The sequence below is a fragment of the Sphaeramia orbicularis genome, chromosome 4 (assembly GCF_902148855.1).
Source record: "Sphaeramia orbicularis chromosome 4, fSphaOr1.1, whole genome shotgun sequence".
In the NCBI taxonomy this organism is placed as follows: Eukaryota; Metazoa; Chordata; class Actinopteri; order Kurtiformes; family Apogonidae; genus Sphaeramia; species Sphaeramia orbicularis.
Genome location: NC_043960.1, coordinates 51,004,515 through 51,117,573, shown reverse-complemented (window position 1 = coordinate 51,117,573; position 113,059 = coordinate 51,004,515). Strand labels below are relative to the sequence as shown.

The following is a 113,059-nucleotide window of genomic DNA, read 5'->3' as shown; positions in this document are numbered from 1 at the left end:
CCTCCCACTGATTCATTGCCTCTCACGTTTCACTTCTAAGTACAGTATTAGCTGGAGCTTTACCCGTTTGAGGGGGTTTCCCCTCTGAGACACACTGACTGATGGTGGACGTTTATATTATGCTTCCTGTTTACTCCTACATTTACCTTTACCTGTAGGCTGGAGTCACAGCATTTTTAAATGAATGCTTTATCATTTCTTGAGGCAGCACCACAAAAATATCTAAAAGCAAGATCAGAGGAGATTTTTCATTTTTAACCCTCCACCTTTTCAGTGTCTCTGTGACATTCCTGGAATACTATAATGGGGACTGTTGTGCCTAGAGGTTTCCCTCAGACCAGTGAGTCAGCAGCTGTGCAGGGAGTCATTAGAGTAGACAAAATGTGTCTGCAACAGAGTGTCTACTCACATCCACCATCCTTGACAGAAATACTTTCTCGTCCTGATATAGATTAACCCTTTATTGGGCAAGTGACTGTTTTTGGTCATTTCTTCATGCATTACAAGAAAGTGACAGCAACAGTTCCAGTGAGGACAGTGAGCTAACAATCTCAGGTCAAATGTGCTCTCCAGGGTCTGTACTGCACTGTTCATACAGTGGTGGACCTGCTTTGTTAGGTACCATGAAGTAATGGTACTAATGTAAGGAATGATGTTCAAAGGGATCATGTGGATGTTGACAGGTGTTTGGATCAGCACTTATGTTGGTCTAATGTTCTAAAAGTGGTGTTCTAATGTTCTAAAATACATGTTCCTTTGACATTACATGTGTTTTTTTTTTTATCTTTATATATATCTATATATATCTATATCTATATCTATATCTATATATATATATCTATATCTATTTATCTCTCTCTCTCTCTCTCTCTCTCTCTATATATATATATATATATATATATATATATATATATATATATATATGTATATATATATATATATATATATATATATATATATATATATATATATATATATATATATATATAATTTTTGGCTTTTTTTTCCACTTATGGGTGAAGAACCAAATATGGTAACTTCATTAACCTTGATTTTCTACATAATAGAAAATTTTGAAAAATTTTACAGAAGTTTACAGAAGTCTTGATATGTCCTCCAATAACACACTAAGACTGAATTTTTGATTTTCAGAGTATTTCTATGAGTGCCCTATAAAGGGTTAAAGGAGGTCTCACTGACAGGATAATGAATCGTCAGTCTGTGATGTACATGAAAAATGTCAAAGAATGTAAAGTTTCTGACTCCACACAACTGTTTTGATATCATTTTGCCTATGGCGTAATGGGTTCTAACTGCCATTGCATAGCAGGATGACAGCTATATGTAGGACACACTGGACAAACAAAAGACAAGTAGGTGACCACTTGACTGATAAGTCCAGATTCCTGACTGTAACAGCAGATAATAATAATAATAATAACTGCAATGAAATGTGTTTCCGAAGCTCTTAAGACTAGCAGGAAGCGTGTTCAGTTTCTGTAACTGTTAATCTAGTCTACAGTTGTCATTCACTGTAAATTTATAGTAGATGACAGGTCACGATGACAGGATAGGGTCAGGACCCAAAATGGAGCCTGGTCACAGACGGGCAGTAAAAACACATGTGAATGATACCATATACTGTATAACTAAAGGGTTTTCTGTATTCAAGTACTTCACCTAAATCCAACTATAAGATACTTACTTACAATTTACCAAACTATTCTATGCTGCTTTATACTTCTACTTCATTACATCTCAGGAGTAAAGATTAGATTTTTTTACTCCATTATTTGTTTCACACCTAAAGTTACATGTGAGATTTGCTAGTAAAAAATGATGTAACACTACTATACTAGTTTGCTGAGATGATCAAATTTGCTAACCTTTGTTTTACACAGTTAAAATAAGAGAACAATGACCAGCTTATGAGTGCACATTTCACTTCTTTTGTTTATTGAAAACAAATAAACATTTTATGGGCTCAAAAAATCCGTCACTGGTGATTCTTAGGAGCTGGGAATTATTAGGGCTGTCTTTTGTATTGTTCCAGGGTGGTGGTAACAATGATCATCACAGATATGAGAACTAGTTCTTTTTGATGATAGTTTGAATTAAGATAACAACAATTATTAGACATAGACAGACCTTATGTGTCATTCCAGATTTTACACCAAAAATGAAATTACGATGCAATTGGCTCAGCAGGCAGCAGCAATAAATACAAACAGGCACTACAAGATAGAATAATATGCATATTAAAACTATGTGTTAGTATAAAAAGCTATGGTTCTCTGATAAAAACAATTCTCAGCAGTGAATATTGCACAGTTATATTGCACAATGGACCAGTCCTGTGTAGGTGAGGGTGGGTGTGTGAGGGAGGAGGGGAGAATTTATGCACCTTAAAGACAAATTTTGTGACACTTTAAGTAAAGAATCCCATTTTGTATTAACTTTGCAGAAAATCAGTCACACAGGGCCTGAGCTTTATTTAAAACACACAACGGGCAAATAAATAGACATCCATTACTTTTTCCTTTACTGAGACTTTAGCAAGGCTGTTGCCATTGCCTATATTTAAAGGACATTATCAAGTAGCTCCAAAATAACAGAGCTAATTTTACATTTTGTGCTATAGGAAGTATGATAATCACTGATAAAAAACATAGCACTCAACTTACTTTGGGTCCCAGACTACCAGCAACTCACATATTCCACTGATCTCATTGAACATAAAAATATCTCTCACATCATTAGTAACATGAGAGTCAGTATAGCAATGGCCTATTGTCATAATAAGATAACATATATAAGATAAGATATAAGATAAGGCAACACTAGTGGTTCCCATACCCGGAAGAGAAATGTAATCTTTCAATGTTGGAGGATTCTTTTGGGTGTCTGTGAATTGGCCTAAGAGTCTTGTTTCGACCAGCTCTATGTAAAGTGTCATGAGATAACTTTTATTATGATTTGGTGCTATATAAATAAAATTTGATTGACTGACTGACTGATTGATTGATTGATTGATTGATTGATAATGTTATAAAAGACAACACTGAATCAATGTTAACCCATAAAGACCCAGTACTAGTTTTGTGTCAGTTCCCAAATGAATTTTCTCTATTAACCTTTCTTAAGTGATTCATCATCATTTAGGCTACTATAATATTATCCTCTGTAGTTTGCCTTTTTTTCCAGGGAAAATCAGGTATTTCCTATTTTTTCATCTACTGATCATGTAGCTGTTCATAAAAGCTCAGATTAAAGTTGAGGGTTATTATATTAGAAACAGAGAAAACTGAAGAAAAAGCGACTTTAGCAGCAAAGATATCAATAACTGAACATAAACCAGGCATCTCCATCTACTGTCACTGATCAAACTCCATGGGTTTTACTGACGAATCAATGTTGTAGAAGATGACAGTGTTTCCACGTTCACTACGGAGCCTCTGAAATAGGTCATACCTGATGACCTTGAAAAGATGACAAACTGCATTTTACACCAGTATTTTACATGGATTTATAGGATTACTGGATCAACAGGTATTAAACATTTACATCAGTTTACTTTAAGGGTTAACAAAAGCAAGGAAGAGACTAAACAAAGTAATCGAGAAAATGAACATTAATGAGGAACATTATTAAGAACTTAAAAAAATAATCGAGAAAATGATCAGAAATTAAACCAAAATCGAGAAAATGAACAAAAATGTACAATAAAATTGACAAAAGGGTTCAAAGTAATGCAAAATAAATAAACAAATAAATAAGAAATAAAATACCTTCCAAGAGCCATGTATATATGTAGCATAAACGTTGCACATTTCCACTGGTTTGGGAGGGTTAAGGTGAAATCGGTGCAGGTTATTTTTGCAGCTGTGACCGCAGATGATCACTACAGGACTGTGTGCGCGTGCGCGAGCGGGAACAGCTGAACCTACGGCGGGCGCGTGCGGAATGTTGTATCCGGTACAGAGTCACGGTACTTTTATGGAAAGTGGACCGTGGACTCGTCCCCGCCGCTAGTTGAGCTGCTGCACCCGTAGGACACACGTCGGAGCTCCGACCGGACCCGCACACAGGAGTTTTATTAGTCAGTACCGGAGAACCCGAGCAGGTAAACCTTCTACCGCTGAATTGTAGACAGAAGAGGTTTGACAAGTGGTTTTAAAAAGCGTCTTCATCATCGTGGTGGTTTGGTTTTAACCCATAAAGACCCAAACATCACCAGTAACCGAAACCATCTACTGATGTAAACGGTTTAATACCTGTTGATCCATTAACCCTATCAAAACATGCAAATAATTGATGTAAAATGCAGTTTGTCATCTTTTCATGGTCATCAGATATGACCCATTTGGACGTTCAGAGGCTCCGTAGTGAACGTGGAAACACCCTCATCTTCTACAACATTGATTCGTCAGTAAAACCTATGGAGTTTCATCAGTGACAGTGGATGGGCACACTTGGTTTATGTTCAGTTAATTATATGTTAAGTTGAAAAAGTCACTTTTTCTGAAATTTTTTCCTTTACGCTGACCTTTTAAGAACATCTACATCTGTTATAATGAATACTAATAAATCACCCAGGAAAAACAAAAAATCATTTGGAACCTGTGACAAAAATAGTTAAGGGTTTTCAGGGTTAATAGAATTTCCTCGAATATAATATCCATCCTCATTTAGATAAGTTTCAAGGATAACAATTGGCACCGTTTTCTGCTATTGTTGTTTATGGGTCCATTTAGGACAGTCCAGTGTTTGACAGTGCTCCCACATGTTCCAGTACAGTTTAGGTTTGGTCAGTTTCAGTGATTCGACACCTGTGCTGTATAAGAGTCAAACTCACAGTTTTTTCTGGCACACACTCATGATATCTCAGACCAGCTGAGGTCAGAAACGGGACCTCTTAAGTCAGACCTAAAATGTGTCCTGCTACTTTCCATTCAGATTGTAGTGGTAAAACGTTGAAATTGTTTTATTTCCAGTAAGATTTTGTGAAGTCTTTTGTAAAATAGTAGCATCGTTTTCCTCATCACTTATGTACTTGAGATAATCCTTAAAAGAATCGTTTTGTTGTGTATTCTAGTTTTTCTTAGTGAGGATGTTTCAGTTTTACTTAAACCAGGCTGCATTTTCAAAATGGCAGCAGATGAAGTCATACAGTGTTCAGTTTGTGCTGTCAATCTGCTGACATTTGACTCCCTGTTATATGGCTTCTAGGGAAAATATGAAGAATATCCAAATGATCATCAGTAAGTTTAGAAACTCTTATCACAAATCACTCACTGATCATTAAGCACTGTGTATAGAACCAGTAATATATGCATGCACTCACTCCAGATGCACTGAATGGAAATAAATCAAGTTTTAAATTCTGACTGTAAGTAAAATATTTGTGTTTGCAGATTAGAGGACTTCTGAAACCCAGGGTGTTCATGTTATATGCATTAACTTGATGATTGATGAAGCCTAAAGTGGTCACATTCCATTGCACACGTCAAAGATTACAGGACCGGGGCCGAGTTGAAGCTGCATTTTAAAGACCACCATGGCTGGGATGATTTCTAGCAGAAACATAATTAATATGACATATTTCTTCACTTTCAAAGTGCACTTAAGGTTGTGATTTTCAGCTTTGCATCACAGTATGTGTTTTGCACTTGTGTACAAAAGGTATTTGAGGACACACATAAACAGCCGGAGTTTTAACAGTTCAAACAGTCCTCATCCGTCCAGTTGTCTGGCTCTTAGTCTGGCCATTTTATCCAGAGCCTGTGGGGGACATGTGGGTGCCAACTTGAGCTCCATCCAACTGCCTATCACTCGTCAGAAATAGTCCTGATCACATGTCCTGGACACACAAGTGGGCTATAAATAGTGGTGAGCGAGCTCCCGTTGCACTGTTTCTTAAAATACTGGGAAGAGGAGCAGCTGATTTCACATTAACTCTGTTCAATCATGCAAATCCCTTTTACTAAACAAAGTAAAACAAAAATAAAGTACTGTATATTAGAAACAAAGAAATTAGTGGTGTTAAATAAAGGGGAAAACAGAGCATAGGTTGATAAGTGGAAGTGGAAGTAAATGGGAAAATCCTACAGCAGAAGAAAAATCATTCTTTTCTATAAGTCAAAGATGTTAAAATGGTAGCATTAGTCAATATCTATATTTACCACAATAAATATCAAAAAGTTACTTTTTTGAAGTTTAACGGAGTTTTGGTCCTGAGGGAAAGTTGAAGAAACTAGTTATTTTTTATTGCCAGTTATTTGTGTGTATATGTGGGTTTTGTTTGGGTTTTTTTTTTTTTTTTTTTTTAGCACCAGTACACTGAATGCAAAATTCTTGGCTGATCTTACACCAATACCGATATTTAAAATGACATTGTGGCCGATGGCTGATGCAGATACCAACGCTTTTTTTCTGTCATTTTTTTTTTTTTTTTTTTTTTTAAATCTCCCCTTAACAATAAATGAATAAATAAATAATCCTCATAAATATAAAATAAATTAAAATTATCAGTTTTTCAGTCCTTCATCGCATTATCTTTGAATCAACACAGATTCAAACTTCAACTCAGATTCAACTTTTAATATAACACAACAAATAAATATCAGCTACTGCCTTTGGTGAAAAGACATGTTTATGCTGAGGAATGCATATTAGGAAATATACATTTACTGATACTGATGTCCACAAAAAGACAGGTGCATCCCTGATATTTAGAACTGTTATTAACCTATATAGTCTTTACAATCAGAACATACCAAATTGTTATCAAACGCTGGAATGTTTCAGAAAGTAGACATTTATCATATTTATAATGATGATGGTTTGTTCAGTACCAAAATATGAGTATAATAAGTTGAATAAATTTTATCAGAGGATGTAAATAATAATGACATGGTAATGATAATGACATTCTAACTGGTTTCCTCCTATGATTTCTAGGCAATATATTGAATTAATTCAATTTAAAGTTGTATATACTGTGATAAATCATGAAAAATGCCCAAATCACAAAATTGAGATTATTCCTCTGGAGATCATTCTTGGTTTACAGAAATTAAAATGTGGCCTTGACTTTGAGAAGGAGTATTTCTGAATCAAGCTTCATCTTCAGTTCATGTAGCCAGAAAATAATTGATTCAAATGGTAAATTGTCCATAACACTGAAAAACTGAGATTTAATTTTCTGCCCATATCAGCCAGCTCTATTGTTTTGCAAAAGTATATTGTGGTAAAGATGATTTTTGTTTTATTGCAAAGTCCTATTTTACAGTGTATTACTCAATTTATCCTAAGTTTTTTCTGGACATTTTTACAGTGTTCATCAAAGCATCTCTTAACTCTATGAAACGATTTGTATCATATTTGCTATGCCAAGTTCTGAGACCTCTATCTTATCAACAAGATCAATACTTTCTTTAAACATAACATGTTGCGCACTTTTAATACCCCTCTGCCAAATATAGTGTAAGATTCTGTTGAAAGTTACTGTCTTATAATTTAGATGAGATTGTCTTTGTATAAAACTTATTACATACATATTTATGTATGAAAGTACTCAGATATTACAACTGCACAAGGCTGTTTGACCTTGAAAAAGTAGGTAAAGGTCACCTATTTTCAATATTCTTCTGCTCCATGCCAAGATACATCCACAGTATAAATTTAGTGCAGATATCTCAATGGATTCTTCAGATAATGCAATTATGTCATTGAATGGACAGACAGACGGACAGACGACAAAACGATTACAATACCCCTTTAGCCAGAAGTTGGCTGAGGGTTAAAAAGCTGTTGTATAGTACCGGATACGTGTTTTCTGCCCTCTGGTGGATTATCAGCCCACTGCAGCCAGTGGAAGGGTCCCCCCCCCTTTTCAATATGGCCACTATCATTAAATCATACACACACTATTTGCAGGAAAGTCTTTGGTAATTTCCAAAATGTTACATTAAGAAGAACATTTACATTGTTGTTGTTGTTGTTGGTTTTTTTTTTAAATTAAACTTCATATACTAAAACAGTGTATATTTACTTGATAATTGGTTCTTTATAGTACAGTTACATTGTGTTAAAATATGTGTAACAAATTTGATACTGCAGGTAGCTATATAAGGTGCTTTATAAAAATGCCCAATGTATCAAATGTGACACAAAAATGTATTATAAACAAAATGATATCATAAAATGTTTTGCTTGGATTTTGTTAAAATGTCTAATAAACATCTTGGTACCAAAAAATTAGAATTTTGTGGCTAGTTTTTGATGGATCAGGTTTTACAGGGTTAACAAGTTTTGATTGCACACACTGCATATATTTTAATATGTAATGTAATCAAGATGCACATCATATCAAGTTAAAGTTCAAGTTACTGTAGCTTGTTCTTAGTAAAGTAAGACATTAACATTTGAAGTCTTTTCTTTGCAGGTATCATTTAAAACCAACCTGTGTGTCAACTTATCACTGTGGTAGAACCATGACCGAGGTGGCGCAGGTTGCGGCTGTAGTCGCCCACGACATTGATGACTTCGCAAATGAACAGAATGAGAGTGATGCCGAAAGCAAGGAAGTCAATGTGACAAACGAAACGGAAGAAGCGGAGGTCAACGAACACAATGACAGGCCCAAGGAGGAAAGTGAGGAGGAGGCGTCACACACAGAAGACAGTCCCAAGTCTCACCACACTGATGGCAAGGACAGGAATGAGACTGAAAAGACACAGGAGAATGGAGTGGAAGAAAATGACACAGCAGAGGAGAAAAGAGCTGGACCTAAAGCTATAAATGGTATCACTACAGATGCAGAGAAAGAAAACAAGGAACCGGATGTAAATGAAGACCACGATCTGTCGGATTTGGCTTTGAAGAAAGAGGTGAGTCATGTGTAGAGGTGAAACAATTAATCGACTCGAATTGATTTTTTTAAAAATTATTTTCATTATCATTCATTTTTCAGGTATTTGAGTAACTGCAATGAAAATAGTGAAAAATTTCCCACTCATTTCCAATGGGAATTTTTTTAACTGTTACTCTGAGACTGTTAAATACATAAAACATAAAATGACATAAAATTTCTTTCATCATATTCATTAAAGTCTCTTCTCCCTCATGGAGAAAAAAAAAATTGGTGATTTGAGGTGCTGGCTGTGACTGAGAAACCTCTGTTTAAACGCTGTCCTATGGCAAATTTTAGTTACTGTAAGACTTAGCCTCATGTTTGCGCTAGTGTGGATTAGAACTGAAATGAGTAATCATCCAGTCGCCTCAAACTGATTTAAAAAAATAAAAATTCCATTACAATTTTCCTGAATCAAACCTTCGTTTCCTTCATTTTGCTTCTGTTAAACATTGGTTCCACTGTTATGTTTCACACGAACACTTATTGTGATGCACATGATGCCAGGATCAACACAAATAACATGGAGCGTAGCTCAGAAGGGATGAGGACAAAAAGGCAGAAAATATCTATATGTTCACTTTTCAACATTGGAAACATCACTTACTCCTTTAAACTTTGAAGCTTTCACACAAACATTACAAATATTTGTCTTTGTTTTTTCCGTTTCATGTTAGTTCCATGTTCAGTTGTTAGTAAGTTGAATCCAAATGTGTTGAAGACTGCAGCACACATATTGTTCATAGATGTCATTGGACTTGTTTGGTGTTGTCTATAGATATTTTCATATATACTTTTATACTGTTATTGTTGTTATTTCTATATAGATATTTTTTATATATCCTTTTACTTTTATACTTCTTGTAGTTGTTTGTTGGTTCTGGAATAAAGGACATGTTGTTTGTCATTTTCAAACATGTCTGTTTCACGTTTTACTTTTTTTCCCATCTATTCAAATAATCATTTAATCGCATCCAAGAAGATAATCAATAGGGTAATCGATGACAAAAATAATCGATAGCTGCAGCTCTAGTCATGTCTGGTTGGATGTTGAGGGAGAGACATTTTAGTAACTGTGTCCTCCTATGATTCTTCTCAGAAACTTATGCGATCCCGTAAACCTGTGGCCAGAAGTTATGTGCCCAAGATGAACAAAGAGAAGGGAGATGTGACGGGCAAGTTCGAGGCCATGCAGAAGGCCAGGGAGGAACGCAACCGGCAGAGGAACCAAGATGAGCAGCAGAAGAGGAAGGAGCAATACATCAAGGAAAGGGAGTGGAACCGCAGGAAGCAGCAGGTCAAAGATAGATAATCCACTGCCCTGCATCTGTGACCTGCATGGCATGATGAAGCATGACGCTGTGACCAGGCAGCAGAGTGAGACTTCACTGTCCTTTACACACCACAGTACAACACCAACCACACCAATATCCATACTATTAACCTATTAATCATTATTACTTCAAATAAGATTTACATTTGTGCTTGACTTGTTCCTGGAAATATTCAGTTGGACTTACTCCCATTAATGTTCTAATGTAACACAGAAGACTGAAACAAAGAACTGGGTTCATCATTTTAAATGTATATTTGAGTGTTGAGATCTTACATTTTTTACATATTAATCTACACAAGGAGAAGGGTCGATTTAATCATGAGACTGAATATTAGTTTCAAGTTTTTCCATACATTAAAAATAGTTTGTTTGAGACCAAAAAGAGAAATTTTACCCTAAAAGACCCAAACAGCCTCTAGCAACCAAAACCATCTGCTGATGTAAAGTGTTCATCAGCCTGTCCTATCAATCTATGTATATAATTGGGGTAAAATGCAGTTTTTCATCTTTTCACGGTCATCAGATATGACCCATTTGAAAGTTCAGAGGCTCCGTAGTGAATGTGGAAGCACCGTCATCTTCTACAACATTGATTCACCACTAAAACCCATGCAGTTTAAGCAATGACAGAGGTTGTAGACACTCAAAAATATAGAGGATAATATTGTAATAAATGGTGCTAAATCACTTAAGAAAGGTTAAATAGAGAGAATAATTTCATTTGGGAGCTGCCACAAAGGTAGCACCGGGTCTTTATTGGTTAATGTCTCAATGGGGCCTAAATTTACAAAAATAAACCATCAATTATCGTAGCATCAACAGTCAAAACAGTGTTAAATACATGTGGCCTTTATTGTCCACTCTGTACCTGAAACTGCATTTTTTCTAGGCATCTATGCCACTTCCTGTTCCCACTTTTTTTTTTGTAATTTGCAGTAGTTTCTGGAATTTAGCAACAATATAAGTGTTACCTTTGATTTAAGCAGTTAGGAAACATAAGATGTGTTTTATCAAATGCATGTTTTGTCTCACAGTTAAATCAGCTAACAAGACGGATAAGAGACATATCTTCATGAAGAATGTTTGACAAAAGAGCAAGGAAACAAATTCACGTTAGTAAAAACAATGAGGAATGATTCATGAGTAAACCATAGAAGGGCAGTGCAGTGGTGCAGTCATTAGCACTGGAGCCTTATAACACAAAGGTCTTGGGTCTGTGTGGCCTTTGTATGATCATAAACAAAAAAACAAACAATGGCAGTAATATATACAATTACTTATACTTATTGCAGCAATGAAATACATTTTCTTTCCTTTAACAAGAACATTTGGTTAGAACAACAATTAGAATGCATAACATAGTTTGTAATAATGATAATAATAATAATAATAATAATAATAATAATAATAGATTAGATTTATATAGCGCTTTTCTATTAATACATACTCAAAGTGTGTACAGTGGATCCATTATTCATTCACTGTCACATTCACACTCTGGTGGTGGTAAACTGCATATGTAGCCACAGCTGCCCTGGGGCAGACTGACGGAAGTGTGGCTGCCAATTCGCGCCTATGGCCCCTCCAACCACCACTGAACATTCATATGCATTCATACACCAGTGTGAGTAGCAGCACTGGAGGCAAGGAGGGTGAAGTGTCTTGCCCAAGGACACAATGGCACATGACTTGATGTTAAATAAATATTCAATTCAGTATTTAACAAATATTGCAGCAGCAATAAAATCCTTTTTTCCCTTATAGGTACATTTTGTGCATGACAATTGCAGTGTCTGACAAAGTTTGTTAAACAACTAAATACTCAAGAGTTGCTATCAGCAATAAAATAAAAATTTGTCTTTAAACAAAAGTGCATGATGTCACTAACAACCTGTTGATGATTAAATTAATCGTCAACTAATTTTTCTGTTGACTATTTGTCAACTGGTCATTGCAGCCCTAACCAATAACGTAATTTGCATAATGCGATGTACATAAAATAAATACTTTATTGTATATATAGTAAAAATGATGCAGAAGAGATCTATGTATATTTCTAGGATTAATTTTAATTTTAGCCATGGAAATATGGTCTTTAATTTGATTATAGATTTACTGAAGAAAAGGAATTAAAGCATATATAGGCATTAGGTTATTAACAGTATGCATGGATGAAATGTAACAGTTTTCTGACTAATGAACTACATAGAAATCAGTGTAAGAATGGGTTCAGAGCAGCTTTATTTCCAGATCCACTGTGGTGATAGGGTGTTATGTGAGTGGATTATCACCGATACCCAGACAGGACAACCTCCAAGCAGTGCCATGGTTTGGCCATGATCGGACACATATGCTCATTTCCTGTCTGTGTACCGTCACCAAAGCCCAATCAGAGGCCCACCTGCAAGTCATGTGACTCAGCTATTAGCTGGGATTAGGTCCTTGTTCTTGCTGGGACCAGCATGGCACCTTGAGTTGCAAAGGAGATGATCCCAGCTAATTCGTAACCTCACCACACTCTCCCTCTGATCCGCCACAGATAAAAGAGCTACTCGCTTCCAGTGATGAGGAAGAAGAGGTGAAGCCAGCAAAGGTTGAAAAATCTTATGTCCCCAAAATTACAGGTAATGTACACAAGGAGATGAAGGGAATCAAAAGAGATGGATATTCACTAGTTGACTCGGGTAGAGATGAATCCTTGTGTTGTGCTTTTTGCAATCCTTAGGTAGTGTAAAGGGGAAGTTCGCAGAAATGGAAAAGCAAAGACAAGAGGAAGAAAGGAAGAGGATGGAAGGAGAGAGGAAGAAACGGGAAGCCCAGGACAACATGGAAAAAGCTAAAATAAAAAAGGAACTAGCTCAGAAAGCAGCAGAGGTACGTAAATACAGGCTTTGATTCTCATCCCAGGTTTATGAAGTGGGACAGGAGGTTACTTGGAGCTGCAGTTCTGTTTCTTACTTGGATATGTAATGGTTCAGGTAATCCTCAGCTGCTGCTTGGACAAGTTATTTTGAGTGCCATTTAAGATCCACATAGTTGGCATGGGCTAGATATAGGTCTGAAACCATCACGAGCATTGTTGACATGACCAGCTCGTGAACTCATGGTAAATACCAGTAAATGGGTCACCACGCCTTCTTATTCTATAGTAATAATAACAGTAGATGAACAGAGCGATTTGAGCAGGTTTTTCGTGGTTATTCAACTGTCAGATTGTGGAGTTGACAGTACCAGTTACAAAAATAGTCTTGTGCTATAAAACCAATTATAGGCCACTACCTGCCACTGCTTTGCCATAATTCTGATCTAATTCAGTGTCAACAGCCACTTATAATGACACTTTAGTAACATATTTTGTAGTGTGCTATGTAAAAGGGCTTGGTGATATGCCCCAAAAAAACTTAACCTTTTTTCGACATTGTGAATAAGTCCAAATTTTTTCTCCTTTTTTTTTTCCCCCTTATTTCCTTTATAAATTAGTTAGTTAGTTTCAGTTTATTTTGAATATGTAACAAAACAAAGTAATCATACTTTAGTCCTTAGAAATAAAACAGATTGCAAGAAAACATGAAAAACTTATACATGAATACAAAATATGACTTAATTCGCATATAAATAAAGGAACTTTAGACAAAACTTGAGTGTCAAAACAGTTGTGTTTACCAATACCAAACACCATTTATGTGCACCAGGAATACACAACAACAGTATAACACTTACAATGGTGCCAATGCGCACCATACGTTGGAGAATAAAAATAATTTAAAATAAAACAAATACCTTAACAATTTTTTCTTGATTGCTTTGATGCAGTTAACATGCAGGCCAAGACAGTGGCACTCATGTCACACATTTTATTTTCAAAAGGCTCTAACTATGCTGAAACATTTAAAATATGAAACAAAAGCTAATTTTGCCTTCAAACATAACTTGCAAAAAAAATGTATGAGCTCTTCCAATCAATCATTACACAATATAGACAACAAAACACAGCACTTGGTGTGAATTCGTACACCATTGCTTGTAATTATGTTAGCTTTCATGTCTGTGCCATTTGTTGTCTTTCTACATAGGCTGTGTGCCAAATTTGGCATCTTGCAAAGAATTGGATCCAGAATCAGAAATGCTTTGAAGCAAATTTTAATGATTTCATGGCATTCTTTTTTTTTTTTTTTTTTCAAACTGTGGCTGGAAACTGAAATACTGTAAATATTACAGAAAAAACCCCCAAATAAAATCTATTGAGAAATGAGTTCAAATAGCCACTCAGCTACTCAGTCTCTTCTCTCTCTGATGATGGGGCCTGCAGATTGTTTGCTATTGGGCTCTATGCACAGCCCCGCTACTTCCTGAACTTAAAGCAGCTCCTTCATTTCCAGTCTTTCATTATTGGACACACTGATTAATCCAGGTGTGCCTGACCACAGTAGGTACAACAAGAAGTAGCAGACACACCTGAATTAATCAGTGTGTCCAATAATGAAAAACAGGAAATAAAGGAGCTGCCTTAAGTTCAGGAAGTAGTGGGGCTGTGCATAGAGTGCATTGAAGATTTATGCGAGCGTGTCGATCAGGTGTTTCAGTAATTTCCTACTGATCTAGGTAGTTTCTAATAGTTAGGAACATATGGTTTCTGTTTGGTTACTATAGTTAAAACAATGGAGTTTGGGCTGCTTGAATGGCATCCGTGTTAACTGTTTTGCAAAAGGGTGTAAAAAAAATGTGTCAATCAAATGAGAAAGGGTTGACACATTTGCAAGAGATGACTTCTACTTGGCTGAGAGAGTGATGATGAAAACCAGGTGGATCCTAGTTTCTTTAAGATTGTCAAAGCAATTAAGCAAAACTGTAATGGACAGTGAAAGGAGAAGAATATACAATAACATTATGAAACAAACGGTTGCATTTTTTGAGGAGATACTGCACATTTGCTTTATTATCAGTATTAACTAGCATAGAATTATGAATGTCAACAAATCACTGTATGCAGCACCATTCAAAATGTACATATAACAGTGGATCATCTATAACTAAACTACACAATTTTTATTTGCCTCTAAACAAGAAATTTAAACATTTATGGTAGGTGATCCACTGGTGGTATTCATGCTTCTTCTACAGGTACATAGAGGGGTCTTGAAAACATATAATACATATCAGAAAATGACACTCAAGCATGAGATCTGTCTCTTATGTTCTACTATGCGCCTGTATAAACTAGTCAGCGCTGGTAGCTCAAATGGGAAATATTAGGAAGAAAGTTGCCTCATGTGTGAACTGTATCTGGTTGGAAAGTTGGGGCTTATGCCATTAATTTCAGTCTAATGGACAATGTTTTCTGAGGTTGTACACGGTATAAATAATTTGAGAACCAATTTTAACAATCCTGTTAAAATCTGAGGAAGTACCATCTAAACCAGGGATGTCAAACTCATTTTAGTACAGGTTCCACAGTCAGTCCAACATGATCTCATGTGACCTGTAAAATGACAACATAATAAGTCAGAGTTTTATATTAGTCCATGGGCCAATAGGGGTCACCGTGCACCCCCCCCATAACATTACTAGACCATGATTTTTTATTCCCTTGGACCTTCCTGAAGAAGAAAATATGATGCCAACATCAAAATTTTGGGATGGACTACCCATCAGCAGACATTTTCAAAATGGCTGCCGATGCGACTCGAAAAATCCTGTTCGGGCTCATAACTTTGCAAATATGACAGATAGAGACGTGATTTTGGTGTCTATACCTATGTTTTTGAGTACCAGCAATCCAATAAACCACATTATAACAACCTATGACCATCTCTTCAACTTTAGAATTGAAAAATATCAGTTTCAGACAATAATTTTGAGTGGTGCCTCAAGAATTGATTCCCTGTTTCATGTTTTTTTTCAGTGATTCACCTGCGCATTATCAATCGAAGAACAGTATTTTCTCAAATTCTATTTTGTCTTAAAAATGTACTTACATCTTCTTTTTTCTTTTAAGGTGTCCATTCTGAATGAAAATGGTGCACAAGAAACGTAAGAGGGACGTGAGTGTCACCGACACTGGTCATGAATCTGAACTCTGCATCATTCATTACACGGACACGTCATCATTAGCTTTCACAGCATTGACAGAGGAGAGGCTGGCAAAGCTGAAAGAAATAAAACAGCAAAGACTTTCTGAGCCTGTAGATTCTGTTCATCGGATGACCCATGTCTGTTCGCAAATTCCAGATACAGTTGGGGAGCACCAGGGATATTATCGCGAATGCTACAAGCGGTTCACATCAAATTTGAGAAGACTTTCGTCCTCCTCAACCTCTTCCTCGGTAACTGAAACCAATACTGGTCGTCCATCAAGGTGCCCCTCTAATGAAAGCGAGAGATTCACCTTTAATCCAGACTGCATTTTCTGCAACAAAGTTGGCAGGAAAAAAGTCAAAAAAGGAGGCGCCTGGACAACTGAACCGACATCTAGATTCGAATATGCTGGAGGTGACACTGTTCTCAAAATTGCAGAAGACCGGAAAGATTTTGAGATGCTTCGAAGGATCAAAGGCTATGACTTTTACGCGTGTGAGGCTCAATACCATAGAAGTTGCAGAGCTATGTATATTAGAGACCCTTCATCATGGCGTAGCAGCGACCCGCAAGCTACGTCTCACCAGGCCATGATGGAAGAAGCACACAGCCAGGCATTTTCTGCAGTGGTATGGTATTGAGCCTCACACGCATAAAGGTCATAGCCTTTGATCCTTCGAAGCATCTCAAAATCTTTCCGGTCTTCTGCAATTTTGAGAACAGTGTCACCTCCAGCATATTCGAATCTAGATGTCGGTTCAGTTGTCCAGGCGCCTCCTTTTTTGACTTTTTTCCTGCCAACTTTGTTGCAGAAAATGCAGTCTGGATTAAAGATGAATCTCTCGCTTTCATTAGAGGGGCACCTTGATGAATGACCAGTATTGGTTTCAGTTACCGATGAAGAGGTTGACGAGGACGAAAGTCTTCTCAAATTTGATGTGAACCGCTTGTAGCATTCGCGATAATATCCCTGGTGCCCCCAACTGTATCTGGAATTTGCGAACAGACATGGGTCATCTGATGAACAGAATCTACAGGCTCAGAAAGTCTTTGCTGTTTTATTTCTTTCAGCTTTGCCAGCCTCTCCTCTGTCAATGCTGTGAAAGCTAATGATGACGTGTCCGTGTAATGAATGATGCAGAGTTCAGATTCATGACCAGTGTCGGTGACACTCACGTCCCTCTTACGTTTCTTGTGCGCCATTTTCATTCAGAATGGACACCTTAAAAGAAAAAAGAAGATGTAAGTACATTTTTATGACAAAATAGAATTTGAGAAAATACTGTTCTTCGATTGATAATGCGCAGGTGAATCACTGACAAAAAAACATGAAACAGGGAATCAATTCTTGAGGCACCACTCAAAATTATTGTCTGAAACTGATATTTTTCAATTCTAAAGTTGAAGAGATGGTCATAGGTTGTTATAATGTGGTTTATTGGATTGCTGGTACTCAAAAACATAGGTATAGACACCAAAATCACGTCTCTATCTGTCATATTTGCAAAGTTATGAGCCCGAACAGGATTTTTCGAGTCGCGTCGGCGGCCATTTTGAAAATGTCTCCTGATGGGTAGTCCATCCCAAAATTTTGATGTTGGCATCATATTTTCTTCTTCAGGAAGGTCCAAGGGAATAAAAAATCATGGTCTAGTAATGTTATGGGGGGGGTGCATGGTGACCCCTATTGGCCCATGGACTATATATGTTTATGTTTACGACTTTGTTTTAGAGTGAAAAAAGTAAAATTACATTATGAAAATGTTTACATCTACAAACTGTCCTTTAAAAAATGTGAATAACATGAACAACTTCAAATTTCTTCAAAAAAATAAGTGCAATTATTGGACACACTGATTAATCCAGGTGTGCCTGACCACAGTAGTTACAACAAGAAGTAGCAGACACACCTGGATTAATCAGTGTGTCCAATAAGTGTGTCCAATGTCCAATAACAACTTCAAATTTCTTAAAAAAAATAAGTGCAATTTTAACAATATTCTGCTTCAGTTTATCATTTAAACATGTACATTACAACTTACAGATCACAGTGGATCCTACAAATACACATATTTGTTCAGGTTATTCACATTGTTTGTTAAAGGTGCGGGAGACTTTCGTGACCAATTTTTCATCAGATCTGTAAAACCTCAGTCATAGCCTTAGTATCACTAATCTGTAAGTCTTTCTGTGATTACTCACCTGAATCTCTTGCATTACGCTGAACAATTTCGAAATGCCATCCACCATGAACAAACCATATGTTTACAAATGGAGTCGGGAAGTAACTTGGGCATCTTCGGAATTTTGTCGCGACATGCATTATGGGAAACAGAGGTTTGCGCAGCTGCCTGCAGCACCAGTGGCAGCGCAACCATATGATATTATATGGATGAAACAAACACGGCACAGAAGCAGCTGAAATGCGGAAACGGCTGGAGGAATATGTATAGAGGGAAGGGAGCTCCTGCCATTTCCGTGTCGTGTCTGTAGCTGCTGCTGCTGCCGCTGCCACTGCGCAAACCTCCGTTTCCCACAATGCACGTCGTGACAAAATTCCGAAGATGCATGAGTTACCATCCGGCTCTGTTTGTAAACACATGGTTTGTTTATGGTGGATGGCACTTCGAAATCGTTCACCGTGATGCAAGAGATTCAGGTGAGTAATCACAGAAAGACATACAGATTCGTGATACTTAGGCTATGACTGAGGTTTTATAGATCTGATGAAAAATTGGTCATGAGAGTCTCCCGCACCTTTAAGGGATAATTTGTAAATGTAAACATTTTTATGGAATTTAATTTTTTTTTACACCAAAACAAACAGACACACTTGGAGTTGTTGTTATTTATAGGTTATTATGTTATTATTTTACTGGTCTGATCCACTTGAGATCATAGTGGTGTGTATGTGGAACCTGAACTAAAATGAGTTTAACATCCTTGACTGTTAATATCTTCGGTATAATTTTTGCAATTTGCTAATTCAACCCACGGGCCGGATTGGACCCTTTGGTAGGCTGGTTTTGGCCTGTGGACCATATGTTTGACACTCCTGATCTAAATGACGTCAAAACAACTGGACCAGAACACTTTCCTGAGCTGCCAGGTGTAGACAGTATTTGACTGGCAACTGTTTCCCACACCTCCTAGAGACCAAATTAGCTGCAGTCCTACTTACTGTGACTGAATTAGATTCTGCTATCTTAAACTGACACCCATACTCTGACTGACCTACTGCAAATGGTGACATTCAGCCAAATGAACGGCCCCTTACCCCCAGCCCCACAATCTTATCTCTACTCTGTGCACAATGTGACCTACATTTGTTTTAGTTCCATGGACCCCGTCTGTACAGTAGTTTACATACTATTTCCACAATTCACTTTGAGTGTATCGTATCTCGTCAAACTCTGTAGGAAGGCGATGACACAATCCTGGTTCGTGTGGTTCCAGCGAAGTCGTCCCGACCTCCAGGCAAAATCAAGATGAACTTTGAGGACATGGAGAAGAACCGAGAGGAGGAACTGCAGAAAAAGGCAGAGGAAGAAAAAAAGAGACGATATGATGAACACAAACGCTCTTTTAGGGAAGCCAAGCGGCGCTCTGTTGTTCAACAGGTGGGTACAGTGCCATAAAGCAGTGAAACACATTAAAACCAGTTGAATATGACCTTCTTGCAGAAGGGCCCTCTTTACAGTTATGTAACTATGAGTTTTAGATAGATAGATTGATAGATAGATATACTTTATTGATTCCACACTGGGAAATTGTAGTGCAGCAGCAATATAACAAACAGTAAAAATAGAATATAAGAATAAAATAAAATACAAGAGCAAATACACTATACATAATAAATTAGAAGTTAAAAAAAGAACTGCTAAAAAATCTGGACAAACAGGATCAAACAGTAAAGTGAAACAATAAACGATAATGTGCAAAGTAAAATGTAATTTTTTCAGTAAGATGGGGGTACATATCAATGAAGTGTACAGTTGCAGAAAAAAATATTAGACCACCCTGGTTTTCTGCAGTTTCTTGTTCATTTTAATGCCTGGTACAACTAAAGGTACATTTGTTTGGACAAATATATTGATAACAACAAAAATAGCTCATAGTAGTTTAATTTCAGAGCTGATATTTAGCCATTTGTCATAGTTTTCTTGATAATAACCAAAATCACTTCAGTTCTTACATCAATAGCTATGGCATTGTACTGCCAAAACAGTGCTTTTAGGCATTCCATGTTTTCTTTTCTGCCTGTTTAAGTCACATGATACAAACAGGAGTTAGTACTTGATTGCATAACCATTGTTTTTGATGACTTTTGATGGTCTAATAATTTTTTCCATGACTGTATATTTTATACTGCATTTTACAATTAGATCTTCCCAAATCCTCCAACATTTTACACCATGAACCTTTAAGTCAGATGTGATAACCTTTTTTTTTTACTAAGACCTTGAAGTTATCATTTAAGAGTGGTCAAATACCAATTCAGGATGAAGAGGAAAAGCCTGAAGAAAAGGCGCAGGTGACTCCTGGAAAACTAAAGCTGACGTTTGAGGAGATGGAGAAGGAAAGGCAGGAAGTGAGACGGAAAAAAGCAGAGGAGGAGGCCAAACAGCGCCTGATGGATGAGAAGAAAGCTTTTGAGGAGGCGAGGCTGGAAATGGTAAATGACATTATGGTATATGTACTAATAACCTTTCTAGAAATACATTTCAGTAGCCTCATAGCATAATTGCCTGACTCATACACAAATGGACAAAAGTATGTGGATACGTTGAATTCAGGTGTTTCTTTTCTAACAGTGGTCTGGAATACAAAGCAATAATGACAAATGTCATAATATAGTTTTATATTGGGATAAATATCGTTGCATTGGTTAGTTTGGTTTAAATTCTTATCTTTGCTTCCAAAATGCCTCAAAGATGGTTTTTACTTAATTTCTCTCAACATTGATTTTGTTTTTGTTTTTTTATCCATGACTATGATTTTAAATGCTGTACCTCTAAATTTCTAAAACATTTTTCATGCTCTGACTGTAAATAATAATAATTTTCTACCACAACTAATCATCTATTTTCTTCACATCTCACTTAGGAAGAAAATCTCCCATTAAACTTCAAGGAAATATTGATAGTAATAATAATAATAATGGATTAGATTCATATGGTGCTTTTCTGTGAAGGTATACTCAAAGCGCATACAGTGGATCCATTATTCATTCACTGTGACATTCTCCCTCTGGTGGTGGTGAACTACATTTGTAGCCACAGCTGCCCTGGGGCAGACTGACAGAAGCAAGGCTGCCAATTTGCGCCTACGGCCCCTCCGACCACCACCGAACATTCATACGCATTCATACACCAGTGTGAGTAGCAGCAGTGGAGGCAAGGAGGGTGAATTGTCTTGCCCAAGGACACAACAGCACATGACTAGGACAGAGCGGGATTCAAACTGCCAACTCTTCGGTTATTGAACGACCCACTCTACCAACTGAGCCATGGCCACCCCCGATTGATGTTTTATAAACTATATGGACAAAAATGTTGGTACACATCATGTCTACAGCTGTAAGATATCCTGTTCATGCTGATTTGAGATGTAAACATCGATATTATTAATCAATATGAGATTTATCATAATAAAAAAAAAAAAAAAAAAATATATATATATATATATATATATATATATATATATATATATATTAAAGTGGGTTCAGAAAATAAATGAATAAAACTATACAATGATATTTGTCATTACTGTTTTGTATCCCAGACCCCTGTTAGAAAAGAAACACCTGAATTCAATGTGTCCCAATACTTTTGTCCATATAGTGTATGACTTAGAGACATATTGCTGCCCTCATAGCATAATTACCTAGTAACTTTTCTAGAAATACATTTGTTCAAATAAAAACATCCATCTTATTTTTACTGTCTTTTTATTTATTTATTTATTTTTTTTAGCATTTTGTACAGCAGTGCGAAAATTATCTTCATGTTCAAGAACAAGTTCAGACGAATGAGAAAATGAAAGAATGAATGAATGAGTGAACATGGACGTTGGGTTGAGAGTTATTAAGTTCTTGGTGGTGTGTCTTTCAAGGGTGAAGACGAGGAGGACACTCAGTCAACTAAGGAGGACAAGGACGAGGTCCGACCTGGAAAACTCAGGTTGAGCTTTGAAGAACTGGAGAAGCAAAGGGTTGAAGAAGTCCGCAAGAAAGCAGAAGAGGAAGCCAAGAGGAGGATGAAGGAGGAAAGAAGAGCGTTCGCTGAAGCCAGGAAGAGCATGGTCAGTATCATCCCATATGTCACTTCAGACAAGTTCTATCAGGTCAGGACAGAGTCTGCTAAATGTCTCTAAATTCTGAAGGCTGTGAACCAAGAGGGCATAAGCCAGTTTTGGTGGGAGTGTAATATTTCAAATCAAAGCTCTGTATGAGCTCTGTCTGCTGCCAGAAGAGCAAAACTGAGGTATTAATTCATTTAGAGAGAAGCTGAGCGATAGGTTCAGAAACATCCTCATTACAATCATAATAACTATTGTGATAAATGTTAAATCATTATTTTTTCTAGTTCTGATTTTTTTTTTTTTTTATTAGGAAAACAAATGCCATAGCTGAACAAAAAGATGTTAAAAAAAGAATGAGAGTGAAAACAATGTAAAAGACACATAACATGAAACAGCATAAAATACATCTTAATTAATGAAGAAGATACATTAGCTGAGAATGATGGAAAATATGTAACAAGATGTATCAGCACAATCACCCTGCAGTCCCTGATTTCTGATCCCCTTCTTTTTCATTCACTATAGCATTTTCTTTAATATAAGGAAAATTAGTACAATCTGAATTCTTATTTAACAAAGGCAAAGTGAAATGTGGGTACAAAGTATTCTTTATGGTCAGAACATGACAAACACGTAACAATTTGTTCATTCTTGAGGTGAAACACTGAAAATTATAAGTAGGATAAAGAATTTGTTAAAAATCAAAATACCATTCTGTTTAAATGAATAGAATAAAACATGGAAAGATTTGAAGGACTCAAACATATACACTAAAGGCCCCCACAGAATCGGGGGTAATTGACTCCGCAGAGGTCCACGCATACTCGAGGTGGACTCAATGTCGACCCAAAGCAAACATCCGTGCAAAGTTTAATTTTTACTACCGCATTGACTCGGTGTCACACAATAGACTGCTCACCCAGAAGTCTTTACATCGACCTGTTTTAAATGTGAAATTGGTACACTCGACTATAAAACCTCAAATATCTGCTGACAGTGCGCGCAGAGTCCGTGCCACTCACAGTACACACACAGTACGCCTGACTCTGTGGGAACCTTAAGAAGAAAGATATTACTATTCGTTTGTGGTGACTTCCAAATGAATTTTTCCCTACATTTAACCATTACCAAGTGATTTATCAGAATAGAATAGAATAGAATAGAATAGGCTTTATTGTCATTGCACTCCAAGATACGAGATTGGTTCAGGATGCCCTTAACGAAGTGCAACAAATAAAATAGCAATAAATATAAAAACAATAAGTATAAAAGCACACTGTAAAAGCAATAAAATACAATGTACTGGAAACCTATAAACTCTCTCTCACCCGCACATCACCATATTATCCTCCATTTTTGCAGTGTAAATCATGAGTTTTCCTATATTTATTGTACTGACCATACAGATATTTGTTAAAGTTCAGAGTAAATTCAATGGTTATTATATCAAAATAGAGAAAATTAAAGAAAACAAGCAAAATATATCATTAATTCTACATAAGAACCACTATCTACAACCACTGTCCTTTGTCCAACTACATGGGTTTTATTGTTGAGCCAATGTTGCAGAAGATAATAAAGTTTCCATGTTCACTGGAAACTTTAGATGCATCTGAAAAAGACATCTGATGCTGTTGAAACGCTGAGAAATTGCATTTTACATGAATTATTTCACGGTATTGATAGGATTAGTGGTTCAAAAGTTATTAAAAATTTTAGATCAGCTGATGCTTTTGGCTCATTGGGGGTTAAATGTATTTATGTATTAATGTATTAATGTATTTATTTCAATTTATTTCAATTCTGAATAATTGATAATGTTATTTATTAGGTGGCAGGGCACCAGGGGTGGATGAGATTCACCCTGAGTACCTTAAGTCTCTGGATTTGCAGGGACTGTCTTGGTTGACATGTCTCTAACATCGCATGGCTGCTGGGGACAGTGCCTCTGGATTGGCAGACTGGGCTGGTGGTCCCCCTTTTTAAGAAAGGGGACTAGAGGGTGTGCTCCAACTACAAGGGGATCACACTCCTCAGCCTCCCGGGGAAAGTCTATTCCAGGGTACTGGAGAGGACGATCCGACTGATAGTTGAACCTCAGATCCAGGAGGAACAATGCGGTCTTTGTCCTGGTCGTGGAACACTGGACCAGCTCTACACTCTCCATCGGGTGCTCGAGGGTTCATGGGAGTTCGCCAAACCGGTCCACATGTGTTTTGTGGATTTGGAGAAGGCATTTGACTGTGTCCCTTGTGGTATCCTGTGGGAGGTGCTTCAGGAGTATGGAGTCTGGGGCCCTTTGCTAAGAGCAGTCCAGTCCCCGTATGACCGAAGCAGGAGCCTGGTTCGCATTGCCGGCAGTAAGTCAGACCTGTTCCATGTGCATACAGGACTCCGGCAGGGCTGCCCTTTGTCACTGTTTCTGTTCATAATTGTTATGGACAGAATTTCTAGGTGCAGCCAGGGGTCGGAGGGTGTCTGGTTTGGGGAGCACAGGATTTCATCTCTGCTTTTTGCAGATAATGTTGTCCTGTTGGCCTCATCAAACCTGGACCTTCAGCATGCACTGGGGCGGTTTGCAGCCGAGTGTGAAGTGATTGGGATGAGGATCAGCACCTCCAAATCCGAGGCCATGGTTCTTGACTGGAAAAAGGTGGTCTGCCCTCTCCAGGTCGATTCGGAGTCCTTGCCCCAAGTGGAGGAGTTTAAGTATCTCAGGGTTGTGTTCATGAGTGAGGGAAGGATGGAGTGTGAGATTGACAAAGGGATTGGTGCAGCGTCTGCAGTGACGCAGTTGCTGTATGGGTCGGTTGTGGTAAAGAAGGAGCTGAGCTGAAAGGCGAAGCTCTTGATTTACTGGTCAGTCTACGTTCGTACTCTTACCTATGGTCATGAGCTTTGGGTCATGACCAAAAGGACAAGATCCTGGATACAAGGGGTCGAAATGAGTTTCCTCCGTAGGGTGGCTGGGCACACCCTTAGGGGTAGGGTGAGGAGCTCAGTTGCAAGGGAGGAACTCGGAGTAGAGCCGCTGCTCCTCCACATCAAGAGGTGAGCTGAGGTGGCTCGGCAATCTGTTTCAGATGCCTCCTGGATGCCTCCCTGGGGAGATGGATGGATGGATGAATGGATGGATGGATATTGTCACCCATGTACAGTATGTATAAATCAGGTTAAATATTAAATCAGGACATTTAGTAAAAAAAAAAAAAAAAAAAAAAAAAAAGAAAGAAAAACAAACAATGGTCAATTTCAGTTTTGTCTTACCATCAAATAAGGGAGACTAAATGTTTAAGTCTAATGACAAAAACAGCATAATCACTAGTCTCTACTGGGATCTTTGGCTTGTTTTGTTCTTCAGCTTGTAGATGAGGATGATGAGGTGCTGATGGCCCTACTGAACCTGGAGGGAAGTAAACCTGGTAAGATCTGTGCCAGTTTTGAGGACCTCGAACGCCAAAGACGAGAGGATGAACACAAGAGGGCAGAGGAAGAGGCCAAGAAGAGACTAGAGGAGGAGAAGAGGCAATTTGCAGAAGCTCGCAAGAGCATGGTAAATGTGAATGATCCAAAATATCGACTGCATGTATTTGGTTTATCAGTAACATGGAAGCAGTTTTTGTTCAGAATGTGACATAAATTGCTGCTGCTTCGCAGCTCAGCTTTCTCTTGTTATGAATAGAATAGAATAGAATAGAACAGAATAGAATCTGAAAAATGTGAGCAATGTACAAAAACTGATAAAGTAATAAAGTAATGATAAAGTAATATTAACTTGTTTAGCAGCATACGGTTTACCAACATATGGCAGGAAGCAAACAGTTCAAACCCACATCAGTTTTACTTTCAGACATTTATTATAAGTTATAATAAATGTACTCACTTTAAGTTCACAGGCATATAGGTACTGTATGAAACTACTGACAGTGGCGGCTGGTGAAATTCTTTTCTGGTGGGGTGCAGTATGCAAGTCAGTTTTCAGCTGCACTATAATCACATATCATCACTAGGATACGCCAAAGGACATGCACCACCATTTTAAAATATTAATTAAAAAAACAAAAAAAAAAAACCCCAATATGTGTTTTCAGTCATTTATTTTTTATAAGTAAATTTCACCCGTCTATCCTTCAAACATGCACATTTTTCTATGACTGTATTGTTAAAGTCAGACATGTCCCTGACAAGTGTCTTTTCCACTCATAGTATGGACAATGCATTTAGACCAGGGCTTATGAAAAAGAGAAGTTAAACTACAGCTTAAATGGTGGGGTTGTTACTGTTCCTGCCAGGAATTGGAACACTGGTTTACCTCAGCAGTAGTCAGTAGTGTTGACCATTGAGCTATACAACCATTGTATATAGCTTATATGTCTGAGGAAGGTCTTGATTCTTCTCAAGATATAACGTTTACCCCTGTGAGTGGTGGTTGGGTGCAATTTTTAGCGCCCTGAGGCTCTTCTGTCTCTTGTATTGAGGAGGGTCTACTGCGCGTGCGCCATTTATGATGAGTCTATTATGGTAAACTAGAGCCCTAGGGGACCACAAAGAGGAAACTCATCACATGACTGCGCTCTTGCGCTAAACAACTGAAAACATTTAAACTCCACTTGAATGCAGATTATACACGGTACTCATGGACTATATCATGTCCAGCTCGTTTATTTAAATATTCATGTTTTTGTAAAATTATTTTATCTGATTCCTATCGTCTTCATGTGAGACAGGTGGGGCAGCACCTTAGCGCTTTCTGTTGACGAGCTGCCACTGCTACTGAAGTGACTATTTGGATGGCTACTAGTTCAACCCCCCCCCCCCCCCCCCCCCCCCCCCACACACACACACCCACACACACACACACACACACACACACACACACACACACACACAGGGAGGCAAGGGGTATTGTTTTTGGTTCGATTTGTTTCTTTGGTTAACACACTAGTAGCAAAATTATTGGTTGAAATTGGGTTTATAGATTGCCAGTGACCCAGAATATATCACATTACATTTTGGGAAAAATAGGTTAAAGTTAAAATTTTGTATGAATTTTTGTAATTTTTTTTCCCCATTTACTTATAATGGGTGAAATTTCACATGTCTGTAGCAGCAAAACTATAGATTGAATTCATACCAAATTGGGGTTATAGATTGCCAGTTACCCAGAATAGATATGATTACATTTTGGGAAAAGTAGGTCAAAAATCAAATTTTTTATGAATTTTTAAAATGTTTTTTCTTCACCCATTTAATTATAATGGGCAAAATTTCACATGACTATAAAATCATTAATTTTGTTTCAATTTACTTCAAATTTGGCACATATATAGAGGCAATTGATATGCTGACATCACCACATGCATAGACATGATGACATCAGGATCGATGCCAAAATAAGCTACAATACATGCAAGGGGTGGGGTTTTTTGCGCGTGGCACCACTTGTTTGTTATGTATTGTTTTTATGACATTACATTTAATGGTATGCATGTAATGTTCCGGTGTCTAAGATTTAAGGGAACTCAGGAGGGATCTATCTGCAGAAATGTCATTAATATATAATATATGAATTGTGATTTCAGATTTTATGTATAAATGAGCAGTCCACCTTTTTGTGCGATCATATTTCTACAGAAGACCAGAACAGACTCATACTTTGTTTTACTGTTTCATAGTGGGTTGTATCCAGCATTAAGGTGCATTTTCTTCACTTACTATGTAGAATAAATGTAAACTCAACTAAAAAGTCAAGAATAGACAAAAACAATAAAGGTCAGAGTGTAGTTCTGCTACTACACACTGAAACTGCCACTGAACAAAAAATTAGGTTTTGCTTTTTATGAATATAAGTTGTGTGATGGTAGTTTAGAGTATAGGTTCAGAGTGGGGTGAAAAAGATTAAACCGATGCTTTTAAAGAGCTGCTTCCAGTCTAAAATGGAAAGGGAGCTTTGTGTTTTTTGTTGCCACTGTAAGTTAGGCAGGTATTCAGCTGGTTGCAATTAACTAAAGCCAGTATTTATATATAAAGTATGAGTTGTGTATGTGATATATAAATTATATTCCAAACTAAAATCTCTGCCTTTGCATCTGTGTTCAGATTGTGGAGGAGGAGGAGGGTGAGCTTTTGAAGACCGAGTCTCAGGAAGCGCTGAACCCCAGAAAACTGGAAATCAACTTTGAAGAGCTACTAAAACAGAAAGAAGAGGCAGAGAGGAAACGCAAGGCAGAGGAACGCAAAAAGAAACTGGAGCAGGAGAAGCAGGAGTTTGAACAGCTCAGACAAGAGATGGGCGAGGTCAGTGTGGACGCAGACATCCAAATACACAGCAAAATACAATACTTGTTTTAGAGCTGCAGGTATCAACTATGTTTGTAATTGATCTATCAATTATTTTCTGCGATTCGATTAAACAATTATTTGAATAGGCCAAAAAATAGTAAAAATGTGAAACATACTGTACATGTCTGAAAATGACAATCTACAATCAACAGGATATATAAAAAATGTCTATGTAGCAATAACAACAGTATAAAAGTATATATAAAGGTATCTATAGATATAAACAACAAACAAGTCCAATGACATACAAACAATATGGATCCAACTTATTAAGTTACTCACAACTGAACATGGAACTAACATACACCTGAAACAAATAAAGATTAATATTTGGAATGTTTGTATGAAAGCTTCAAAGTTTAAAGGAGTAAGTGATGGTTCCAATGTAGAAAAGTCAACATATAGACATTTTCTGCCTTTTGGTCCGTGCCCCTTCTGAGCTTCACTCCATGTTGTTTGTGTTGATTCCGGCGTCATTATAAGGATCCGTGTGAAACACAACAGTGGAACCAATGTTTAGAGGCAGAGAAATTACGGAAATCAAGCTTTGATTCAGGAAAATTGTCATGGAGTAAATGTTTCAAAAATCGATTCGAGACGGTTAATCGATTTATCATTTCAGCGCTAACTTGTTATTTTTTAAAAAATATTGGTGCAGTTTGTTACACTGTACACCTTAACCTACTGTGTCTATTTATGTTTTAACCCATTAAGACCCAGTGTTCTGTGGCAGCTCCTAAATGAATTTTTCTCTCTATTTAACCTTTCTCAAGGGATTTCTGACCATTTATTATAGTATTATCTTCTGTAATTTAGCTTTTTTTCTGTGAAAAAAAGATATTTTTCGATATTTAATTTATTGATTATAAAGATGTTCATTAATGTTCAGATTAAACTTGATGGATATAACATCAGAAACATAGAAAACTGAAGATAAAGTGACTTTTTCAGCAAATATATCATTAACTGAACATAAAACAAGTGTTTCCATCCACTGCCCTTGATCCAACTCCATGGATTTTACTGGTGAATCAATGTTGTAGGAGATGACGGTGTTTCCACGTTCACTATGGAGCTTCTGAACGTCCAAGTGGGTCACATCTGATGACCATGAAAAGATGACAAACTGCATATTACATCAATTGTTTACATGTATTAATAGAATTAGTGGATCAACAGGTATTAACCATTTTACATCAGTAGATGCTTTTGGTCGATGCTTTGGGTCTTTATGGGTTAATGTTTAATTCATGTTTTATCTGTTTTACAGGATGAAGTCAATGAAAGTGCAGATCTGGTCAGCAAAGAATATGAAGAGCTGACAAAGCTCAAGAGGACTGGCTCCATCCAGGCCAAAAACCTGAAGTCCAAGTTTGAGAAGATCAAGCAGCTGACTGAAGAGGAAATTCAGAAGAAGATTGAGATGGAGAGAGCACGGAGGAAGGCCATTGATGATGAAATTAAGGAGAGAGAAGCAGAGCGGTTCCAGGATGTAAGAGAACACACATACAGGGACATCCAACATGTTTTAGCCTCTTCAGTGACATAGCAGTGGCTTTACACAGCACTGTCAGATAAGTTGGGTGTATTTTTCTCTAGGATGAGGAGACTGAGACGACTCAAGCGAGGGCTGAGGAGTTGCCGTTCAAACAGAAGGTGGATATGCGAGCCCGATTTGAACAAATGGCCAAAGCCAGAGAGGAGGAGGAGAAGAGGAGGATAGAGGAGCAGAAACTACAGAGAATGCAGTTTGAACAACAAGAGATCGATGCAGCCCTCCAAAAAGTAAATCTGCCATTTTCATATCATTTTATTTGTATTTTAGAGTATGTAACCCTTTAACCCCTGAGACATTATTTCAGGTAAACGTGCTGCTGTGAATTGTCAGCTGTTTTAGTATCGTAAAAGCTGCTGTGAGTATGTGCTTGTGTTCCTTTTCTTCAGTGGTTTTGCTTTACTGTGTGTTTTTGGGTCAAAACAGAGTGGAATAACAGTCAAAGAGAGGAATTTAAGTTTGACAGGTTTTCACTTAATAAGGCACTCAGAATGTACATCGATAAGAGATTTAAGATGTTGAACATGAACTTTGAACTGGAACACAGTGAACAACAACAAGTATTTGAATTTTGGCCCAGTAGTTTTTGTTTTCAGTAGCTGTATTTTTTATAAATCAGTCCAGCTGCTTTTTGGCACCTGGTTGAACAACAAAAAGTAGTTACACAGTCAAAACTTGGTAAAAACACAGTAAAACAAATAAAGGAAAATCACCACAACACTGTAAACAACAGTGAAACCAAAAAAACACATAAAAAATGGTGTTAAAAAAAAAAAAAAAAAAGCCCACAACATCTATTTTTCTGGCAAGTTGCTGCTCTGTGTTTTACCCCGCATTACATAGGTGTGTGTGTGTGTGTGTGTGTGTGTGTGGGTGGGTGGGGGGGTGGGGGGGGGCACTGATCATGCTCAGATGTCTATGAAAAGAATATGGTCTTTTCTATCAGTACGATACAGTGTTAGGGGTTAAAAGGTTAACAAAGATTATATTTAGATGCACATTGGTATTCCACTGGTATTCCCACTGAATTTGTTGGAAATCATGGATATTTTGAATCAGGCCTTCTATGAATGCAGCATTTTCTAACCAAGACTTGGGATATGATGGTATATTCCAGGTTTATAAGAATGTGAATACATTTAGGGTTTAACAGTCATTCAGATAATTGATTATTTACCAACTATTAAAGTAATCAGCAATGGCAAAACACATATTATTTTTGAAGATTTTCCCATGTTTAAACACCTGAATATCTTTGTGTTGTGAGCCAAACAAAACATGTCGTTACATCTTAGACTTAGACTTACTTAGACTTTTGGAAATACAAATTGATATTTTTCACCAAATTTGATCGTTTTAAGGATCAATCGATTACTCAAGAGGATAATCTACACATTAACTGACATTGAGAATCATTAGCTGCAGTCCTAATTTCCTTTGTAAACTTAACTGAGACAAGGATCCTCTCTGATAGAGATGGATGCCTTAATGAAAGCTCTACATTTCTGGTGTGAAGTAGAAACACATCTACATGATGAGGATATCAACAAGTCTTAAGATATTCACAAATATTGAAAAGGTGTTGTTTTTAAGAAGGTGTTTGGATGAATGGAACAGGAAGACTATGTTCAGAAAGGGGAAAACTTGTTTGTGTGTTTGTTTTGTATTTTGAATTTAAAACCAAAAACGGCAAAGAAAAATGAAGAAAGAAAAAAAAAAGTATTTGAAAAGGAGCGGCATGAAGTGCAACATGTATACTCCCACCCCCTTACCCCATCTTTTTCTACTGGCCACAAAGTTACATGCCAGCTCCACAAAATGACTAAAAATATTACACATATCACAAATAAACTCTGTCCAAGCCTATATACATTGTATAATAATACATTATGGGCAGTTGTGGCTCACTTAGTAGAACAGGTCATCCAATGACCGAAGGGTCTGCGGTTCACATCCTGTCTCTGACTGTCCACATGTTGAAGTGTCCTTGGGCAGGCCAGCTACCTTGCATAGCAGCAGCCACCTACTGGTGTATGGGTGCATGTGTGAATGGGTGAATGGGAAACTTTGTAAAGTGCTTTGGGCACCATGAAAATTTAGAAAATGTACTATACAAGTGCAGTCCATTTACCATTAAACAATGATATGACAGCACTAAAATAATTATGTTTACATTGTATAATAATACAAATTATATATTAATACAGATGATTCAGGATTTATTCAGGGTTTGCATGATTTGCCTGTAAACAAGCATAATAATAGTATTCATTTTCATTAGCTATGTTAACAGCCTGTTAGAATGGTGCCTCTTTTGGAATAAAGGAGTAATGGATTAGTGTGTAACTGGCTTTAGGGTTACACTGACCTTAGTGGTAATGCGTCGTCTTTCTATTTAAAGAAGAAGGAGGATGACGGTGACGAGGAGGGAAGCATTATCAATGGGTCTGCAGCGTATGAAGACGAGGAGGACCACGCCAGATCAGGGGCTCCGTGGTTCAAAAAGCCCCTTAAGAATCAATCGGTAGTGGACTCAGAGCCCGTTCGATTCACAGTAAAGATCACCGGGGAGCCGAAGCCGGAGGTGACCTGGTGGTTTGAGGGGGAGATGCTGCAGGACTGTGAGGACTATCAGTACATAGAGAGAGGAGAGACATACTGCCTGTACCTGCCAGAGACCTTCCCAGAGGACGAAGGGGAGTACATGTGCAAGGCTGTGAACAGCAGAGGCACCGCCGCAAGCACCTGCATCCTCACAGTGGAAAGTAAGACCACCTTGGTGTGATTGCATGCATGACTCCTCCATTCTGGACCTCAGTGTCTTTATACGAAGTGGATCGCATGCTCCTCTTCCTCATGAACTCAGGCTGACTGGCAGATGTTGATAACTCCACCTCTGTTTTCTCTTTTACAGCTTATGACTACTGATGCTCTTCCATATTCTGGAAACTTTCCCTGTTGTCTCTCACTCCTTTTTGTAAAACCGACGTCCCTCACTTTACGGTCGAACAACAGAGGGAGCAAAACAGCAGTATGCTTGGCATTCCTAAGGGAGGGATACATAACACAAAAACGATTGAAGAATTTGTTTACGTATTGCTCAGTTGTAAAGCTGCACTCCCTGTTAGACTAGGATTGTATGTGTGCCAAAATGAGACATGATCCTTGTTCCCGACTGACTTTCAGTGCTGGAAATGTGTCACTGTATTTCTGATACTGGTCATTTAAATGTCACGTTATTTATTGTAAATATCACAATTCATGGTCCATGTGTTACAAACATTTCTCCAAGGGGTGAGGATATATGAAGAGGGAAATGTACTGGTTTGAAAAAACAAAACATCCTCTCAGCTCAACAAATGAATCAAATGCCTTCAGATCTCAGTCCCTGTTACTCTTTAATAATACTTTCATATATTTATGGTATTATAATAACAGCTTCTAATTCTTCTATAACTTAACAAGCATGCTGTTAGTTATCACCTATTTGGATAAACACAGTCAATTATCTGGCATTTTAGTCCATGATATACTGCAGGAATAAAATAATTTAAAGTCTTGTGTGCATCTTGATTTTAATATTTTTTTTGTTTCAATTGCAGCATCTCAAAAAATATCTTGATTTTAATGTACCAATCTTTTTCAATTGACTTGTAATACTTGATACAGTTGTCAGAATTCAGTTGTGCTGCACAGTAGATTAATAACCTGTTGTTTGATAATGTTAAAAAAAAATTTAGAATAGCCTGAATACTTGTCATATTATAAATGGAAATGTTTTAATAAAAGGAACAAAATCAAAAAAAATTGTCGTGTTTTTGCTGATTGAGGTGACGAAAAATGAATGCAACTCTAATATGTATGCTCAGCTTTATTTAGTCTTGAGCTTTGATTTTGACATGCATTCACCATGGCATCTTTTTGATAAGCTTATGCAATGCCACAACATTTATTATTATCATTTTATGGACACATATCATTATGAACCTAGACCTGACCAACTGAACCAACTCCAGATCATAACACTGCCCCCACAGGCTTGTAACTGTAGGCACTAGGCATGATTGGTAATCACGTCATTCTCCTCTCTCCTAATTGCAAGCACTTTTAAGCACTTAAACTAAAATTCAAGCACTTTTCAGACCTTGAAAACACAACATTGAAATTCAAGCACTTTCAAGGATTTCAAGCACCCGTACGAACCCTGGTATCACATCCACATTTTGAATTATGCTATTAAGTGGTCAAGTCAATTACTTTCTTTACCAAGGAGTTGCCAGCACTCGCCGCTTCATTGGAACTCCATGGCGGCCATATTTGTTCACGTCATCAACGTAAAACAGAGGAGAGGAGCAACCAGCGTCACCAAAAAAAAAAAAAAAACCAACCACCGTCACCATGGAAACGCACAGGGACGAACAGCTAACTCAGACGTACAGTTTCCCTGATCAGTAACACATCTGGACGCAGCTGTTTGATTTGGTTAGCTTTATCAACCTGCTTAACATCGGCACTGTACATTCCGTAGCATTATTGTGGTTGGTCCTACGGTTCTAGTTCAATACCAAATTGACTATCTATGGTGAAAAGCTACAGCTACACGGTACATTTGTATCATGGTCGTTTCTGTTGAGGAGGTGTCTTCGTCCCTTGTGCGGGAGTATCTGAGTCGAAAGGTAAGGACTCTGGGTCGTGTTTGCTAGTCCACCAACAAAGCTAAGCTAGGTTTAGCATTAGCCACTGCATTGTACCGGAGCTGCACTAACAAAGCTAAGCTAGGTTTAGCATTAACCACTGCACTGTACCGCTTCCTCCGTAGCTGCACTGAAATTTTATCCTGCCACCTGAAGCCAGGTTATTCCACAAGTGTTATAGTGTTTTTAGAGGCTCACTTATTATAAAACCTATGACCACCTCAATCATTCATCTCAGATATCAAACAAAGAATGGGATTTTTGAGAAAACAACAGTAGTTGTACCTTTTACGTGTATTTTCACAGCACCAAAGCGGTGAAAGGACAAAACTCTTCATCACGCATTAATGGGAATATTTCGACTGCTATTTTGATGTGCTATTACAACTTAGAAACAACACGCCGTCATAAATCTAGAAAATATGGCGTTAATTCAGTTGAAATAATTTGGGTGGGTTATTCAACTTTTTCCCTCGCCACTGTCACCAAGTGTTTACTCCTGGAGGATTCTGTTGGGTGTCTGTAAACTGGCTTGAGTCTGGTTTTAACCAACTCTATATGTAAAGTGTCATGAGGTAACTTTTGTTAGGATTTGGTGCTATATAAATAACATTTGTTTGATTAATTTAAAAGCATTGTGCGTCCTTGCAATGCCTCAGTGCAATGTGAAAGTCTACAACCAAAGTGTTCTGAATATTGAAATGACGTGACATAGTGTGACTGTGCTTTTTCGGCAACAATAGCGCAGCAGCTATGAATTCTGTTGATTCACTAATCCAATAAATACATGAAATAATTCTGATAAAATGTAGTTTGTCAGCTTTTCAGCTGCACCAGATGCCTTTTTCAGATGCATGTGTTTCTGTAGTGAAGATAGAATTACCATTGTCTTCCATTGTCTTGCATGTAAATCCCATGTATTTTGATTAATGACAGTGGATGTCAACACTTGTTTTTATGTAGGATTAATTATATATTTCACTGAAAAATCATGTTTTGAATTTACCCTGAGCTTTTATGAACATCTACATGATCAGTGCATTAAATATAAGAAAACACCAAAACTCCTCCACAGTGTAAGCTCCCCAGAGACCTTGGGAAAACTCTGAAATAGACATGTTCATTTGTAATGTAGCTAAAAATTTTAATCAGGTCATAGGTTTATCAAAAAGCATCGCAGTGTTAAACAAAGCAAAGCAGGTCCTGGGTCAGAAATCACTCTTTATATTATACTGTTCACTTGTTCTTCCATATCTACAATATTGTGCAGAGGTTTGGGGAATAACTACATGACTACAACACATCAGTTAATAATCTTGCAAAAGAAAGCAATACGAGTCATTCATGGGTCAGGGTACAGAGATCACACAAACCCGTTATTCTGACAGTCAAAATTGTTAAAATTTAAAGATCTCATAGAATTTCAGACCGCTCAGATATTATTTAAAGCAAAAACAAATTACTACCAGGAACAAAAAACAAATTACTACCACTGTCACCAGTCACAAGTGTTTTCTCCCGGAGGATTCTGTTGGGTTTCTGTAAATTGGCTTAGAGTCTGGTTTCAACCAACTTGATATGTAAAACGTCATGAGATAACTTTTGTTATGATTTGGCGCTATATAAATAAAATTTGATTGACTGATTGAAAAACTATTCAAAGAAAGGGAAAGGGGTTATGAATTAAGAGGACAACATAATTTCAAAACTTTAAAAGTTAGAACGAGAAGGGTAAGTTTTTGTATTTCAATTTGTGGAGTAAATGTATGGAATAGTTTGAAGGTGGAGCTCAAAGAATGTCCAAACATCAGCCAGTTTAAGACATTTAAAGAGATTGATTAGATTAATCATGAAGATGGATTAATCTGCTTTCATGAGTTCATTTTGACAGCCCTTATATATTTTTTTATTTACTTTTCTGGTATGTCAATATAGGTGTGTATGTATGTATGTGTATGTGAACATAATAAGTGAGGTTAACTATTTTCAAAAGATCCAAGGGACTTGATTTTTCATATATTATGCTTATAGGAAGCTAAAGGATAGACTGTTATGTGGAGAAGGGATGGGATTAAATAACTTATACTTCCCCCCACTCCTTTTTGAATGTGCAAATGAAGTCATACTTTGTTTTCATGTATATGTACCCGTTTTTTCATGTTTTCTTGCAATCTGTTTTTTTTTTTTCTATGGACTAAGTATGATTACTTTTGTTGAATATTCAAAATAAACTAAACTGAACTGAACTGAACTGAAGATTTCACTGATTCTGTTGATCCACAGGGTCTCAAGAAGACCATTGCATGTATGGATGAGGAGCATCCACGTACAGAGGCCAGTATCAACAACAGATCACACCTGAGGCAGATTCTTAACATAGAGGCTCTTTATAAAAAGAACAAGGTATGTCTTTCAGTAGGATGAGTGAGAGCATGATATAATCAGAATTTTGTGGAGCTGATATTTGTGTTGCTGCAGGTTCAGAACTCCCCCCTGAAAACACTGCTGGAGATTATTGTAAAACATCACATTGATGGCCTTAAGAATGACAAGAAGAAAAGCAGCGATGCCTCTGCCACTTTGTCGTCCCCGGCTGAGATGAATGACACACAGAACAGTACAATCATCACACCTATTACATTAAGGTATAACTTTTTACTTTCATTTCTAAAAAAACATTTTATGCAAAACAGCAGTACGCTTGGCATTTCTGAAGGAGGGATACATAGTACAAAAATGATTGAAGATGTTGTTTACGTATTGCTCAGTTGTAAAGCTGCACTCTATGTTAGACTAGGATTGAATGTGTGCCAAGATCAGACATGATCCTTGTTCCCGACTGACTTTCAGTGCTGGAAATGTGTCACTGTATTTCTGATACTGGTCATTTAAGTGTCAGGTTATTTATTGTAAATATCACAATTCATGGTCCATTTATTACAAACATTTCTCCAAGAGGTGAGGATATATGAAGAGGGAAATGTACTGGTTTGAAAGAACAAAATAAAACATCCTCTCAGCTCAACAAATTAATCACGTCTTCAAATCTTAGTCACTGTTACTCTTTAATAATGCTTGCTTTCATATATTTATGGTATTGTAATAACAGCTTCTAAGTCTTCTGTAACGTAACAAGGATGCTGTTAGTTATCACCTATTTGGATAAACACAGTCAATTATCTGGCATTTTAGTCCATGATATACTGCGGGAATAAAAGAATTTGAAGTCTGGTGTGCATCCTGATTTTAATATTTATTTGTTTCAACTGTAGCATCTCAAACAAATATCTTGATTTTAATGTACCAACCTTTTTCATTTGACTTGTAATACTTGATACAGTTGTCAGAATTCAGTTGTGCTGGACAGTAGATTAATAACCTATTGTTTGATAATGTTTAAAAATGCAGAATAGCCTGAATACTTGTCATATTATGAAAGAAATGTTTTAATAAAAGGAACTTTCTTTTTTTTTTTTGCATTCACTATGGCATCGTTTTGATAAGCTTATGCAATGACACAGCATTTATTATTATCATTTTATGGACACATAACATTATGAACCTAGACCTGACCAACTGAACCAACCCCAGATCATAACGCTGCCCCCACAGGCTTGTACTGTAGGCACGAGGCATGATTGGTAATCACTTCATCCTCCTCTCTTCTCATCCTGATGCACTCATCACTCTGGAACAAGGTCCATCTGGACTCATAAGACCACAAAACATTTATCCATCGAAGCATCTTTGAATCTTTATGCTTCTATCAAACTGATGGTTATTAAAGAAATGAGAAGCTACTGTATCAGGGAAAGGGTTAAAAAAGGTTTTGCAGCTGAAATGTATTAATCAGTGTAGTATGAATGGAAGGATTTGAACCAGTTGCTGAGTTCAATCCAGGTGTGAACTTTTCCAAATAAAGGTACACATATTTGTTTTATCCTACTACAGGGTCGATTAGTAGTGTAAAATGTTTTCTGTCTATGTAAAAAAAAAACAAATAGGCTAACAGTATATGTCCAGTAAATGTAGTGGAGTAAAGCTGCATAAAACTATGTTGTCACACTTCGACCTGAAGTGAGGGTAGGTTGCCAAAAGGCTATCTGGAAAACAGTCTAATTTGGTCTGAAAACTAAATCAAAAACAACAAGAGAAAGTCCATTTGATTTGAAAAAAGGTGAAGAGATTTATTGCCCTTAAATGCATCACAGGAAATAAGCACAAAATGATAATAACAACAAAAAATAACACAGGTCTGCACAGCACCACAGTCCTTCTCTAACTGCCTAAGCAATGTCAGACTCCTTCTATTTAAAGGCTAGGCCCCTCCCACTGGACCATACCATTTGTAATTGGCACCAATTTAAACATTTAATCAAACTACATACGTTATTTTCTATAGTTAAGCCACAAAACAGTTTATGTGTTTTAAACTCATATCAAAACAGTCATCTTATTAGTCATAGCATTTACATACTCTCTTTAACACTCAGAAAACCTGGTATGGTGCAGTGTGACAAGCTGAGCCTATTTTCCTCATTAAACTCAGGCACTATAAAAGGCAGCCTGATGCTCCCCTCTGGTCCTTTTCCACTGCCCAGAACCAGGAAGCACTATTTAAGTAAAGAAGAACACATAATTAGGAACAAAATTTCACAATCTAGAACGTAACATAATTAAAGACCTAATTCAAAACTTATTTGTGTTTGTGTGTGTTTTTGTATGATTTAATGGAAAAACAGCACAGGAGACTAACTTAAGTGTTTAAATGTAGCCCAGTGTGTGCACCCACCAAGCTATCAGTAATAATGCTACCTGGCCATTATTTGCCATGTGGACATAGTGAGTGTATGGTGTATAATTAGTGGCAGGGGTGACAGCCACATACGTCATACATCAAAACTGCACTTAAGTACAATAGTCTACTTAAGATTCCATTTCTCCATCAATGGTTGTAGTCGTGAAGAATGTCAGTGTCACTCAATAATTAGCTGACCTCACAGTAATCTGTAGGTAAACAGTAAAGATCATAAAAAGTGAAAACATGGACAGTGAAAATAACCTATTTTTTCTTGTCTGATATAGTGACTCCACTGACATTGTATGAATGTTTTCTTAACCTCTTGGTTATGTTTGTACGGGTCTTCATCCCCAGGATGAGAATCACAGACCACAGGCAAGGTGTTACCAGCCAAGAGAGCATTGATGCCAACTTAGCACTTTTGTTGCTAGATTTGGCAACTTTTTAGACTACCCTAGAAATTTTTTTTCTAAAATCACCTGGCAATAAATTTAGCTACTTTTAAAATGTGTTTGGAAACTTTTAGCAACTTTTGTAAAGTGACTCAAACACTAAAACACATACATTTTCCTCTAAATAACACCAAATGATTTAGTGTGTCCCAGTCATATAAACCCACGGTCTGTTGGCCTAGCTGTAAAAGTAAGTGTTTCCAACTTTGTTGATATATTTAGGGATTTTTCAGACCCCTCTAGAGATTTATCAAAAAAGCCATTAGTGGCAAATCTATCCCCTTTTTCTGGTGTTATTGGAGATTTCAATTGCAGCATCTCAAAAAAAATAATATCTTGATTTTAATATACCAACTCCTTTTTTTCATTTGACCTGTAGATACAGTTGTCGTGATTCAGTTGTGCTGGACAGTAGATTAATAACCTATTCTTTGATAATGTTACAAAACATACATTAGGCTATGTTTGAAAATTCTTTGTTTGAACTTTTTTGTGTTTTGTTTTTCTTTTTCCTTTTTATTTCTCTTAGGTCACATGTAGAAAAATCCTGCCCTTCTCAACCTACATTATTATTACTTAAAACAGAGAGGATTTCGACCCACAATCAAAATCCAATGGCTTCTCCCCAGGATAATGAGAGCTCAAGAACTCCAGTCACTGATGGCATCCAAAAAAGCAGAAGTAGTCGTATTAGACGTGGCATGATGCCTGGACCAATAGCTAGTACACCTGAGGTAGCAGCCAGATGAATGTTTTTAAATCCAGCTGTAACACATGTCTCAAAGCCACCTCATATTATTCTTTTCTCCTTGTTTTCTTTGTAGGAATTGAACAAAAAAAGGCAAATGCGAAGGGCAGAAATGCCTCAGCCACTTCTGAGACGAGAAGAGGAAAACATTCCCTCCAGGAATGGTTTTTTAGTCACTAGTGGACATCAGAACAGCTCAGAGAACTCAGCTGACTGCATGGGAGGGAGGTGGGAGGTGCAGAGTGCAGCAGAGAAGATGCAAATGGAAAACAGCTCCGAAGAAGTGGGACGACTTCACATACTGCAGACCAGAAAGTAAATATTTTTATGATGCTGTAGAGAGGGCAGTCTCACCCCTTAAGGAATACATTATATTTTGGATAATAGTGAGAGACTAGTAATTTTGTTTTACACAGTCACAGTTTGTCAGAAAATACAGAAACGGAAAGACTACAGGGAAAGTTGAGAAGGGGGTCTTATTGTGACTGACCCTCTGTCTGATCTGTTCAGAGATGGAGATGTCTGAGCAGTTTCAGCATGATCAGACTGTAGTCATTTTCACCTCTTTTAATACTTTTTCATTAGTTTTTGATGAACAAGATGAAATGAGCACATACAAACAATGCGTTTTACGTAAGATGAGATATGCAGTTCACTGAATGCAGGGTCACTAAGCACCTGAAATACCTGGAAAAGTAATGGAATTTTAAAAGATTATTACATTAAATTTAGTAAAACATCAATGCTCATGAAAAAAATCATAAAATTACATTTTAGGGATGTAAACTCCTGTCCTTTTGGCAATACCATGCACATCAAAGGAGAAATAATATTCTAAGTAAGGTTATTAAGTGTGGGTATACAGATGAGGCTACAGAGTAATGTAAATTAAACACTGAAATTCAGATCACATACATTCATGGAGCTGGGCTTCTCAGTTAAATAAATTATACAGTTAATTCTAGGATGGGCTTTTCCTTTGTACTGATGCCAAAATCAACTGAAGATCAAGTCAGCCTCCAGTTTTTACCCTGCCTTGCCACAGGGCATTGTCATCAGTTCGTCGTCCGTCTGTCCGTTCATATGTGCAAAAACTTTGGCTTGGACTGAAGGCGGAGGGTTTTCAAGTGCGGGCATGTTATGTTGCTTAGATTTATGGTTGTTTATGGGCTTTAATGACTTTTTAATGTGTCACTAAAGACAATGTATTTTACATAATTTTGGATCCATGTGATTGTAGCTTAGGCAACACGGTGGTGCAGTGAATAGCACTCGTGCCTCACAACAAGAAGGCCCTGGGTTTGATTCCAACACCAGTCGATGGGGGTGGGACCTTTCTGTGTGGAGTTTGCATGTTCTCCCTTTGTCTGCATGGGTTCTCTCCAGGTACTCCGGCTTCTTCCCACCATCCAAAAACATGCACTGATAGGTTAAGCAGTTAATCTAAATTGCCCATAGGTGTGAATGTGTTTGTCTATATTTCAGCCCTGTGATGGTGACATGCCCAGGGTGTACCCCGCCTTTGCCCATAAGTAGCTGAGATAGGCTCCAGCGACCCTAGTTAGGAGTTCAGATACTGAATGAATGAATGTGATTGAAGCTCAATAGTAAAATAGTTTTCCTTAAATATTTTTTTAACAGTATGAAAATAATGGACAATTATTATTATTATATGTAAAATAGAATGGAGCATTTTTTGTCATTGTTTTGTTTTTACCCTCGGCCACACTGGCCGCAGGGTATTGTCATCAGTTGGTCGTTCGTCTGTCCAAAAACTTTGCCATGCAGTGATAAGTCATGCAGGCCCCCAAAGAGTTGGCTGGAGTCAGCCGTACACACTCCACGGTGTGTACTCGGACAGCACACAATGCGGCCCCAAATCAGATGTGACAGTGCACAGAATGGTTAAGAAAAAAAGAGGGATGAATGAAAATGCCTCTGTAAACAATTATTTGGAAAAACGAACACTGAAGTCTGAACTTCCTGTCCAGCTTCACTGCAGCTTGGCAGGAGAAATGGGGGTGTGTGTGTGTGGGGGTGTGTGTGTGGGGGGGGGGTGTGTGTGTGTGGAACTAAACAAGAATAACTTTCACCAATGTTTTGCTTAAGCCTGTGAAAACGACCATAATGTTAATGTTAAAGGTCATGTACAGAGAATTTGTTTAAAGTGGATTGCAGTGACACCTTTGGCCGGAATCGGTGGTGTTTTTAAGGGACAAAGACTCCACTTCCCATGAGCACTAGCGCCACTGTCGTAAGGGTATAACTCTGGCCAAGGCGTTCGTTTAAAGCTAATGACTGAAGAGCAGATCTTCTTTCCAACTCTGCATTTCTTTTTTCCAGACAGTAACTTGCAGGTGCAAAGTGACGTTTGAAAGGAGACAATAAGCAAACTTCATAAAGTCTGTTTGTAGCATAGTTTAGTAACTGGGGTGAAAACAAAAATGAAACCAAACTGGAAGTCTGACTCCTGTTTCTGTCTATTTTACTCTGGAGCTCCTAAGTGTTCCTCACAGACCGGTGTTTAAGATGTGTCCCAATAATATACAATTGCACTAGCTTTTCCACAAAGTATTCAGTCATTTTCATAAATGATGTCAGTCCTTCTTCATCTTCCTTATTGTGCATTAACAGTTCAGCGCTAGCTGCTTCAGCCTTCTGCATTCACAGTATTCTACTGGTAGAATTGTCTTGTTCCTGAAGGATAGTTGAGTATCCAGGCCCTGGTATGAACATTCAACTCCATACAGAACCATTTCAGTCTCACCTTTCAAAGCTCTTAGTTTGGACTGAAACAATGCTCCAAATAAAACAGATTACCCATGTCACAGAGCTAGCCATGCGGCTAACACAGAAGTGTTTTCAAAGTGTTTTACTATCGTGTCTGTTGGTAGCTCAAAGACAATGCTCCAATGCATATGTATAAAGAACAGAGGCATTCTATACTTGTGGAGAAGGAAGAGGGACAACTCCAGATCTGTTTTTATTCCTTGTAACTCCCTTAGTTCTATTCATCGGTTCAGTGCAGAGGTTTATGGGTGTTTAGCCGGTACTCTATCACTGTCCTGTTTAGTTTTCTTTTTCTTTCTGCCAGTCCAACTCCAGTTCTAGTGTCCACCATTACTACAAAATAAATCTTAGAAATCCCTTCCTTTAGGAAAAAGGACAGATCTTACTCTTCACTCGGTCATCTTAATTTGCACTACTAAACTCTGCTGGTCAGTGTGGTGTTGTCATAGTGACACAAGTCTGGTGTAAATCAGTCCAGTCTTGCCCTTGACTAGGGAAGCTGGAAATAGCATTTGGAAATAACCTATTTTGGTGCCGATAATGTCGTTTTAAATTGCGGACTACGATCAGGCATATATATAAAAATTAGACTTTTTCAAGATCACACAGAAAGTCTGTACAGCACCTTTAATAATGCAGAGTCCACCCGGCTCTGGATATAGGTGATACAGGCGGCTGTCTAGGGCGCTATCTGCTGGAAGGGGTGCCAAATTACAGACAAAAAAAATACAATAAAATAAAAAAAATTAAATAGATAAATAAAAATATCTGTATAATAAACTTGAAACGCACCCTTTACACTTCTGTGACATGTTTTCTCTTAAATAAATCATAATTAAGCCACAATATGACAAATCTTTATTACACTTATCCCACTTTGTGGATTCTGTCATTCACATTTGTTTCTTTTTCACTATTAAAAGGCATGACACCAACTCACATGATCTCTTAAACATGCTATGTATCTAAACAGTTTAAATTATTTCTCATTGTGTATTTATTTCTCTTAGACTTATTTCTCTTATACTTATGATTCATTTACATTAATTCTTTTCCACCCTATGTGCTGTTTTAGATAAATCTTGGATTCCTTTATACATCTATTACGCAAACGAATTCCAGTATTAATTCAGTCTCAAACATTTTACATATTGCAAAACAACAGCCAAATTTGGCTGTTGTTTTGCTGTCAAATTTTAAAACTTTTCTCTGTAAAATGATGTGGGAAATCTCCAAATGGCATTCTGCTACCTTTACCCTTCTCTTGAGTTATAATATTACATTTTACGCGGACAAATATCATATGTGTACTAATGGTATGACTGTGACATGATTAGAACATAATTAGTCACTTACCGTTGCCTACAAATTCTTTCTGATGTCAAATGTGTCAGTGGCAGCTTGACATGTTTATTCTGGTGAAATAATTCTTCTAATAATTTTAGAGTGCTCATCATATCCTTTTTTCATTTTCTCAGGGTGCAGTCACCGTCCAGGTCAAATGTTGCTAATCTGAATCTGTCTGAGCTGGTTTTAGGTAAGTCCTGAAAACAGCTGTTAGTTATACTGAAGCACAAAAATGTGGCCCAATCTGCTTTTTCCCATTTTTTTTGTTGCCAAGCCTGTTGCAGCTTGTAACTTGTCAAAATGTTATGGTGTGTCAATGACTTTTCAGATGACATTGATGATAGTGATGAGCTGCAGGACAGGCCAACAGTGTCCTTAAAGAGAGCCGTGGTGGAGCAGAGCCGTCCAGCCTGCCCCATGGACCAACGCACGGCATCGGTGGCTGATCTATACCAGGATTTCGCAAGGAATTTTTGGGACAGTCCTGTGGTTTGCTTTAATTTTGGTTTGTTTTCTGTTTTGTTTTTTCTCCAGGAATTAAAAGCGGTTCTTCTTGGTTCCAGCTTAAATTGTTTCAGTGTTGAGTGGAGGAATCAGGGCTTCACATTCTCAGAAACACATGATCTAAGATATGGGATTGTGCAGAAAAAGGTATTCTTAACTATGCCATCTGTCAAAATAATGATATGTTAAATTGCAGTTTTCCGAATCGTATTTTTCTCCTGTGGCTCTTTCCCTAGGGTGGTCCTTGTGGAGTGCTGGCATCAGTCCAGGCTTTTGTCCTAAAGAAACTGCTGTTCGAAACCATGGATAGTAATTCAGGCCTACAGTATGTTATCCTACTATATATGTGTGGCCTGTCGGAATCACTTTGATGTATTTCACAGCCATTAATTCACATCAAGGAGTGCTTTGTGCTTTTTGGTATTAACTGTGTTGTAACTGCAAATGACCTGCTTCTCACTCAAGTGCTACTTTGTTCCCAGAAGATTAAGACCTTCCAACACCACCAGAAGAAATTGTCTTGTTTTAGCGGTTGCAGAAATCCTGTGGAGGGCAGGGGAGGAAAAGCAGGCAATGATCGCAATGTAAGATCATAATTGTATAAAATCCTTTGCAGTCAGATTTTCACCAGAGAATGTACTCGCTGTTAAATTAGGTCAAAAGTAGGGCCGCACAATGAATTCAAATCATAAACCTAATCAGCCTGTACACTTATATAATCACAAAAGGCTGAATTTCAGCTCCAGATTTAGGAGGGTTTAGGGTGATCTAATTGCAGACAAACAACATCTGTAAGCATGCAAAGTTGAAGTTGCTAAGTTTCTCTATATTTTTTATGCTGGTTTGAAGGTTGTAGGATGAAAAATTCCGCATTTCAAAATGACAAATTTTGTCTGATGATTAAGCAAATAGATTCAAATCACAACCACATATCACAGTGTTGCCTACGATATTCATAATATGATTGTGTCACTAAACAGTGCAGCCTTAGTCAGATTCATGTAACCTTTCATATTAAGAATTTAAAATGCAACTTACAAATTAGAAGTAGGGCTGCAACGACTAGTTGACAAATAGACGATGGCAAAATTAGCTGATTTATTCGTTGACAGGTTGTCAGTGACGTCATGCACTTTTGTTTAAGGAAAAATTTTTATTTTATTACAAATTGCAACTCTTAAATATTTAGTTGTTGGTTTAACTTTGCTGTAATAGTTATGCAAAAAATGCACTTTTGGTTAAGGGAAAAATGTATTTTATCGCTGCTGCACTAGTTGTTGAATATTACATTTAATATTTAATTAACAAACTATTTTGCATGCCAACTGTATTTACCAATTGTTTTTGTTAAAGGAAAGAAAATGTATTTTATTGCTGCAGTAAATATGAAGAAGAGCCATTGTTTTTTTTGTAGTTCTTACTCTGACTTGTCGGTGACTAGTCGACTATTGAAATAGTCAGTAGGTGGAGCCCTAATTAGAAATATTTTTGTGGGATTTATGTAATCTATGAAAGGGAAGCATCTTCAGTTACAAACATTCAGAGGAAGGAGTCTCAGTTTCCAGCAGTGCTCTTAAAAACCAGCTTTTTTCCCAAGTTACATTGAATCACATCACAGTTGTCTTTAAAACTTTGCCAGTTGGATGTAGTATTTCTTCAAATAACTGTACGTGCTGTTGATGACAGTGAGAACAGGTACTTTGACAAAAAGCTGGTCAGAAGTAAATTCACACCCTAAACTGAACCTCTGGTCTAGATCATATCGTCTCCTTGTTGGTTCACACATGCAAATGCACATAGTTATCTGCTGTGGTTCACTTTTTTGCATTTACCTTTTATTGATACAACATCTTTTCTACCTCTTCTAAGTATACTTTTTGCAGGATTTTGAGTTTTTCTTCCCTTTATCTTTTCATTTGAAGCATTTCTATTCAGTTTTAATATATAACTGAAGATGCACATTAAAAGACCTGGAAACACAACCAGGTGTCTGCTAACGTTGCTCAGCTTTCATCCCGTTATAACTAATTATTTGTCTTATCACAGTTATTTCCCCTTGTCTTTAACATTTTTGGGTTCCTTTGATGCAAGAAGCTCAAAGTAATAAGGTTGTGATCTCTCATAACTGAATGAATTTATATTTTCAGCCTCACTATTGTCAAAATTAACATTTCTCCCTATATAAACATGCACTAGCTTGATGAAACTCCCCTTTGTTATGTCATGGAACTCACTGAACTAAAAACATTGACAAAACTCCAAGTTATTTAATAATTCAAGTACTAATTACAACATTTTAAAATTCAGTTAACATAAAATCTTCCTACACATTAACGATCTGTGATTGTAAACATGCAAATGGCACGCTCGATATCAAGTTGTCATGTGATGTGTTGTTTCAGGTCCCGTGTTCATTTAAGCCATGTTGTTCCTATATTTTTTTTCCTGTTTTTTGAAATAGAAGTTCGGGGAGAAAACATTTCATCCCAACTGGACAGTACAAATCTGAAGGAGTGCTTGAAAAGGTACCAACTTGCAACAGTGTGCACCCCTTCTGAAAATGAATGTAGGAAACGATCTGATATCAGCCAAAGATTGTCAGTGCTTCTGTAATCAGTTATTTTCTCTAGAATAAATATTACTGCTTATTGTCACCATTTGTAAAAGATTTAGAGCATTTTATGGATGTGCAAAGCATACTACACATTAGCAGTATAGCAGTATAAATTGCTTTATTTGGAATGAATTGAGTCATGCAATTAAATATTGTGTTTCATGAACAACTTTTTAGATCACCCTTTTCACTGTGGATAATTTCAAGGACCTACAGCTTCTTCTGGAGCAACATATTGAGCAGGTGAAGAGTTTGCATCTACCTTTATTTCATTTCATGTCCTTGTGAAATGAACAGAGAGTTCCTCTGTTGTTCTTATGTCAGTCTATTTTTTTTTTTTTTTTTTTTTTTTTTTGTTACAGTTTGAGTCTGGACTGCTGGGATGCTTACTCATGGTCATATCTGCTGTTCTCTCCCGATCAATTGAAAAGTATGTTTTAGGACTTTTATACTGTTTCTACAGGCTAGTTGTTGACTTCATTATCATAACTGTGCTTTCTTTGTCTAAGGGTAAAAGAGGACATGGATGTGCCTACCACCACACTCATTGGAGCTCATGGATACTGCACCCAGGTCTGTGAACAAAACGAGAAGTTGGTTAAGGCCACAGTTATTACTTAGAAGCATGTGTCTTGTGATGGTTTGACATTATCATCACATCTGCAGTCAGAAGAATAAATAAGCATTAAAGCATAAACATTCTGTTTATTTCTTTCCATAGTTAAAAAAACAGCTAAAAGTCAGTGCATGTCAGCCAAAATAGGGGTAGGGACGAGAGATTTTGTTTTTAATAGTACAATAAGAGCTGGAACCTGCGTTATGGGTCTAGTGGATCTCTTTGTGTTGTCTGTTTTAAATCTTACATGTCCAGACCGGTCTACAGCACTGACTCTGACCCTCCAACTACGGGTAGAAGGTCTCTGGGTTGTTTGTCTGGTCCTTAGGTGGTAGTGGAGAAAATGTTTTGGTGGAACATGTGCAAATGAGGAAGTGCATTGTGGAAACAGCACATACAAAGATATACATTGTATCCATAAAGTCTCATTACAGTTTAACAGATTTATTACAAAAGCAAATGAATACACAAACCTGTGGAAATGATTAGAAAATGAAAAGTAGATATTAAAGTTTTTTCCCTCATTTAATTCACCTCTATATGGGACCATTAGTTGCACATATGAAGCACATCCAAACGGTCCTGGATTTGTTTCCATGTTATCTGTATGATAGCCTCATCAATGGTGTCAGTGACATCAGTGATCTTTGGCTTCAGGTTGTTGATGTCCCCTATCTAGTTTTTATCAATAATCCATACCTCTTACAATATGATTTTAATTTCCGGTGATTTTAATTTGCACATTGATAATGAGTCCGATAAGTTGTCTAAAGATTTTATGAACTTACTGAATTCCATGGACTTTACCCAACATGTCATGCAGCCGACTCACAACAGGGGACACACTCTGGACCTTGTCATTAGCCATGGCCTGTCCACGAGTGTGTCCTCTGTTGTTGATTTGGCTGTATCTGACCACTACTGTGTGTTTTTTTAGCATCACCGGTTTTAACATAAGGGAGACATCGGTGAGGACTGTGAGGAGGTGCTGTCTGACTCCTGAAGTGGCTGCAAATTTTATTGAAGTTTTACAAAAATACCCTCCAGTTCCTTTATCTGCATCCTGTGATTTTATTGTTGAAAATTTTAATAACAAACTTAAGTCAAGCCTCAATTCTGTAGCTCCACTGGTTACAAAAAAGGTGAAAACAAAGCCTGCACCTCCATGGAGAAATGAGGAAACACAAACGTTGAAAAGAAAATGCAGGATGGCGGAAAGAAAATGGAGGAAGAACAAAATAACAATAAACCATCAGTTATTCTTGGAACAACTTCAGATTTACAACAAGGCAGTCAGACAAGCCAGAAACACTTACTTTGTGAATATAATTTCCTCACACAAAAATAGTCCCAAACTCCTTTCCTCCACCATTGATCATTTAATTAATCCAGATATCGCCAGACACTCTGTCACCACTGACTACTTGTGTGATAGCTTTGCAGACCACTTCAGGAGCTAAATTGATTTTTATCAGATCTAGTATTTTACCTGTCCAGGAAACTATTTTTAATAAGACTGATAGTCTACTTTTACCTGATGAAACACTGGACAGTTTTGCCCTGATTGATGCTCAGACACTTGGTAGAGTTTTCTCCCAAGTAAACCCAACCAACTGCCTTTTAGACCCAATTCCCACATTGCTTTTTAAGTTATTTTATGGATCCTTTGAAAGCGAGCTTTGAAACATTGTTAATTGCTCTCTTCAGACAGGCACCTTTCCCACTGCCTTTAAAATGGCAGTGGTGAGGCCCCTTCTGAAGAAGAGCAACCTGGACCCTGACAATTTTAATAACTACAGATCCATATCCAACTTACCTTTTTTAAGCAAAATTATAGAGAAAGTTGTTTTCAATCAATTGAATGACTTTTTAAATAAAAATACCATTTTAGAAAAATATCAGTCTGGTTTTAGGATTAATCACAGTACAGAGACAGCTCTTTTAAAGATAGTCAATGATCTCAGGTGCAACTTGGACTCACACAAGATCTCAGTCCTGGTGCTACTGGATCTGAGCGCTGCTTTTGACACAGTAGATCACCCAATTCTTTTAAATAGACTGAGACACCTGGTGGGCCTCTCTGGTACTGTTTTTAACTGGTTTCAATCCTATCTCACAGACAGGAAATTTTTGGTAAGTATGGATACATGCTCTTCAGCGATCCATGAAATTAGATGTGGTGTGCCCCAAGGATCAATCTTAGGCCCCATACTTTTTAATTTATATATGCTCCCACTTGGGGATATCATCAGGAGACATGTCATCAACTTTCACAGCTATGCTGATGATACACAGCTGTATATTGCCATGTCTCCTGAAGACACTCGGCCAGTTGATGCCCTTTTTAACTGTATTTTAAATATTAAAACCTGGATGGCAGAAAACTTCTTACAGCTCAACCAGGGCAAAACTGAAGTTTTAGTTATCGGTCCTGAGGCTACGAGAGAGAAATACTTACCAAAATTACAAGCATACTCTCAACCCATCTGTACAAGTAAAAAACCTGGGCGTTATCTTTGACTCTAAGCTCACTTTCATCCCACACATTAAATCTATTGTAAAAACAGGTTTTTACCATCTTAAGAACATAGCCAGAGTCCGTCCAGTTCTCTCTCGAGCCAACACGGAGATGCTGATGCATGCTTTTATTTCCAGTAGGATTGACTACTGTAATGCCCTGCTTTCTGGTCTTTCCAAAGATAGAATCTCACAACTGCAACTTCTTCAAAATTCAGCCGCTCGAGTGCTGACGAAGACCAGAAGGCGGGCTCACATTACACCGGTTTTAAAATCAGTGCATTGGCTCCCCATGTGTTTCAGGATTGATTTTAAGGTCCTTTTAATAGTCTTTAAATGTCTTAATGGTCTTGCGCCTTCTTATCTTTTAGACTTGCTTTTACCCTATGAACCCTCGCAGACCCTGAGGTCCTCTGGCACTGGTCTTTAACAGTTCCAAAAGCCAACACAAAAACCCATGGCGAGGCAGCTTTTCAGCATTATGCTCCTCGCCTCTGGAACAGCGTGCCAGGGAACCTCAGGGCCGCAGAGAATGTAGAAATTTTTAAAACGAGGCTCAAGACCCACCTTTTTAATTTGGCTTTTAACTGATGCTTCTGTTTTATCTACTCAAAGATTTTATAGTTATATTTAATATATATATCTTAAGATTCTTTTAACCAGTGCTTCTGTTTTATCATTTTAATGTTTAATATTTTTATTATTTTCATATATGTCTTAAATTTAGCTTCTTTTAATCAATTCTTTTATATCTTTTTAATGTTTCTTATTCTCTGGTGTTTCATCAGAGGGAGCCCTCCATGCCGGGGGGCGGCTGTGGACTCCGGGGGCTGTGGTACCTTCTCTCACTGAGGTCCGCTCCTTTCTGGTGGGTATGGGGCCCCAGTTGGCCCTCTCCCACTGGTTGGGATGCGGGGCTGTGTTGCTGGTGCCTGGTTGCCAGGGTCGGCGGCTGCCTCCTGGTGCGGATGGCTCCCTGAGACAGCGCCTCCTCTTTTACTTTTACTTTTACTTTTACTTTTACTTTTACTTTTACATTTTTGTTCTGGTCTACCCATGCTCAGCCAGTCTTCTTAAGTATGTGTGAGCTTGTGGGTTTGCATATATATGTGTGTGTGTGTGTGTGTGTATGTGTGTGTGCGGGTGAGTGGGTGGGTGTGGGGGAGTGGTACTGATTTTTAAACTGATATGTAAAGCACTTTGTGCTACAGTTTTTAATGTATGAAAAGTGCTATATAAATAAAGATTATTATTATTATTATTATTATTATCATTATTATTATTATTATTATTATTATTATTACATTATATCTTTAACATATCCCATAGAAAGAAATTCAGGGCAGTGATATCTGGTAAACGAGGTGTCCAAGGAATTGGGCCATCCCTTCCAATCCACTGGTGTGCAAATATTTGATGTAAGAATCCACCAACATGCAGTCCCCAATGTGGTGGTGCCCCATCTACCTGGAAAGTGATGGCTAGTTGAAGCTCATCCAGTTGTGGTGCCACATATTCAGTCCAAAGGTTGAGATTAATGTTTGCACTAATTGATCTGTTGTTGAAGAAAAATGGATCAATGATCGGATTGCACATGATCCCACAATGTGATTAAAAACTTTGATAACCACTGAGTACATAGAATAAATCTGATTAACAAATCTCATCAGTTGCTTTTATAATAAATGTTTTCAAGTGTAAAGAGACTTTGTGGATGTCTTCATCCGAATTTACATTGTTCACTGTGTAGTTGCAGCTCAGAAGTTGTTCCTTCACAAACTGGGGGGACTTTCAGAGTAATAACACACAGACAGAGGAAGGAATGAGATTGATAATCCTGATGCTGTACAATCAGTAATAACCCTTATTCTGGCTTTCAGTGCTTCCAAATGCCTAACAATGGGATGTCACGTTTAGTGGTGCCATTAACCCACTTTATCTATTCATTCATTCATTCATTTTCTGAACCCGGTTTATCCTCACTAGGGTCACGGGGGTCGCTTGGAGCCTATCCCAGCTACATAGGGGCGAAGGCGGTGTACACCCTGGACAAGTCGCCAGTTCATCGCAGGGCTCCACTTTATCTAGTTACAAGTTATGAGCATGTTCGCATTAAAGGGGCAGAGTTTGCACCAGTAAAACCAAACACACACCTGGATCGATGTATATCTGCATATTACTCACAAGGGGAGGAAACTATCATATAAACAGATATGAGGAAATGAGGAAAGATAAAACAACCTAGATGCAATACAGCTGCTGCAATCAAATTACAGCAAGGAAACAGACAACAAACTGTTCACTGTAAATATGTGTTAAAATCACCAGTATCCCATCATAAAGATCCAAAGAACCAGCAGAGACCAAAAGTATCTACTGATGTAAACTGTTTAATACCTGTTGATCCACTAATCCTATCAATACATGTAAATAATTGGTGTAAAATGCAGTTTGTCATCCTTACATGGTCATCAGATATGACCCACTTGGATGTTCAGAGGCTCCGAAGTGAACGTGGAAACACTGCCATCTTTGAATCACCAGTAACACCCATGGAGTTGGATCAATGACAGTGGACACTTGTTTTTATGTTCACTTAATGGTGTATTTAGCTTTAAAAGTCACTTTCTTCAGTTTTTTTTGTTTAGTTAAAATAATTGAATTTAATCTGAGCTTTTATGAACATCTACACATCAGTAAATTAAACATGAGAAAACACCTGATTTACACTGAAAAATGTAAAATGCAGAGGGTAATATTATGATAAATGGTGATAAATCACTTAAAAAAGAATAGATTCAGGAAAAAAAACATTTGGAAGTCAACATAAAAGTATTTCTGGGTCTTTAAGGGTGGAGACATGAGTGCATCTGACTAGAATTATGGCCAAACGTGCTGTCAAACTAAATGTATGTGTATTTGTGTGTTCAAGACAATTGTAGTCTTATTTTTCCAACTGCGGCCACAAGAGTAAAGAACAAATTTAGAAACAGAACAGAATTCCAAGTGGTAGGTAGACTTACAGTCAAACAGTATTCATTAAGTCAACATGTTCAAGGCCTTGGGGCTTTAATCTGTCTCTGTTTTAACATCACATTTTGCTATTCAAAAGGAAACCAAAAACTTTAGACAGTGTCTATGGCATTTTTCACTTCTTTCTTTGTTTTAATCCTTGCACTGAGGTTGATCCAGGGGTCTGTTATCTGGTTTGGTCTATTTCAAACATAGCCTCAAAGAGTATAGAAACAAAGAGGTGAAAGTGCTTTCAGTCCTGCATAGTGGAGGTGGACTTCTGCTGATGTTGACATGGAACTGTTACCTTCACTTTTTATCAGTATATATTCTTGGCCAGTAGTGAAGAGTGTAGACAAGCATATTTGAGAAAAAAGATGAATTTGGAACATTTTCATTTTCAGTCCAAATAGGCAGAAAAGTAGATCTGTTGCTGCATGATTCTGTTTTTTTTTATACCTGTTTTGGAGCAGATTTACTCTAGTATGTGGTAATCTACCACCTCTATCGTCCTGAAAAGTCAGCCTGGAACCACAATTTATCTCAGTAATCTCGTAATCTTGATTTGTGATACAGGACCCTGGATCTCAGTATGCATAACAAACGACAGTATTACTGCATGCTAAACTACTGTATATTCCTATGATGTTATTCATGTTTTTATTTATTGAACCAGGTAGGTCAGTTCAGAACCAGGTCTCATTTACATTGACAACATGGAGAGGCAGCAGAACAGTGAGAAAAGACACAGAAAAACAAAGAAACAAGTTACAAAGTCACATAATGAGCCCTAATAGTGCTAAAAGAGAGTATTATTTACAGTATTTACAATGATATATTTTTCAGAAGAGTAGATATTAACTGTATGACTATAAAGACAGATAATACAGTTTTTCATATTGTACCAATGCTAAAAGGAAGTAACAGGTACAGTTTATATGGTGGCATGAATAAAGAAACAACACTGATGAAAAGCAAGTGCGATGATCTTGTTCTAGTGGTTATATTGAATTTATGAAAGAGGTGAGTGGAATGAATGAACTCAGCTTTAAGGCAGAAAGCTCAACTGAGGAACAGCTGAAGGAGGTTTGAGGAGGTTGATGAAACTACTGGACCACAGACTAACACCCCTTTTCTACCAAAAAGAACCTGGTGCTAGTTCGGTGCCAGTGCTAAAGCCAATGCTAAACTGTTTCCATCCTGGTGTTTCCGAAGAACCAGTCTGCTTTTCCATAGGCCAAGAGCCAAGCGGAGCCGAGTCAGAGCTGCGTCATTACATCATCGTAAAACGTGATCATGATAATTATCTCTCTACAGAATATCCATGCATTAGGTTTCTACGTATGTCATTTAGAAACCCACATATTTATTTTTATGACACATGCCACACAGTGAATATTTGTGTTTTTCGCCTGTGGATGGCAATATAGGCTGTAAACACAAGAGCAGCGTTTTCTTTCTGGGCGAGCGTCTCCCGCGCCAGACCCAGTCACGTGATCACGTTATACACTGACGTAATGACACGGCTCTGCTTGGCTCTTGGCCTATGGAAAAGCAAACCGTTTCTTTGGAGGCACCAGGTTGAAACCAGTTAAGCACTGGCTCTAGCACTGGCACCAAACTAGCACCAGGTTCTTTTTGGTGGACAAGGGTATAATTCCTGACCTCTTCTCCAGTGTATGCACTCACACCACAGGCCAGACTTGTATTGTGAATATTAAGCAGTGACTGTAGATAGGATGGGGTTTTCCCAATTAGAGTTTTGTAGATGAAAAGGAACCAGTGGATTTGCCTGTGAGGGTTTTTCAAAAAATGTTATTTTACCTTTATTTAACCAAGAAAAAAGCTCATTGAGATTAAAAATCTCTTTTTCCAGAGTGTTGTGGCCAAGACAGCAACAGCAGAAGTGACACAAAATAGAAATCACAGCAATACATTCACTAAAAATATACATAAAACACAACAAAAGTCAGTTCTAAAACCATACATAACTCACTAAACGAAGAACGTACATATAAAACACCATCAATAATTTAAAAGGTACTAAAAGTATAACAATGTTCCTTAAAAGCATCTCAAAGCAGAATCTGATGCAATCTGTTAGAAAAACATCTACATCCAGATTTATCCTTTTCCCATTCATTTAGAATGACTTTGAATGTTTTTAAAGAGACCAGCTCCTGCAGTTTTATCTCCTTCTGTGAATTGTTCCAGGTAGTGAGAACAGAATATTTAAAAGCTTTCTAATCCCAATTGTGGTCTGATCTTTGGAGTCTGTGTTGAATGGAGCTGCAGTCACAGAGTGGATGACAGCGTGGGAAATAACATCCAGTTTATGAAGGAGGGGTTTTGATGCAGACCTGTAGATGATGTTGCCATAATCTAAAAAACCATGTTTGTGTTTTCCAGGAGCTGGTCAACCTCTTGCTCTGTGGCCAGGCAGTTTCTAACGTCTTTGACAATGACATGGAGTTGGACTCAGGCAACGGCAACATGACTCTGTTAAAAGGAATGAAAGGGCGCTGTGACGTCGGCCTCCTATCTCTGTTCGAACATTATAACATCGTCAAGGTGAGCTGAGTTGGTGGTTGGTTGGAATCTGGGCGTCCTCAGCTACTAATGGTTCACATCCCAGTTGGACTCATCCAAGCACACAACATCTCCACTGTAGTTAAGGACACAGCTGCTGAGCTATTAGCACTGCACATGTGACCACAATGATGGCAAAGAATGTTCTTCGAACCATTATGGGATTTATGTGATTGTTAACAACACATCCACCGCCTGAAAATGTTTACTTTAAAGTAGCACACATGAGGCAAGAGCAAATAAGGAAAATGAGAAAAACTCTGTTTTTCATGGGGTGGGACAGTAACACGATACCAAAGACAACATTTCATCAGCAGTTATATCATACACTTGACAGAAAATATTACCACACCTCTGCACCTGAACAGTAAGTATTCAGATAAATTAATCTAATTATCAAGTGTTAAAGGGGTTTTGGAGTTGAATAATAAAAAATCAGCTTAGGGAAATCTTGAACCAAATACCACTAACCCTGAAAGGAACCTTGAACTTATGCAGATTAGAGATTGTATGAAGAAAATTAGTAATATACTGTATAAACCTTTTAGGGCTCAATGATATGATACTATTATTTTATGTTTTTGTTCATCCTTTTATTTGCAGGATCTAAATAGGAACACAGAATAAAGTCACAAATGTGTCTGTGTTTTCAATGACAAGTTAATAATATCCATGTACAAACAGGACCACAGCTGGTCAAAATACAATACCTGCTGCAAAATATAAAGTGAAAGCTTAACAGATAAATAGTATGACTTTGGGACATTCATCTTCTGAGGGTGTAGTATCACATTCTTGGCTATTATCAGTTTTTAGAGAATTTTTAATGTATGATGGCAAAAAGTGAGTGTGGTATAGCTGTAAAAATATGGTACCAAATTGTTAAATGTGCTCAGAAAAGGTGAGATTCTCACTTCTACTAGAGTAATATTGACTATTTATTTATTATTCATGTGCATAATCCTGTCTTTTCAGGTGAACTTCATCACATGTTGAGCTGCTCATTCTTTTGCACATACACTATTTGATATTTTCACACACATTTATTCTGACATTTTATAACAAGCAGACATTGAACATTTTCACAAACATGTAGAACTAGACCAGCTAAAAGATTTTGGAGGTGCTCATCTCACTAACTCTTTTTTGACCCTCACATGTCACAGTCTTGATATTTTTCCACAGTTAGAGGGAGGATTACAAAAGCCGAGCATAATTACAATGAAAACTGAAGTAGGAGTGGATAAACTGAAGCCATGTAACAGCTGAGGCTCCTGTCCTGGGTTTGACTTTCTGTCCATAAGGTAGGGACGTACCTGAAGACACCCTGTTGGCCCATCTGGGTGGTGTGCAGTGAGAGTCACTTCAGTGTGCTGTTTGGCCTGCAGAGGGAGCTGTTGACCAATCAGGACAAAGGTCTGGAGTTTGACCTCTATTATTATGATGGACTGGCCAATCAGCAGGAGGAGATCCGCCTCACCGTGTGTATGTAGCGCATCACTCAATCATTTTAGACTGCAGTTATCTGTTTGAATGGTAAATGTGCTGTCTTATTTGATCCTTTTTGTGTTTCCCAAAATCCCTTTCTGCAAAGAATGACCACTGTGTTGGATACTGTCCATAGGATATGATATGTATAGCTCTTCACCACCACCACTTAGAGCCAGAACATCAAACTCATTGTAGTTCAGGGGCGAAATGTAGCCCAATTTGATGTCAAATAAGCCATAAAAACATAAAACATAAAAAATATAAACGTAAAGAAAGAAAACTTAATTAAAGCCGCAAGCGGCATCTAAAGGCCCTCGCCAAGGGCACGTCCAGTGGAAGTATGCTCATCGTTCAGCAGGTGGCGCTCTAGCCCCAAATTTTGTGTCTTCTAATGAATGGGTTTAGGCCTGGGACATTGACAATTGATTTGAGACAAATCAGTGTTCGTATGTCCGAACTGAACAAAATTTTGTATATATAAATCTGTAGGGGGCGCTATGAGCCAAAATTCAATTTGTTCCATTGAATGGGTGTAGGCCTGTGAGATGTACCACTGAGTCAAATTTGAGCCAAATCGGTGTTCGTATGTCTGAACTGATGCAATTTTCGTGAAGGTAAATTTGTAGGGGGCGCTACTGAGCGAAGTGGCAATTTCTTTTGATAAATGGGTGTAGGCCTGGGAGATTGACAACTGATTCAAATTTGAGCCAAATTGGTGTTCGCATGTCTAACGTGAAGTAATTTTCGTAAAGGTAACATTGTAGGGGGCGCTGTAGTGCAAAATTTCAGTTTCTTTTGATAAATAGGTGTAGGCCTTTGAGACAGATGTCTGAGTCAAATTTGAGCCAAATCGGTGTTCGTATGTCCGAACTGATGTCATTTTTGGAAATGTACATTTGTAGGGGGCGCTATAGTGCGAAATTTCAGTTTCTTTTAATAAATGGATGTAGGCCTGGGAGATGGACGTCTGAGTCAAATTTGAGCCAAATTGGTGTTCGTATGTCCGAACTGAAGCAATTTTAATAAAAAATATTAAAAATTTTTGTAGGGGGCGCTGTAGTGCAAAATTTCAGTTTCTTTTGATAAATAGGTGTAGGCCTTTGAGACAGATGTCTGAGTCAAATTTGAGCCAAATCGGTGTTCGTATGTCCGAACTGATGTCATTTTTGTAAATGTACATTTGTAGGGGGCGCTATAGTGCGAAATTTCAATTTCTTTTAATAAATGGGTGTAGGCGTGGGAGATGGACGTCTGAGTCAAATTTCAGCCAAATTGCTGTTCGTATGTCTGAGCTGAAGCAATTTTTATGATGGTAAATTTTCGAAAAAACTTCGCAAAGTTTGCAACCTTGTCACACAAAAACGGTGATGCCGATTCAAAAAATAAAAAAATTCGGCTAACTTTTGATGCCCCACTTCTCTAGATACTGTACACCGATTTTGAGCTCATTCGGCCAAACGGCTTAGTAGGAGATAGTTAAAATACAACTTCAGCGAAAACGCTGACTCAGCATTTTGGAAATTTCAATCCAATATGGCTGACTAAAGGTTGGTTTAGGGGCGTGGCCATAATAATTTTTTTTTTGTCTCCTCATGATGAATCTGTCTACCGATTTTCGTGGCTCTACCACAAACTTTATGTTGGACGCGCTCCCATTGGCGCAATGCATTTCCACTTTTCAAGGGGGCGCTGCCGCAACATTTCTTTACCGACATCTACGAAACCTATATGTAAATTCAATTTCTCACACTTCTGAATTTTAGGCAAAATTTGGTGAGTTTTCGTAAATGTTCAGAGGGTCAAAATTGAGCTCAAAGCGCAGGAGAAAGAAAAATAAGAAAAAAAAAAAATAATAATAATCTGAGCAAGAACAATATAGCCGTTTCTATGGCAACCACGTATTTGCCTTTTTTTGAAAGTTCTCGAGGTCCCCCACATGTCTGTGGGGTCAGATGTCACCTGTCGTGCACTTACACACATGTGACTGACCCCAAGTGGGCGTGTCCCATTGACTCCCATTCATTCTGAGCAGGTGTAAATATGCGATTTGTGCACGTGTCATATACATCGTCGGAAAGGTCTCAGTGCCGTGAATGTGAATATGTGTGAGAGTGGCGACAGTGGCGAAAGGCGACCGCGTCACTGGCGATTTCGTCCCCATGCGCCCACTGCAGACTCAATAGGCCCTGCGCCGGCTTTACTCGGCTCGGGCCTAATAATCTGAGCAAGAACAATATAGCCGTTTCTATGGCAACCACGTATTTGCCCTTTTTTGAAAGTTCTCGAGGTCCCCCACATGTGTGTGGGGTCAGATGTCACCTGTCGTGCACTTACACACATGTGACTGACCCCGAGTGGGCGTGTCCCATTGACTCCCATTCATTCTGAGCAGGTGTAAATATGCGATTTGTGCACATGTTATATACATCGTCGGAAAGGTCTCAGTGCCGTGAATGTGAATATGTGTGAGAGTGGCGACAGTGGCGAAAGGCGACCGCGTCACTGGCGATTTCGTCCCCATGCGCCCACTGCAGACTCAATAGGCCCTGTGCCGGCTTTACTCGGCTCGGGCCTAATAATAATCTGAGCAAGAACAATATAGGCGTTACCGTGGCAACCATGTATTTGACTGTATTTGAAAGCTCTCGAGGTCCCCCACATGTCTGTGGGGTCAGATGTCACGTGTCGTGCACTTACACCCACATGACTGACCGCGACTGGGCATGTCCCATTGACTCCCATTCATTCTGAGCAGGTGTAAATATGCGATTTGTGCACATGTCATGTACATCGTCGGAAAGGTCTCAGTGCCGTGAATGTGAATATGTGTGAGAGTGGCGACAGTGGCGAAAGGCGACCGCGTCACTGGCGATTTCGTCCCCATGCGCCCACTGCAGTCTCAATAGGCCCTGCGCCGGCTTTACTCGGCTCGGGCCTGCGCCGGCTTTACTCGGCTCGGGCCTAAAAAAAAAAAAAAATAATAATTAAAGCCGCAAGCGGCATCTAAAGGCTCTCGCCACGGGCACGTCCAGCAGAAGTATGTCCATCGTTCAGCAGGTGGCACTCTAGCACCAAATTTCAATGTCTTCTGATGAATGGGTGTAGGCCTGGGAGATCGACAACTGATTCAAATTTGAGGCAAATCTTTGTTTGTATGTCCGAACTAAAGAAAGTTTTGGATAAGTAAATCTGTAGGGGGCGCTATGCAGCTAAAAATAAATTTCTACCATTGAATGGGTGTAGGTTTGCGAGATGTACCACTGAGTCAAATTTGAGCTAAATCAGTGTTCGTATGTCTGAATTAATGCAATTTTCGTGAAGGTAAATTATTAGGGGGCGCTAATGAGCGAAGTGGCAATTTCTTTTGATAAATGGGTGTAGGCCTGGGAGACTGAACACTGATTCAAATTTGAGCCAAATTGGTATTCGTATGTCTAACGTGAAGTAATTTTCGTAAAGGTAAAATTGTAGGGGGCGCTATGGCACCGAATTTCAAATATTTCTGATAAATGGGTGTAGGCCTGGGAGATAGACGTCTGAGTCAAATTTGAGCCAAATCGGTGTTCGTATGTCCGAACTGAAGAAATTTTAATAAAAAAATATTAAAAATTTTTGTAGGGGGCGCTGTAGTGCAAAATTTCAGTTTCTTTTGACAAATAGGTGTAGGCCGGGGAGACAGATGTCTGAGTCAAATTTGAGCCAAATTGGTGCTCGTATGTCCGAACTGATTTCATTTTTGTAAATGTACATTTGTAGGGGGCGCTATAGTGCAAAATTTCAATTTCTTTTAATAAATGGGTGTAGGCCTTGGAGATAGACATCTGAGTGAAATTTCAGCCAAATCGGTGTTTGTATGTCTGAGCTGAAGCAATTTTTGTAATGGTAAATTCACAAAGAAACTTTGCAAAGTTTGCGACGTCGTCACACAAAAACGGTGACACCTATCCAAAAAATTCGGCTAACTTTTGATGCCCCACTTCTCTAGATACTGTACACCGATTTTGAGCTCATTTGGCCAAACGGCCAAGGAGGAGATAGTTAAAATACGACGTCAGCGAAAACGCTGACTCAGCATTTTGGAAATTTCAATCCAATATGGCCGACAAAGGGTTGGTTTTGGGGCGTGGCCATAATAATATTTTTTTTTTGTCTCCTCATGATGAATCTGTGTACCGATTTTCGTGGCTCTACAACAAACTTTACGTTGGACGTGCTCCCATTGGCGTAATGCATTTCCACTTTTCAAGGGGGCGCTGCGGCAACATTTCTTTACCGACATCTTCGAAACCTATATGTAAATTCAATTTCTCGCATTTCTGAATTTTGTGCAAAATTTGGTGAGTTTTCGTAAATGTTCAGGGGGTCAAAATTGAGCTCAAAGCGCAGGAGAAAGAAAAATAAGACAAAAAAATATATATATATAAAAATAAAAATAATTAAAGCCGCAAGCGGCATCTAAAGGCCCTCGCCAAGGGCACGTCCAGTGGAAGTATGCTCATCGTTCAGCAGGTGGCGCTGTAGCCCCAAATTTTGTGTCTTGTAATGAATGGGTTTAGGCCTGGGACATTGACAATTGATTTGAGACAAATCAGTGTTCGTATGTCCGAACTGAACAAAATTTTGTATATATAAATCTGTAGGGGGCGCTATGAGCCAAAATTCAATTTGTTCCATTGAATGGGTGTAGGCCTGTGAGATGTACCACTGAGTCAAATTTGAGCCAAATCGGTGTTCGTATGTCTGAACTGATGCAATTTTCGTGAAGGTAAATTTGTAGGGGGCGCTACTGAGCAAAGTGGCAATTTCTTTTGATAAATGGGTGTAGGCCTGGGAGATTGACAGCTGATTCAAATTTGAGCCAAATTGGTGTTCGCATGTCTAACGTGAAGTAATTTTCGTAAAGGTAACATTGTAGGGGGCGCTATGGCGCCGAATTTAAAATTTTTCTGATAAATGGGTGTAGGCCTGGGATATAGACGTCTGAGTCAAATTTGAGCCAAATTGGTGTTCGTATGTCCGGACTGAGGCAATTTTAATAAAAAATATTTAAAATTTTTGTAGGGGGCGCTGTAGTGCAAAATTTCAGTTTCTTTTGATAAATAGGTGTAGGCCTTTGAGACAGATGTCTGAGTCAAATTTGAGCCAAATCGGTGTTCGTATGTCCGAACTGATGTCATTTTTGTAAATGTACATTTGTAGGGGGCGCTATAGTGCGAAATTTCAATTTCTTTTAATAAATGGATGTAGGCCTGGGAGGTGGACATCTGAGTCAAATTTCAGCCAAATCGCTGTTCGTATGTCTGAGCTGAAGCAATTTTTATGATGGTAAATTTTCGAAAAAACTTCGCAAAGTTTGCAACCTTGTCACACAAAAACGGTGATGCCGATTCAAAAAATTCGGCTAACTTTTGATGCCCCACTTCTCTAGATACTGTACACCGATTTTGAGCTCATTCGGCCAAACGGCTTAGTAGGAGATAGTTAAAATACAACTTCAGCGAAAACGCTGACTCAGCATTTTGGAAATTTCAATCCAATATGGCTGACTAAAGGTTGGTTGAGGGGCGTGGCCATAATAATATTTTTTGTTTGTCTCCTCATGATGAATCTGTCTACCGATTTTCGTGGCTCTACCACAAACTTTATGTTGGACGCGCTCCCATTGGCGCAATGCATTTCCACTTTTCAAGGGGGCGCTGCCGCAGCATTTCTTTACCGACATCTACGAAACCTATATGTAAATTCAATTTCTCACACTTCTGAATTTTAGGCAAAATTTGGTGAGTTTTCGTAAATGTTCAGAGGGTCAAAATTGAGCTCAAAGCGCAGGAGAAAGAAAAATAAGACAAAAAAAATAATAATAATAAAAATAAAAATAATAATAATCTGAGCAAGAACAATATAGCCGTTTCTATGGCAACCACGTATTTGCCCTTTTTTGAAAGTTCTCGAGGTCCCCCACATGTGTGTGGGGTCAGATGTCACCTGTCGTGCACTTACACACGTGACTGACCCCGAGTGGGCGTGTCCCATTGACTCCCATTCATTCTGAGCAGGTGTAAATATGCGATTTGTGCACATGTCATATACATTGTCGGAAAGGTCTCAGTGCCGTGAATGTGAATATGTGTGAGAGTGGCGACAGTGGCGAAAGGCGACCGCGTCACTGGCGATTTCGTCCCCATGCGCCCACTGCAGACTCAATAGGCCCTGCGCCGGCTTTACTCGGCTCGGGCCTAATTAAAGCCGCAAGCGGCATCTAAAGGCCCTCGCCACGGGCACGTCCAGTAGAAGTATGTCCATCGTTCAGCAGGTGGCACTCTAGCACCAAATTTCAATGTCTTCTGATGAATGGGTGTAGGCCTGGGAGATCGACAACTGATTCAAATTTGAGGCAAATCTTTGTTTGTATGTCCGAACTAAAGAAAGTTTTGGATAAGTAAATCTGTAGTGGGCGCTATGCAGCTAAAAATAAATTTCTACCATTGAATGGGTGTAGGTTTGCGAGATGTACCACTGAGTCAAATTTGAGCTAAATCAGTGTTCGTATGTCCGAATTAATGCAATTTTCGTGAAGGTAAATTATTAGGGGGCGCTAATGAGCGAAGTGGCAATTTCTTTTGATAAATGGGTGTAGGCCTGGGAGACTGAACACTGATTCAAATTTGAGCCAAATTGGTATTCGTATGTCTAACGTGAAGTAATTTTCGTAAAGGTAAAATTGTAGGGGGCGCTATGGCACCGAATTTCAAATATTTCTGATAAATGGGTGTAGGCCTGGAAGATAGACGTCTGAGTCAAATTTGAGCCAAATCGGTGTTTGTATGTCCAAACTGAAGAAATGTTAATAAAAAAATATTAAAAATTTTTGTAGGGGGCGCTGTAGTGCAAAATTTCAGTTTCTTTTGACAAATAGGTGTAGGCCTGGGAGACAGATGTCTGAGTTAAATTTGAGCCAAATTGGTGCTCATATGTCCGAACTGATTTCATTTTTGTAAATGTACATTTGTAGGGGGCGCTATAGTGCAAAATTTCAATTTCTTTTAATAAATGGGTGTAGGCCTTGGAGATAGACATCTGAGTGAAATTTCAGCCAAATCGGTGTTCGTATGTCTGAGCTGAAGCAATTTTTGTAATGGTAAATTCACAAAGAAACTTTGCAAAGTTTGCGACGTCGTCACACAAAAACGGTGACACCTATCCAAAAAATTCGGCTAACTTTTGATGCCCTACTTCTCTAGATACTGTACACCGATTTTGAGCTCATTCGGCCAAACGGCCAAGGAGGAGATAGTTAAAATACAACGTCAGTGAAAACGCTGACTCAGCATTTTGGAAATTTCAATCCAATATGGCTGACAAAGGGTTGGTTTTGGGGCGTGGCCATAATAATATTTTTTTTTTGTCTCCTCATGATGAATCTGTGTACCGATTTTCGTGGCTCTACAACAAACTTTACGTTGGACGTGCTCCCATTGGCGTAATGCATTTCCACTTTTCAAGGGGGCGCTGCGGCAACATTTCTTTACCGACATCTTCGAAACCTATATGTAAATTCAATTTCTCGCATTTCTGAATTTTGTGCAAAATTTGGTGAGTTTTCGTAAATGTTCAGGGGGTCAAAATTGAGCTCAAAGCGCAGGAGAAAGAAAAATAAGACAAAAAATAAATAAATAAATAAAAATAATAATAATCTGAGCAAGAACAATATAGGCGTTTCCGTGGCAACCACGTATTTGACTGTATTTGAAAGCTCTCGAGGTCCCCCACATGTCTGTGGGGTCAGATGTCACATCGTCGGAAAGGTCTCAGTGCCGTGAACGTGAATATGTGTGAGAGTGGCGACAGTGGCGAAAGGCGACCGCGTCACTGGCGATTTCATCCCCATGCGCCCACTGCAGACTCAATAGGCCCTGCGCCGGCTTTACTCGGCTCGGGCCTAATAATAATCTGAGCAAGAACAATATAGGCGTTTCCGTGGCAACCACGTATTTGACTGTATTTGAAAGCTCTCGAGGTCCCCCACATGTCTGTGGGGTCAGATGTCACGTGTCGTGCACTTACACCCTCGTGACTGACCCTGAGTGGGCATGTCCCATTGACTCCCATTCATTCAGAGCAGGTGTAAATATGCGACTTGTACACATGTCATGTACGTCGTCGGAAAGGTCTCAGTGCCGTGAACGTGAATATGTGTGAGAGTGGCGACAGTGGCGAAAGGCGACCGCGTCACTGGCGATTTCGTCCCCATGCGCCCACTGCAGACTCAATAGGCCCTGCGCCGGCTTTACTCGGCTCGGGCCTAAAAATAAAAATAATAATAATCTGAGCAAGAACAATATAGCCGTTTCTATGGCAACCACGTATTTGCCCTTTTTTGAAAGTTCTCGAGGTCCCCCACATGTCTGTGGGGTCAGATGTCACGTGTCGTGCACTTACACCCATGTGACTAACCCCGAGTGCGCGTGTCCCATTGACTCCCATTCATTCTGAGCAGGTGTAAATATGCGATTTGTGCACAGGTCATATACATCGTTGGAAAGGTCTCAGTGCCGTGAATGTGAATATGTGTGAGAGTGGCGACAGTGGCGAAAGGCGACCGCGTCACTGGCAATTTCGTCCCCATGCGCCCACTGCAGACTCAATAGGCCCTGCGCCGGCTTTACTCGGCTCGGGCCTAAAAATAAAAGATGACAAGAGACGCAAAAGATGAAAAAGAGAAGAGCTGCTGCAACAGGCTACTACCACGCAGTGCCATAATGCCAAGCTTTTCCGTATGTTTTAGAGTGAAAAAAGTAAAGTTATATTATGAACATATTTACATCTACAAACTATACTTTAAAAAATTTGAATTACTTGAACAACGTGAAATTTCTTAGGGAAAAAGTACAATTTTAACAATATTCTTCCTTAGTTTATCATTTACACATGTTCATTACAACTTACAGATCCCAGTGCATCTACAAATACACAAAACATTTAATTACAGGCAAAATATTGAGACATTGTGACATCTTAAGACATTTCAGGTTGTTCGTATTTTTTCAAGTTATTCACATCTTTTGTGAAAGGATAGTTTGTAAAAATGAATATTTTATGTAATTATTGCTTTTTACACTAAAGCAAAGGGAAAAAAATCTGGAGTTGTCATTATTTATAGGTTATTATGTTATTATTTTACTGGTCTGACCCACTTGAGACTGAATTGTTCTGTATGAGGAACCTGAATTAAAATGATTTTACACCTTTGATTAATATCTGTTAATATCTTCAGTGTAATTTTTGCGTTTAAAAACTTCACCCCATGGGTCAAATCAGACCCTTTGGCTGGCCAGATTTGACCCACGGGCTGTATATTTCACGGCCCTCATTAAGACTTTTCTTTTCTCTAATGACCTATCCTTTCTTTTTCTTTCCTTTAATGTATTTTCTTTTCTTTAATGTATTTCTCTTTATATTTTATTATTTTCCTTGAATTTTCCACTCTCTCCACACATTTTCAGAGAATGCTGGTGTGATCTAAATGTCTCTTTTTTGCAGCTCTTGGCAGATCAGGGTTGAGCTGTCAAAATAATGACCCTGACCTCATCCCTCCCTTGGAACACTGTATCCACACTAGGTTCGTTATCCTTTGGCTCCTCAGATGCCTCTTATCATTCACCCAGGGCTAATTTGCTTGAACTCCTGTTTTGTTTTTCTTTCTTTTCATTCAGATGGAAAGATGCCTTCGTCCACTGGAATGACACTGAGCCTATTCTCTAACTGGGTTCACAGTTCCATCGTATTTGAAATATGGCAACGACAATCATCCAGCAAATGTTTTCATCATTTTACCATATTCATGCTGCCTTCTCTTTTATCCTCCTCCATAAGACAGTGTTGGAAAAGTTCATTAAATTACAAATTCACATTACATTCTTGTGTTACATTTTGGTTTGGTAAATATGGAATACAGTAACCTCTTAAATATAATGTATGATCACAGTGGCCTTTTAATCTGTACATTGTCCTGTTGTAATCAGGTAGAGTACAAACAAATTAAACACATTTCTACAAAGCAATGTCAATTTTTTTTTTTTTTTTTTTTTTTTTTTTTTTTTTTTTTTTTTTATTGGTGATAGTTAACAAGACAATGTGGACAGAAAAACAACAACACATAAACAAAAGGAAACTCAAACAAATAAACAAACAAAAAACAACAACAATGACAGAGTATTGACAAACAACGTCATATTACAATGAAAAAGATCAGAAATGTAAATAGCAATATACAAAGCAATGTCAATTAATGAAAAATGTAGAATGTAAAATAAAAATTCCCCCTCAGGCTTACACACCTGGACACAGATTTGTCATGTTTGTTTGTTTATTTTTTATTTCCAATTTAAAACCAAAAACAGCAAAGAAAAACTAAGAAAGAAAAAAATAACGTATGAAGTCCACGAAGTTCTGCCAGCTCCACAAAATAACTTCAAGCCTGTATGGGCCATTCTACCGAACTGGTTCAAATTGTTGTCCCATACTAAACACATTTTAAAAAACAATTAAATATTCAGACCCTCGATGTTTATTTATGTAACCTTATGATCTAGTCAGTCCAAAAGCATTAGTTCAGATAGCTTTAAATTAAATATAAAAATTTCCTACTTTATATGTGATTTTGTAGTGGGAGGTGGCTGTCCTGACATCTAGCACCTAAATTTCAATGGATGAAAATATTATTTAAATGATTTTTTTTTTTTACATTTTTCAAAAGTGTTTTTATGTATTTGTTTTTTATTTATTTTAAAGGGAAGTTGAAATATTAAAATTGATTTTGTGTTTTTTTTTTTCTGAATTCAGGAAATATATGTCAAAAAAGCTGTCCCGTGTTTTCATGTCACTACTGAAACAAGATGAGTTAGAGTCCATAGGGGGAGTCTGTTTTCAGCCACATACACCAAATACTCACCAATAGTAAAGACGGACCTCTCTCTAATGACCACATGGTAAGTATAGAAGTAGGACTGATTTTAAAGTCTGAAAATCACAATGTTTTTTTTTTTTTTTTTTTAAGACTGTTGCCACCAAACCATTTCCACAAAAAAATAAATGTTTTGGTTTTTATTGTTAAATGTTATGTTTTTATGTATGGACATCTTCTCAAATCTGTGATTAGTAGACATATTTATCCTAGCAGTCCTGAGTTTTGTTAAGAAATAGCTCAAAACAGTCACAACTGTAACATATGGCTATTGGTGTGCTACCTCTTGGGCAGGTCGTTATTGTACCATACCATACCACCCCACCTTTATTTATAAAGCACTTTAAAAATTCTACAGCTGGCCAAAGTGCCATACACAAATCATAAAACAGGTGAATAAATAAGTAAAACAGTGTACATTGTAAATGAGAATCTGTTCTGTTCTGAGCCTGTCACATGCTTGGGCTGATTTTACCCACCACTCCAAACCTTGATGGTGAATGCCAAGCAGGTAGGTATTGGGTCTAATTTTTGTTATTAATTTCAAACATAGATTATGTTAAAATTTAGCTAAAACAATTAAGTTACAATATTATAACCTTTCAATCTAAAAAATTATGGTCACTACCACATAGTCACTATCAAAACAGGTTATTTTGTCAAAAATAAAAAATGTTTTTCACCAACCCACATTTTATGATAAAGATTGTCCAGGTGTATGTCTAATTCAACTATCAAAGATTCTGATGGCAATATAATCACATTTGTAACTTTTACAAAGAAAGCTGACATGCAGATTTTAAAGAATCAACATTATATATATACAGGGTGGGGAAGCAAAATTTACAATGAACATTTAGTTGTTTTTTCTCAGCAGACACTACGTCAATTGTTTTGAAACCACATATATTGATGTCATAATCATACCTAACACTATTATCCATACCTTTTCAGAAACTTTTGCCCATATGAGTAATCAGGAAAGCAAACGTCAAAGAGTGTGTGATTTGCTGAATGCACTCATCACACCAAAGGAGATTTCAAAAATAGTTGGAGTGTCCATAAAGACTGTTTATAATGTAAAGAAGAGAATGACTATGAGCAAAACTATGACAAGAAAGTCTGGAAGATACTATTAAAGAATGGGAGAAGTTGTCACCCGAATATTTGAGGAACACTTGCGCAAGTTTCAGGAAGCGTGTGAAGGCAGTTATTGAGAAAGAAGGAGGACACAGAATAAAAACATTTTCTATTATGTCAATTTTCTTGTGGCAAATAAATTCTCATGACTTTCAATAAACGAACTGGTCATACACTGTCTTTCAATCCCTGCCTCAAAATATTGTAAATTTTGCTTCCCCACCCTGTATATATATATATATGTATGTATGTATGTGTATATATATATATATATATATATATATATATATATATGTGTGTGTGTGTGTATATATGTGTGTGTATATATATATATTTATTTATTTATTTATTTATTTATTTATTTATATATTTAAAGCTGTTTTGCTGTGAAAACCTTATACAATAATTTTTGAAAAATGTATACAGGGCAGGTGAAGCAAAATATGCAAAGTAAAATCAGTCCATAACACCTTCTTCCAGTCTTCAGTAGTCCACTGGCAGTGTTTCATGGCCCAGCCAAGCCTCTTTTTCTTATTCTGAAGTCTCGGCAATGGCTTTCTTGCTGCAACTCGACCCATCAAACCTGCAACTGGAAGTCTTCTCTTCACAGTTGAAACTGAGACTTGCTTACTACGACCACTACTGAGCTGTGCTTGAAGCTGTTGTCCTGTGAGTCACTTATCATACAAGCTGTTGACTCTCAGAAACTTGTCTTCTGATTCTGTTGTGGCTTTGGGTCTGCCAGACCTCTTCCTGTCAGCATTTCCCCCAGTTTCTGAGTGCCTTTGGACGGTGACGGAAACTGTACTTACTGACACCTTGACTTTCTAGGCAGTTTCTCTGTAGGAAAGACCTACATTTTTAAGTGTTATGATGGTCTGTCTCTCTTCTATTAATTGACTTTTCCTCGCCATTTTTATAGTAACACACTACTTTCTGCAGTACAATACTGTTCAAAGAATGCTCACAACGCTATGGTACCAAAGTGTGTTCCAACACTACTTTTATGCAGACAGAGGGGGTTGTAAGTAATTCAGAAACGCTGGGACACCTGTAGGAATTGGTAGCACCAACTTTCGAGGCTTGATCAACCTCCATTGCTGCAGAACTGCGTTAAGTTGTTAACCCATTTCTTGTTCACCTTTTTGTATAATTCTGAAATGTACATTATTTTTCAGTTTTGTTTAACCTTACCTTTTTTTTTTTTCCTCTGGCAGTTCACCACTTACCTTTGTACCATTTCAAGCTGTTCATTGGACTTGAACTGCTTGAATTTCAATACAAAACTGGAAAAACTGGGGTGTTCTAAAACTTTTGACCGGTAGTGTATATTTTTTATTGAAATCAAATCAAAATATATTTACATAACACCAAATCATAACAAAGGTTATCTCATTACACTTCACATTTAGAGCTGTTCAAGACCAGACTCTTGAAATCACTTTGTACAAATTAATTTTACATAAGGAGTTTTTTTTTTTATTTTTTTTTTATTTTTTATTATTATTATTATTATTGCTATTTTAATGTAAAATAGCCAAATTATATCAACCACAATTACATTTATCAAAGCAATAAAAGTGTAAACCGTCCAAGGGATTGAATGCTTTCTATAGGCACCGTATAAGTCATGGTTTCCAAATGTTCAGTAAAATAATTAACAAATTCCCTGATAATAGAAATTAATTTAACAAGATATAAGATAGATTTTAGATGTAAGATAGATAGATTTAACAAGATATTTTGATAAAATACAATGGAAAATGAAAATGTTAAAATGAATATTTTTATGACCACACTTCTAATCACTTGTAATTTGAGTTCGGAACCAAATATCAAATTGCCTTATTTTACATTTAGGTACAAATGTTACAATGTCTTATGATGCTTTATTGTCTATGTTTTAAATCCTATGTGTTTGAAGATGTTGAATTAGATCATTTTGTCTTTATTATTTTGAACCTCGTACTAAATTGCTTGTCAACTGCCCTGATTAGGTTTAACTTTGGACGGATCCCTCATGTGTTACAGGAAGTAAAAGGATTTGATACCTCAGCTGTTTAGTCACAGTGGTTAGACTATGTTAACACAACATGTTGTTATGAGGAAGTATATTTGAATTTTTAACCTGTGCACTTTATTTCATTTAATGCCAGTCAACTGAAGCAAGTGATTGCAGTGTACACACTGTCCACTGTATGATAGTATGGTAGTAAAAACCCATCACACTAATTTGATGCAAAAATTCATTGTGAACTGCCATATTATAGAATTTTTTTTCTCTTTACTAATGCTTCCACTGCCACAACAGTGAGGAAAAGAAAAGCGTACTCTTTAAATTAGACACTATTTAACACTTCATTACACTCAACATCTAAATAGCAACACATACAAATGAAAAATGCTACTTCAGTGAAAATATTTTCAGCTAAAAATTTAAACTCAAAAGCAAATGTAGGATTTGTTCCTTCTGCAAAGATTATGCTTGAGATATTGTTTTTTGTTAGAATTTATTACTGTTAAAGTTACCAAAAAAGAAATGCAGGAGAATTTTGATGTACTTTTTCAAAGTGGCATTTTTAGACAATTTGTATACAATTCAGCAGATTATAATACATGCAGTATTATAATGATAAAATATCAGAGTGTATGTAGAACTTCCAAGTGTGACTAAAAGTGTCAAATCTAAAACTGCATTATCTGTTATTATATTCTCACTGTTACTCCTTTTAAAAATATATCACTGTAAATACTGTAAATACTATTGTCTTTTAACACTATTATGGCTTGTTATGTGACTCTGTAGTGTGTTTCTTTGTTTTGTGTTTTTTTCTGTTTTATCTACGTGTTCTGCTGCCTCTTGGCCAGGTCACCATTGTGAATGAGAATTGACCTACATGATTAAATAAATAAATGAATAATTGTAGTGGAAATAAAGTATTTCACTAAACATAAGAAATATACCAATTCACTCCTGGAATTAGTCAAATTAATTCTCATATTGTCTGCATTTTTGTGTATTTTAGTATGTTATGAGCCAACCCAGTAGAACTGTTTCCACAGCCTATTTTGGGTCTCAGCCCTCAGTGTGGGAACTGCAGCTGTACAGCAACAAATGACCTGAAAGAAGTTGGAGGTTCATTTAAAAGGCGGTCTTAAAGCTGACAGTACTGGCAGTCACAGTTGTGTGGAGTTGAACTTCAGTAGGCCATGTGTAGTGAAGATGTGTTTGAAAGCTGTTAAGGTATCAAAGTGTAAATGGGACAATACAGACCTGATTAAAATCTTAAGACCAGTTGAAAAATAGCTAGAATTTACCTTTTGCACATTTGGATCTTAATGAGGTTTTAAGTAGAGCTACAATATACAAAAGCAAGAAGGGGGAGTGAGACAAAAAGCACTTTGAAAAAGTAATTTATTGAAAACAAGTAAACTGAAATAGGCTGTTTATCAGCTGATCAAAAGTTTAAGACCATTGCTCAAAAAATTACAAAAAACTCTCCAAACCAGAACAAAAAATTTTCTCAGTAGGACTCAGTAATGAGTAGCTCCACCGTTCTTGTTAATCACTTCAAAAATTCGTTTGGGCATGCTTGATGCAAGTGTTTTCAGGAGGCTGGTGGGAACATTGCTCAAAGTGGTGAAGATGGCTTCACGAAGGGCATCAACTGTCTGGAACTGATGGCCATTTTTATAAACTTCCCTTGCCATCCATCCATCCCCAAATGTTCTCTATGGGATTTAAATCAGGGGAACATGCGGGATGGTCCAAAAGAGTGATGTTATTCTCCCTGAAGAAGTCCTTCGTCAAGCGAGCATTGTGAACTGCAGCGTTGTCCTGTTGAAAAGCCCAGCTGTTACCACACAGACGAGGGCCCTCAGTCATGAGGGATACCCGCTGCAACATCTGCACGTAACCAGCCGCCGTTTGACGACCCTGCACCACCTGAAGCTCCAGTGTTTCACTGAATGAAAAAGCACCCCAGATCATGATGGACCCCCCTCCACTGTGCCGGTAGAAAACATCTCAGGTGGGATCTCCTTGTCATGCCAGTAACGTTGGAAGCCATCTGGACCGTCAAGGTTCAATTTTTTCTCATCAGAGAATAAAACTTTTTTCCACCTTTCAGTGTCCCATGTTTGATGCTCCCTGGCAAAGTCTAAACGGGCAGTTTTGTGGCGTTGTAGGAGACGAGGTCTTTGAATTCGTTTTTTGTTTTTTGAAAACCTTTTCCTGCAGATGCCGTCTGATGGTTATTGCGCTGCAGTCGGCACCAGTAAGGGCCTTAATTTGGGTCTTGTCCCTGTCCCTGTGTCTTGACGGACAGTCAATGGGATTCTCTGGCTCAGCGCAGGTGTAATTTTTTTGGGTCTACCACTTGACTTTTTTGTTCCATAATGCTCAGGATCTGTCAAAAAATTTAGAATGACTGTCTTACTGCGTCCAACCTCAGCAGCAATGACACGCTGCGAGAGGCCTTGCTTATGCAGCTCGACGATCCGACCACGTTCAAGAAGAGAAAGCTTCTTAACTTTAGCCATCAGGAGGGCATGACCGTGTGAATGCCCGACAGAAAATGAGAATTTTGAGCAGATTTTGGGTTTTATAGCCTGAGGTCTTAAACTTTTGATCAGCTGATAAACAGCCTATTTCAGTTTACTTGTTGTTTTCAATAAATGACTTTTTCAAAGTGCTTTTTGTCTCACTCCCCCTTCTTGCTTTTGTATATTGTAGCTCTACTTAAAACCTCATTAAGATCCAAATGTGCAAACGGTAAATTCTAGCTATTTTTCAACTGGTCTTAAGATTTTGATCAGGTCTGTATACTCTTGTTTATGTGATAATATTTTTCGAATGAATTCAGAATCCAGTCATCATGTTCATATACAGGCTTGAAACCAGTGGCTAAAATGTCTTTTAATAGAAATGCGATGTAGTCAGCCCTGTGATAAACTGCCGACATGTCCAGGGTGTACCCCGCCTTCGCCCATAAATAGCTGGGATAGGCTCTAGTGACCCCCACGACCCTAGTGAGGACAAAGCGGTTCAGATAATGAATGAAGAAATGCACTTAACCCTTGAAGACCCACAGCTATTTTTGTCACAACTTCCAAATGATTTTTTTTCTCCCAAATGATTCATTACCATTTATTATATTATTATCCTGTGCATTTTGAATTTTTCAGTGAAAATCTGGTATTTTCTTATATTTAATTCACTGATCATATAGATGTTCATAAAAGCCCAAAGTAAATTCAGAGATCATATATACCAGAATAGAGGAAACTGAAAAAAGGGACTTTTCAACAAAATGTGTCATTAACTGAACATAAATAAGTGTGTCCATCCACTGTCACTGATCCAACTCCATGGGTTTTATGGGTGAATCAATGTAGCAGAAGTTGATGATTGTTCTATGTTCACTACGGAGCCCCTGGACGTCTAAATGGGTCATATCTGGTGACAATGAAAAGATGACAAACTGCATTTTACACCAATTATTTACATGGATTGATAGGATTAGTGGATCAACAGGTATTAAACAGTTCACATCAGTAGATATTGTTGGTTGGTGGTGGATGTTTGGGTCTTTTTGAGTTAATGTAGATCATTTTCATAGGTGAATTATGTATTTGAGGCATTATTTATTAACCTGGAGTTTATTTGTTTGTTTTTTCTATCTGTTTCATTCAGTTATGTGGCTTGTCGCAATATTATAACTTTGGCGCTTAAAGGGTTAACGTTTATGTAATTCTTACACATTTTTCTAAATAAAGAAAATAGATTTGAAGCAAACTGTGAATCAACTCTTGAATCTGTCACTTACATGAAGCTGAACAAACAGACTGAGCTGAACGATGCCTTGCAGTTAATCACTGTGTTTAGTATTAGCCACGGCAGGCGTCAGAGCCTGCTCAGTGTGGGGCTTCAGAGTGGGTGGCATGAAGACCTGTGCCAGCACCTCCAGCACATGGGATCAAAGATGCTGCAGCTGGAACACAGACAGAGTAGTGGCATCGCACTATGCATCCACATGTGATGTGCAACATGGATGAGAGTGTGCAGAAGTGCAGGTTTTCAGTCAACGTGCACTCCATCGTGTCATCAAATGTAAGTGTGATGGAAGCTGCTCTCTTCATTAAATCATGTTCCTCATATGCTTCATATTGGTCTTCTTGGTAAAATGTAAATTGTACAGAAAATCTCACCACAATGATGACAATTCATTCATGTTTCAACTGTCGAATTACTAATCGAGGCTGCATTATCTGAATGTATATTATTGGTGACTCATGGAGGGATTTATGCATTCTTCAGAAGACACAGGAAGAGCCATGAATTAATCATGAGACACAGTGTGAATCAATGAGTCCTTTTACGACAATTTTACAGCCATCAAGGCTACAGCGATAACTATAAATAAGGCAGTTTGCTTAACCAAGGCCCTGGGGTCTAAGAAATTGGATTAAAGTGTTTATGTTTGCTACAAAATTCTGGTGTGAATGGATGGGTGGTGGGGGGTGTTTGAAATGTACGTCACCAGGGACCATGTATAGGTTTTAGATTTTATGCTCGTCACAATTGTCTCTGAACAGTCAGTATGTGTTTTAGTAAGTGCCAATGGGCCAATCAACTTACAAATGTGTTCAAGGTTTTAAAGCCACATAAAGACAGCCAGAGTAATGAATGTATTTGGTTGGATGGAATTATCTGTAAGTGCTACTGAAAGAATGATGGTTCTATCTCCATTGTACAGAAGACAAAGACACAGGATTGTACTGAGCAGTCTGACATGAAAGTTTGAGGTGGTCAAGTCATCGTTACGAAATGAAGCTGCTTCTCATCTGCAGCACAGTAGGGCACCATCTGACAGGAAGGAAATGGCCTGGCTTTGGTCTCTGTTTACTATTTATTGCAGTAGCATTTCTCAGAGGTACCAGAGGAGGGATTTGGTGTTTGTGTGTAATTGTGTTAGAACCCTCCCACATACTGTCCCTGGTGCATCTTCTGTCACCTCTCCTAATCTCTGCTGTTTGTCTCCAGATAAGTGATATCCTCCTCAGATTAGGATCTGGTGTCCCTGGCCCTGCCCGCCGCAGGAAAAGGGATCCCCGCCGCATCCTCAGGAGGAGCAGGCCATATTTTTAGCTGCCTATTCCTTTTATAGCTGCACAAGTGAACATCCCCCTGTTCCACTGAATGTTCCAAATGATTGTGAGGACACTTCAGCCATGTCTTAACATTTTGCCATTTCTCTTTTCTGTATTTGTAAAACTTTGCAATGAGGCCTTACATAAGATTCATAAAAGCTTAAAGATATTATTAAATAACTTATGAACACTTTGACACAGACCTTTTGTCAACATTGCTGTACCATTTATCCCCTGATCTCACAAGTTGTAACCAGTCCTTTGTCTTCTTCACCAGCAGCTGTCTTCACTTGTCTTTCCCAAGTGATTTATCACCACTTATTATAATATCATCCTCTGCATTTTGCATTTTTCAGTGAAAATCTGGTCTTTTCTTATATGTAATTTACTGATCATTTAGATGTTCATAAAAGCTCAGAGTAAACTCAGAGATTATTGTATCAAAACTGAGAAAATTTTTTAAAAAAAAGTTACTTTTTTTGGAAAATATATCATAAACAGAACATAAAACCAAGTATCTCCATCTGTCATTGATCTAACTCCATGGGTTTTACTGGTGAATCAATGTTGTAGAAGATGACGGTGTTTCTACATTCACTACAGAGCTTCTAAACGTTTAAATGGGTCATATCTGATGACCATGAAAAAACCTGTCAAACTTCAATTCCTCTCTTTGTTTTTCTCTGTTATTCCACCCTATTTTGATCCTAAAACATACAGTAAAGCAAAACCACTGAAGAAAAGGAACACAAGCACATACTCACAGCAGCTTCAATGACACTGAAACAGATGCACATTCATAGCAGCCCGTTTACCCGAAATAATGTCTCAGGGGTTACAGGGTTAATAGCTTAAGTATAAAAAGGGTACCCATATCCAATATTGTAAAGTGGTGATTTGTTGATGAGAAACAACAAATCACCCATTTTGCAGCCATGTCATTACGTTGGAGACACTGCATGGACTTGACAGACACATTTCCAAACTACACCCAGCCTCCAACCAGAAGGACACACTTTATTCCAGCCCAGTCCACAACCTTATGAACTAAAAGGCTTCTGTGGATGATGTTAATAGGCTCACAACAAGCCAAATTTTGTTGAATAATGCATGATCCAATCTAACAAACTGTTCCCGCTGAGTCTTTAGAGACATGTTGGCGTGAGAACTGAGCTGTTGTAATCTTTGGCTTAGCTTATGTTTTCTTCAGAACATATTCTATCAGCATCCCTATGTGAATGGCTCAGTATTTATTTCACTACTCAAATAAAAAACGTTAGACAATCATCGTATCTATTCCCCAGGCTCGTATCTCAGTACAAGATTATACAACATGACAAGAAGAGGGAGAATGTTGGATCCTGTTTGTTTGGTCAGGACTTATAGCATTCTTTTCTGTAAGCAATGATCATTTCAAGTCCCTGTTGAAATACACAATGATTAAGTAGAATTTATTAAGATAACAGTGCTGATGCCTCCATCCCTTAAAAGGTACATGATATGGATCTGACCACCATGACACCCACTTTTGTGATGGTTTTAATTTTCTCAAAGATTTTGTTTGCTCTTTTTTTTAAACAGAGTCTTTGTGAACACTCTAAAAAGACCATTAATGAAATAAACATCAGAGAAGACAAGCTTGACATTGTGTTCATCATGTCACTTTTCATTTTCATCATGTTAAATGTGGTTTCAGGCTTGACATCTCTAATACCAGGCACACTTTAGTCATTGTACAACTATTACCAGGAACTAGTGTGCTTGAAACAGATATTATTCTTTAGCTATTATTGCCAAAGCAATTTGTTGAGCTTTCAAAAAGACACAAAATATTTCCAAGAGTGAAATTAAGTAATGATTATCCACTTAAGATTAAAATGTAACGCCATTTAGAAAATCTCTATAGAGAACCCCAAACCTTCAATATGCATTCCACATGTGATTACTCAAGGAGTATGATAAGCTTGTGCTGATCTTATCCAAAGTGTATTTGAACTTGAAGTTGCTCAACATCCTGTTAAGAGTCCAAGAGTCCAGGATCTCTGATAGCTATGATTGAGTGTGTGATTGCTAGAGACAAGCTGAAAGTTCTGCCAGAAATTTTGCAATACATTTTCAGCTGGAGAGAGAGGGAATTCAGCAACACCTGCTAAAGGAGGGAGGCTGGGCCAGAGGGAAGAGCATCGAGAAGGTGTTGAAAACTGGAACAGAAACATCTGAGACAGAAATCCAAGAGAAATGCATACTCCCAGTGTAACAAGTTAGCATTAAAATTATAGACTGTCAAAGGAGCCATGATGGTCCCTTCTGGTTTTCGAAGTGCCATTTCGAAGCGGATTGAAGAGTTTGTGTTTTGGGCCATTACCATATCAGCTCTTTGGAGACAGGGGAGTGACTCAGTTCTGCTTTTCCAGCATATTTACTTGGATCATGTCCACTTGATAAAACTTTTTTGTTGTTTCCACTGTGTGAGAACAGATGCCACGTATCACTGGATACTATTTCGAGTAGCATCTTTGCTGAGGTTCCAAATAAGTTAAACCAATAATAAATGCAATGTAACATCATACGGATCACAGATTGGTTCATCCAGAATAAACAATGTGTCAATGTATAAACACTGGAGGACGCTTTAAAGTCAGCTCTATCTTGATCAATTGACCTTACATTTGGCATGTTAAAAGTTATTGTTTTTTGATAGATAGATAGATAGATAGACAGACAGAAGTTTTACTACCCTTCCTCCCTTGCCTCACTTGTAGCTGCAGACGGCATCACAATAGTTTACTATACATTGCTATGACAACCAGATGGAAACGGAATGCAGATGGATCAAACAGAACCAAGACATGCCGAACTGAACTAACAACACCTGAGGAAAAGCAGCAACATTTGGACAAAAGGGTCAGATTTGCAGAAGCTTGAAGGGTCAGAGCTATCAGTGGAGGGTCAGGAGTCAACTAAGGTGAAACACTGTCTTATGGATAAACATAAAGTATTTTAAAGTCATTTTAAGATCTTGTTTGTGTAAGCTATTAACTGAAACTGCAGTCCAGTGGTCAGGAAAAAAACACACATTTTACTCAATAACTAAAATCTCTGAAAGTCCGACTTGCCAAATGAGTGGGCTGAAAATTCTACCCAGATCTTTTAATGCTTCTAATTTCTAATGTATAGTGTATAATGTTTGCTCTTGTGCTGTACTTATTTTTTTACTCATGTTTGCTGTGATACTCTATTGTTACTGTATGTGTCATGCTGCCCAACATCTAAGCTTTTTATTCTGCCTAAAATCTTATTAATGGAGCTTTAGTTTACAGATGGACCACCACAGCGCTCACATGAAGACACATGAAGACTAGAATAACACTTGGAAATATATATATATATATATATATATATATATATATATATATATATATATATATATATATATATATATATATATATATACACACACACATACGGAGAGAGAGAGAGAGAGAGAGAGAGAGAGAGAGAGACTGTATTTGTAGTTTACATCAATGGGAGCCAGGTCTTCTTGCATCCAGCCCCTTTTTTTTTTCCTTTTTCTTCTTTGGTTGTGCAGAATGTCGATGATAGCTGGGGCGTCAAGGTCTACAAGGCCTCAGTTCATGTTTGACCCAGTCCGGTCTCTTGAGTTCTATTTGCAGTCACACCTCTTGCCTCAGCAGCTCTGAATCCAATTTAGATCATTGTCTCTTTTCCCTTCATCTTCAATAACAGAAAAAAACATACACAAGCTGTGCTTCAATATTCTTTATTATTTCAATACTGCGGTAGGTTTTCACCACCGTTTTCATTCCATATGTTCTCATTTTCAGGAATCACTCAAGTGCCAAATAAAATGTAATGAAGACAATGATGGAGTGTGACATCTTCCACACCGAAGGCAGGACAGTTTAATATAATATTAACATAGTAGTGGAGGAGGGGTACATAAAGAGGGACTGAAAAAAAGAAAATATTCCTCTCCATTAGATATAACTTTTATAACCAAAATAATTGATTTTAAATGACTGTGAAATATTATATACATACCCTTTCAATAAATAGGTGGATTTAATATTAAATTAATGTTTCTCAAAAATATATGGTACATACAGGTAAATAAAAATAAAAAATCAAAATCCATTCAGAAATGACCAACAATGTCCATCAGCATTTTCAGTAATGACAAGAAGCACAACAAAATAGAAACACTAGAAACACAACAATGTTCATATAACTGCTGTGGATTTGAAGGCACTTCCTTGGCAACACATTGATCCCTCTTCCATTATTTTGGTACCTGGAATGAAAAAAGGAAAATCACTATTAACGTTTCTGGTTTCTGCATATTTTGCAACCTTCTGTTGGGTACTGACGAGGACACACTGACATCATGACCCTTTTGGATGAAGCCATGTTGTCAACTTTTAAAGACAGCCATTACTCGCCCTCCCATTACTGGTTGTCCTCAGTGTTATGGTCAAGACTGTTCAGAGATGACCACGATCACTTAATAATGAATCACTTATGCCATCAAATGGGATATACATTTGTCAGACTTCTCAGATGAGCGCGCACAGGATCCTCATTATCTGATTCACTTGAGATACTGAATACCTGAGGATGTGTCAGAACTCTTCATTTTTATAATCACCAGAATTACTATACCACGTAAGAATGTGCTAAAAATGGCCACATGTGGAGATGAACTTTTCCAGCAGTTGTCACTCACCGGCTCACAGACTGAGCTGAGAGCACATGGTGGATTTAGGACTGACAGATTCAGACCTGCAGTCAACAAAGATCAACTTAATAGCAGGATAACTATGACTACATCCAAATGTAATCTTAGTCTTTATTTAGGTGTAGGGATTACTATTTGGACTTACAATAGAGAAGGCATCCATCCATCTTCCTGAATTTGTCTCATCTATATTATAAAAGCCAAGTGGCCTCTGTGCGAGTGCGTGCGTGTATGTGTGTCTGAGGATTCACACAAAATCCGTACAGAGCTGACTGCTGCAGTTTGTCATACTTGTGTATTTTTGGTCAAGGAACAGACTAGCAAAAACAACATGTTGATAGGACGAATATTTTGGGAAATATTTGTAATTTTGGAATACAATAGCCTTACAATCGCATTGCTATACCCAGAACACTTTAGCGGTGACTACTGGACAAATGCAGTACACAACAGCATCTAGAGCCTATGGATGCCCACGGGTCAACACACTAGTTTTCTATTTAATTCTTAGCATTAAATGTTTGTTCTTTGAAATTTTAAAAAACTAGTTCCGCACACTTTATAAGCAAAAATGTATTTCTTCAGATTTAATGATCAACCTTCTTGAAAGTATTAATCGTTAGCCTCATAGCATAATTGCCTAACTCATACACAAATGGAAAATAGTATTGCATTGCATATCATTGCATTGGTTAGTTTGGTTTAAATTGTTATCTTTGCTTCAAAAAAGCTTTTATTCATTCATTCATCATCTGAACCCGCTTTATCCTCACTAGGGTCACGGGGGTTGCTTGGAGCCTATCCCAGCTACTAATGGGCGAAGGCAGGGTACACCCTGGACATGTCGCCAGTTCATCGCAGGGCTGACATATAGAGACAAACAATCACTCTCGCATTCACACCTATGGACAGTTTAGATTAACCAATTAACCTATCAGTGCACGTCTTTGGATGGTGGGAGGAAGCCAGAGTACCCAGAGAGAACCCACGCAGACACGGGGAGAACATGCAAACTCCACACAGAAAGGTCCCACCCCTAAAAAAAGCTTTTAAATTAATTTATTTCAACATAGATTTTTTTTTTTATCCATGACAATGATTTTAAATGTTCTACCACTAACTTTCTAAAATATTTTTCATGCTCTGACTGTAAATAATAATTTTATACCACAACTAACCATCTACTTTCTTCACATCTCACTTAGGAAGAAAAATCTGCCATTAAACTTTAAGGAAATATTGATGTTTATAAACTATATGGACACATCATGTCTACAGCTGTAAGATGTCCTGTTCATGCTGATTTGACATATAAACATTGACATTAATAATAAATATGATATTCACATAAAAAAAGTAAAAGAAGATAGATAATTATTTGAAATGTCTATGAAAGTATTTTTCCCCATTCTTTTATCTTTAGATTGTTGTTGAGGCTCAATGGAGTGGGAAATCCAAAAAACCTAACTCGTGCATTTTCAAAATATGAAGAAACACAAGACACAATGAAAACGATGATTCTTCAAGCATTATTCAGGTCATAATAATGTTAACTAGAAAAGCACTCAGAGAGTGCAGACCTCCGCCGAGGCAGATCAGTCCCCCCTCCCCCCATCCCCGATCACCACCAAAATTTTAATCATTTGTTCCTTGTGCCAGCATCAACATTTCCTGAAAATTTCATCCAAATTGTCCATAACTTTTTGAGTTATCTTGCTAAAAGACAAAAAAATAGACAATCAAACCCCAATGAAACATAACCTCTGCCATTCCTTGGCAGAGGTAATTATGTTACAAAGCAGGGATAGTGATTAGTCAAAGTGGAAGTAGAAATCAACTCATATTTTTAGTTGTTGATGGGAAGAGATTTATGTTTTACTTCATAAAGAAATGTTCATGACACCTCAGTGCTGCATATTTATGTAAGTTTGAAACAGTGTATAAAGTGTTTTTTTGTTTTGTTTTGTTTTTTTATGAAATTGTATACTTGAGGTTATACTTGTTAAATACAACCATGTTGTTTCAACCATAAAAATCTAAAAGGGTTTTGTACCATGTGTCCATATTTATTCATATTCAGCTCAACAGTTGTTTGACTCCATGTTGTTTTAAACTGATTAATATTTTTGTACTATTGCTGCCACTAGTTGGATCACAAAAACAATGACTAATGAGGACAACAGGTTTAAGTTAAGAGGAAAGAAGTATAAGGTGCAGGAAAGCCTAAATGTAATGTGATCAATAGCTTCTCATTTCTTAAATCACCATCAGTTTGATAGAGACATTAATGATTGGACTGTATTTAATGGATAAAGGTCATGTGGTCTGATGAGTCCAAATCGACCCTGGTCCAGAGTTATGGATGCATCAGGGTGAGAAGAAAGGCAGATGAAGTGATTACCCATCATGCCTAGTGCCTACAATACAAACCTATGGATCAGTGCTATGATCTGGTGTTGGTTCAGGTTTAGATTCAACAATGTTATGTGTCCAAAAATAGACAGAAATAAAGGCAGTTCCATTGCATCAACTCATCAAAACCTGCCTCAGTGAATGTATGCCATTATGAGACTAAGGCTAAAAATTTGAGTGTTGGACTTTATTTTGACCAGGCTGTGTAGATGCAGGTTATACTAATTCAACAACAAATATCTATATTATAACCTGCCAGCTTGGGACTTTTTACAAATGCATGACAGTTTTGACAGCAGTTTGTTTCACTCACAAACAACAGACATCACACAAGAGCAGATGAAATGGTCTCAAACTATGTCTCACAGTGCATATTTTCAATGAAAGACAAAGAAGGAACCATGCAAATCAACAAATGAACAAGAATTGTGTGACATGAGATATGTACTCCATTTCACTCTACTGTGATGAAAATGACACAATCAACTGAAGCCAACCAGTCTGAACCTTACATACCCTAACCCTGACCCGAACATCAAATACATAACAGCCCCCTGCTAAAAAACAGTGAAAAGTGTTCCAGTCTGTCCAAGAATAAGAAACACAATATTATTTAAGAGAATACAAATGTTGGACAGATGTAGCACAGATGCATTTTTGATTATGTGAAGGTCAGTTTTCTTTCTTGTGATGGACAAACATGACAATAAATCTGATAAGTGGGTCCATGTTATGCTGCTGTACAACATGTAAAAGACATGCACACCCTAACCCTACAGTTGCAAAATGAATTCTGTACAGGTCTCCATCAGAAACTGATCGGAATTAATTCCTGGTAGCAAGTTTTTCTAGGAAATAAAAGCGTCTGTATTGTATCTAGCGCAAACTACATCCCGCCGGAGAAGGCAAAGCAAAAAAAGCAGCTTTACTCACATGCAATATCTATGACTGCATGCAGAGTGGACTCATGGCTAATCGTGTTAGCAATCTTGCACATCTTTTGTAATCTGAAAAAAAGGAAGAAGAGGTTATTAATATCATAGAGAAAGCCCTACTTTTTTTTATTTACACCTACATCTTAAAATTTAAAAAACAGTTTAATAAACATAGACAAAAAACAGAATCTGTCAAACCTTATTCAAATACACATGTGACATCCACGTGTTGTAATGAGTACTGTATGTAGATTAAGTTACAGATCCTTTAACAAAATAACTCTGCATGTAAAGAATACAGTCTGTCATGTTTTAATGTGACAGTTCACAAAATGACCATGTGAAATGAACAATATATTGTGCATTATCCCAGTTCGTTACAAACACACTATTCTCACTGTCGCAAGCTGCCATCAATTCTCTGTCTGTTTAATTCCTGCAAAAATCAAAAAACACCTCAAAACTAATCTGACATCTGCCTTGACCTCAGGCAGAAAAAAAGAAGAAAAAGAGAAAGAAGAAATAAGGTCTTCATTCTCTTCTTCAACTCTGCCTTGAATAAAGACAAATCTGCCTTGACACATAATCACGTGTGACAAGGAGACTTCATCTGAAATTCGTTGTCCAATTTCTGCTTGACGTTATTTATGAAAAAAAATCCCAAATATGAAAGTTTCAGATAAAGGGATGATCCTTCAGTCTGCAAAAAGGAGTTATATAATTGTGGACTCCTCTAGAACAGTGGCCCCTCCTTCAAAGAATCAGGGTCCAGGATCCCATGCTTCATACACTTAAAGGGTCACAGGTTGATAGAAAAGACTGACAGAAGAAAAGACACATAGCTTTGGAAATAATCATTAAACCATCTGTCATTGTTCTGAAAATATTTCTGCTTTCAGCACTGATCATTTTGATTTGTTTATCAAAGTGGTTAAACTATTACAGTGATTTATAACAGGCATGATAACATCTGATAATAACAAAACACAAGATGTTCATTATATAGTGAAGCAGAAACATTTGCAAATTTTATACTAGATGATTAAAAACATCTTTAAGACATCGTTATGAGAATCACCTACAAGGTGAAGACCATCCAAAGCCATTTATAACTGTGAGATGAGGAGAATCAGACACTTTGGTTCTGAATGAAGACCAGGTAAAACCCACCAATGCACAGATTCCCAACACATTTCATCACCAAGAGCAATCAAAGACATTTTTCCACAGCTAATTTTGCTCATAATTGATTTTGTCTGAGACATATCTTAGCTCTATGCTCTGTAAAAGGCAATGGGACCTTTGTACCATCTCCTGCACAGGATTATTATTCTAAGTGTAGAATATCATCAGAAACAGCCACGATGGCATATTTAAAATCCAGTTTAGAGTATTCAACCTCAATCTGCATGTCAGAATGAAAGAATGAATGATGAATTGTTGCAGTGGTAGTGGGTGTGTCCACAGTTGATACTTGATACTACTTGGAGTAGTAGTATTAACTGTTATGAACATTTGTTGTAGCTATTGGTAGTTATACCCGTACCAGCTGTTCTAGTTTTTAACAGTTGCAGTTCAGTTTGCTGTGCATCCATGTGTCTCCCCCTATTTCCCCCCTTTGCCAATCTCTCTCTCTCTCTCTCTCTCTCTCCCTCTCTCTCTCTCTTCCTTTACCCTCTCTTTTTAACTCCAACTGGTCAAAGTAGATGACCATCCTCCAGTAGTTGGGGTCTGCTCCAGGTTTCTGCCTGTTAAAAGGAAGTTTTTCCTTCTACTGTCACCAAGTGTTTGCTCCTGGAGGATTCTGGTGGGTTTCTGTAAATTGGCCTAAGAGTCTGGTTTCGACCAGCTCTATATGCAAAGTATCATGACATAACTTTTGTTTTGATTTTTCACTATAAAAATACAATTTTATTGATTGACTGATTGATTGATTTGATTGGCCGAATGATGAAGAATACTAAAAATGAAAAATATAATTTAGAATTTTTTTTCTCTGTGTAAGAATTCAAATCAATACATAATTTGACATCACTTTTCTTTAATATCAATCAATATACAGCAAATAACAGAAAAACAACAGTTTATGGGGTTAAAATCACATAATTTGACCATTTAAAATCAAATAAAGCATCACTAATTTCACAATTAAACAGGTTGCACTATGAACAGGAAGCACTGATCTGATTTTTGTGATTTAGTTGTTTGTCACTATTTTAATAAAGCAAGAACTTGATTAATTTATTTAATTTGGTGCATTGTAGTCTTAATCACCTTAAAAGTTCAGGGTGTACTATTTAGTGACATCTGGTGGTGACGTTGCAGATTACAACATGCTACCTGGTTCTGGATGGTAAAAAAAAAAAAAAAAGTCCCTTATAAAAGCCAGTATTTGGGAGACATTAATTTTGTTTCACATTCAGACAAAGTAGGTGACAGTAATACACTCTAAGACTGCTGTCGCAAAAAAGAATGAGAATTAGGAGGATGGAATAACTAAAGAAATGAAAAAAGTGGTACTTTTTAGTGATATGGTCTGGAAACAAAATGATGGCAGACAGACAACAGGATAGACAGACTGATCACTATATCCTGAAAATGGAAGGAGAGAGGGATTCTGTTCTGAGCTACTGCACAAATATGGCCACGAAAAATAATGACTTCCATAAAGACAGCCCTGCTCTGTCTGCACATGTAAACCACTCATACAAAAGCAACAGAAACTCATATTTTCAGGTGAATAAAACCATAACTATGAATATTAACCTTCCAGTATCCGGGTGAGCATATTATGCAAACTTTGTACTTCATGATATAAAATGTCATATTAATTTTCCCAATTTGTTTTAGGTCAGATTTCAAAAGTTGTTCTTTTTTGCATGATTTGTAAAATTCTGACCAAGCCACTTAAATCATCACATTGCAAACAATGGAAAATTACTGCACTAACGCCCTTTTCCCAGGTGAGTAAAAAATGCACACTGACACATTTTAGCATTTAACATGTGACCTGTCACAAAAAATAATAATGCATATTAACCAATGTTGGTGTTAATCATTGACATATGTAAATAATTTTTAAAAAAGTTAAAAATAAACTGAATGAAACACATTTTGATATTACGACTTGACTGGGAAGATCACGTACTTTTGGTGGTTAAAGGACCTCTCTGGGTGGGATACCAGAGGGTTAAATTCCATTTTTGCAATCATATCCTCCTAAATTTGACACACTGCACCTTTAACTCAAAATATACACAGGTTTACATTTTCTTTTATTTGCTGAGAATAAAGTGACTATAAACTGTTGGTAGGTTTTGGCGCAGATTAAATATTACTTATCCTCCACTGAACCATGTTAAAACAATTAGAAGGATTGAACTTTCACATCTCTGTCACATAGTGCAAAGCTGAGAAAGCAGAAAAATGACAGGAAGAAGACATATATATATATGTATACGTACATGCTGGTCTGGAGCAGTCCCTTGTGTTGTGATACAGTCTGTGAAAGTGTGTTCTGCACTCTGACGAGAACTTGACTGGTCCTGCGTAATAGAAAAGGTGTCATTAGGTAAGGTGAAAAAGATTGGATAAGCATTCTCCTCCTTATTCAAACAGATACATCTGAGTCTGTGCAAGTAGTGAACATGTCAAGATGGGGGATGAGAAAGTAAAAGTGTTCAGAGACATGGTTAAGGAGTCAAGGTTCAACTGGACTTAACAAATACAAGATTTGAGTCTTTAATTATAATCACCTCTAAGAGTTTCTACACCAACATGTAAGCTTTGAGATTTTCACACCAATAATGAAGTCTACTCATTGGTCCTGAGACAAATAATCCGCTTATCCTCGCATTGCCTTCAACTTAATTCTGTCAGCTTCATACCATGTGCTGTTGCCCTACAGTTAAGCCAGGCAACCGTCTCCTGACCCACAGTAGTGCCAGTGTTCATGAAGCATTCTATGACTTAAGCGTACTGTATATAGGCCTACAGCTACAACAGTATGTAGCCCCAAGGCTTCATGGGAAAAGTGCCAAATATGTTTTCGGAAAATCTGTATGCCAGGTAAAACAGTTTTGCAATGTCTGTTAAAAAACAAACAAAAAAACCCCTAAACCAAACAAAGGCAGCAGCAGACAGCTTCAATCATGGCTGACACATTGCAGAAGGGATGTTTCTTACCTGTGAAATGTTGAATGAATTTGCCTTTCATGTTTACATCTCTAGGAACAATTTCTGAAAAAGAAAAAAAAAGAACAAAAAACAAAACAAAAACATGGAAGTTGTTAGTCAAAAGTTCTTTAATCCATAAAGACCCAGGATTATTTTTGTAGTGATGTCCAAATTAATTTCTCTGTATTTAACCATTACCAAGTCATTTATCACCATTTATTATCCTTTGCAATTTTCAGTGTAAATCAGGTATTTTCCTGTATTTCATTTACTGATCATGTAGATGTTCATTAAAGCTCAGAATAAATTCAAAGGTTATGATATCAAAACAGAGAAAACTGAAGAAAACATGACTTTTTGAGCAAAATCTATCATTGACTAAACATAAAAACAAGTCTGTCCATCCACTGTCATTGATCAAACTGTGGGTTTTACTGTAGAATCAAAGCTGCGACAATGACAGTGTTTCTATGTTCACTACAGAGACTATGGATACATGTGAAAAAGATATTTGATGTTGCTGAAACAATGACAAACTGCATTTTATCTCAATTATTTACATGTATTGATAGGATTAGTGGATCAGAAGGTATTGAATATTTTAGATCAGTAGATGCTTTAGGGTCTTCAAGGGTTAAAAACAGGTAAACTCATCTTATAGCCTAAGCTCAAAACAGATCTCCTTTATTGACATCTTAAGAGTAAACACAGTTGTCCTATTACTCACCATAAAAATGATCTAAATTATTATCATTTAAAAGGGTCTTAGTCTTCAATAGGGGTGGTTAATAGAGCCAAAAACTTCCATATAAGTGTCTTATCATTATTTCCTTCCAATTTACAGGCTGGTCTTAGGTCCTGAGTGAAACCAGATGGTTATTCCTCATTTTAAGCTCTACTTTGTGGTCATAATGTGACAAAAACATTCAGAAAGGGGTAGAATATCCAAAACTATCATGTCATAACATCATAACATGCAGGAGTAAAATTAAGTACTACATTTTGTGTGTGTGTGTGTGTGTGTGTGTGTGTGTGTGTGTGTGTGTGTGTGTGTGTTGTTTTTTTTTTCTTTTTTTTTTTAATGTTTGAAAAACTGAAGTGTAGGTTATCTGTCTGGAATTTTAAAGGCTGATATCAGTCTAACATATGCAGAACTGTCTCCACACGTCCTCAGCTCTGTCCTACTGCTGTAGATGGGTCTGGAACTGTCCAATATCTTCCAGGAATTAGGGTAAAAGTTCTTTGGGTTATTTCGCTAGTTCTTGGATGGTGCTGAGCACAGAATGCTGCATCAATGCATTTGTAATCTAGTGTTAGAAGAGAAGTTATTTTGATGGAACATATGCACATGAGGAGGCCTGTCATGGCAGACATGCATCTTTGTCTAAAGTTACCATGTTAGTGTGTAGCTGCATCTCAGAGGTTGTTCACTCATGTAGTGAGGAGGTTTTTCAAAAAGACAACACACAGAGGAAGGAGAATGACTAATTTCACCACTGGATTTGAACCAGACAAGGTTGAGATAATAATGATAGTTTAAAAGAGAAAGAAAAATCTGGTAACTCATTAATATGATATGAATGACCCCAAGAATTTAAATCAACAGGGCCATAAATGATCAGTTTTTTACTTAAAATAAACCAAAGTAATAGATTGGTGAATCTGCAACTAACTGTAAAAAAAAACACAAGGTATGCTGGATGCAGTTTTTTTTAAACTTTTTGAGCTGTTATTTTCCTTGAAAGTCATAGTAATGAGTAGTAGTGGGTGATTTGACCTTTTTATTTCCCCTTCTTCCGGTACCAAATTTTTAAATGTTCTATTGGCACCAACATATCTGTACCCTTACAGCTAAATTCTTATGTTAATTATCAAAATATAAAATTATAGATGATTATAGCTACTGATTACCATTATGACAATATAATGCAACAGTTATGTTGCATGTGATGACTATAACTATTGTTTTTTGACTAAGCTATAGTAGTATGTAAAAAACACATAGTAAGTCAAGTTAAAGCATCTACTCTATACTACGTGTCCTGCTTTGAGAATAGATGTGACGTCCTCTCACATCAGCTTGGTAAAATATTGTATTGCTCAACACCAGGCTGCAAGCTTTCTCCTTAATTTTATTAGGAGTAAATCATCAGCTTTCAAACGAACCATTATTGTTGATCATTTTGCATATTGGAGCAGTAAGTTTCCCTTCATCTTCATGTTCTTCTGTGTTCTGTTCTGATGTTATGGCTCTGACACTAACATGGAGGTAGGGTCATCAGCTGTCCCCCATTTCCACTCAGTGACACAGACAACACATGTAGGTGTCTTTTAACACAGTAGCGATGCCATTAGGCTAACAAGATTAGTGTATGGGGGTTTAGTACTCATCAGAGTAAGTCCTTGCAAATACTTCCTAGGTTAATGTTACATGAGCCCCCAGACCCCTGAACATGTAACGGTGCAAGTATGGCTGGAGGTTGAAACTAATATTATCCTTTTCTTCTTGCAAAATAAGAATTGGTACTCATGGGAGTACAATATCAATTGTGCTCTTTTTCTTTATTTGAACAAAATAAGCCTTATATCAATGACCACACTAAAATCTTTACATTGTTTTCATCTTGTTACTTCATCTTTTATGCACTTTTATCAGAATCAGAATACTTTAATAATCCTGGGGGAAATTATTGTGTGTCACATTTGCTCCATTCAAGTATAATAAAAATTACCAGGAAAGTTTAAGTTCCATAAAGACAGAAAGCCCATTTGCTATTTAGCATTTCTGAATAATCTAAAATGAAAAATTTCTGTCTTTCACTCAGGTACTAAAATCAACCTTTAACCTTGAAAGTGATACTAGTATAACTTTGCATTTAATAACTATCAGCATTTTCTAATATGAAAATGTTCACAGTGAGAACATTTTGGGCCCTACCACTCAGTTCTGGCTTCAAGTCCAGATGGATGGAAAGGATGAAAGACAGAACTACCACTGAGTGGAATCAGATGCAGATACTCCCAGACATATGGCACCCCCAAGTACAATACACACAAGCACAACATCTATTCCAACTGATTAAAAAGATAAACATGCACCAACTGTATATGTATTGAATAGAAAAAGACTTCTGGACATGTAGAGATAACCAGGCCATCAAGCATGAGTCATATGAAAAAACTGGCTGCAGATTTGTACTTCGTCAGTCAGTGTGTTTGATGACCTGAGGCCCTTGTGTTTCCTGCTCATTACTGAATTTATCTCAACAATGCACATATTTGTCACACTGACGACCCTGGGCTAAAGCGTACTTTTGGCCTAATACATTTAAAAGGGGCACCTGCAATTAATAAAACTGGATTAGTAATAAATCAGAGCTGCTCCATCTACACTGTTACCTAAACGCTGCAGCGAATACAAGGACAGCTACACATTACAGATGTTCCTCTTTCTCACTCTCTGTTCAAAACATCTATCCTTGCGTGACCACAGATCTTTGGTAGTGTCACACGCACCAGTTGCTAATATGCTGCTTTTAATATCCTCAAAAGATAAATTCCATCCAGTCAGTGGTCTGAAAAAGGTACTTTTCCAATTGCATAAGCTGGGGCAGAGACTTTGAGCTGCACAATGTCTGCACAACATCTCCAAAAACATCATCTAATTGATAGTGATGGCGAAGAGAATCTGAAATCGCAGAAAAACAACACATCGTGTGAACTTGGCACATACCAATAAAGCACCGTCAAGGTCCACACTCCAAAAGACTTTGTAAAAGCCTGCTGTAGCAGTAAAAACTGTTAATGCACAAAAAAGGATTTTCTGGATCCCTTTTCTACATCCCAGTCTATCTTGAGATTAGTGTCTGTCTCCAACTGTCAGATAACTGAGGATATATGTGTTATAGTTCAAGTTGAACTAAATTCCATTCTGAACTTATTACTTTATTTCAGCCTGTTGGAGACTTCAAATAAACACCAATTCTTTTTTACTTTAAAATAAACAAAATTAAGACCAGTCCCATTGAGAAAATCCAATCAAAATCATGTCTGGCAAAAATAAATAAATAAATAAATACAATAAGTGAGTGCAGTACTGCACTGCAGCTTCGTCATATTGTTTCACCTTCCCCAAATGAAAAGTAACGCAGTGATTGCAAGTGCAGTGCAGTAAGTTTAATTAATTAGCCAAAACACCATCTCTCTTGTCCATTTTTCTTGCAGAGATGGTCTCGTGGACATTACAGTGTTTCTATGAAAGTGTGAGGTGGTTATCATTCATGTTTAAGATTCCACTATGAATCATACTGAATGAGTCATTCACAAGTTTGGCATGACGATGCCCCTCCTACATGAATTGATACAGTAGTACCTATCCAACTGCCCTGTCCATCTATCAATCACAATTGGGAATGGGGAGTAACATGTCTGTGTCATGTGGTAAAAATAGTGCTGATAGACACAAGGTACAGTGTGTGTCACTTCAAGTGTGTGTGTCTTAAAACGTAAAGCGTACAGTACCTGCTGTAGATGCTTTATATAACATCTTGAGCTACAGATCTGATGACTGGGAAACTGAGCACTGCATCACAGGCATGTTTAAAGTGCCACTTATGGACAGGAAACCTGATTTCTTTTTTCCATCACTTGAATTAACGAAGTATTCACACAAACTTACTCAGTACCCTTAAACAAGGCTCATAAATAGGGAGTACCAGACCAATGACAGCTGTCTCCAACAGTAAAATGAGGATTATGCTTTCATCATCAGGACCTAAAAATAAATCTTATCAGCTTACCTATGAGTCTACTGTTATCCAGCCTAGGAACATAGAAAGGCTTTTCACGGGAAGAGAACTTCATGTCTTGGGCTGCAGTGAAGAGTCCACTGTTACAGCGTCTGGAGACAGCTTTGTCTCGTTGCTGGCTGTCTCTTATAACCTGCAAGATTAGATCCAAAAGGGTCCTTGTCTCTTTCTGCTTGATCTCCTTGTTGTCCATGCACTGGCCCGAGGTGATTAGCAGAAAGAAGAGTGTCAACAATATGTGCCATTTCCTCTCCACCTGCATGACTTCACTGTCTGAAAACAGAAGCAAATGAGTATAACAGCATCATGCATGTAAATGACATGATCTGTAAGTAAACTGTACATCATAGGACAAATGTATACATGTTTAGATCCAAAAAGTGGAAATATAAACAGGATATAATATATTGTAGATGCAACAGATGTATGAGTGATGTATGAGACCCTCCATATCTCCTAAAATACTCAACACAAATCTATGTAAAAGATGGAATTCATTACAGACATCAGTGCGATGCAATACATTTACAGCAGTTTTTTCTTCCAACTCTCTGGTTAAACAAATGCTGTTAATCTAACTTTTTAGACTTACTTGTTTAGAGGATAAAGATGCTTGTGTCCGGTGGAGTGGACAACGGTTGCCTTGTCCCAATTGTTCCAGGCGTTGTCTGTGGTCCCGAGAGGAGAGAGAACAGCCAGCGGACTGTGCTCACCACCGTCTTTCTTGAAATAATGCGTCCCTATTTATACAAGGAGCCACCTTCTTGAAGGTAATACAATCGATTTCGAGTGGGTGGTAAAGCAATGTTGACATCTTTGGCGCAATTTCTTCCAGTGGCATTCGCTCAGTTTGGCATGCGCCCCCACTTTACAAACCAAAACATGATGAGTTGTTTTACAGACAAAAACACTCTCCAGCGTCACATAAAATAACCTTTTCCAAATGGAGTTTAATTAGCCAATTAAAACAAAACAAAACAAAACAAAACAAACAAACAAACAAAAACAATAACACTTTAAACCCCCAACCCCAAATATATATATATGTATATAGAGGGAAAAAAAAAAAAAAAGACAATGACTGGCAGCGCAGCGGCGCAACTAAGTACTTTTCCAAACACAGCAACTTGTTGGATGTTGGATGCAGACAGGAGAATCTGTGGGCCTGTAAGCTTCTCGCTGACCTGTCAGCATGTCGGTGTTTTTGCCGCTGATGTCCAAGTCTTGTGACCGTCTAAGCGCTGCAGAGAATGCGCTCCGAGGAGCAGCAATGCATTGAACTGTTACACTCCTACCAAACACAAATCTACTAATACTAATTCTACCGCACCTTTTAAGACAAATGGCATTCTGCAATATCCTGCCACATTAGTGTTATCATTCATCAAGTAAGGGATGTTTCTAGTGTAATGTAAATTAGTCACGATAATGAGTTAATGCATTAAATTTACAGATTAGTGATGTTTTCATTCTCAACATAGCTAGATCGGTGTGCTTGAACATTAGTCTATATGTCCTTGTCTGCTGAAGTGCAGTCTATAGATATCGCCTGCATAAATCCCATATTAGATACGCAACTTTTAAAATAGGAATTCCAACAATAATAGTATACGTACCTCAGCCACCCTCATACAAGTGGCTGTCAGCTCTAAGGAATCACGTCACCTAGTGGTGTTACACAGGTTCTGCAATCGGTTCATGTGTAAAGTGGATCTACTGTGTCTGGCTCAACGCACATTTGCACCTTCAATGCCATTTGAGCTACGAAGGCTAAGTAAACAGCTACAAAAATTTACGCATTATTATTATTATTATTATTATTATTATTATTATTATTATTATTATTATTATTATTATTATGTCTCTCAAAGCCAGTAAAATATTGCATGTGTGGGTCCATTTCCGGTGAGTTACTTCCGTATATGTATTACCATGGTAACGGTCAACTCAGAGTTAGTGGAGCTCACTTATTTGATCCGTTGAAGCAAACGTTAAATGAGTCAGCCCGTGTGGTTAATACTGAAGAAGTTCACAAAACTGACGGTTAGCTCTTCACAGAAACAAACATGTCGCAAAGGTAAAGTTATGGGAACCTCAGTGTTCGTTCTGAAATGAGCAGAGCTGCTAGTTAGGGTTAGCCACATTGTGCATCGTTAGCCATGTAAAATAGTAAATTATGCATTTGAAAGCGTGACAGTGACAAAAAGAAAGAAAGAAAGAAATATAAATTAGATAGATAGATAGATAGATAGATAGATAGATAGATAGATAGATAGATAGATAGATAGATAGATAGATAGATAGATAGATAGATAGATAGATATGAATATAAAAGTTTTTACAGCCAGTAAACGAAGTTTAATCAGGTTCTCTGTTATTTGGCCATAGTCAGTATTGTCTCTTCAAAGGCCTAATTTTATTACTCACCGTAGTTTTAGTATTGAACTTGATTTGAAACTCAACTTGAATGCCAGTACTATTGGCCCTCGACTCATGCGTCTGTCTTCTGTCCCAGGTCGTACAACCAGCTGTGGGCTGATGCCCAGTTAGAACTGAGTCGCCTTCTGGCTGAGGAACTACCTGCCGAAGCCCCTCGCCCACAGAGGGATAGAGTGGTGTTTTTTCAGCGCCTAGCCCTGTTTTATGTGCGCTACCTCCAGATCTTTAGGCAGCTGAACAAAGCCTACAACCAGGTGGTTCACCCTCAGAAGAGACGAGCTATTCGCTCAGTTCTGGAGGCTGTGATGGGAAGGTTGTTAGAGCTGAAGAATGAAATGGTGGAAAAAGAGTTTTCAGAGTATCATTACATGGATGATGTTCTTCATGACCTGAAACTCACACCAGTGAGTTTTCTTTTTCAAAGCAAGTGGGTGATTCTCATGGGGAAAACCAAGGTTGTGTTTGTGAAGATTTTAAGAATATAAAATGATTAGTCTGTCAAGTAGATTTGTATAAAAGTTTAAAAGTTTGATTATTGAGTCGCAAACTTCTTGCTGTAAATTCTATGAATTCCTGTCAGTTAAACCGATTACGTCAGTTAATCAGTTTAGTTCATAAAATAAATATCTTTATTTTGTTACAGATTCTAATCTGATAAAATGTTTTCTTATACTCCGCAGACACTCTAATATTCAGCTTTCATTCATGTATTTGATTTTATTGTCTTTTTCCAGTGTAATGGTTTAAACAGTATCAATGAAAAGTGATGGAAAAACTCATAGTTGACAAATTTTATTTCTAATTTCTTGTGTTATGGTAATGACTGTTTTTCCCCTTTTTCTGATTTTTTTTCAGGCCTTTTTAACCTAATAGTGAAACTAGATCCTTTTTAGTAAAGGGGGAAAATGTGTGTCTGAACTAATCTTTAATTTCTGCTTCAAGTTGTACCACATTCATGAGAATCACCCGTTTATTAAAATTGGTTTGTTGATTTTCTCAGAAAAGTAACATTGGCTCATCCACAACATTCAGACTTTATCACCAGTGACTATTCAATGCTGATGTAGCTCAATGCTGTTTTTTTCCCTTGTCATTCTAGGTAAATCTTGAGATCCCTATTCCTCGCTATTTCATTACAGAACTCCGTAAAGATGTCCAAGAACGAAAGACAATGATAACAAATATACTTAAAACGGTGGAGGTGACTGAAAGCCCACAGGTGAGTGTCAAAGTACCTAAATATTATAATCTATATACACAGATTAGATGCTATTGTGCAAGTCTCTACATATAGGAGCTCATACTATAGTGTGTAAGCTCCTGTGGGTAGGAAGTCACAAAATGTAAAACCCTCCCCTCTTCACATCATCAGAAAGCTCCCAAGGCTTTCACTAAGAAACCAAAATAATAGTGCTGAATCATTTGTTAAATCAATCATTAAAACACAGACACATTAATGTGATTTCTGCGTCTTCTTTATGATTCTGAAAGTTGGTGATAACTAAGGATATGAGTCAAGAGGAGGCTGTGACGATCATTCAAGTAGCGGAGAGAGCCCGCCAAAAACGCCTGAGGGCAAAGTTGAACGAGGAGAGGAGAAATATGAGCAGGAAGAACAGAATCTCAGATCCAGGGGCGGTGGGCACTGAGCTGGCAGCAGTCTGCATTCAGAAGGTCTTCTGTCATCAACTAAATACTCCAGTCCTGTCCTCCTGTGTAACCTCTGGACTCATCTGAACAAGTATCTAACTCTGAGAAATGTTGAATCCAATGTGCAGGTGTGGAGGGGCTATATACAGAGGAAGAGGACAAAGATGGCTCGGGAAGAAGAGATGATTTTTCTGGGAATGGTGTGTACAAAACCTCTTTTAATGTTAAACTTCTGTTGAGATTTACTAAAGAGGAACAATGCAAAGTTAGGGCTGGAAACTGTGGACTCAGTTCCTTTGTTTAAAAGGTTTTTCCACCTTTATTAAATATTACATTATTTACATATTATTAATAATATTATTTCATTTTAATTTTACTGCTAATTCTATGTTTATATAAATATTTGTATAAATACCAATTTTTTTCTCTATATTTCATTTTTCACTTGTTTGTGTTTTTTTTCTACCTGTCTTTTTCTCTGCACTTGCATGTTGTATATTGCTGCTGTTTAACTGTGAAACTTCCCCGTGCTGGGATGAATAAAGCCATATCTTATCTTATCTTATCTTATCTTATCTTATCTTATCTTATCTTATCTTATCTTATCTTATCTTATCTTAAAGATAGTGTAGAAAGAAAAGAAGGAAATATAAGTGATGCTAAGCTGCTGAGGGCTTGTTGTTGCCTTGGACCATGAGCTATGTGCTCCACCAGGGGCCCCCGATACAACCACTTCTACCACAGACGTCCGTAAAATTTACCGTTGTGTTTGTGTCTGTGTGATAGTAGAATTCCCTCACAGTCACCAGGTGAGTCCATGCACTGACTGGACAGATTCCATTGGTCATTGCTGATATGAAAGTGGCTGTGTCTGTGTCCATAAATGTGCTCATTGTTCATAGGTTCACCTACAGAACTGGCCAGTCCCATCAGTGGTTTTTGTCATGCTAATTTTCCAAAATTAGTATATTTTGCCTAAAGTGTGCAAAGATACTTATCATTCTAAAAGGTATAAAAATGACCATACATTCAGGTTTAGCCCATTCTCTGGGTTAAAGGTTAAAGCAGGGATTCCAGCTTCTTGGTAGTTCTTCTCGGTTCAACTGGACTGGTTTAGCTCTTTTGAAAACATTTCGTCTCTCATCCAAGAGACTTCTTCAGTTCTAAAAACTGGTGGGGGAAACTGGATTTATAAACCTGCAGGGGGAGTGGTCTGTGTAAATCTTAATCTCTTTGCTAAATCTATAATCCATATCCAGCCTTCTTCCAATTTTCTCAGTAAAACATTACATGACACTTTAACACCTGATTAGATGAGGTTTAACTTTGTCTTTAGAGGAATTGTCACATTTTCACCCATTTATACGTGAGTTATTGGAATTCATTGTAATTTATTTATCTTTACAGATACAAATGTACTTTATTGAAATTCACTTTTACAATGTTGTTCTTTCAATTACATGTAAAAAAAAAAAAAAAAAGAATATATGCTGAAATGTTACAAGTATTTCAGTTGTTGGACTATCAAAATAAAGCCTTACCTAGTTCTGTAGTACTATAAGATTTCTCCCTAGTTTCACTGTGTGATAGTGCATCTTATAAAGCTACACAGTGTCGAGAAAGTGAAAGAACATTTTACAAATTATTGGTGGGGGAAGTAAAAGCTAAAAAAAAATTATGCTACGGGTCCCAGGGGAGGAGACCAGTATTTATCAAATGTAAAGTGTTGGTGTTGATTACTGACCTGTAATACAGGTGGAAGAGGGACACACAAATGAAAACAGAGAATCTGACAAACTCCTTAAATTGTCTGGTGTGACTGTTCTGTGGTGTCCCCCATTCTAAACTAGATTGTGCCACTGTATTGACAGGAAAACCCAACAGAATATAGCAGAGGGTTATAATATTAATATGTATATATTCAGATAACAACATTTACACCTTTGTGGTGACACAACTGGGTGTGCCACAATGAAATCACATTTGATTTGTTCAATGTTCAAGTCAAGATTTCGTAGTTAATTGCTTTGAATTTGCTGTTCAGAGAGAGATGTATTTATTTATATTAATTCTTTAGACATTTATTACTTAGAAGTTTTATTTAACAGTCATCTGGTTTCTACTAAATGCTAATAATGGGTGGGGATGCTGATGTCAGTCTATAAATAACTTATCAACTTTGTCCAAATATTATATATGCTTTTCTCTCTTTCCTTTTTGGGGATTTATATATATATATACAAAATAGATGAAGTACTTATCCTCCCTTCCACGTCAGGCTATGGATCCCAAATATCAGTTGCCCTGCCGTGCAGAAACTACAGCTCAAAGCAGCGAAGCCAGCACACAGACTGTACAGGAGGAGCATGAGGATGACTACCAGAAGTCTGTGGTGGCGATTACAAACCAACTACGAGATGTTGAAGGTCACGATATGAGCAACACCATGAAAGATCAGATCCGACAGTGGTTCATTGAATGCCGGTGAGTTGACACGGAGGGTTTTTCTGTGGGATTAATGTTTGTTGTTTGTTAGTCTTGGATGACATTTAGCTGGTGTTTTTGCTTTGTGTATTTAATAGAGACTCCACCGGCGTATTTCCAGACTACCCAGATGCAGAAGATGGAGGCTCAGCTCTTATTTTTGCAGAAAAACACCCTCAGCAGGTTTAATGGAACGTTCACTGAAAGTATTCTTTACTGAACGCTGTTAACATAAGGAGAATGAAGATTTGATCATTGTGTTTTTTTCCAGTTAATAGAAGAAATTGCTGCAAAGGAAGAAGAGGAGTCCAACAACAAGCCAAAAGGAAAAGAGGAAAAGGGGAAGAAGAACAAAGGGAAGGAGAAAGAGAAGGGGAAAGATGAAGAAGTAAGAGTCAACATATAGACCATTCTGATAACATGTGCACATCTTAAATGAATTTCACACTGGGAGGATAAGTAGGATTTGCGTTATTTCGAGCCTTTTCCTCTATTTCACTTGCATAGAAAAGCAATGAATTGATAAATCTTTATTCTGAACCAATAGGAGGAGGAGCCAGGGTTGAAGATGATGCCATCTGCTTTTCTGCCTGACTTGGAAATTGGAAACAAAGTCTATGATGGTATGTTTTAATGAGTAAAATGTGATCAAGATGTTCACTGGCTCACCATCAGAACCCCTCAAAATGATTAACAAATGCTAAGTCTAATGATTAGTTTGATAGTCTGTAGCATGGTAACAGTTAGTTACGCATCATCATGAGTAACTAACTGTTACCATGCAACAGACTATTACTATGAGTAACTCATGTTAGAAGCTGAATGTTCTGTGTGGTCATCCAGATTTTTGGAAAAACCACAATGATTCCAGTAACTATAACCAGAGGCATGAGGTGGAGCTGATTAAGGAAGAGAAGAGAAAAGTCATTGAGGCAGAGATTCGACTACAGGTAATTTATTCAAATATGAAACATCCATAAGCATCGCATATCCCCAATAACTCACCAAGGTCTAGAGCTTTCTTATTTTACCACCTGGGGGTTTCTATAGTTTCTTGTTTTTCCACATTAAATGTTCTCAATTTTTATGTTAGTTCTTTTGAGAGAACTGGCTAAATATTGCCAAGAGCTTATTTTTAATCAGACTTGTAAAGTGAATATTTCATGTGTCTTTTGTCAGTTTGTTGTACATGTCCACATAATAAAACCCTGTTTATGCTGACTTTTCACTACTTCATCACAGTAGTGCAGTAATTGTTTGTCTTTATGTCCTTCTAATAAGTATTACTACTACTTATATTACTACTCTACTAGTTGTTGTTTTTTGTTGTTTTTACTAGTACTTTCCAGTGTGCAGTTGCCAGTTTTTCACCACTGTTTGTTGTTGTTATGATGATGATGATGATGATGATTATTATTATTTATTTTTTTAAGTTGTTGTATTACTATTTTCTTAATAACTATTTTCATATAATATTTGTTATACTGTACTTTTGGTGTTGTGCTGCTATTGGAACCTCAGTTTGCCAATGGCTCTGCCCAAGGGATAAATAAAACTCTAATCTAATCTAATCTAATCTAATCTAATCTAATCTAATCTAATCTAATCTGATCTAAATGGATTTCTGTGCAACATTAAAGAAAACACAGCAGGTAAATCTCATTTTGGTGGTTTGTGAGAGTTGGAGCCATGTGGGGTGAGTCACTTCAGCATCTAAGTTGCTAGTGCAGAGCTGATATAAAATGGCAGCTTTATTCAGTCTCAGTTTGGGCTTTACTCAGGTTGATGAGCAGATGAGACAAGAGCTGGCTGAGTGGAAGCTAACTGTGGACAAAGACAAAGGCGGGAAAACCAAAGTCAATGCCAAGGTATTAAAGTCAATACACTGATAAGTTATTTGACATCATTTCTCAAAGCTTTGTGTTCTTAGTTTGGACCGAATACCATGAACTGTGTCCTAATCAAATTAAACATGCTCCACAGAAAAAGAAAGGATCGAAAAGTGGGAAGAAGAAAAAAAAGGAGAAAGATCTAACAGCTGATAGGTGAGGTCCTATAGAGCGAGCATTCATCAACTACTGCTATCAAAGTGTGTATTGTCCATAATACTAAAAATGAAAAATAAGAGAAGCCGTTTCCCTGGTTTCTTCACATCTCCCAGGACTCTTGAGTCTCTGTGCCAGGAGCTGGTGGACCAGGGTTTGTTGAAACAAGCAAAGAATGTTCAGCTGCAGGATTTCCTGGGTAAGACACTGTAGACTGCTGTGTTCTCAGAACCCTTGTATGTTTGACTAGGCCTGTCACAATAACACTTCTGCAATTATCATATAAGAACTATTTGAAACAACTGTAATTATTTTACAGAATCAGGTTGTCCATTTTTAATAAAATCATGAAACCAATAGAAATAACATGTTGTATGATTATATTGTTCATTATTTCAGTGCCCTTTTAATTACGTGATCTCATTGTGTCTCATTCTTATACTACAGGTTTGATGCTTTTTTTTTTTTTTTGGGACAATATTCAGTAATTTGCTATATTTAGTTAAGTCATATCTGCCCAGTTTACAAAATCCATTTTGACTTGTTTTTAGCTGTACTACAGGGTTTGTTCTGATTTTTTTTTTTTTTTACCTTGGTTTAATATTTCAATAATGGGATTTGTATATTTCAGTCATGTCATATATTTGTCATGATCAGTTTTTTATTTTAACAAAAGAAACAGAATATAAATGATTTTGTATATTTCAAAATTTGATGCCAATAATTGTATCTCATTCATAAATTGTAAAAAGATCATTTAACGTACTATATATCTGACAAATAACTGTTAAATTAAACCTAAATCAAACAAGATGATAGCACAATGCAAAACTGTGAATGGTATCAAATGAAGTCATTCAGTGGTAAAGTGCTGCCCTCTACTGGACTGTGATTCTGTTCCAGAAATCTCACCTCTCAGGATATTGCCTTGTTCTTGCACATTTTCCATCATCCCCAGTGCAAATGATTACATAATTGTGTCACGTTGTTGTCAGGTGACTACAGTTACCTTGGGACCACCCTAAGGCAAAATGACATCGAGCCTATGCCGTCGCTGTCAGACGTGAGGCAGGTTTTAGCTCTTTATGGTGTCTTGCCTTTAGGTATGTCCATGAGATGACATGTTGAACCATAAAAAAATACCATAAAGTAAGTGTGTTGTTTGCTGTTTGTTCATTAAATGTGTGATGTATGCAGGCTCTCAGGTTGTCCATGAGAAGGCTCCCCTGATCAAAGCCATCCTGCTGGCAGGGCCGGCGGGGGTCGGGAAGAAGATGTTAGTCCATGCAGTGTGTCAGGAGACAGGAGCCAACCTGTTTGATCTGTCTCCACTTAATCTAGTGGGAAAGTACCCTGGGAAGAGTGGCCTCGCAATGATGCTTCACATGGTCTTCAAGGTAATACTCAAAAGATGGCGTCAACCCATGAAACTTCAGCTGCTGCTATAGATTATTTTTGTAATCGATTAATCTGTCGATTATTATTTATACAAACAACTTGTCCTTTATTCCAGAACCAGCTGAAACAACCAAAAAAGTATAAAAGTAAAAGAATAAATAAAAAAAATATCTAAATAGACATAGTAACAGTATAAAAGTATCATGAAAATATCTATATAGAAACTAGAAAAGCACTCAGAGAGCGCAGACCTCCACCAAGGCAGATCAGTGCCCCCCCTTCACCACCAAAATTTAATCATTTGTTCCTTGTGCCAGTATCAACATTTCCTGAAATTTTCATCCAAATCCATCCATAACTTTTTGAGTTATCTTGCACACGGACAGACATACAGACAAACCAACGCCGGCAAAAACATAACCTCCTTGGCAGAGGTAATAACCACTATATCAACAGTATAAAAATACAGACAGACAGACAGAGAGACTTCATTTATCCCAAGCTGGGAAATTGTAGTGCAGCAACAGCATTTCACATAGTGCAAAATAGAAGAATAACAATAAAAAATAGGACCAATGGCCCTGTAGCTTACCGGCCAAATTAAAAGCTTTGGGAAATGTATCCAGATGCCATTTATTATCACCCAGTTATGTGTATTTATTCTATTACAGAAAAAGCCCATGTTTTTGTCATATTCCAATCAGATCTGTAAAAAAATTCAAATTCCAACTGATATCATTGATACTTACTGATTTATTGTATCAGTCAACTTCCTATCTCTTATAATGGGAAAATTTTTCAAAGTCGCACCAAATCCAGAATCAGATCTGGATCGAAATAATGTCAATACCTTGTGTTGACATCATCATAAAGAAGCTGTATACCAAGTTTGAAGTTAATCAGAAGTGTAGTTTTGGAGAAAAAGACGATTTAAATTTTTTCCCCATAAGAGCCCATGTTAGATTTTCCATGAGTTCCCGGATCCAGAAGAAGATCCTGATCAGCATGTGGCCATTATGTTTTGGTCATCTCCCCATCAGGGCTGGACAGTAGAAATGTCAACTTGATATCATTTATATTTACTGAGTTATTGCATCGATCCACTTCCTATCTCTTTTAATGGGGAAATTTTTCAAAGTCGCACCAAATCCAGAATCAGATCCGGATCCAAATAATTTCACTAAGTTTTGTTGACATCATCATAAAGAAGCTGTATACCAAGTTTGAAGTCAATTGGAATTGTAGTTTCAGAGAAGACGATTAAAATTTTTATAACAGACGACAGGCGACGCCGTATGACGATGTTATGGAAATGTTCAACTGATAACCCACACACAAAGAGGAGGAGAGAAAGTTAGAGTTAAAATAAATAAATGCATTTATTGAGAAGTCAATCACAGAGAAACTCTGTAAGTGAAGTCTGATTAAACAAGAGAAAACTAAAGATTATATAGAACCAAATCCAACCCCCTCAAACTATGATGTCATTCCTTACGTACATCGTACCACTCCCTACTACTCCTTCTCTGCTCCGTGAAGAGGTCATGATGACCTCTTCACTCTAACCTTGCTTGGATCCCATCTGGAGTACAGGCGCCATCCTCTATCTACACATTCAGACATTTAGGTGTTTGGGTTTTAACTCAAGGCAAGAACTCCGTTCCTGGGTTGGGGGTGTTACAGAGTGGTAAACATCACACATACTGAATAATGACTCAGCATTAAAAGAAGATGTACTAACAGTATAAAATATAAAGAGTATAAAATATAAAAAGTAAATTTTTCCACCACAACGACAATAGCTTATGGCCTGTCAGCCGGTAAGCTAAAAACTAAACAATTCACAATAGTTTGAGTAGAAAAATCAACATTCACATTCTTCATATATTTTCATGACATTTAAACAGTTTTAAATAGGCCTGTAACGGCACACGTACCGAACCGAACCGTTTCGGTACACACCTGTTCGATTTGGTACACAGCTTTACCGAAACGGCACAGTTTGATGAGAAAAAGAAAAAGGAACGAAAGACATCGTTCGATGCGGAACTTTAAATCTGCGCAAGTTTCACACGGACATATTGAAGGAGCACACATGGACCCAAAATATGAAATAGCAGCTGATATAAGGTTAAAAAAAAACAACAAATATGATGTGAACCTGGAAGGAAGAGACTGAAGACCCTCCACCATCATTACAGTCCAGTTTGGATCAGTTCAGGTTCAGGTGAAAGACAACAACGAGGAAAGAGACGTTAAAAAGACGGACGTTGTTTGGCCCCTGTGAACTACGGTAGCTCTAAAACACTGACACTAGCTCTGTCTGTCTGTCTGTCTGCCTGTCTATCACGAACGCTGTGCAATAGAGGAATAAATAGAACGTTGAAAGTATGTAAAGTTTGACTTTCGTTTCACGACAGCGTTTGTTACATTAGTTATGGACTGCACCCCCAGGTATACAACTGCACACCCCTCCACCCCCTGGCTCCGACCAATAAAAAAAAAAAAAAAAAAGGCCCCTGTGCACACAGGCACACACAAATACACACAGTGTCCTAAACAGTTTGTTCTCTGTCCTAAAATAAATAATTTGGTTCATTGTGCTGTCAATGTTTCTCTTCAGTTTGTTTAAACAGAACACCAGTTTACCCTCTAATGTTGTACTTCATATGGAATTTTTTTCTTATTTTTATGCAGAATGTGAACTGACAGAACTGTGATTAGATTTTTCATGTTTGTTCGAAACTACCTTTCAGGGAAAAGTGCAATACTAATGTTTAAAATACATTAAGTAATATTAATAATTTATTTTATTTTATATTTGATTTGTAGCAGCAGAATTATATTATTCCTGTTTTTCTATATTCTATTGTCTCCAAAAATTGGGGGAAAAATGTTTAAAAAAATTCATAAAAACATTAATAGACATTTTGAGGGGTTTTCTTTCTTCATGTGCCAAACCGGAAAAAAATTAACCGTGGCTTTGAAAACCGAAAACGTACTAAACCGAAAACTTTGTGTACCATTACAGGCCTAGTTTTAAACAGAAATAGCGTTGTACAGTCTTTGAACTCAGGATTTAACTTGTTCCAAACATTTCCTCCAACACACAGTGTTCATATTTGTTCTAACAGGGTTTGTTGAACACATGACTTCCTCTGAAATTTGAAACACTTTCCCATATTTTAATCAAGCTCTGAATATGAACAGGCAACATTTTTTATTTTGAACATAAATTGTGTTGTTTTAAAGTGGACTAAGTCACTAAACTTTACAGTTTTTAATTTGATCATAAACTGATGTGTGTGTTCCCTATAGGACACTATTGACCAGTGGTATTGGCCTTTTCTGAATAATGCTGATTGGATTTGAATTAGTTCAGTCAGTATTCCCCCATACCTCCATGCACTACAACATAAAACAACTTCACTTCTTTTGTATAGTTATTCCAAGGAATTTGATTACATGTACCCTTTCAGTCCCTGTATTATTTATGCTTAGATAACTGACAGTTTCCCATAGACTATTTGTGTCATATAAATATAAATACACAAAAAGTAACACGATGTTCCTTTATTGAATAAGGATAAATCAAAGCATGTAAAACCATCAGCTCCTTTAAAACTGAAGTCACACAGTGACTTTACAAGATAGAAAGAACAGAATCAGAATACTGAAAGAAACATACATGTCTGTACACTGAAAGAAATGCAGGACAAATCCATACGTAGCAAATGAATGGATGCAGTAGCCTCCCTGCAACACAGTACGCACAGTATACACACAGTATGTAGCACAATCATCAAAACAGGCCTAATAAATTTAAATTGTATAACAGAAAAAACAAAAACAAATTCCTCTGCCCTGTCCTCTGCAGGACATAATTACCTTAAATCATGCACGTGAACTAAAATCATTGAACACATTGGTCCCTGGCCAGCTGACCACTGCGGTCATCAGGGAAGATAGCAGGATTGTCCCAGTCTGTGTGATGCACTTTTTTTTGGGGGGGGGGGTCTCCCTCTCTCCACATTGTGGAGGACAGTACAGGCCACAGTGATGTCACATGACCTCAGAGGGCTGACCCTTAGGTGGTGAAGACAGTGAAAGTGTTCCTTCAGGAGGTCAAAGGTCATTTGGATCCTGGCCCATGTCCTGGCAACGGGCATGACTGTAGGCCTACTGTGGTTCCCATGGGTCTGTGTATGGTGTCAGGAGAAAAGGCTGGTAGGTAGACCCCCTGTCCCCCAGAAACACACTAGATGATTCACTTGTCAACACAAAACCTCAGCATCACAACCTCATAAATACAGAGACATTCTGGACATAGATATGATGTAAAACGTGGTTGTTAACAGAGGTTGTGTGGCTCACCTTGTGATCGGCGCTGACAGATTCCAGAGGTCTGATAGACTCATGAGACATGGACCGAGCCAGACAGCTGAGACACAACACTGATGAGACAGTCAGCATGGACTATCTGAAATAAGACGAAGAATATTAAACCAAAGAATGAACATCACAAGCAATGAACAGTGTTCATTAACCCATAAAAGTCCAACGCTACTTTAGTGTCAGTTCACAAATGAATTTTCTCTATATCTAACCTTTAAGTGATTTATCTCCATTTATTATATTATCTTCTGTAGTTTGTATTTTATCAGTATAAAATCAGACATTTTCCTATATTTCATTCACCAATCATGTAGATGTTCATTAAAGCTCAGATTAAAGTTAATGGTTATTACATAAGAAACAGCTCAAACTGAATAAACAGTGTCTTTCAGTCCAATCTGTCATTAACTGAACATAAACCCAGTGTGTCCATCCACTGTCATTGATCCAACTCCATGGGTTTTACTGGGGTAGCAATGTTGTAGAAGATGACGGTGTTTCCACGTTCACTACAGAGCCTCTGAATGTCCAAATGGGTCATATCTGATGACTATGAAACGATGAACTGTATTTTACACCGATTATCGACATGGATTAAAAGGATTAGTGGATCAACAGGAATTAAACAGTTTAGATCAGTAGATCGTTTTGGTTGGTGATGGATGTTTGGGTCTTTATGGGTTAATTGACAATATCAGAAAGTCATGAATCATGAAAAGATAACCATTTATCCCAAAGGTAAATTCACTGAAGTCAGTGAGCTCATCTATTTATCAGTTATTCAGTCTGATGCAGTTACATTTACACAATTTCACTCACATCTACTGTCAGTTTAACTTGCTATTTCACAGCTCCGTTTTCGGAGGCGCTAATTAACTATTTGGGTTGTAATTGTGATGGTTTCAGCGGAACAGTCAGTGTGCATTTGTGCACTGCTTACTTATTCAGGCAGTCTGTAGTCCTTCGCCACACTGTCTCTTGTTTTTAGCTTACCGGCCGACAGGCCGTAGGCTATTGTCGTCATGTGGCGTCCGTCAGTGTCTGTCGTCTGTCATCCGTTACAAAAATTTCAATCGTCTTCTTCTCAGAAACTACAACTCCGATTAACTTCAAACTTGGTATACAGCTTCTTTATGATGATGTCAACAAAACTTAGTGAAATTATTTGGATCCGGATCTGATTCTGGATTTGGTGCGACTTTGAAAAATTTCCCCCATTATAAGCGATAGGAAGTGGATCGATGCAATAACTCAGTAAATATAAATGATATCCAGTGTAAATTTCTACTGTCCAGCCCTGATGGGGAGATGACCAAAACATAATGGCCACATGCTGATCAGGATCTTCTTCTGGATCCGGGAGCTTACAGAAAATTTAACATGGGCTCTTATGGGGAAAAATTTTTTAAATAGTCTTCTCCCAAACTACAGTTCTGATCGACTTCGAACTTGGTTTACAGCTTCTGTATGATGATGTCAACACAAGGTATTGAAATTATTTTGATCGGATCTGATTCTGGATTTGGTGCGACTTTGAAAAATTTTCCCATTATAAGAGATAGGAAGTGGATTGATACAATAAATCAGTATCAATGATATCAAGTAGGAATTTGAATTTTTTACAGATCTGATTGGAATATGACCAAAACATGGGCTATTTCTGTAATATAATAAATACACATAACTGGGTGATAATAAATGGCATCTGGATACATTTCCCAAAGCTTTTAATTTGGCCGGTAAGCTACAGGGCCATTGGTCCTATTTTTTGTAACTGTTGTCTTTTTTTGATTTGGTCCTTTACTTTCTCGTTAGCCAAAATGAGGAGTTTTGCATCTGACGGGGGGGGGAGTACGCTGCTGTAGTTGTCATGGTGAATCTGTGATCGATGTCGGGGTCTATTGAAGAAGCCTGGTGCGCGCACTTATCCAGGATGAGTTACACCTGGCTTGATGAATCCGTGTCTGTTCATCCTGGCTTGGTCTTTGTGAAACCGATTAAGCCTGGACGCCCTTGTTTTGGATTCGTTGAATGCGGCTTAGTCGGTTATCCTGTATGACGGAATCCTAGTTTCGTGAAACAGGCCTCAGATTTAAACAAACATATATAAAAATATCTATAGATATACACAACAAACAAGTCCAATGACATATGTGCACTGCAGTCTTCAACACATTTGGATCCAACTTACTAACAACTGAACATGAGAATAAAATACAACTGAAAAAAATAAAATAAAGACTAATATTTGTAATGTTTGTGCAAATGCTTCAAACTTAAAAGTGGTGGTTCCAATGTAGAAGAGTCAACAAATAGACATTTTCTACCTTTTTGTCCTTATGTCTTCTAAGCTACGCTCCATGTTGTTTGTGTTGATCTTGGCATCATGTGCGTTACAATAAGCATCCGTGGGAAACACAACAGTAGAACTAATGTTTAGCAGCAGAGAAATTAAGGAAACAAAACCTCCATTCAGGAAAATTGTAATCCATTCCTTTCCTTAATCAAGTTGATTAATCGGTTAATCATTTCAGCTGAACCAAAGGAAAGCCAGACTGACACTAAGGTTGAGTCCTCTTCTTCCCAGTCTGCAGTTGAATTAAACCAGACAACGTAAAAACTCAAATTAAAATCACCAGTGGTATCAGTAAAAAAGAAAAAAAAAAAGGAGGAAACAGAAATTCTAATTTGAGATTAGTCTGTGGTTTAAAAATACTGTACGCAACAAGAACAATTAACTATTTACTGAGTTCTCAGTTCTCTGAATGGCCTCAGTGAGTTTTTTTTTTTTTAATTTAATGACCTTATGTGATTCAGTTATACATTCCAAGTTATTAAAGAGACTGAAAAAAAATTCAACCCCTTTTCATGGAACTGCTCCATGTGTTTTACTGGTGAATCAATGTTGCAGGACAGGGGTGACCAACCCTGGTCCTGGAGAGCTACTGTCCTGCATGTGTTAGACGTTTCCCTCTTCCAGCACACCTGACAGTCGTTATCAGGCTTCTGCAGAGCTTATCACTTAAATCAGGTGTGTTGGAAGAGGGATACATCTAAAACATGTAGGACAGTGGCTCTCCAGGACCAGGGTTGGTCACCCCTGTTGTAGAAGATGACAGAGTTTCCTCGTTCACTGATCAGCCTTTGAATGTCCAAATGGGTCATATCTGATGACCATGAAAAGATGACAAACTGCATTTTACACCAATTATTTACATGCATTGACAGGATTAGTGGATCAACAGGTGTTAAACAGTTAACATCAGTGGATGATAATGGTTGCCAGTGGCTGTTTAGGTCTTTGAGGGTTAAATAAAATGATCATACTTATATTTAACTGTCTCAGTTATTTTGTTTGTGTGCAAAACCAACATTACCTACTGATTTCATCCACTCTTTTAACATAATACTTCACTGCAAAGACGGCAGATGTTTTAGATGACTGTTCTTTTCCCACCTACCACTGAATTAGTCTTACCTCTCACAGTCTACAGTGAACTTGATGCATTTTACGTGAAACGTGTTATGTCCCTGGCCTAGGGGAAACCTGAACATAACATATTTAAAGGTGCCCCACTTGCCCCATCCGCAATAATGTGAGGCCCA

The 113,059-nt window shown here is 37.6% G+C and overlaps 4 protein-coding genes across 7 annotated transcripts in view; 3 read left to right on the top strand and 1 right to left on the bottom strand.

Moving 5' to 3' along the window:
• Positions 1-4,051: 4,051 nt before the first annotated feature.
• nexn (nexilin (F actin binding protein)) lies at positions 4,052-34,324 on the top strand. Of its 2 annotated transcripts, XM_030133173.1 has the most exons (14): positions 4,052-4,123; positions 8,447-8,891; positions 10,014-10,211; positions 12,790-12,874; positions 12,976-13,124; positions 19,745-19,945; positions 20,827-21,000; positions 22,440-22,628; positions 25,990-26,187; positions 28,728-28,925; positions 30,241-30,462; positions 30,570-30,755; positions 32,927-33,290; positions 33,440-34,324. In XM_030133173.1, the coding sequence occupies exons 2-14, from the start codon at positions 8,496-8,498 to the stop codon at positions 33,451-33,453; spliced, it is 2,574 nt and encodes an 857-aa protein (XP_029989033.1). In that variant the 5' UTR covers positions 4,052-4,123; positions 8,447-8,495; the 3' UTR covers positions 33,454-34,324. The 2 variants fall into 2 exon arrangements, with proteins under 2 accessions (XP_029989033.1, XP_029989032.1); XM_030133172.1 differs by having other exon boundaries at positions 4,108-4,123; positions 25,990-26,181; positions 32,927-34,324.
• A 566-nt stretch (positions 34,325-34,890) lies between these two features.
• mindy4 (MINDY lysine 48 deubiquitinase 4) lies at positions 34,891-68,682 on the top strand. 2 transcript variants are annotated; one of them, XM_030133178.1, is made up of 18 exons: positions 34,891-35,201; positions 37,503-37,622; positions 37,698-37,864; positions 41,002-41,206; positions 41,297-41,535; positions 45,489-45,547; positions 45,686-45,795; positions 45,892-46,008; positions 46,098-46,186; positions 46,347-46,445; positions 48,323-48,386; positions 48,653-48,718; positions 48,838-48,905; positions 48,985-49,048; positions 57,030-57,191; positions 58,514-58,694; positions 68,241-68,319; positions 68,414-68,682. In XM_030133178.1, exons 1-18 carry the CDS (start codon positions 35,142-35,144, stop codon positions 68,460-68,462), a joined length of 1,998 nt encoding a protein of 665 aa, XP_029989038.1. In that variant the 5' UTR covers positions 34,891-35,141; the 3' UTR covers positions 68,463-68,682. The 2 variants fall into 2 exon arrangements, with proteins under 2 accessions (XP_029989038.1, XP_029989037.1); XM_030133177.1 differs by having other exon boundaries at positions 46,344-46,445.
• A 13,038-nt stretch (positions 68,683-81,720) lies between these two features.
• alkal1 (ALK and LTK ligand 1) lies at positions 81,721-96,335 on the bottom strand. Of its 2 annotated transcripts, XM_030133196.1 has the most exons (6): positions 95,635-96,327; positions 95,034-95,315; positions 90,244-90,297; positions 89,523-89,603; positions 86,057-86,130; positions 81,721-82,267 (listed from the first exon to the last, which is right to left on the bottom strand). In XM_030133196.1, the coding sequence occupies exons 2-5, from the start codon at positions 95,302-95,304 to the stop codon at positions 86,066-86,068; spliced, it is 471 nt and encodes a 156-aa protein (XP_029989056.1). In that variant the 5' UTR covers positions 95,305-95,315; positions 95,635-96,327; the 3' UTR covers positions 81,721-82,267; positions 86,057-86,065. The 2 variants fall into 2 exon arrangements, with proteins under 2 accessions (XP_029989056.1, XP_029989055.1); XM_030133195.1 differs by lacking the exon at positions 81,721-82,267 and having other exon boundaries at positions 86,055-86,130; positions 89,523-89,607; positions 90,245-90,297; positions 95,635-96,335.
• A 612-nt stretch (positions 96,336-96,947) lies between these two features.
• Positions 96,948-113,059, top strand: part of zgc:153738 (dynein regulatory complex protein 11) — a 17,827-nt gene continuing 1,715 nt past the window's right edge. Inside the window, exons 1-15 of the mRNA XM_030133174.1 lie at positions 96,948-97,119; positions 97,558-97,885; positions 98,581-98,700; positions 98,973-99,155; positions 99,260-99,331; positions 101,410-101,615; positions 101,714-101,798; positions 101,887-102,003; positions 102,163-102,238; positions 102,459-102,565; positions 103,397-103,483; positions 103,599-103,660; positions 103,777-103,859; positions 104,656-104,763; positions 104,858-105,057. Of these exons, the coding sequence (XP_029989034.1) occupies positions 97,109-97,119; positions 97,558-97,885; positions 98,581-98,700; positions 98,973-99,155; positions 99,260-99,331; positions 101,410-101,615; positions 101,714-101,798; positions 101,887-102,003; positions 102,163-102,238; positions 102,459-102,565; positions 103,397-103,483; positions 103,599-103,660; positions 103,777-103,859; positions 104,656-104,763; positions 104,858-105,057 (1,845 nt within the window). The 5' untranslated portion in view covers positions 96,948-97,108. The remainder of the gene's footprint in view (positions 97,120-97,557; positions 97,886-98,580; positions 98,701-98,972; positions 99,156-99,259; positions 99,332-101,409; positions 101,616-101,713; positions 101,799-101,886; positions 102,004-102,162; positions 102,239-102,458; positions 102,566-103,396; positions 103,484-103,598; positions 103,661-103,776; positions 103,860-104,655; positions 104,764-104,857; positions 105,058-113,059) is intronic.

Excerpts from the sequence above, each read along its gene's own strand:
- mindy4 (XM_030133177.1), top strand. The coding sequence starts at position 35,142 with ATGGTCGTTTCTGTTGAGGAGGTGTCTTCGTCCCTTGTGCGGGAGTAT. Across the intron at positions 48,906-48,984 it reads CTCTCCCGATCAATTGAAAA|GGTAAAAGAGGACATGGATG; the intron begins GTATGTTTTAGG and ends TCTTTGTCTAAG. Across the intron at positions 58,695-68,240 it reads GGAGATCCGCCTCACCGTGT|CTCTTGGCAGATCAGGGTTG; the intron begins GTATGTAGCGCA and ends TCTTTTTTGCAG.
- alkal1 (XM_030133195.1), bottom strand. The coding sequence starts at position 95,304 with ATGCAGGTGGAGAGGAAATGGCACATATTGTTGACACTCTTCTTTCTG. Across the intron at positions 89,608-90,244 it reads AATTCATTCAACATTTCACA|GCAGGACCAGTCAAGTTCTC; the intron begins GGTAAGAAACAT and ends CTTTTCTATTAC. Across the intron at positions 86,131-89,522 it reads GGACTGCTCCAGACCAGCAT|ATTACAAAAGATGTGCAAGA; the intron begins GTACGTATACAT and ends CCTTTTTTTCAG.
- nexn (XM_030133173.1), top strand. The coding sequence starts at position 8,496 with ATGACCGAGGTGGCGCAGGTTGCGGCTGTAGTCGCCCACGACATTGAT. Across the intron at positions 12,875-12,975 it reads TTATGTCCCCAAAATTACAG|GTAGTGTAAAGGGGAAGTTC; the intron begins GTAATGTACACA and ends TGCAATCCTTAG. Across the intron at positions 26,188-28,727 it reads CTCGCAAGAGCATGGTAAAT|ATTGTGGAGGAGGAGGAGGG; the intron begins GTGAATGATCCA and ends ATCTGTGTTCAG.